Below are 138,373 nucleotides of genomic sequence, written 5' to 3'. Positions count from 1 at the left end.
CCTCACGTTTTTCAACAACTACGCATGGTGATTTTATTCCAGATAGGCCGTGCAACTCAGGCTAAGCATACAATTTGAGATTTTGAGCGCCTGCCACACTGTTTCTATTCTATGTTTTACGATTTTCGCATGATCAATATATGGCTGGCCGTAACCGCCACAACGTGGAGCTGCTACGCGTAGCTTACTTTTCGCTTCGCGGAGCTAAATTGACCAATCATGTTAGATCTTTTCATTACGCGGAGCCAGTGGATGCATCCTCGTTCCAGAGAGAGAAAACTCTTGCCAAAATTAATGTTTACTATGGGGATTTTAAATGAATCGATTGTAAATAAACCACGACCAGTTGTACAGGATCAATACCATTGTTTGATTAGTGTATAGTCAATGTTACCTTGCATGCATGTGTCATGTGTGTGCCGTGTTTGTTTGTTTGTTTGTCTACTGTGTCAGGCCAGGATCACTGACACCCACGGTACTGATACTCTCATACTATCACGGTGATCATATTGTTGAAAGTTGTTGACTTAAAAATAATCATGATGCAGTCATGTCTACAGTAGAACTCACCACGACCTTTGAAGGACTTAAACCCTATTAAAAGCTATTAAACCAAGATAACACTCAATGAAAACGGCTCAACTATGTTACATCAGAGCTTCTCTGGTTAAATACACACTGCACTTGTGTCTGTTTTACCTGTGCAATGAGCAATGAGCTGGTATTATAGTTTCAGTTGGGTGAACGATTATAAAGCGAACGCAAGGTAACAATACTGTGGGCTTTTTGTTTACGAAATGAGACAATAGTCTGCTTATTGTTAACCAGCGTTCTTGAAATTGTGTAGCTTAATGACTTAACACGGTTTAGAAATAATTTCTTCATATTTTTTGGTACAAAATTACCAATATTTCCAAACACCTAAATTAGCTAAAAATTTAGGACATGTTACAAAACTATATTTTCTAGAATTTCAGAGAATACTTTAAATATTGGCCGGTTATTTTTTACACAGTAGTGACGTCAACTAGGCAATGGCCTATACTTCTAACATATACACTATTTGTAGAGGTCACGCGTCAATGGTGAGCGCACTGAGTATTGTGTATAGGAAAACGGACAGTAACTACAGTATGTATGGCCTACTACTAGTATATAAAGTAAATCCGAACTGGTTTGCAGTTTGCTGAAGGTCGAATTCCGCAGGGACACCGCGCAAGTTATACAAATTAGCTCCCGGCGATACACTGCAGATCGCAGAACTGTGTGCATAGTTTACCACCACTCTGCCTAGCTATATAGTTATGTACAATACTGTATGAGTTTCTTATGAGTGCATGTCCATCTTAATAATAAGTCAGTTCGTACTTTTCATAAACTACTTTTTGAATCATAACTTTCGTGACCGAGGATATCTTGCAACTACGTGACGCTCGTCTGGCAAATTCTTAATGAATAAATTCGCTTCACGTAATGAGTAAGTCGTACTTAATTAGTCAGTTTTACCTCCGAGTAATGAAAAACTCTAACATGATCATGATTGGTCAATTTGGCTCCACGGAGCAAAAGTCAGCTACGCGTAGCAGCTCCACGTTGTGGCGGTTGCGGCCTACCATATCAGTATCCCATATGATATTTCTATTGCAAGAAAATGTTATTTGTTGTCAGGTTTTATCTTAAATACACTAACTGGAAATTAAATACACTAATTAGTGAGGACCGGTATTTTGCTGTGGATATGTTTAACTGCAATTTGCGGGTAAAAAATTTGAAATCCTGAGTAAAAATTTTGATCATATTCAACTCTTTGAGAAAAAATTTATATAAAAGAATGCATGTAAAATCCAGCTGCAATACAATGTACATTATTGACACACTATCACTCTCTTTATTTACGGCAATAATAGAATATCGATTTCAATCGAAATGAATACGATGCTCAGTTTTGAGTTTGTAGTTGACTACTAAGCGACCTAAGCGATCGATTGCTAGCCAATCAGATAGAACTCCTTTTCTTGCGTTCGGTGAAATACCAGTCGCCCGTCGCTCACCAATGGAGTATTAAATTTATACTTATCGAATAGGAAGTCGACACTGTGCATAGGTCTATTCAATGGACCGCAATAACCCAATAACCCCCAGCGGCGTAGCTGGGTTTTTTTCCAGGGGGGAGGCAAGCCTGTATGGGGCGGGGGCCCAAATCCACCAAATTTCCCTGCACTTGAGGGGGGGAGAGGGGGCGGGGCCCAAATAGACATTTTTTGCCAGGCTTATTGATAATAATCGTATGGTATAGTATTGCATATCGTATGGATTCCCCATCTCTCTGCCCCTCCTCTCCCTCTCTTTTTTCCTCTTTTCCCCTCCTTTTTCCTTGCACTAGGGGGCGGGGGCCCAAATAGGCAAATTTAGCCCCCCCCCGCCAAAACAATGCTTGACCTCCCCTCTCGGCTGGTCGCCAAAACTTTCTTGCCTACTCCTCCCCGTAATTTGATTGCACAGGGTTATAGGTTAGGCTTATATAATGATTGCACGCCCGGGGTTGCAAGAAATAGGCCTAATTCACCCAGGCCCAGTAAAACTTGTTTCCGAACGGCGTGCCAAAATGCTTTATACCGGCCCTCCCCCCCGGCCTGAAAAATTGCTTGTTCCCCTCAGCCTGCCAAAAATAATTTCCCCCTTGCCGCACCGCATCATGGCAAACACGTGGGATTCAAGAGTAGGGTGCGAGTGCAGGCAAGGAGGAAAATTTGCGTATTTAAGCATTATATCCTAAGCCTTTTTAGAGCGTTTTATTGGGGGGGTGGAGAGATGGAGAAGTGAATTTGGGGGGGGGGGACCAAAAGCCTTTTTTTAGAGCGTTTTATTTTTGAAAAGTGAATTTCATGGGGGTCACCAAATTTTGCTGCAAAAGTGGAAATTTTCGTAATTTTGGGTTTTTGGGGGAGTTCTGACAGGGGGATACCGGGAATTTAACCCCCTCCCCGTGGCGCCGCCGCTGACTGAAAAGGTGCCCCATGAATGTGCCACTAATCGCCTTTTTTATGGCTTGCCAAAAAGATCTTTTAATCTGGGGGAGCATGTCAGGGTGCCGTGCCCCCTCACTTTTCGGCAAAATGACCCAATTTTTGTTCCCTAGTAAGCTCTAATATATATAAAGTGCTATGTAGACATGGATAGAAGTTAAACATGATTGGAAGTAGAATGTGAATAAATTAACTACCGAAGACATGTTGCATTATATAATTCTATGTCGAATAAAAAGTCTGCAGGGGGCCTAAATATTCAGCTGATAATAGATATTGTTTGCAGTGTCACTCAAGGATGATAAACAACACTCCAGTGACCAGGGAGTTCCCGGTGAGTCTGTTGGTGAGCAGATTATCCCAATGATTTGACACTTACACCAAAGTTCTGTAACTTTAATGCCGGTTATCTCTACCAAATTAGGCCTATCCTATTACATGAAGCGTCAAAACCATAAAGGTTAACAGTTGCTGATAATAAATAGTTGGATTGTCATGAAACTTAGTTGATATGATCAGCTTTGAGCAGCAAATATTCTTAAGGTCGTCTGAATATATGCTGCTGTATTGTCGTGAAACTCGGTGGATGTGATTTCCATTGAGCACTTTATTAGATATTCCAAGTACTTCTCAATGCAAAATTATGAAACATGATCTTCATCCATGGTGTTGTCTTTTTTAAAGACAGTTCTTGTTTGTAATATGTATAAACGACTATACTGCATAAAGTATCTGGACACTTTTTACAAAAGCAATATCTTAAAAACATTAAACCCAGTGGAGTAACCAGTGGAGGGGCTTTTGATCAGAAATTGGGAAATTTTTAAATCTTGACACCCCCCCAAGGTCAGGTCTGGTGACTAAACCTAGGGGAATTTTGTTCTGATTTTGGCTCTGTTCCCATATGACTAGATCCCAATGAAAAAAGTGGGCTTTTCAGGGAATTAAAAAAAAAAAAGAAAAAAAAGTGGGCTTTTCAAAAGTGACAAATTTTGATATTTCCTCCTTCAGGGCAATTCCTTTCGGTAACAGGTTCAATACGCGTGATAGATCAACAGTCACTCGCTGTGCTTGTATATTTCGAGAGAGAAGTCTATGTTAATTCATTCAATTTTGTGTAAGTTGGGGAAATACAGTCCCCGGGATACAGTCACATGGTGCCAAATATGCAGAACAAATTAATTCTCCATCTATTAATAATATAGTAGGGTCATATTTGGACCTCCAGTGACCATCATTTCTGAACAGCAATTTTTTGATGGATTCTTGTACTTTGGGGTATTTTAAACAAAATAAGCTCCTATGTCCCTCACCAAAGTGTGGGCATTAGCTGGAAGAAGCCAAAATCCAAAATGGCCGGCGGCGGCCATTTTGAAAAAGTGAATTTTCGGTATCTTCTGAATGCTTTGGTCGTTTGAAGTCATTAAGGTGTCATTTTCGACTAATTTTGTGGTGAGAAATCCATTAAAGGCATTATTTTACCCATTTTTGGCCATCTACGTCATCAAATCCAAGATGGCCGCCTTTGGCTGTACTAGAAATACATTAAATTATACAGTACATTGAGAAACAACTCATAAAAATGTATTACAAGTGCACTTAATTCATCGTTTGTATTATAAATTGAACACCGATTCAATGCTTGTAACATTTATTCACAAATGAGATTGTCTGCTACTGAAAACAATCCAAAATGGCCGCCCATAGCAACCAAAATCCTCATAGCAACGCATCAAAATACCAAAAAATCAATGTTTTTTGACATATATGTGCATTTATTATACCTATTCTTAGTAAATCAAGGTTGACTGATTGTAAGAAAGTGAAAGAATGGTCATAGGGGGTTGAGGTAAAAAAAAAAGTTCAAAATGGCTGCCCTTAGCAACCAAAAACATCACAGTAGTGTAGTAAAACTACTATAAAATAAGTGATTTTTGACCTTAATGTGTATGTAATTAGTCTTATCCTAGCAAATCGAGGCCTATTAATTAAATGAAGATACCAGTTTGATCAAAGGAGGTCAAACAAGTCCAAAATGTTCAAAATGGCCGACCAAAGGAGACCATAGCAACCACATTTTACCTAGCAACGCAATAAAAATGTCTATAAATCATGCACTTTTTGACCTGGTTGAGTATTCAATGTGTCTTTTTCTAAGTAAATCATATCCTATTGATGGAATGAAGATAACAATTTGGTCAAAGTTGGTCAAACTACTGAAAAGATATCCAAAATGGCTGACAAAAGACAGCCATAGCAACCAAATTTCACATAGCAACGCAGTAAAATTACTATAAATTATGTACTTTTTGACCTGGTTGAGTATCAAATGTGTCTTTCCTAATACATGAAAGCACATTGATGGAATGAAGATAGAATCTTCATAATGGGCTACAAAATTTACTTCTTAATTAGAAATTCTAAAATTTGGTAAAACTAATTTTGGGACAATTGTCTGGGCATTCAAAAGATACAAAATTGTTTACAAATTTCAAAATTGCCGCCGGCAGCCATTTTGGTTGAGGTAGCAGACAATCTTATTTGTGGATAAATATTGCAAGAATTGAATAGCTTTTGAATTAATAATGAAAACAGTGAATAAGATGCACTCAAAACATGGTTTTATCGGTTTCATTTAAATAAATGCATACTGCAAAATTCAGTGGATTTCTAGTAGTGCAGCCGATGGCGGCCATCTTGGATTTAATGATGAAGATGGCCAGAAAACCTAACAATAGTACCTGGAATGGATTTTTTATCACTAAATTAGTCAGAAACAACCCCTTATGGTTCAAAACGGCCAATGACTTTTAAAATATAAAAAATATACAAATTTTCTAAATTTTACGAGGTATAGCAGACAATCTCATTAATTAATTTTACAGCGTTGCTATTTGAATTTTGGTTGCTATGGTCACCTTTATTCGACCATTTTGAATATTTTGGATATGTTTGGCCTTCTTTGATCAAATTGCTATCTTCATTCCATCAATGTGCTTTCATGTATTAGGAAAGACACATTTGATACTCAACCAGGTCAAAAAGTACATGATTTATAGTAATTTTACTGCGTTGCTATGTGGAATTTGGTTGCTATGGCCGTCTTTAGTCAGCCATTTTGGATATTTTTTCAGTAGTTTGACCACCTTTGACCAAATTGTTATCTTCATTCCATCAATAGGATATGATTTACTTAGAAAAAGACACATTGAATACTCAACCAGGTCAAAAAGTGCATGATTTATAGACATTTTATTGCGTTGCTAGGTAAAATGTGGTTGCTATGGTCTCCTTTGGTCGGCCATTTTGAACATTTTGTCAGTAGTTTGACCACCTTTGACCAAATTGTTATCTTCATTCCATCAATAGGATATGATTTACTTAGAAAAAGACACATTGAGTACTCAACCAGGTCAAAAAGTGCATGATTTATAGACATTTTATTGCGTTGCTAGGTAATAATGTGGTTGCTATGGTCTCATTTGGTCGGCCATTTTGAACATTTTGGATATTTTTTTAGTAGTTTGACCACCTTTGACCAAATTGTTATCTTCATTCCATCAATAGGATATGATTTACTTAGAAAAAGACACATTGAATACTCAACCAGGTCAAAAAGTGCATGATTTATAGACATTTTATTGCGTTGCTAGGTAATAATGTGGTTGCTATGGTCTCATTTGGTCGGCCATTTTGAACATTTTGGATATTTTTTCAGTAGTTTGACCACCTTTGACCAAATTGTTATCTTCATTCCATCAATAGGATATGATTTACTTAGAAAAAGACACATTGAATACTCAACCAGGTCAAAAAGTGCATGATTTATAGACATTTTATTGCGTTGCTAGGTAATAATGTGGTTGCTATGGTCTCATTTGGTCGGCCATTTTGAACATTTTGGATATTTTTTCAGTAGTTTGACCACCTATGACCAAATTGTTATCTTCATTACATCAATAGGATATGATTTACTTAGAAAAAGACACATTGAATACTCAACCAGGTCAAAAGGTGCATGATTTATAGACATTTTATTGCGTTGCTAGGTAAAATGTGGTTGCTATGGTCTGCTTTGGTCGGCCATTTTGAACATTTTGGATATTTCTTCAGTAGTTTGACCACCTTTGACCAAATTGTTATCTTCATTCCATCAATAGGATATGATTTACTTAGAAAAAGACACATTGAATACTCAACCAGGTCAAAAAGTGCATGATTTATAGACATTTTATTGCGTTGCTAGGTAAAATGTGGTTGCTATGGTCTACTTTGGTCGGCCATTTTGAACATTTTGGACTTGTTTGACCTCCTTTGATCAAACTGGTATCTTCATTTAATTAATAGGCCTCGATTTGCTAGGATAAGACTAATTACATACACATTAAGGTCAAAAATCACTTATTTTATAGTAGTTTTACTGCATTACTGTGATGTTTTTGGTTGTTAAGGGCAGCCATTTTGAACTTTTTGTTTACCTCATCCCCCTATGACCATTCTTTCACTTTCTTACAATCAGTCAACCTTGATTTACTAAGAATAGGTATAATAAATGCACATATATGTCAAAAAACGTTGATTTTTTGGTATTTTGATGCGTTGCTATGAGGATTTTGGTTGCTATGGGCGGCCATTTTGGATTGTTTTCAGTAGCAGACGATCTCATTTGTGAATAAATATTACAAACATTGAATCAAAACGATGAATTAAGTGCACTTGTAATACATTTTTATGAGTTGTTTCTCAATGTACTGTATAATTTAATGTATTTCTAGTACAGCCAAAGGCGGCCATCTTGGATTTGATGACGAAGATGGCCAAAAAGGGGTAAAATAATGCCTTTAATGGATTTCTCACCACAAAATTAGTCGAAAATGACACCTTAATGACTTCAAACGACCAAAGCATTCAGAAGATGACCGGTCTTCACCTGGTTGCAAAAAGGCCGGGCGGCCATTTTGGATTTTGGCCTTTCAGCTAATGCCCACACTTTGGTGAGGGACATAGGAGCTTATTTTGTTTAAAATACCCCAAAGTACAAGAATCCATCAAAAAATTGCTGTTCAGAAATGATGGTCACTGGAGGTCCAAATATGACCCTACTAATAGTACATGATGTGGTAATTTATGCTTAATGTCTTTAAGGGGTACTACACCCCTGTGGTAAATTTGTGACTATTTTTGCATTTTTCTCAAAAAATAATAACACACTGGTAACAAAAGTTATGTATATTATTGGGGCAAGGAATCCAATTGAGTTACTGAAATTTCAGTAACTCAAGGTTTCAGCATATATGATAGGAAATAAGGTACATCATAGCGGTACCTTATTTCTTATCATAAATAACGAACCTCTTGTCTTGGGTCACTGAAATTCCAGTGTAGTAATTGGATTCCTTGCCCCTATAATACACATAACTTTTGTTACCAGTGTATTATTAGTTTTTGAGAAAAATGCAAAAATAGACACAAATGTATCGAGGGGTGTAGTGCCCCCTTAAGATATTGCTTTTGTTTTAAGTGTATGGAAGCTTATATGGCGAAACATTACATTGATTACTCAATTAATGCCAAATCAAATATACTTTTCATATAATTGTAATTTTATTACATATATAATCTGTGTAAAATATAATTTTTAATTAATTTATAAGAAATTCACTTACTGCTCATTCATTTCATAATGATATACTGGTTTTTATTAATAACCATGGCAACAGGCCTGTAGCCAGGGGGTGCAGAAGGTGTGAAGCGCCCTCCAAAAAATGGTCCGTTCTTTTTCTGTAAAAACTTTTACCGTTTTGGAAATATATTATCGACAACTAGTATTCGTTAGCAGTTAAACATGACTTCAAAAGGTTTTTCTTGTGTAAAAATATTGAAATTATAGCACTTTTTTCAACAAATCCTGGCTACAGCCCTGCTTGACTATGCAAGTGATAAGTATGTAAATAAAATGAAACAGATAATCAACTTTTTATCACGTTTTGGTTATAAATGTGATCATAATTTGACAGTGGTTTCAGCCCTCGAATTAAGGATCTGAAGGGTCACAACAACTTTTTTAGGGCAAGTTGATAATTGTATGTCTTGGATTTTCACTGAAAAGGCAAGGCAGCACGGCAATTTGTAATATTTCAAGAGGGCATCATGGCAACTGTTGAAAATTTGAGAAGGGCACCAAGGCAATTTCTCAAAAGTAAAGAAAATGCACACAAACATAGATAGATGATTTTATAATGAAGGGGCAGGGCTGGGGCATGCCGGCACCGACGGCACTTCATTCTACAGTTTGTCCACTCTGAAGTACAAAGTGACAACTTTGCACTTTTGGGGCTTAAATTGCCAAATATGAGGTTATTTTTGGTCAAAGACCACATACAGGCATCAACATTGGGGGGATGACAAAATTGACAGGGCAAAATCCCCTGCATTATTGCACGATCACCAAACGTCCCGCCATTAAGTGGCGGTGCGTGTGCTGTCTTATATGACTATCAACTATATTGTGCGATAGTGTATCCGAAACCAATCAAATTAAGTGAATTCTTTCCACTGAATAAAGAATATATATATATGATTATATAAATTTAGGTTAAAATAGTATGCAGAACCAAAACAAAGCTGCTAATGCTAACAAAACCCAACAAGTGTTGTCTCCTGTAGATGGCCTGATTTATTATTATTACTATTTTTTTATATTATTATTTAGAGTCCGGAAGTTTGGTAACATAATATGCCTCAAATGACTTGCATTATTGTCAAATCAGTGCAAAACTTGGCTAGAGGTTTTTTTTTTTTTTTTTTAATTACATATTAATTTTCATATTGAATTTCATATGATATTTAAAAGTATTAGAATTTAACAAATCGTTATCTTTTTTTATTAGCCTTTTTTTTCTTGAAAATATCAGGTTTTTTTTATTTCTCTAATAAAAAAATGAAATGTGGCAAAAATTGTTTCCAAAATCAAAATGCTTGTGCCCTACAGGAAACTAACTTGTTTTGTTACTTCGCATTATATGCTCTCAGATACACCCACGTCCATCATCAGTGGCGTAGCCAGGATTTTGGAACCGGAGGCGCACAACTTGTAAATGTATTGACGGAAATATTTTTTGCCGACGGAAGTTGTGATTTGTTGACCCCAAATTTTTTTGCATGGTTTGAAAAAGTGAAGAACAAAAAAAAATAAATAAAATTTTTATGTACAATTAAATTTAATTCACAATTTTTCACAATCCTCCCCTTTTTTTCTGTCACCGTGAGTAAAAAATAGTCTATTTTTACCAACGCCTTCCATCTACCGACGGCCGTACATGAACCGACGGCCATAACGAGCGGAGGGGTGGGGGCACCGGCCCCACTGGCTACGCCACTGTCCATCATTAGGCACACTTGGCACGTGACCACACCCAAGCTTACCACAAATAGTGGCATGGAAGCAGGGGGCAAGAATATTCTGTTTGAGGTTAAGGGCTGGGGTATGAACGTTTGGACAGTATTTATTGTGGGACATAAGAGCACATCAGACATATCGAATTGCATTCTGAATACGAAGAATGTCATTCTGATATCAAATAATTTTCATTTTTTGAAAATCACAATATAATACAAATTTTATGACAAATTATAAAAATTTGATATTTTTCAAATTTTTGATATACATGTATAACAGTCCTCAAAGTAAATTATATAAATCTAATGATATATTTTAAAGTGTATGTAGCAGGGAGGAAAAGCCGACGGTCAATTGAAAATTTTGACCTTTCATATTGAAGATATGGATTTTTCCCCAAAAGACCTATTTTTTTGTGTTTTGGGAAAAAAAATCCATATCTTCAATACGAAAGGTCAAAATTTTCAATTGATCGTCGGCTTTTCATCCCACTTACATACACTTTAAGTATAAATCATCAGATTTATAAAGTTTACTTCAAGTACTGTTAAATATCAAAAATATCAATTTTTAATGATTTGCCATAAAATGTGTATTAAATTGCTAATTTCAAAAATCAAAATTATTTGATATCAGAATGACATTCTTCGTATTCAGAATGCAATTCGATATGTCTGATGTGCTCTAATGTCCCAAAATAAATACTGTCCAAACGCTCATACCCCAGCCCTTAACTGGTTTTACTGTGTGGGAAAAATTTTGAATTTCAGAAAATTTTAGCGCAATTATACCCTATTTTAGCCCAAAACACAGTCAGTCTTTTTCAGGCTACAAGGAAGATGTGCAGGATAATTACTGCTTTTAAATTTTTTTCAATTATAATTTTTAGGGGCGACTACCGTACCACCATGGAAAATATTCCCCCTCCACCGCTTACAGATCTTGGTGTGTTTGTTGCTAGACTATTATAGATATTCGGGGATATCCTGCACAACCTCTAAATACTACCAAGCCAATTATTTCCGATTTTAATTTTAATCAGCTGAAATGATTACACAACTTAGAGTTTGGAATTTGGTCTCCCAAAAATTTAGCATTAAAAAAGGGCAAGCTATTATGGCATACCACTTGGAGAATTGTCCCTGGGGTACACATAAAATGTATTGCGCATAAAACCTGCCAATTCTCATTTGCTATGTAAATGGATAAAAGTAATAGGCCCTACAGTTTTATTATGGAACTACATGTATGTATACTCAAAAAATAGTACCTAACTGCAATTGCATATATAGTGTTTCAAATTGTGTTTTTAAGGAACGTGAGCTAAATAAGTGAAAACTCTACGATTGTCGAGTAATACACACTGCACGTTGTGTTCAGGACGGGTTGTACCGAGTTAGTAATATTTCGGGAAGGGGTGTATCAAATCTTGCCCTACAGGGCATTAAATCAGACTACTCTTCTGTATTTATATATTATATGTGTAACAGCTGCAAAGAAAAAGGCTAATGGAATAGGCTATCCCAAATTAAATCCATACACCCCCTGAATGGACGACACAGTATTAATCTTCCACACAGGGGATTTCAAATGGTGTTACCTGAAAAGGTGACTCTTATTGAAGTCTACACACACCCACCCCCTGTGTGGGTGATTAAGATTATGCCTTCCATGCTAGATGTATGGATTCGGAATAATTCTGGTTTACCCAGTGCACAAGTATAACACTAACCCTAATCCTAATCCTAACCCTAACCTAACCCTAAAACACAGGGTACACAGGGCAAACCAGAATTGTATCTGGATTTCAACTGGAATAACCCAATACATCTTTTGACCATTCTTATCTACAATTTAGACTGAATTTTCTGCCTCTCTTGTAGACATTCTCGAACCAACTCAGTTGCATCTTGAGCACATCCCCAGTGCAGAGTAACCCCTGAACCTCCATGGCCGTAATTATGCACAACCTGTTGGCAAAGGCAAAAATAATGATACAATTTAATCTTATAGTTAACACTATATACAGCCAGAGGTCATTAGTTTGAATCCTGCGTCACCCTAATTTTCTTTGCTCCTCTTCTTCGTTCACAATTAATTTTACTTGATGTTTTGAAACTGAAGGGCAAATATTTTAAAAGTATACCATGGCATTGGATGCTTGCACAAAATAAATACCTTCACATAGTTCATTTTCCTTTTTTCTTGCTATTTACAAACACTGATAACCTGCCTGTGGGAAACCCACCCTTTTAAAGCTGCAATGGATTGTGGGTAACTTGAAAATGCATTTGACGATGCAGTTGTAGAGGGCGCTATACATTGTATAAAATCCACAGTGTGCTACAATTTGATCAGGTGTGTCCGCAGTCAGATTGTAAACGTTTAGTCATCCATTGGAGGATATATGCCCAATAATAGTAGGAACATGTGTGTGGGGTGTTAGTTGGGGGCAGGCAGAAGGGCATGGGGTGTGTTTGTATCCGTATTCAAATTGCGAAGTTCGCATACTTACACATACAAATTGTTTTGCCTGATCCAACTGTGCAGCACCATGCTTGAGATAACTTCAAAACAGTGTTTTTTGAGCCATAGAGGGGGTATAACACCCCTCATTTTGTGATCCAAAGACCTTCACAGTAAGTTGATTATGTACTTGTTTGTGTAAAACTCCACTGATAAACTCCACAGTTATAATTAGAATGTGGATATATGAAACGCCACAGTTAAAAATGCCACAATTGGGGCCACGCTTTGGGTTTATGTGGGTAGGGTACATGTATATTGTATAAGTATGCTGCTGACAAAGCTATGTAAGAAGCAATTATGTTGATCCCTTTACCAGCTACTATCAGTGTTATCTTTGACTTACAGGTATTGTATGAGGTCCAAACTTCATATCTTCTCTCTCCAAACGAACTAATGATCTTCCTGGCCTCAAACCAGCCCATTCGCCAATGATCTTGGCACTCTGAAACAAGTTTATAAAACTTTTATTCACTCATTTGATAAAAACACATGCTATCACCAAAGGGAGGTTGGCTCATAAACATGGAAATAGAGGCCAAAACCTTGACCGACAAATTCAAAGACTTGAGGTGTGCAATACTTTCAGAATTCAGGGAAGGTTTTGCATGTCTAAATTTACCACAATATACTAAAGAGAATGCTATAGCAAAATTTTAAAGTGAAATTTGCATCATTTTCTGCTCAGTGTTCTTACATTTAAATTTGCCATCACTGAAATTTTCAGAAAGCAGGACTGTCCCTCTTTTTCACTTTGGAAAACCCCAAATGAGGAACAGTCCCTCAAAATGAGGGACAGTTGGCAGGTCTGCAATGGGAAGATCTTTTAAATTACAATAAAGGACTTTGTGAACCTGCCTGCAGAAGATGTGAAGCTCCTATTCAGAAGTTCTCCATGTACAAATTACTAAACCTTGAGCTTTATATAGTCTGTCTCATCGAATAACATGCACTAACCTATAACCCCAAGGGGGATATACACATATGTAGGAGGGCAATTTGTGTGCACGCTGGTGACACAATTCAGTGTAAATGCACTGGTTGGAATCTGTCACTGAAATCCAACATGGTGTTACTTTCAATAACACTATTATGGTTTAAGTGCCACAAAGTGCCGCAATATCTTTGAAGATGAGGTCTGAAGTACCTAATGAGCACATATTTCTTATTACTTTCTTTGTTCTTGGAATAATTTCCGAGTGCCACACAGAAGGATGCAAAGTGCCACATATGGCACTAGTGCCGCCAGTTGAGAAACCCTGCTCTGTCTATTATCTTATCAAATCCACTCTGCTTACAGGTGCAGCATATCATATGGGCATTGGGTATGTTGAAGGTGGGAAGGCTAAACCCCCATGGTAAAATGAGCCTCATTTTTTTAAAATAAACACCTAGACTCAGACAAATTTTCACATAAATAACTTTACCTTTAAGCTTGGCATGAGCTTGCAGCATCTTTTATAGATTTCTGACCCATCCTTTGGATCAATATCAGTGTCCCATCTGCCTGCATCGGCGGTACCACCAAGTACAACAAAGTCAGAACTATTCACAGGAGGAAAAAAGATGAAAACATTATTATAAACCTATGCTTGTAAGGAAATGCGCATGACACGGCATTGTCTGTTAATTATGCTCATAGTTATACTTCAAACTGAAATATTTATGACCCCGAAATGACCTTCCCAAAATTTGGCTCTAAATGGTGACTGTACCCACCAAGTTTCATGCCCATCCGACAGTTTTTACTAATTTGACCTCAGATGACCCTTGGTGACCCCAAAATGACCTTCCAAAAATTTGGCTCTAAATTTTGACTGAACCCACCATGTTTCAAGCCCATATGACAATTTTTACTAACTTGACCTCAGATGACCCCTGGATGACCTCAGATGACCTTGAACCACTAACCAATACAAACTTAATAATAATAATAACAAAACTACATTTATCTGTAATTTCTGGATGGTTGCATCCCTCAAAGCACGCCACAGGTCGATATGCTGCCAAGTCCTTTAAACCTATGCAATTGTGAGGAAATGCGCATGAGAGGGCATTGTCTGATAATTACGCTCATATATGTAGTTATACTTCATATTGAAATATTTAATAACAATAATAAAATAGCATTTATCCATGTTTTCTGGATGATTACATCCCTCAAAGAATGCCACAGGTCAACATGCCAGATATTGTTCGTCTGGTACCTGGGACCACCATGTCTCAGACAAAAAAAGAGGAAAATTAATATTAAAAAAAAGTTGAAAAACAGTGTAAAATCAGGGTAAAAATGCCAAATATGGGCTGAAAATAAAAGAAAACACATAAATTTTGGCACTAAAGAAAAAGCTGAAATCGGCTTAAAAGCTGAATTCTCACACCCCTGGTGCCTGTATAGAGTGATGATGATGGATTGGGCCCTCCTTGTCTCGAAAAGCTGACTATTAAGTCACTATTTAACACCACATTGATCACTGAAAATGCATTCAATGTCAGTTTGAGTCCTAAAATTCAAAAGTAACCATACATATAGTCATATTTTCAATATCACTCGTAAACAACAAAATGTGACACAATCTCCCCCCATGGGTCCAAAGGAGGCATTTTTGAAAATGGAGTCACTATAATTATTACGTAATACAAACATTAGACTATCATAGTACTGAAAACACCAAAGGTCTAGGATACTTGGTTCTAAAGTTCTGAAGTTTTGTGATATGTATTTTCTTGTGTATTTTCTTGTTTTTTGCTCCATATGTTTGCCATTTGCCGCCTTTGGCCCCCTAGGACCATATCGGGTCACAAATGATACATTGAAGGACAAGTGGAGAAATTTATGAAAGTGAGTGTAGGAGTAACAGGTGATTGCTAGTCAATACCAAAACACATTTCAAAGATTAATTCTATTCACATATTCAGTACCGCATATACAATGTAAGTGACATCAGTAAGTGGGTGGGGTGGGAGGGTGAAAGAGTTGCCCTCCCCATAATTTTGCGAAAAGGGTATAAAATCTTTGATAGTATTATGTTCATTTTAAGTAATTAAAAACAGCTTTCTGACAGAGGTATTTTGTACCTTTTAAGGGGGTTTCTTGTACATTTCCTAGCTTCAGATAATTCCTGACCTCCAACAAGGGACTCTGTCCCTAAATGCCCACCAGGGCCAGAGGGCACATCTACTTGGACTTCCACATTCAATTCACCACATCTCAACACCCCTAACAATTCTAAGAGCTGCCCCCAGTGAATACTTTTAGCTCATGAGCTAACTGCTGACTGGAAAAAGTATGGGGCCTCTAAATGTAGCATATATTGTGGTGCATTTTGCCATTTTGGACATGCATACCATGCTTGCTATACATCACAGTTGATACATCACATCAACTGATCATCATTTATTTCTTGCAATTTTGTTCTTGCTCAAACACAATTACGCAAATCCATACATGCACAGCAAAAGACAGACTATCAGTGTATGACAAAATACGATCACAGTTGATACCGGGTGCGTCACATCAACTGATCATTCATTTCATGCAATTTTGTTCTTGCTCAGTCAAATACACATTTACGCAAATCCATACATGCACAGCAAAAGACAGACTATCAGTGTATGACAAAATACAATCACAGCAGTTGATGGGTACATCATATCAATTAATAGACCCAAATATAAATGCATCAAACCGCCTAAAAAATGAATCCATCCATACGCAATTTTAATTGCAAAAAAAGCACTGCACATATACAGTGCACAACTTATAAGTTCCCCCTAATGCTTTTTGAAATAAATCGAAAATTATTTAACGAAATGTAAAATTGTAAAAGGTTATGAGTAACCTTATTTGTTTTACAAATCTGGGCCAATTTGTAGTGTCACACATCATTGCGTTTGGCCACAATGGTTCATTATGTAAAAAAGAGGAGTTTTAAAAGTTGCACCTGAGTCCATAGGAGTCAATTGTCAAACAATACAGTATGTATTGTTAGGCCTGTCCATGTGTTTGTAATGGAAATAAAACTTAAAGTCTAGATGTTTAGTACGGGAGGTGCCCTCCTGTACTGTTGACTCACATACTGACGAGCAATTTCTTTCACCGGTACATTTTCATCCAGCAAACCTATTGCTCTACCCAAGAAATTCGGGCAAACGCGGCATTATTAAAATGTGACTTTTCACATGTGATGAACTACTGGCGATGTGGTCTATTCTCACTGCAGTACATATCCCTTCCATTTCAGACATTTATCATTAAAAAGAAAAGAATAAAACACCTGCTTTGCTTTTGAAGAAGAAGAAGAAGAAGAAGAAGAAGAAGAAGAAGAATACCAAAGATTAAGTTTTCTTTTACAAACACATGAATATCCCTGGCCTACTGTATTGTTTGAAAATTGAGTCCTATGGACTCAGATGCAACTTTTAACACTGTTTAAAACGGTCTCCTTTTTACATAATGAACCATTGTGACTGAACGCAATGACGTGTCACACTAAAATTTGGTCCACATGTGTAAAACAAATAAGGCTACCTATATCATTTTACAAGTTCGCATTTCGTCAAATAGTTTTCGATTTATTTTAAAAAATATGTAGGGGGAACTTATAAGTTGTGCACCCTATAGTTCACCGAGTGCACATTATTATACATGATCAATGCACTCTGCGTACTTTTCTAACCACTTTCTGATTAGCTGGTTTGATATAGGAGTACATGGATCAATTATGTGTCGTGTGTGATGACACCCGGGGTGTGACAATTACTTTTTGTCAATGTAAAACAAAACAAGAATGGGGGACTTTTGTGCTTGGCCAATGAGCACAAAACAAATAGTGCATGTGAAAAGTAGAAAGTAACAAAAGAAAAAAGATGGAAGGAAATGCTGGAAACAGTGGCGGTACCAGGAGGGGGCATGGGGGGGCAAAGTGAATTTCAGGGGATACAATCAACAAATTTTGCTAAAATTGTCGCAAAAAGTGGAAATTTACGTAATTTTGGGGTTTTGCCTAAAAAGTGGGGGGGGGGGGCAAGAAAATTGCCTGCTCCCCCCCCACAGCGCAGCCACTGCTGGTAAGATAATGAGCATAAAAAGGAAATAAGAGAAAAGGAAGGATAAGAAAACATGAAAGTAAAAAAAGAAAGGAAAGAAAATCAAAGATAAAGGGAAAATAATATAAAAATTTTCTTTCAGAAAATATTATATTGCATTACCATGAGACTTATGAGTCTTTATATAAACATATTTGCTGTAGCAGTGATGATGTAACAGGAGTAACTACCATAGCAATAGGTTAACACAATTTTTGATTATATCACCCTGAACTACACGTACTACAATTTTGTACAATCATAGATTGAATACAATACCGCTCTTTTCAAAAATACTATCTTATAGGTGCGAGTGATCAGCATGATATGTGACACGATATGGTCCATGGGGGCCAAAGGAGGCATTTTGAAAATTGAGTTACTGTAATTATTACATTACACATACAACAGACTATCATTTACTGAAAACACCTAAGGTCTAGCACACTTGTTTCTAAAGTTAGGAAGTTTTTTGGTGTCTATTTTCTTATGTATTTTATTGTTTTTTTACTCCATATTTTTACCTTTATCTCGGTTTCAAATTTGTCGCCTTTTGGCTCCCATGGACCAGATCGTGTCACAGTCATATTCTATTCTGTCGGTCCGTGCCACGTCACTTCCGGTTGATGATCGACTCAAATTTGAGTGAAAACAAGTCCTTGGTTAGATTTTTTTCTTGATGAATTCTGTCATTGGTGTTGTGTATATTTCGATCGCAAATAGTCAGTGGAATCAAACAAGTTTCTAAGTTTTCAGAGTGGAAGTTACTTACTTGATTTATCATTTTATATAATGACAAACCGACAATTAAAGTCCATGGTCAAGTGTTGTTTTTTCCGAAATTGACGATGTTGCCACTCCAGTCTGGAGTGACTAGTCTCCTTCACAGCCGGTTTATGTCGTTCATTACAAACCTAGAGATAGCCCGGATGTTGGACCGACAGAATAGAATTACGATCCAAGTCTTTATCCCTGTTCTTTGACATCTATGGTTCACTGTAGAGGTGCTGCATGAACATACATGTACTACTAGTGTAGTGCGATATATTCAACAATTGTTTTAACCTATTTATGGTAGTTAATCTTGTTACATCATCACTTTTACCATGAATTGATGCTTTAAAGGAATACCATGAAGAAAAAAATTCAAACACCAAAGTGAAGCAGCATTCTATAGTTTGGTCAGATTATAACTGATGAACAAAATGAGACTAATGACATTTGTGTATTGATTATAATGATATAGAATTTAGTTGGGCAAAGTGTGACTGGCCTGCACTTATATAAATTAATATGAGATTAAGTTGGAATTTTCCGAGGTGTGCATAGTAACAAAAACCAAATAATTTTCAACAATTAAAAGCCATAACATGCTCCATTATCCCCAAACATTTTCCCCAAGATCATGTAGTGGACAGGGTATGAACATACACCACTGTTAGTATCTAAGTTCAGTATGCTCCAGCTCTTTATGTCTCATACTTCAGTTCCAGTTCTTTGTGACCCCTTCCACAAGGAAGGAGCATGGCTCCCCCTTGCCCACTGGAGAGTACTGATGGAACATTGAATGACAAATGTGCATGTTCAAGGACATATTATAACTTGGCTGGAGACGGCAACCTGCCAAACAAGCAATAACACACACATCACGCCGAGCTTAATCAACTCACCGTGGTATAATGTATTGCTTAGCGTCTTTATCCCCTGGTTCATAACCAAATACTATAGGTATGTACCCATTGGGTTCAACCTGCAATTACACATATGTGACGTGTTATGTCAAAAGGAGACACTTTGGGGCAGGTTATCAATTTTGTGGTTTTTACATATCTTAAATAAAGAGATATTTTGCTCCACAACGCCGTTTTCCCCAATGAAATCGGACATTCCTAAGCGAAGATATTGAGTTAGTAAGTTATGGTATTATAAAATTGGAAATTGAAAAATGTCTCAAAAAATACAAGATGGCAGTTATATTCTGGTCTGAAACTATCAGGCAATATTTTTAACATTACAAATTTGCAACGAACCCAAATTGTGAAAAAAATCAGATTTTTGGCTATTTCTCCATTTACGATCCTGCCCAAAAACGTCTCCTTTTGACATGACACATCACATATTACAAGCACACATGCACAAAATAAAATCGAGACTGAATTTCATTATTTGAAAATCATGTGATAATTGTGATACCTTAGTTCAGACCTTTTTCTGGTATGTTCATGAATGCTGCTCTTTGATAATAAACACCAGAGCATGAGATTAGAGCATGGGGGCACACCCATAACTAAGTATGAGAATTTTTTTGTTCAAACAGGAACTGTTTGTTTGTTTTTTTGCCCAAATTTCAGCATTTTTATTGAAATGTATTCTCATTATATTCCTGCCATATCATCTACTTGCATTTTGAATTCTTTCATATGTCTGTCAAGCATAAACATGGGCATACAAGTTTTGAAATTTTGTGTAAAAAGTGTGAACTGTAAACAGAATCATCTTCTCAAGAGGCTGAAGAAATAATAGGGGGGTCCTATTTTGGTCACAGGGGAAGTTTCCACATTATCACAATAGCCTTGCAAAGCCATACATGCATGCTAGGTGTAAGTGCAATTACATACCACCATTTAAGCGCAAAAAAAAACACTTATTAAAAGCAGAAGCAAGCTGTGCACTGGTTACATTGAATATAGGCCAAGAAAACAAAGAAAAACTTGTCAATGAAGGTGAACATTTAAGGCCCATTTTTAGGGGAACTATATTGCCCAGCAATAGTCATATCATGAAAAAGTGTATTAAAAATCCCACCAAGAACTCATTTTTGCACCTTGGTTCTACAGATGATGTACTTTCATTAGTTCATCATACACAGGTTGTGCTAAAAGGGGTGGGGGAGGGGGAGGAGTGATTTATGTTAATCTCTCACTGAAGGACCCTGTTTTTTCATTATTTTTCTTCAAATTTGTCAAAACTTTTGAAAATTTAGTATCAACTTTTATTTTCTCCAGTCTCACTGAAAGACCCTCTTTTTGGTAAGATTTCCCCCAGTGTCACAGTAAGACCCCCTTTTTTGGGCCTTCTTACTGAAAGACCCCCCTTTTTGGTGTCTAGGCTCTCCAGACCCCTAGTTTCTAAACTGCTGTAAGCACATCCCCATTACTTCCAAAGTCCAGTCCCCACCAGGAAAAGGGATAGTGCTCTCTATAAAATATCCTAACATATGCAGCTCTGTTGTTCAATTTGTTTTAAACTCCTTTTCAAACACACTTTATTGTAACACATATAAATCTTTTTAAGCATATATATATGGTAAAAATCTCAGTAAAATTCACAAGAACAACTGTTTTATACTTATTTGAATAAATTTGATAAAAATCCATTTTGTCCATGTGTAAATCTATTTAAAAATCATGTATTTTTAACAATTCCCCAAACAGCACAACTCCCATGAAAAAAAACCCACTATACCCACATTTTAAAAATGTTGTCAAAATATTTAAGGTTATTGTAAAATTTTGTTGGCAAACATTTGCACAAATTCATTTTGTAAACCCTTTAATTAACACTATGTTAAAATGTTTTGCATCGAGTTTTCAAAAATATTTTTGGAACAAATTTTATCCTTTTTAATAACCTGACAATAAAATGTTTTCTGTAGAAACGTTTCTAGTTTGCAATCCCATTATTCCTGCAAAATAATGACAAATGAGTTGACCATCCCATGTATAATAAGCATCTATTAAGATGTGAACAATACTTATAAACAGGTCAGGTGAACATTTTACCAGTGTTAAAGAAGCACTACCGTAAAAGTTTGATCGTTAGCATAATGTGCTTACTATCGAGCGCTTTTCAAACATGCAAACATGAAGAGCCCCATCCACAAAAGTGTAAAGGGTTTTGAGCAAATCATCGATACACATAGTTACATATGAACAAGTAAACCTGCAAATTTATGTCTCGACCCCATTAGCTCAGTTGGTAAAGCGCCAGACTTTGGTACAATGTCATGTTTTCAAAAGCGCTCTATAGTAAGCACATATGCTAACTATCGAGTTTTTACAGTATTTCAGTCATGTTATTTTGAGATTGTTTACGTAGCCAGACATAGTGAAATATGTGACCCCTCGGCACAACTGAGCCCGGATGTCGCCAGTGCCACTATTGAGATATGCTCCATTGAACTTAACAATAAACAATAGGAAACAAAGGATTTATTGACTGTTTTATTGATTTTTCACTACTTTCACTACTGTCAAGTACTATAGACATGATATACATCATTTTAAAGCTAATTTCAAGCAGAATATTTTGGTTGAATATCTCAAAAATGATGATTGGCGACTACCGGGCTCAGTTGTGCCGAGGGGTCACATATGATGGTTAATGTCATTTAAACCTCTGAACCTAATATTGCAGACTTCAGACTTGTCCCCACTTAACTTTAAGAAATAAATTGTTTTCAAAATAAGTGAATCAACACACAGGGAATCAATCCTGGGTGATGTAAATTGCAAACAATAATCCCTAACCATTAGACCAGAGAGGGTCAAGTTGTAATGGTAGGCATAATCATACATAAGATTTACGGAATAATGGGTATTATGATATAGCTACGCTTCACTATATCTGGTTAGGTAAACACTCCCGGCCCACATAATCATTATGGCTACCTAACCCATGGGTACTAACAGGCATCCCACAGGCCAAATCAGGCCCATGGACCAAAATGTGGTTGACCTTTGAGCAGCTCTGGATACATTGGAGTAATTTGGCCCTCAACATAGATCTTTGAAATGAGTTGGCCCTCTGTGGCCTGCAACCAAATACAATTGAGAATCCCTGACCTAACCTATGGGTTAAATACCCTCATATGGCTACATACATAACACTTCCCTCCATTAGAATTACATTAAGACAGGCTATCTGCTTCCCCATATTGTGTAACATGATGCAAGAATCAGCATAAAAAATAAGCAAAGGTGCATGCCTGGGAAAGTAATAAACGTAAACAGCAAAGGGAGCTTAGGGGATCTGACATAGAAATTGAGAAAGAGTAAAATCTGAACCACTGAGAAGTGAAGCAGCACAGATGTAATTTCCAGTCTAGAGTCTATTTAAGGTTGGTCTGAACCCTGGAATTATGGAAACTTTCGGGCCTCATGACTGCTAAATTGTTGGTCTAAAGTATATAAAAGTATACATATTTAGAATGGCAAAGACTTGATAAGTTCATCTGTGAGGTCAAATTTGAGCCAAAATGCTCATTTTTGGCCCAAAATCCCAAAAAACTGTTTTTGGTCCACTTCTTTTTCGTGCATCCTACCAAAAAAATTCTTGGGCCAAAATTTTTTTTTTATTAATTTTTAAAAACTAGATAAATCTAGGAGCCGTTTTTTTATTTTTTTGAATTTTGACCAACTTCACCAAAAATATTTGAAATTTGGTGAAAATCAGGTTTTTTATCATTTTTTTTTGGGTGCAAATTTCAAAAGTTGGTGAAATTAAAAAAAAATGAAAAAAAAACGGCTCCTAGATATTTTTATCTAGTTTTTAAAATTTAATAATAAAAAAAAAATTTTGAGCATTTTGGCCCAAATTTGACCTCACAGATGAACTTATCAAGTCTTTGCCATTCTAAATATGTACATACTTTTATATACTTTAGACCAACAATTTAGCAGTTATGAGGCCCGAAAGTTTCCATAATTCCAGGGTACAGACCAACCTTAACTGTGTCACAGTGGGTATATCAATCCATCATTCGATACTCTCTCACACGTTACACTTGCCAAAACTTGCCCAAGCTTCCTTCCCTCTTTTAGTAGTACATAGAGAGAATGGTGTAGTGATTATTTACTCCAAGCGAAGCAAGAAATGAAATTGAATGACTAATTATATTCTGATCACATTTTCTCACCCAGGAACAGGTATTACATATCTTGTAGTACTGCCTGCACCTCCAATGAAGATATAAGTCATAGTTATCCATGGTGCATGAACCTACAGTTCCACAAATCAAAATCAACAGTTGTTTGGTATTATAAAAATTAATTAATTTTAATTATTTATTTTATTTTTTGTATTTATTTATTTTAAAACCTACCTCACACCTCCCTTTTCCATTATTAGGATTGTAAGGGTACTTCTTGAAATAGAAGACTTTATGAGCTTTTTAGGTAATCTCTTGGGCTTATTATCATGAACTCGTCAGATTAATTAGAGAATAAATAATAGGAATTTTTGTTTTGACTATCCTCTACCGTGTGATAGACGACAGGCAGGTCTGGGACAATATTTTGAATACTGGATGCCGGCACACTCTATTATAGGTAGAAGATAGTAAAAACAAACATTACTATCGTTTATTCTCATTCTTAGTCAGTTAAATATTATTTTAATAACTGTAAACTATTTTAAAAGTAAAAATTAAGTTATCGTCATAAAACTCCCCTTTTTCTACAATGAATAAAACGTGTTTACAACTTCACATCTTTTGTTTTGTGTACTGCTAGCGTGTGTGAGTATTCCGCACTGCGTTCACGCATACAACGTGATACATATGCTCACCTCTACAAGCGTGTTAAGTGTTATCACCTCTACAAGCGTGTTAAGTGTTATCAACACTTATGATGATGTGGGGTCATCTATAGCCTGATAGATAACACCCAAAATCATGCAATTGTCCAATCAGATTATGTGTCTACGAAGTAGACCACTCCCACTGACTAAGAATATTTTTAATTTTCTCCTGAGTCAGCAAAAATGGATTATGGCGTGTCATTTGACTGGTCCACATCAGTGACATGACATAACACAACCAGGGAATGGCACCACTCTCACATTGATAAGCATGGTAGTAACTGTACCATGCAAGACTTATCCATGTCAATTGGTAAATATCATTTTAAACATAAACAATGGAATTTATAAAACGCCTTTTAGGTTTACAAAGATATTGACCCCGTTTACACAGAGAAAGTCAGCTTCAATTGCGACATCAATTCAGATTGCGACTAAGGATTAGCATAAGTTATTTCTTGACGGGGTGCTTTCATGGTAGTCGACTTCAAAATAAATTGTGAATTCGAATTTTATGCCATCACTTGCTCATGCTTCAAATTACCACGAAGTCGACTTCTAATTACATGTTTGTTTACACTGCAAAAGTCGAGTTTGAAGTCGACTTTGAATTCGACAAATGTTGCTCTGGGTCATCATTTGAAGTCGACTTCTGAAGTCGAGTACAAAACGCGGCGTCCCTGTTTACACACAAGTTCAAAGTTGACTAAAGTCAACTTCATCAGGCTCTGTGTAAATGGGGTCAAAGACAAGGCATGTATTCAGAATTTCACACAAGAACAGAGACACAACCAACAGAGAAACAGAGAAAAACTACAGCCTCTGGAAAAGGTACGGTGAGATTTAAGAAGGCATCTGAATTAAGGTGGCGTTAATGTCCTGAATTAATACAAATAATTAGTTGGTAGTTCATTCCACAAGTGTGGGCAGTAATGGAAAAGACCCAGCCGGTCACCAATTTCTTTGGACAACATCTGAAACCCATATCATGGCCTTAGAGAGTACAGTAAAATGATAGTTTTCAAAAGTGGACCCACTGGGAATTGATCCTGAGACATTAGTATTGCAAACCATAATCCCTGCCCATTAGACCAGAGAGGGCCAGCCAAGTTGTGATTGTCGGCATTCTCATAGGGTTTACCTTAGAGAGTACAGTAGTACCTTACCTTTTTGGCACTAGCCAGTCGGGCATGTTACTGTAAAAGTTACACGCCTGATAGAAATTTTACAAGCCCCAATTTCTTCCGGAAATAATGTTTCAATAAATGCGATAGACATACACATTATGTGTTAACCATTTAGATGTGAGCCATCCTTGTTACTTGTTCTTTACTAACAGTGGCATAGATTACTTTTTGACATAGGGGGTGGGGGTTGTTGGAAAAAATTCTTGAAGTAAAGTGAATCCAGCACCTTTTGGCGACAAATTAAGTTTGTGGTACAAATGCGTGTGATGCCAGCAAATTGTTTTTGCCATATTGAAGCTAAAATTGTGAAGGGGGCCCTATGGTGCAAAAGTGGAACATATATTGAACCTATGAGCATCAAAATGCCACACGCCCTACTTTTAGAATACAGGCCCGACAGCAAACGTACACTCCATTGGCATGGGGGCGTGTGCAAAAAGTCCAGCCCTGTTTACAGAATAAAGGCTCATGTGATCAAACTGCTCCCAGTTAAATAACCTTATACATGTACATGTATACGGCTGCCCAACCCATGGGTTAAATAAGCATATGGTTACGAAAACACTGGCCTTATATTAAAAAGACCATAGGTGGCATGTCCCCCACCCCTAAACTAGAGCAATGGGGGGATATCACTTCTAAAAATCTTTGTAGTATGAAAAACAAGCGCAAATGACATGGCCTATTTCATGGGGCGATAGGTTTCCCTATCTACATGACATCCTCATCCCCATAGCCTAAGTTTGGTGTAATAAAACAAATACTACATGGTTTATATCATGGAAATAGGGCAACTTATTTATGTACATAGGAAAATAAGTCTGCATAATTTGAATCATATCTGTCATTTTAAATCTAGTTGACTGTGCTGGGCCAGTGTTTTTGGCTGCACTACATCAAGTTTTGATTGTCCTGGACTCATAGCCAGGCCGCAAAAGCAGTGCAGAATGATAAGATGGTGCAAGAATCAAAAAACAAAGATGCGCAGTCCTGGAAAAGATTATAATTAATGGGTATATCACTGGAAGCAGTAACAAATCACACATGCTAACCTAATCCCATAGAGTATCAACACACGTGCATACAAGGGCTGGTTGTTGGCATGCTTGCGCCGCAACTGCAAGCCTAACTGCAGAAAGCAATGATATATGTTACTACCAAACTTGATGAAATGATGTGTGGAATGAGCAACTCAACCCACGGCTAGTATAACAATTATATACATTGTATGGCACAGCCCTAACTTCATCTTTCTGTACACCTGTATGTCACTGGCTTTGGACGAAAGGCAGAACACAGTACCTTACCTACGAACGATATATGATGTGTCTTGTGGGTCATCAAAGGATATCTGCATAGTAACCCATGGCGCTTGAACCTAATGGAAAGATTACATTACACAGGGATGTTCTAATTTTAATGGTGATTTTATAAGGAAAGCAGCCTGATACAATATGGTAAATGCAGCTCTTATCGATAATTTTTGACTCTGATCCTTGGCAATTTAGGTTTACTTTTGCTTCAGTGTGATGTAGCATATCAGGATCGGATCTAGGATAAGAAAATGGTTATTAAGGCTGATGGCTGAAAATGGCTGAAAATGGCTGATTTTGTATGTCCCTCTTCATATGCATAAAGCTCATACTGGACGTATATCCTCGAATAGTCGCCCGGGGCGTTGCATTTTCCAAAAGGGGGGTGTTTATTAGAGGTCATTTTTAGAATGATAATTCCTGTTAAAATCATTAGGTAAGCTTAAAACTCACCCTGAAATGACGAACTATGAACTATTAGGAACGATAACTTCTGGTTTACTTCTGGGTTTACGATCAGACTTTCGCCACATACCGATGCCATTTAGCGATCGTATGTTCACCTTGGTAAGCTTACTACACAAGATAGCATGGAAATATCTGCATTTTTGAAACATCTTGGTTGAAAAAATGGTGGGGGACTGGGGGTGTTTAATTGAAGGGTGCGATTATTTGAGAATATACGGTAGTGTAAATCGTACAGCATAGCGGAATAGATGCTTGCATGGTGTAAACAGAAATTGCAAGCTATCTGCGGAGAATTCCATGGAGCTTGAACCAGATAGAAAGATTATACACAAGATTTCTAGTTTTTAAGCTGAATTTTGCTCAGTGGTAGCACCAGAAGTGGGTATAGGGGCCAATGCTAGTCTCTAGATAAGGCCTTGCCTCTCCCACCACCTAAAACTATCAAATATATTTTTTAAATAATTCCACTTTTTGTACTTATTTTTTTGTGTGAACATTTTCGCCTCCAGTGAAACAAATCTGGTGCTCCCACATATAATTAAAGCTATAATGTACGATCTTATAATATGAAATAGGTTAATTTTTTTTCAAACCTGATTTTTTAGCATATTTATAATGTTTACACATGTCCCAACTTGCACCTACATGGAATCAGCCAAATTTGTTGTTTGTAGGTCAACAGAGCAAAGTTTGACATAAAGTCATAATTCACTTTATGTCCTCCTGCATGTTAAATGGCCAAAATAACCAGCAGGGTTTCTTTAACTTTACCTTGTTACTTCAGCTCAAAGTGGACAGAAATCCTTCCTGATAATTATTTCTAGTATAATAGCAAATTTAACTAGAGCGGTTCTCGACTTGCGCGGTTCTCGACGCAAAGCGTCGGCCACAATGCCTCCACCTTGAGGCATATCATTTTAACCAGTGATGACCTCTGGGTGACCTTGGATGACCCTGGAATGATCTTCCAAAAATTTGACTCTAAATGTTGACTGTACCCACCAAGTTTCATGCCCATACGACAGTTTTAGTAACTTGACCTCAGATGACCCCAAAATGACCTTCCAAAATTTTGGCTCTAAATGTTGACTGTACTCACCCAGTTTCATGTCCATACGGCAGTTTTTTCTAATTTGACCTCAGATGACCCCTGCATGACCTCGGGTGACCTTGACCCACTGACCAATACAAACTTGTTCTGTCTAGGGTCAAGATGCACCCACCCACCAAGTTTGAGGAACGTCGACCCCTAGTCTCCGAGAAAATGGTATTTTGCTTGTTACGCATAAATTATGCAAATTAGGTACTTAATTACCATATTTTGTGCTGAAAATCTAATCAGGTCAAGAACCTTTGGCCCCGCTACTCCCTACCAAGTTACGTCACTGTAACCCATACGGATCTCCAGATAATCTGTTCACAAGGTTTTTTTTTGCTTGCTACTTATCAAACACGCATAAATTATGCAAATTAGGTACTTAATTAGCATATTTTGCACTGAAAATCTAATCCGTCGAGAACATCTGGCCATGCTACTTCCCACCAAGTTACGTCACTGTACCCCATACGGATCTCCAGATAATCTGTTCACAAGGTATTTTGCTTATTACGCATATTACGCATAAATTATGCAAATTAGGTACTTAATTACCATATTTTTGCACGAAAATCTCCTATAATTTGAAGACCCCCAATAACCATCCTCCACCAACTTGCATCACTGTACGTCTTACCAGTTCTGAGAAATTGCACTCGCAAGCTCGGACGGACAGAGAGACAGACAGACAGACGGACAACCAGGAAACATAATACCTCCGGTGGAGGCATAAAAATTTGAAAGAAATCGTACATTAAGGCTTTAAACATGTAGAGTGCATAATTTCAATTTTTATGCAGCTGTGCTTTGAGCTTAATCTCCCTTTGTGCTTGAACTAATTATATTTGCACCTGGCTTGGCGCTGGAGTACATATTATATTCTAGTGTAACCACACCACAGACTTATCATAAATTTACCCTTCTAACCAACTATTATTATAATTTGTATGGCATTGCAGAGCAGCAATCAGGCAAGTTGGGGGGCATAATATCAAAACAAATCACATATAGAAATACATCAATATAGGAATAAGATGTCAAACATAAAATTTTTAAGAAAGATTAAGAAACAAGTACATAGTTAAAATACAGGTCAAATAATACAACATGTAAACATAAAACAACAACTGATCGATAAATTTTCAAATTTGAAATGAATTACTCTTGTAATATATGCGCATTATTATTTGTACTTTGTCCATTTTGAGTGTTCTAAAAGTCACAATTTTGAGTTTTATACATACCTATGTACATCAATGAACACATTTGCACATTTTTATTTTTGCGGTAGCTGTGTCACTGCTGAGCACCTAACAGGAAATTATAATTACACCATTAAGATTTCCACTTATTGGCTACAAGTCTCACAATACAGAAAATTCTAATTATCAGACTGCATATGCCATTAAGCTGAAATCTTCTTTTCATGCACCACTGCCTGCATTTTTTGATCATTCATGCCTATTCAGTGATTTGCTCATGCGTAGGATCGTAATTAAAATTCACATCTTAGCACCTTTCTTAGTGTCATAGATGTCACATGGAATCAGCAAATTTGATTGACAGTGACATTAGTCGCAGTATTTTTTACTGTAATGTGAAATGTTATTCATGTGAATGCAGAAATCATACATGGAAATACGATAAGAGCCTTATTATTGACCAATTATGTAAGCTATGTTACTGTACTATTTAGACAATAATAACTGTGTGCTATCTGTTTTGAGGTCATTGCGGGATATCAGAAGGGGTTTGTTTTGAGGGAATTTTCTGAGGGAGCTCCTGAGAAATTACCGAGGCCCAACACAAAACCCGACGATTTTGCACAATGACCGTAAAACAGTTAAAAGTTATTATCATTTGCCAGTCATTACACACAATTTTGTGCTTAAAAGACTAATGAAAATGTATCGTCCCTTCGCAGTTTTAATGTCTATTAAATACACAATCAACAAATATGTGGGCTGACTCACGGTGATTACGCATGCTTGTTTGCACGATAAGAAACTTTACGCAAATGCAGGTTATGTGTTGTTTTGAGCGCTGTGGTCATTTGAAATGGCGCTATATAAAAGCCTATTGTATGTATGTATGTATGTATGTATGTATGTGGGAGATTGGAACAATTGCCCACTTTGCGGTCAATTGTGAGATATTAATGACCTCCATTTGCATTTGAATTTTTACAAATAATAAAATATGATTGGATCACACCCAACGCATATATTCACAAGGTTAAGAATGAGGTTATAATGATTTCTCAAAGCTTATTTACCTTAATCAGTTGTCCTTTGTATGGGATCACTTTCTTGTCATTTACTAAATCGTAAGAAGCCACACCAGTGCAGTTTACAACAACATCATATTCTGCAACCAACTAAAGACAATAAAAAAATGTAAAGAATTTGAAATTAATATTAATGCCATGAGTTATGTGCTATATTGAATTGTCACAGATGGAGACCTAAGCAAGATTAAAAGTAGACCTCTGAATATTGTATCTATATCATTTAAAAGCCAACTTTTGTAGTCAAGTCTTGAATTGGAGTTGAGTCATTGTGTTCCAAGTCTTCTGGATCTGGATTGGTTTCTCCGTATAAGCAGATACCTGCATCAGTGAGATACTAATTACTATATGATCAATACCAAGTTGAGTCAAGTCATTGCAAGAAGTGGAATTGCAGAGTCAAAGCATTGAAATACAACACACAAAGAATAAGTACTATATCAAAATGGTCAGTAAGTAGCTTTAAGAGTTGAAGACATGTGCTTGGTTCTGAGTGGGACATTTCTTGTACTCTCCATTGGTACCAACTTCCAATAAATCTCATCTGGGCCAATATAGTGTCTATATATATATCTATATAAATCTATATAAAGGCCCAAATGGGTCATTATTATTATTCTGAATTATTTGCATGCTATGATTATTCTCACCTCCCCAATGGTTTTCACACGTCTCTGCTGAACTCTTCCACCCTGTTTCTGGAACCTGTCAAATATGAGAGAAAAAAAAATCAGTAGTTGAGTAATTTTAGCCTGATATAAGCAGAGTCTTAGCTAGGCAGGTTCTGTTTTTGCCTGGTTAAAACTACCAAATATGGCAAAAATTCATATAAGTACACTGTAGTCAACTAAATTTTAAAAAGTAACACAGAAAATTAATGAACAGTAACATGCTTCTTTAAATTAATTATTCAAGACATTTTTTGCTTCATCAAGTCCTTAAACAATAAAAGTGTTTTGAATTTGGTACGACTCAACTAAGTGCATAAGTCCAGTTAAGTGAGCAACGAAAACCCATGCTTTAAATTTCTTAATATGTTACTTATAATTACAAAATCTGTCCTTTTTACATGCAGGAAATTATTTTTATTTGCTTTGAGATGAAATATGTAAATGAAAAATATGTTTATTGGTGTTTGTGTATTGTTTCTTCCATTTAACTATTAACAAACTTAGAAATTGTGATAACCCAATGTGTATTTGATGTGATGAGACAACATAATTTTAAAATTATTCATAACTTTGGAAAGGAATGCTGTATTTTGACATAAATATTTCAAGTTTTGCCGATTCACACATCAAGCCTCATTTACTGTCATTGAGTCACTGAACAAAATAATTTTGTCCACCCCAGGAGCAAACTTCCTGCCCAAAATGACAGGCGGACAGGTGTCTAACCAAGATGCTAAACCAGGGGTCAATTTAGAAAATAAAAGTTACATGCACCATCCAGTTTTTCTTTGAATATGAGCTGAATATCACACAATTTTGCGTGCAGAGGCAAAATTTTACATGCACTGAACCAATGTTACATGCATCTGTGCATGTAAACCCCTTTAAATCGAGCCTTGAGAAAATGTAATTTTTTTAACTTACCTTTTCATGAGCCATGGCAAATACTTGCTACATTCTGTGACTAATGAGGTGAATGCCCAACCATAACTGGATATAATAACAACAAAATGTCTAACATTGATATCTTAAAAATTGGTAATATTACAAGTGATAACATTATGCAAAATAAGCACCGAGCTAATAATATAGCCGCTTTTTAAATAAGATACTATTTACTTAAACATCATCTGATGTCTAACACTCCAAAGCCAGGGTTGGTGTGTGTCTTCAGAGCTGAGCAAATAGCCAAGGGGCAAGAAAGTCTACTTTCACAAAATGACCCCCCCTTGAAAAAAAAAAAGACCACTTTTTCAAAATCAGCACCGTCCACACAAAAAAGTCCATGTTATTTATGTCAGATTTGTTTTCAGTCATTCTTTAAAACAGTTTAGAAGTGTGAATGAAAATGTTTAAAAACCTTTCAGGATTATGATGACATTTTATCAGTTTTCAACCTTTTGGATGTCAAAATGTCCACAAGAAAAGAAACCAATAAAACCCATCTTCTAGAATTTGGGTTGATATTCCTTTGTACAGTAAATAGTTTTCATCCCAGATTTTCAAGATAAGGGTTGGTCATGCTGCCATAGAGTAGCAAAGGCTACATGTAGCTTACTTGAAACCAGTATCTGCTGGAAATATCTGCAGTAGTTCATCCCTGGAAACTTGTCGAAATCCTAACACCTCGTCCTTCCAGTCTGGTGCCTGTTTATGGCATAATTTTAAAAACAGTATGAGTGTAAATCTGAATGCTAAATTATACTAGTACAGAATTTATTTTTCAAAATGAAAAGTTTCTTTCAAAAATAACAAAGGGAGTTAAACTTTTAATGGGGCATTTTGTGATCCACAGCCTCATCCCCAAGTATTCTAAAAAAAGTTAATATTTTTATACCACTGGAAACCTCTGGCCACATAATGTTTATGTACAAAAAGTTTCTTGCATTGTTTTGTAAAAATATCACCCAACACAATGGCCTATATGGAGCAGTGTATTAATACACATAATCATGCATAACTTGCAAGCACAAAATCGGAATCAACTGAAATTTTGGAAATAAGCTTTTTTGTGGATATCTACTGAAAAAAATGTCATAAAAACAGGATGCTAGGATCACAAAACACTTTTTAAATAGAACTGCAAAAGAATATACTTAAATGAAACTTGAATTTCAATAATTGCATGCCAATGTTTTGTTTAAAGATCAAAATCCTTTTTCGTGTGTTTAGCAGATTGAAGCAGAATAATACATGGTGAATATGCCATAGCACACAAGTGTGAAAGAAGCATACATGATCAGCCAGGCCAGTAGCTATGAATTTTTCAGGAGGGTTTGGAATTTCCAAAATTTTGCTGACATGCAAACAGGGTTAGCTACAGTGGGCGGTGGTGGGGGCGGCAGAGCACACCACTCAGCTGCTATTTTAGCACTGGAGCCCACTAATCAGAGGCCAAAATTGGACAATTTTATTGGATTAGTGAAGAATTTGGTCCATTTTGGCAAAAAAATGCCAATATATGCAAGATTTTCATTAAATGCAGCCCACCACTAAAACTATCCTAGCTACAACCCTGCATGCAAAAACAGGATAACCCCTAAAAATGGACTCTTTTAACTATTTTGAACAGTAAAACACAAACATGATGTGGTCTCCTTGTTAATTTTTCTTTTTACAATGTATTTAGGATTTTCTTTGGGTACATATTTTGTCCCTGAAACATGGACTGGCTGTTTACTGGCTAGCCTACGAGTCTCTATGTGTCAGTATACAGCCATTGACTTACTTGTTGGAATGTTTTGAAGAGATTGTAACCAGCCACTAATTGAATACCAATATCTGCTCCTATTTCTGACCTTAACAATGCAGTCAAATGATCCCATGTCGCCTTACCCCAGCGTCTGTATTCACAACAAAAAATATAGAGCTATATAGATTACTGAAAGAAATTACCTAGATATTCATAGGTTTAAAAGTGATATTAAACCACAAGCCGTATGTCATTACAATCAGTCCGAATTTGAGGATTTTTTTAGCCAAATTGGGTCAATTGAGGAAACAACTCTTCATTTGTCACGCCCAATAACTACAGAGAATAAACACTGATGGTAGCTCGAATATTCATAAAACATGCTACAAAATTATATGTACAGAACCATGTCATCACATACACAAAATAAGCAATTACTGAACTTACAATGTGTTTGCTAAAAACAATCAAGATTACATGGTATTAATTTGGACAAGCTAAAAAAATTGCTTTAGCCATATTATAACATTTCCTGTATAGTTTCACTGTCCTCTTTAATTTTGGCCCAAACAGACGAGACAATACAAAGAAAATCATTATTTAATACCAGCGCATTAATGTTGCCAATGTGAGCCACCTCCTTGAACGTGAGTTGGGTCGGTTCTTTTGATATGTTTCTGTTTCGACTGCCGCAAGACGCCATGTACGGACTGTGTTATAAACATTATTATAATAATAAAACAACAGTTCCTGCAGTTTATTCAAAATCTCTGATTTCGACAAACTACATCACCCGAAATCTTGATTTTTGCAGGGTATGTTAGTTTGCTAAAGTAAACTACAAACGTGTAAAAACAGAAAATGAAAAATATTGAGGGCATCTTCCTTATCAAATGTTATGCTTTAACTGCATAGACTGTTTTCTGCACTTTGCAGTGGCATAGCTGCCTCCCCTTCCCCTCCCCTGTGGTATTAGCACCAATGTGGGAGGTGGGGGACAATTGGCCCAAATTGTCACAAAATGGCTGAAAAGAACAAAAAATCAGCCATTTTACCTGGATTGACACATGCCTTGTAGAATAACTTACCTCCCCCTGGATGCTGACCACCATGATATTTAAGATTTTTAGGCTGTTTATGACCATTTTCAAATTTTGCCCCATACTTTGTACTTACTTCATCTTCAGTGGAGGATTATCACCAATTAAATATGGCTCCCACCATCCTGCAGAACCATCTCCTGTTGTATCTGGAGAAAATTTCTCTGATATCAGTGTCACTTCTACATCAGGAATGTTTTCAATGATGTTAACAGCTGTGGGCAGTCCAATTACCCCAGCTCCTATAACACCAACCTTCCGTTTCATGATGACTAAAAAAAAAAGCAAAAAACGACTGACAAAATAATAATAATAAATGATAAACTTGTTATAATATTACTAAAAATTGACTTGTGGGTGACTCGAGTTTTTAATTTTATAATTTGAGAGTTGACTCAACTTTAGTTAGTGTGACTCGAAAATTCACCCGCTTCATTAATCCGGACACTGAGAAGGCGATATGTGTGGCAATTAAACATTACAAGTAGGCCTATACAACTTACAGGCATTCTCTAGGTTGGGGTTGTTCCATCTATTGCACTTACCCACTTCTCACGTCTGTCAAAGGGGGCGAATCCCTACAGGGCCTTTTCTAAGCACAGAAAACACTATTTGCCTCGTCTTTGGTAATTATTTAAAGTCGATTTCCCTGATAAGTGGTAAGAAATCAAACTTTTGTAATTGTTTCATCAACAGGTTTTGATTTTATGGCATGTTTTGTGATTTCCCCCATTGAGTGCAATGGTAAGTGTCCCCTTCGCGTTCGACAAAGGGAGATGGAACAGCCAAATCTCGGCAAAAGCAACCAATGGTTTTCAGCTCATAATGAGGCAACTTTAAATTCATTACCGTACTGGTATAGGTTTCTTATAAGCATCCTTTACCTTGATGCTTATACCCTTTTGTTCATTCTATTTGGGTATTTCATCGCCAGTCCCAATGTCATGAACACACATAACACTGCTTTTTATTTTTCAAAACTTTTCAAGTTTCACTCCCATTTCTACTGACCTCTCCATATACATTTGAGGATGGGGGAAAATGGGGGGGGGGGGGTGACTCATTCATGAAAATATAACAAAATCATGCAGAGCATTATGAAATAATTATTACTGTCACCTATTTGTTAAAAATGGGTCTTTTAATAGCATCTCCTCAAATTATTTATATAGCATAAACAATGTTCATCTGGTGAAAACATTCCTACTCTGTATCTCAAAGGTATATTGGATAGAACATGGCCAAACATCACTATATTTTTAATGCTCAAATATTTAGATAAATTCTTCTGACAAAGTTGTCAAGGCTAAAATTTCTAGAGTTTCTGACGGCTTCAAATACAAAAAATAATTAAAAGGAATAAAAAAATTTTTGCAGTACAAATTTCTTGCTGGTTTAGTAGCAATTTGTACTATAATGAATTATTTTCAGATTATGCAACTCAAAAAAAAAAAAAAAAAAATCAAAACACGGGAGGGGGACTAAAACTCAGCAATCCAGCATTTAATAAAGGGCCTAATATACATGTACATTAAAAAGGCAAATTCAAATTTGTCATCAAACCACATTATTTTATCAAATTACATGTAAACCTGAGACGACCAACATCGTCTCAGATTAAAGCCTTAATGTATACGATCTTTTTTCAGAATATACCTTTTATTTTTTTCAAATACTTGTACACATGTTCCAACTTACATAGACATGTATATAAGCAAACTGTCAAATTCGCCCTATTTGTATTAAAACGGGATGATTTTCAGTTGGTCCGACATATTATCATAATTTTTCAGATTATGATAATATGTCGGAACAATCAGAAATATTAATCTCCTACGAAGCCAGTTTGGTTACGCTCCCTTCACACATGTAGAGGGAGCATAACCATTGAACTGGTTGCATAGGAGAGTAAGAGACTAACTCTGAGGCCGCACTCGGTGTCCTAATCCAAAAAGTGCAAGATATTACGAGTGATAGAGGTGAAGTTTATGATGTTGTTTCTTTGCAAATTTCCAATGTTTTTCGTGTCCAAATGTATTGGGAACGTTCATAATGATTAATTATCATTTTGGAAGAAAAAAAGGCGAACCTAAAAATTTAAAAAGATGGTACATTAAAGCCATATTATAACATTTGCTGTGGAGGACGCCCTCACTGATTTTTTTAAATTCACTTTTTTACACGATTATATTGTACTTTATTAAACCAATATACCCTGCAAAATTCAAGACTCTAGGTGCTGTAGTTTTGTCAAAATCCGAGATTTTGAATAAAGCGCCGGAACCGGCGTCTTATTATTACGATGGAATTATTAGTCGAACGCATACACACGATGTTCATAACACACAGTACACACGGCGTGCAGGACGGTGATCGACACAACAAAGGGTCGTACCATAACATGACCGAAGGAGTGGTACGTATTGGTGACATACGCGCTGGTAGTAAATTCCAATTTACTTTGCTTTGCCGTAGTTGTTCGCTCAAAAAAAAAAGGGATATATCTGACAGTAAAAACTAACATTTTATGTCAAAGAATTGCTAATCTATTTTGTATGATAATGTTATAATATTGCTTTAAGGCTTTTTAAAACTAAGCCCTTGAGTAATGATCAAGCCCAAACTGTTTTGTCATGGTGCTTTCCATAGCAAAGTTACATCTTGTCAAAGATTGGCTTTCGTCAAAAATGTTTAGCCAACTTTTAATGCATCAATTGCAAAACAAAACAGCAAGTCTGAGAGCAGCTTTTCTATATGGAACGTGCTATTAAAATCCCTCTTAAATTCCATGTGCGATTCTCTCACCACAAAAATAAATTACCGTATATGTTTGGGTCTATTAGAATGTAAAAATTATATACCGGTATTTTACATTTAAAAAACAATTAAAAAAGAAAAGGTACAGGAAACCTACACACATGACCAAGGTTCAAATTTGTTTAAAAATTTTGCGTAGCAGTTTTTGGCTAATTCCTCAAATTGATACTTCCATATAAAGTAGGCCTACTAGTAAAAACTAAAAAAGTGCTATATATACAAATGCAAAATTGGGTAGCACTAGCAGTTACTTCAAAATATGGAGCAAACTGCTATGCGATACAGCCGAATTCGAACCCTGCACATGACATAAATATGTTGTCTATACTTCACAACATAATAGGTTTCCTGGATCGACCTTTTCATAAAATATTTTAATGTACCGTACTGGCATGGCACTTTGTCTTCAATGGGCAAATTTGGCTGACTAGCAAATATATGTCTGCCTTTTTACCTAGTATAATAATAGATAACACATTTATGCACATTTCCTTGATTATATATATAATATGGTTTGCCTTTAAAACCCATGCATTATAAATATAATATTATTAGCATGCAAATCCATGCACTGCATCTCGATTTTGATACGTCCACCTACCTCGTTCTGTTGTATACAACACTACCAATACCACCACTCATATAATGTACGCGCGTTTCATATAAAGATAAATGTCACAGTGTCATCAATCATGCAAACAAACAGAACCCCATGATTACAGTACCAAGGTCATATCTGTGGTCCAATGCAGGTGGCGCAATGTTATAAATGTTTTAGGGCGGGGTTTAGGCCTAGGCAATGACGATGTTTCCCTCTGGGTTTTCTAATCAGAGATAATATGGTGATAATATCTGATAATATGCCTATATGCAGCATGTAGTACAATTCAGAGAGGTCATGTCATTTTAGGGGCCGTCCATAATTTTCGCCTTGGCAAAGTGTACATGGGGGGGTAGGCCCGACACATCATGGCCCTATTGCCTATTGGTTCCTTCCTGGCTTCCTCACCATAAAGGCCAGTGGAAATCGTAGTGACAGAGGTGTGAGTACCTCAGGCTAGAGGGGGGTGAACATTCTGGGTACTGTAGGCCTAAAAATATCGATTTGTTTGAATATAGGCCTATGAGTGATCAATTTAATCCCGCCAATTATGGTATTTTCCAATATTTTACTTCATAACGCTGGACTGATGACCCACTACATGCGCGTATTTTTTTTTTGGGGGGCCTTTGGGGCGCCAGCCCCGGGGTCAAAGCAGGGGCGGCCAAAACGAAGGGCGGCGGGAAGAAGGAGCGGTAAAAAGAGGGCGGCGGAAGAAGGGGCGGCAAAAAGAATTAGTAAAGAAAAAGGGCGGAAAATGTGAAAAAATTCATATGGAAAAGTTTTCCTATGAAATTCTCTTTAAATAAATTATACTCGACTCCAGTGTGTTCGAATGCCCATTGAAAGCGAGGAACACAACATGGATAAACACCAACATACTGAGGATTTCATACAAAGCGAGGAGATAGCGAGGAATTAGCGAGGGTAATTTTATCCTCGCTATGCAATTCACGTAGATTCGCCTCACTACGCGATGTTTGTGCTTTTCAACGCATCTTTAAAAAATCCTCATTTTGTATGGGAAACGCGGAAATCGCTGAACTTCCTGCGGGATCTCGTGGTTAATTTTCCCTGATTTTCTCAGAGTTTACTACGGGCGCCACCTGTTGTTAGCAATAAGGGAGCACATCACTAAATCAATGCGCCATTTCCGGTAAAATACAGAAACTTTTTGAGGTATTTTGGGCTGGTTTTTAGACTAATTAATCAGAAAGAGTGGCGAATGATAGCTTAAATAAAAGTGTAAAGCCTATGCATGAAATTTGAGTCGCCAAAAAAAGTCGCATTTTTATAATTATGGAGAAAATAGGTCCGCGAATTAGGGCGATTATTTAGTGGTCTGCGCCCATAAGTTTTTGGTTCCCGACCTCGTATTCGACTTCCGGTTTGTTCGACCCATGGACCCATTCACAAGAACACTGGGGATCAGCGAAAAAGTTTCAGCCAGGTGATTTTCCCGGGTGATTTTACTGCAGTATTTTCTCGTGAACTTGTGAAGGTTAGTGTTGTTAATTTGTACTTTTTTCAACTCTTAATCATGTAATAATTCCCGATTCTTGCATGGTACTGTATATCGTGTACGTAATATACAGCATGTAGTACGTACACATGACGTAGTACTAGTACATGCATTTACTAAATAAGCTTATGACGCCGATCATGCGATACAATTTCGATTTGAGCCACAACGTTGCATGGTCATTCGGGGCACTTTGAATTTCTAATTTTTTTCATACATGGCATGAGTGATAATAACCAAATTCTTATGCTACAAAAGATTAGCAGTGCTCTTCAGTGTTAAAGTAAGCTCACAATGAGCATAATTTTGTATTTTCAGGTGAATATTTTAAAGAATTTTTTTTTTACATGCGTCTATCAGTCTATGGACTTTGCCATGGCATCCCGGGGGTCACTCCCATTGTGGCCTGTACACCATCCGCGATAATGAAAACGCGTAAAAGGGTCGTTTTTGTGGGTAGGCACGATCACGCTGCGTATCGCGTTAATTAGGGTGTCAAAAACATGAAAAATTGGAAAAAGGGTAGCAAAATTGCAATTTCTAAATACGCGGAAATGAAATTTAGGGTATGAAATTTGATGTTAGGAATGAAATCCCTGTTTAGGGTGTCGTTTTAACCAAGGGTTAAATCCTTGTTCATACATACTCGCTATATAACGGCGCGCGTGATTGGTCGAGAGCCGGGCATATAGTTTATAGTTTAATTTAGGGTGCTTTTCAAAAGTTGATTATCGTGGATGGTGTACAAGCCACAATGGGAGTGACCCCGGCCCAGCATGGACTCCTGTCAGGCACTAAAGTATTTTCAAAAGATCTTTCAAGGGTCAGACCGTGCGTCGAGCGTAGGCCTACTGAAGGTAAACGCAAATTATTGTAAACATTGCCGCCGATTGGCTGATTACCGCATGTCGACAAGACATGCACACGTACCTTGGTGAACGGCACTGAACGGAAATAGCCGGCACTGAACATGCACACCAAGCTCCTGGGTCACACATGGCATACGCACTTGATAGTCAAATACCGCGTACCGACCCTCGAAAGATCTTTTGTACCGAGTGTAATACCAAAATGTATGTGGGTGTTTCCACAGTAATGTCATGAGACCCCCTTTTGGTTATTTTGCCCTAATCTTTTTTTCCTATTTGCTTTCAGATTTTAATTATGGCCATTGATTGTTAATCTTCATGAGTAAAGAGATAGCGAGCAAAAATTCAATATATCCTACCTCAATTTTGACAAATTTGTCCATGTATGGGGAAAATTAGTAACGGTTGTAACATATTTGTTGTATTGACTGAGCGTTGAAAAATTGACTATGTATGGTTTTGGTTTAATTTTCATAGGTTAACACCATTGATTGCTTCATAATAAACCAGGTGCAGGCACTGTTTGATCCATACCATGGCTAGGAGATGGGTTACAATGTCGTAACGGTTAACGTGCGTCAATGTTACAACCGTTACAATTTAAGACAAAATGTCATGAAACTAAAAAAATTAACAATATTTCATTTTTTTTTTCATATTTTCCAAGGTGTCATATGAAAATTATGAAATACTCACTTCTATGTAATATAGTTCAGGAGAGCTCTTGACGCACAAAAGTGGCATATTTCTGTGCGTCAATCGTTGACGCACATGTCAAAATGACATACGGTATAACTTACAAAATGAACCAAATAATCACAGAATAAGGTTTTGTCTTATGATTGTCATAGTTCCTCTTATTATAACAAACCTGGATAAAACGATGAAATATCATTCATTGTTAATATTTCATAACATTTAATGTTGTAACGGTTGTAACATTTTAACGGTTGTAACATTGACGCACATTGCAATCTTATGACTTTGTACCCCTACCTATCCTATTACCCTGATATGGATCACAGAGTACACTTGGTTTGTATTGAAGGAATCAATGTTTATAACCTAGGAAAACCATAGCACAGACCATACAGGGTCAACTTTTCAAAATACAACCTTTTATCTGTTGTGCATCAAAAGTCATGTTACAACCGTTATATTGTGTTACAACCGTTATTTTCCCCATAGGGTTTATGTTGACAAAATTATCAAAATGTAGGTAGGGCATTGAATTTTTGCTCGCTATCTCCTTACTATAAAGATTAACAATGGCCTATTTTAAACTATGAAAATAAATAAGGAACAAAAATTAGGGCAATAAAACCTAGGGGGGTCTCATTACTGTGGAAACACCCATGTGCCTGACATGTGAGAGCGTATTTTACTCGTACATTGCGTATTTACTGTGTTGAAAAACAGAAATGCACTGGTCTCTGATTGACTGCTGAAGCGATCTGCTGTTGGAGTGTTTTTGCCGAGTAGAATTTATGAATGAACTTTACGTTGTACGCGTTGTTAGCGCTGACTTTGCAACATCAGAGGTGTACAAGTCATGCTCGTCAAAGGTTAAACTTGTGGTAAAAGGTATTATAGTCTGTTAGTCTGTCCGTTAGTCCATCTCTCCTGAGCATGCTGAGACAGCAAAAGTAGTGATGTCATAATCAGTGTCACTCCGCGCCCGGCATTTTTGCGCGGGTACGCGAGATATAACTGACGCATATTTGACGTGCTGGTTTTGGCTGGCAGTTGACTGTGGATTTGACACACGGGCCGGTCGTTGACCGTGGATGTTCATGATGAATGATTATAAACACGAGAGGCGAGCTTTAGAGGATTTTCATGACATGATTGAAAATAGGCAGATCTAATCATGATGTGGTTGTCCATGCAACGACAAATTAGTGCCGGAGGAGAGGGGCTGGGACCTATTTCTAGAAATAAAGTTGTAACTTTAATCATGTTTATGGTTGATAAAAATACCGACAAATAATAATTGTGTCAAAGTGTTTTGAAATTACCGGGTAGAGGGGCTGTACATTTGATGATTTTATGATACCGGTATTTGAGAAAACAATTAAGATATAGCCTAGCTATAATAGGTGGGGAACAAGAACTATTTCTAGTAATAATATTATACCTTTTATCATATAATTTTTTACGGTTGATATTAGGCCTAAAGACACTAGCAACGATTTGAAAAATCAGAAATCTGAAAAATCATCAAAAATCTTATTATTTTTTGCATTTTTGTAAACTTAAACCCTGCAAGTAATAGGTCTGAAACAACATAATTTAGGTACACAACATCAAGTTTTATCATCACAGGTAATTATTGTTCATCGAGTACAATAATTAATTGCACATACATGAATGGAGCATACATGTTATTTTCTATCATTTTGTTTATTTTTTTACACGATACATATTCAGTGGCAATTGTATATGCCTAAAACATAATTTAGGCTGTAACAATTTTTTTATTTTTTAGATGTTTGGTGGAATCGTTGCTAGAGCCTTTAAATACTGACAAACAATAATTGCCCGGGGGGCCACTTACATACTTTCTCATGTTATCGTCATCGAGCAAGCCTTTCCAGATCACACACTAAACAATGATATCTTGAATGCTAATTTGGAACCCTTATCACAGATATGCAATCAAAAACGCTACCCGTTTCACTGACCTAACAATACACATTGTTTTCCTTACCGTACGAAAAATTTGGGTTTTTTTTTCTTCAAAATAGTGACTAATAAACCCATGAATAAACTGAACTTTCATGTCTTTGAAATTCATACCCTAAACGCCGACTAGTGACTGCATGACTGCTGAAAAATATACCCTTTTTTCCAAAATTGCATGAAATTGCTACCCTGAACCCGGTCCGTTGGGACCTCGTCGCTGAGTGAAAAAGGTACCCTTCCCCGCGTTTTTTTGCTCGCTGATGATAACAAGTTTAGCTAGAGTGGCCTCCCTGGGAATAATTGTGAAGTATTTTGAAGTAATTAACCTGTAAAATTTCTTGCCAATTTAACGTGAGAAGCCAGTTGGGAGGGATAAACATTGAGGGTAAATAAGGCCTATCGATGGTATGTATTAAACGGGAGATCTAGAGAGAGGGGACAGACAGACGCGGTCGGCCAGGTATTGTTATATTACCGGTATGTTAAAGATACTAAAGCACTTACTTCTAGATGAGATTTTATTGATATTTTTAAGCCTTTTTTCTGAAACACTCATTTACGAACCGCTAAAAATGGGTGATCGCTAGTTGGCCATGCGTTTTGAGTTGGGCCGGTAATGCGTTACATGTTTTCGCGACATGAAAATTTGATGTTTTTTTGTTTAGATATGAATATCTTTCACATTATACCAAACATATATAAAAGTATACATTTTCTGGCTGTAAATGAACCAAGGAATCCAAAAATGCACTTTAAATTGACACAGGGTGTAACACTCAGGAGTTATGAAACTGAAAATACCAAATATTTTAGGGAAAAAATATAAAATTTGACAAATTAAAAAAAAAGTTGGCTTCACCCCACATATTTAAAAGTTCCATATTTGAATTCCTCTCAGTCAGAGCTTTAAATGCATATATAACATCATAGGGTTCAATAATATTAAAATGATTTTGCGCCAGCCTCTTTCAAGGCATATTTTCCCATTGACTTCAATGTATAACCCGAACGGAAAATAAAATATGCAAAATTGCTTCTCAAAGCAAATTAAATTACCTGGAATATGATTGTATGGTGTTATAGTATGCAGTTTAAAGTGAATTGTAAAAATGTGAAAAAGAAATGGACCTCTTGCATCATATGACCCCTGGGGGTCACTTTTATTAAATTTGCTCCTCCTGATCCTCCTCCTCCTGATCCTCCTCCACCCCGCACATTATGCTAATTAGATACAAATTATTCAAATGTTAATAACTTTTTACAACTTTTTTAAGGTTTACTGTATTGGTCTCATCACAAGCTTTAATTTGACACCAAATTTAACTACATAGGCTGCATATTAACTGAGAAAATTAAAAAGATTAACCCTAAATGCCGCGCGCATGTAACATCTCCACCTATTTACTGGCCCAATTCAAAACGCATGGCCAGTTAATAATATTATTGTGCTGATCAGCATTTCTTGGACAAAAGTGTGTGTTAGCTATCGTGACTGCGTATGCGCGCGTATTTTGCGATAAATGCTTGGATGGAAATCGCGCTGTGCGATTGCAGTGAACACAGGCTCCACTGCAAGCGTATTTTACAGCGCCAACCCTTACTGGAAGCAGACAGTACATGTCCAAGAAATCTTTAATAATACATGAATTATATAATATAGCCCGCGTAATAGTTTCTCAAACATGACAAACACAAGTGCTGGCTGCTGGGCCAACTAGCGTGACAAAATCAAAGAAGTCACATAATACGCTCGCATTACGCGAGCAGCTGGTCATGCGATACAAGCGTTATACAGCATCCTTCCCCTCAATCCCAATTCCTCTCATAAGATAGGCCTATATGCTGATTGTATGAAAAAAATTCTCTCTTTTTCAGATGGAATCTTGGGTGACGTGTATTCTGAGTTTTCTGTCAATTACATTTATTTTTATTTTTATTATTGTCATTGTGTTCTTTCATTTAATGCCCGGGAATGTGTTTGTCCATAGGTGAGTGTTACAAGTTTAGATTCTGAAGTTTTACCATGGTAAGGCCGCTTAAAATAACACAAACTAACAATACAAAAACAAAAAGTTCATTTTCTGGTAGCCCTCCCTCTTCAATTTCTACTAGCAGTGGGCTGTAGAGGGTCATAGTTTCAGAACATGCTCATCACACCTTAGTTTGATGAGTTGATGGCTACTGACACCAAATCTGAAGAAAGAAGTGTGAATTTTGGACTGCTTTGACCAAAAAATCAAAGATGGCCTCTAAAACAGGTTAAAATTCACCTCTAAAACAGGTTAAAATTCATTGTTTTACCAATTCTGGCACTTTTTCTTCATATAAATGTGTTATTTTATATTTGTGATGCCAAGGAACTCATTTTTGAAGGTTTGGTGAAATTTCGACTTTTCATAAACTTCCGTCAAACGGTCAATTTTGATCAAAATCTGCCATGAGGGGCGCTTTTCAGTATTTCTCGCAGGTCTTCACCCGCCCTCTGTTCCGAAGCATACTAAGTTCAAGGTAATTATAACTTTGACATACTCCTGAAATTTGAACTTTCTAGCTTTAGCACTCATTTTAGTGTTCAAAAACTTGCGCTATCAATTGGAATAGGGTGTGCCACAGAACATTCAAATGTGTGCTACAGGCAAAGTACAGGTCCGCGAAATTGCAGAAATTTCTTGAGTGGGTCAGTAATGTAATTCTCACTATAATTTCTGCCAAGTAAGCATTAGTGGGGTGAAGACCTGCGAGAAATAATGAAAAGTGCCCTCAAGCCAAATTTTGAACAAAATTGATTGTTTGACGGAAACGAAAAGTCAAATTTTCACAAAACCTTCCAAAATTGATTCCTTGGCATCAATAACATTAATTAAAACACTAGTATCTTGAATAAATATTTAAATAAGGAGCGCAAGTGTAAAAAATGTAATTTTCATCTGCAATGGAGGCCATCTTGGATTGTTCACATTTTCGGCCAAAGCAGTCCAAAATTCGTACTTTTAAAAAAAAAATTCCAAAATGTTGTCAAATTTTGGGGTCTACAGCCTACTGGTACTTCTACATCAATTTTGTATTTATTTCATTATTAACCCTCTCTCCCTATCTTCTGCATAGATTTCTATTCCAGTCTGGGCACTTGTCATTCTGGTACTGCTCCTTTGTTTTGTTTTGATTTCGCTTTTGTCAATTCTTTTCATTTATTTCATTCAGTAAGGGAGTGTTTATTAATACTCATGGGGGGTGGAATAATGGGAGGGGGCCAACATTTTTTGGAAGCAAAAAGGGGGTTGACAAAAAACTGAAACAAAAAAAAGGGGTTGAAATTTTTATTCTACTTTGCACCATTTTAGTTTCAATATGGGCCAAAGCCAGAAGTGGTCAACCAAGAACTTCAAAAATTAACTTCATTCACTTGGTATTTTGCATGAATTGAGAGTCAACATATTGATGTTTGAGAATTTCAACTTTGTTTCGGATAAAAATTGATTTTCCCCGAGAATACAGGGCTGGGGGATTTAAAAAAAACATGTCCTAGCTGCTCGTCTTTAGGTGGAACCCACCCACATTACATACAAAGCGAGGATCTCTTATAGGCTCCCGTTTTAGGTCCTTGCTATGTCCTTGCTATCTCCCAAGGCTATCTCCTCGGTTTGTATGTGAGAGTATGCACATGCACTTCAAACCTCACTTTGATGACTCCAACATAATGTGTGTATTAAAAGGCTATACATTCACATAGTCACATAGAGAGGATTGATCAAACCGAGGTAGGTATGATCATACATTTAAAAGTTTAAAAGTTTGAACCAAAATTGAAATGGTTTGAAAGAGCATGAAACTAGAGCGGTTCTTGCACTGCAATGCTGGACCAGTTTTTTGTGGTTTGTAAACACATCTAAAAAGATTGTCTGTCTACTCCAGAAAATAGGTGCAGTCAGACATATTCTAATATGTACCATAGCATATCATCTTAACATTAATTCTGCAATGCATTGTAGGATAGCATCTCCATCTAAGCAATGTATTGCATCATGGGAAATGCATAATATGCCCAAATTGGGTCAGTGGTTCTATTGGCCATGCGGTTGACATACGTGTACGCGAATAGCAACTATGCATCTGTCACTAGCATTTTAAATCATGTATGGAAATATGCAGGATATACTTGACCCATTAGTTAGTAACATCATTCAATCCTTTCCTCACCTTGCATTGCATTGTATTCAAACACAGGCTACAATATAACAAATGTAGCATGCAGTTATTGTTTATAAACAATTGTCAGTAATTCTGGCTATAATCACTGATGTTAAAATATTGCCACAACAGTGCACTGCAGGGGAATTTCCCTTGTATCATCCTCATGTCTATAAATAGGATGCATGGAAATATGCAGGTATTGCCACAACTGTGCACTGCAGGGGAATTTCCCTTGTATTGGCACACAGTGTCATCGACCCTATATCTTCATGGCAGGAATCGCCATGGTAGGTTAAATCCACAGCCACGATTAGCCATTTGGTTCAAACCTTTAAAGCTCTTTTAAACTAATAATTAGTCGAGGGACATAACTAAGGCTACTCACAATAGCGGGTAATCGATCTTGGTTGTGCGTGATTAAGCTTGTATACCCCATTGAGGTCAATGGTCATCGACTTTTATACTGCCTACAGTGAGTGCAGCTGTACTACACGCTGCGCTGTAGTCCATAACAGGACCAACGCAATATAAAATGGTCAAATTTTGAGTTCAAAGCGCACGGCCAATTTTCAAAGCGCATTCTAGCGACTATCATATCTGTTCAACACATATTTCCAAGTTTATGAGACCAAATCTGGTTTCTTGAGAAAAAAATCATGACGGGAGATATTCATCATTTTCTAACCCGGTATCAGAAGATTTTCGTCTGATATCAAAATCGTGCATCCTGCATAGCAATTCACGTGTATCGATCCCGTGTATTCATTTTAGTGTCCCTTCTGCACCAAATAATTATTAGCCAGGCGGTGTCGGTGTGTGGCATGTCTATAAAATATGGTGAGTGTAAACAAACACTCTGATAGGCTGGTCATGCTGGCCCAGCAAAAAGAAAGAAAATGAGGGGTCAACCATGTATGTAGCCATGAGTTATACTAAAAGTTATGAATAAAACTGTATCAAAGCATTTGCACAAATTTTGTGACCGGCTCTATTAGGCCTATATTAACCCAATGCAAGCAATTGGCATTTTCAGGCTGAATTTTAAATTGGAGCCATTTTTGTCAAGGGCAATTTTCTTTAAATGTTATAAAACTATGATTTTAGGCTAGTTTATGTGTCCCAAAACTACTTTCTATGATCATTTTTGATCATGCATATCATCATACCTAGGTTAAAAATCAAAATTTTATACTTTTCCTATGGGGATTACACAGTTAAGGAAAGTCATGTCAAGTGTTGTGGTCACAGGTTTTTACATAAAGAGCGCCCCCACTTCTTTATTTATGATCATACCTAACCGATGGTGACTTAATTATGTTTTTTGCACACTTCATACAAGAGTCAAGCAAGGATCTTAGAATATGATCCCCTTGTGTTTATAGGTTTTGGCCATCTCCTGCTTTATCATTTTTCCTATGTGCACACTTCAAACCTCGTTTTGAAGGGTGACTCCCTGAGACAAAGATATCTAAAGAGATTAGAAACAGGCCACTTCATCCCATTGTTATCCTGTATCGATCGCAAACCATGTCTTCCTTGCACTAGACGTCTCCTCAGTCCACAGACTATAAAGCGTCGTTGTATTCTGCGAGTATTTTCACAGATTTAGGAAGAGACATGGGTTGATCTGATTGTGGAAAGTGATTGAAAATCACAAAATTTGTTCATTTTGTGCATCAAATTATGGGAAAACCGAGGTTTGTACACAGTATGGATTTGCCGCCTGTGACAACTTTGGTGTTGTGTTTTTTCATGTGTCACTAGCTTAGATATTTTTAAAATCATTTTCATGTAGGTGTGAATTTTGTCCACAAAAGACACAAACTTCAAGCAAAATCACAATTATTTGTCCAGAAAATAAAATCACGACAAAAAAATGCAGCAGTTGCACGATAGGGAAAAAATAAAGTGAGGTTCGATCTCTTTCATCACTGATTTGCCTCATAGGGGTGCCCTCAATCGATTGTTTAGGCCTACATTTTCATTTTGTGATGAAATGCTGAGGAATTCAAAAATCATTGTTGAAAATTTTCAAAAAATGATTTCTTATGTATTTTACAATCACAATGTTTGAAATCCTCACAACATTTCAGAAATGCTGTGAGGATTTCAAACATTGTTGACAATTTTGGAAAAAAATTATTTATAATGTATTTTATCATTTTGTGATGAAATACTGTGAGGATTTCAAACATAGTTGTTGGAAATTTTGAAGAAAAAAAAATGATTTCTTATATCATTTTGTGATGAAATGCTGTGAGGATTTCAAATATCATTGTTGAAAATTTTGGGAAAAAAACGATTTTTTTTTTCTTCAAAATTTTCAACAATGATGTTTGAAATCCTCACAGCATTTCATCACAAAATGATAAAATACATAAGAAATCGTTTTTATGCCTCCACCACAAGGCATACTGTTTTTGAAATGCCCGTCCGTCCGTCCGGAGCTGTATCCTTTGAACTGATAGGCGGATTGACTTCAAATCTTCAGGATAGATAGGCCATGGTCACAGAGTCTCAAAACTTTTTTTGTCTAATTTGCATATTCGTTATTATGCTAATGAGCTCATTTGCATACTTTTTTTGTCAAAAAAGGATTGTGCAGGCTATTTCTCTTTAAAGTGGTAAGGCATTTTGTGATGTGCTTTGTTGGATATGTGCATCGGTGAAGACTTTGTCGCAAAATATGCAAATAAAGTACTTAGCTAATTTGCATAATTTGGCTATTTCTTGGCAGTGCTACGGTGTATAGTGACGGGATTTGGTGGAAACTTGTATTAGGGGCCAAGAAATTTTATGCTTTTTTGAAAGGTCATTTTGGGGTCATCCAGGGGTCATCTGAGGTCAAATTCATATTTGTCCTATGGCCATGAAACTTGGTAGGTATTGTCATCATTTAAAGCCAAATTGATTAAAGGTCATTCTGGGGTCATCCAAGGTCATCAAGGGGTCATCTGAGGTCAAATTTGTCAAATATGTCTTATGGGCATGAAACTTGGTGGGTATTGTCACCATTTAGAGTCAAATTTTTCAATGGTCATTCTGAGGTCATCCGGGTCATCTGGGGGTCAACTTCTTAAAATCTGCCCTATTGGCATGAAACTTTTTGGGTATTGTGACCATTTTAAATTGAAATTGCTCACTGGGTGGAGGCATCCCAATCAACGCCTTGCGTCGAAAACCACCACGTTCGAGAACCGCGCAATTCTAGTTTGAAAATAAAAGTGAGGAATGAGACTGATATCAAAAAAAGTATCACCAATTTTCCCCCCTAAATCGTGCAGTGTTCAACTACGTTGCGTTTTCTCGCTACGCACGAAAAATGAAATCTTGGATCCAAGTGGACCCCCCTCATACACTTTAAAAGTGTTAAAACAATTAGTTTTGTTTACAGAAGTAAAGCGTTTTCCTGGATAAAAGTGAAACATATGGCCAAAATACATGAGAAAAAATACTTGATACAAAATTTAAAAAAAAATCCAATTGCACCATTACATGTACATGAGAAAAGACATATATCTGTTGCAGGTTTAAGATCAAGGAAAGCCAACACTTAAGTGTGCAAAAAAACTGTGATAAAAAGAGAGCACATGTACATATGGGACAGTGGGGGCACTTCTAAGGGGGGATAGGTTTGCTTCCAATTTATTGATACCAAATTTATATGATGTTATCAATATTAGAAGTGAACAATTTCAGGAACATAATACAGCATAATTGGACCATATAACTCCATTGTGACCTTTGACCCCAAGTGGGGGCATAAAAAAGATGGACAACATATTTGAAACTTTATGATATAGGCCTACTAACTTGGAAATATATGGTTTGCAAGATTCTACAAATAGTCCCACTCAGTTGTATATCACTTACCACACTCTTTCTTTTGGTTTCAGATGGATTGCAAAGGCCAGTTCCAAATCCCATTATGGGGTGTTGTTGTCATTCTTAGTTTTTGTTTTATTTTATTTTCAGTGCTTTTAGTTGCTTTATTTTTTCATCTATACAACTTTTAGTTCCTTTATTTTTGTATCTGTATGTTCCTGTAAAAACAATCTAAAACTATCAACATTTTCAAAGGTAAGCAGTGGTAAGCACCATCCATAATTTATTTCCTGTCATTTTACAATAGACTTGTGAACTACATGTACACATGTACAAGCATTTGAATATAATGATCATGTTTCTGAGTGTTTTAAACTTAGAAAAATAAGCACACAAATATATCAAACACATGTAACTGAATATAAAAGTGCATTGGGTGCTTAATAGAATGTTGCTGTATCATTTAATAAGCCATGCATGATTTTGATATGATCACCCTCACAAATCACCCTCACAAACATGAAGTTTTTCACAAAAATCTTGCTGTTTTTTTTTTGTTTTTTTTTTTTTTTTTGGGGGGTCCAAATACTACAAAATAAAATGTTCTCATATGCAGAAATCATGCATGTTGACCGGTAATTGATCAATTTAATCAAGACTATCACCCCCAAGTTATCATCCCCGGTGAAGGTACCCACATGTAAAAGGTATACGGGTATGCCCCTGTGACAACCTCCATTTTCAGGCTCCTCTGCAGTTTTACCTTTACATCACCCGGTTACATCAGCTCTTATGCCAAGACTTTTGTATAAGTCCTTCGGAAATTTTATAAGCCAGAATTACAGCCATTTTTCCAATTTCCTGCTCAAACCATGGTTATCATCACCTCGTTTGGCTGAAAAAATCTTGAAATTTCAGCCCCTCTGACTTGCAAATGATAAACTTTTGCACCATCATTCCAACTTGCATTTTGTAAAGTACAATGGTTACATTATAAAAACCAAGAAAACAAGTTGGGATCTTCATGGCGCACAAATTCAGGAAATCCTAGTTTTAATGAAAAGCGTCCTTGTGTGCAAACTTCAAAGCACCATAATGGGCTGCCCCATCAAGATCCCGGCAAGTCCGATCAAGTTTGACATTAAAGGCCTCCATAGTAAATTTCCTTTTTCAACAAAAAGTGTGGGATTTTGCTGGTGCACAAAGCAAAACAGAGGTCAAAGGTTAGAATTCCCTATTTTTAAATTTCAAGTACCAGTAGCATTTTTTTTCATTACTTTAATTTCATGAATATTAAACACTACATTAATATTAACAGGCAAAAGTGAATTCATAAACTCATCTTTCGCCACCTAAAAATGTGTGGCAATGTTGGTTAAATAGCATCCATGCCTTGCAACCAATTATGGCGCTCAACCTTAAATTGCGAAATGTGATATTTGATACATCGTTATATTCAATTCTTTGTTTGGTTAATAGTTAAAAGGAACTGGCTATTTGACATTTCCTTCTGAAGCCATTTCTAGTCCCATGTCTCATGAAGGATAGCAATGCATCGAATATGGCAAGATTCTCAGCTATTGGCACAATGTCCTGGGATAATTTTCAAAACAAGTGTGAGGAAGCAAGCAAGGGACAGTGATAAATACTGAGACTTATACCACAGCTAAATACTGTGGTGGGGTCTGAGCCCTGAAAAGGCAAAAATTTGTTGTGTGAATAGACTCTGCCTATAAATTGAAATGATTGTTTTCATTCACCCATCAAGCTGCATGTCATGGAATTAAAATGTCCTTTCTGTCTCCATTTATTTTCAGTTTCATATGGACTGTGAAATAGACAAACCCTTGCCCAATTGGGCATTTTGGCTAGTAGTTTTTGGTTTATTTTTTGTTCTTTTTTATTTAATGTGTGTAGGAATTTATGTTTATGTTAATGCCTAAGGTAAGCAAATTGCATCAACTTATATTAAATTCATTCTACTTTTCAAATATTTTTCACAATTATTAATTAAAATTTTAATTGTTATATTAATGAAAAATAGTTTTTAAATAAATGAAGATAAACCTGGATGAAAGCGGCACAGGATAGGTGGCAGAGGAGTACATGTATGTACAATTTCTATGGGAACTATTGTTGAGATCTATATAATATCTGTTTGAATTTTAAAGCTTTTAACCATGTTTAGCAATTTCTCTGGAGCAGGCTATGGATCGAGTGCTGGTACTGCTACCTGTATAATGTTGCAAGCACATGCAGGTGCACCTTCATTCTATTACAACATGGCGCATTCTCTTACTATTAATCTTGAATAATATTTTTTTAAGTTCTTTGTTCTTAATAACTATGTTCACAAGTAACTTTCTCTATTTCTATTCAAATGTACAGATCATTGATTGTGCTTTAAAGGTGCATAACCTGATCCACTGCATTGTGGCCCCCACTTTTTCCCATCAAAGTTGAGATTTTGATATCAGAAGAAAGCCCCTAATTTTCTCATTACCCCTGTAAAAATGTGTACGCCTGACGGATGTTTCATTTAGATGCTATGAGCAAAAAGTAGTGATTTAGCCAAAAATTAGGTTACCAAATTCAAGTTTGTGGTGTTGTATGGGCAAATTTCAAGTGTTTTTTTTTGCTTCTAACATTAAAACATGAAAAAGTTTGTTTCGGATAAAAATTGATTTTCCCCGAGAATACAGGGCGTGAAAGACAAAAATGGCTCCCTACATGTAATTCAGCTTGAATCAGGGGTAACTTCTAAGGTCGTAAATGCCATGAATTGGGGGCCAAATTTACATACTAAAAAATTGAACAATTTGCATGTTTTTGTACTTAGACTGATCTAATTCATAAACTGTTCATCAAAACCCTATAAAATTATATATCACTGTAAAGCTTAGGGTACCAGGAATACACATGTACAAACAATTGGTCAATATACAGGGTGCCACAAATGTCATATAGGGTGGAAAAGTTAAATTTTGGTTCAAAAAGTATACAATTTTGTTCCTCTCTTATTTACTAGCAAAAATTCCTGTTCTGCTGAAACCTTTTAGATGTGCTAATAACATTGTAGGCTTCCAAAAAAAGCAAACTTGTAATGATGAGTTATGTTCCCCAACTGAGATACAGGGTGTTCAAAAGTCATACATAATTTGTATGATTTTTATTACATAATCAATCAAAACCTTTTTTCCTTTATGACCTACACAAAAACCAATGGCATATTTGAATTCCTCATCAAATTTCCATCCAAAAAATGTAAACTTTTACAGCAGTAGGGTAACTCCTTCAAGAAATATGACCTTTGGAACATTTCGGAGCATAAATGAATACTTAACACAGTAACGTATAGGAAAAGTCTCGAACCCATGACACAGAATGCAGCACACTTGCAACAAATTAACTTAGCTTGGAGTAAAACTGGTCACATTTCAAACTAGACATAAATACCAAAACAATGGTACATAATCCATCTCAATACCTTACTGCGTTATAAAGATACAGTAAAAAATATATTGGTGAGGCGCGAAAAATCAACATTCCCTATACTTTAACACATGCCTCAACCGTAGGATCCTCAACCGTAGGATCCTCCACCCCTGACTACACATCGTTTGAACTGCAATATCTCAAGAAGTAAATAAAGTGTGATGTTCTTTCTTTCCATAATTTGAGCTAGATAAATAAGCAACAAAATGAGACCAAAACTAGTTCAGTACCCCTCTCCATTCTTGAGATCTAGGACAAAACGTCCTGAATAAAATGAAAAAATGTAACGCCTCCACCTTTTCCAATACCCCAATTCATGACGCACGACCCTAAGTAATCAGGGGCCTATAGAAAAAAGATGTGATGCGTTTTAAAAACAAGCAATTGAGCTGCAAATTTAAGATTATTTGTACAAAATCTATATAGGGGCCACTTTTGCACAGTGTCCCCTGGAGTATTAAAATTTAGATGTAACCATGGGGCCATTTCAGAGTGTCTGGGGCCAAAGGATTGCAAGGATTGAAACTGAATTTCCTTTTGAAATACTTAGAAATGGAATGAAAAACAAAAGTATGCTCTATGGCAGGTTGCTACACTACTTTGTATACACTCATACTGGCCCTGTAGCTCTTAGATTATGGGCCCCAGGGGCCCAAAGGTATAGATATGATTGACACAGTCACAGGCATAGTTTTTGTGTTTGCTCATACACAGCTATGCCATCTACATGTAGGTCTTCCTTTTTTTCTTCTTTTTCTTCTCTTTAATAGGCCTATTCTTATTCTTTTTCATATTCTTTTTTCCTCATAGGACTGAACATGACTGTGCATTATGGTAACATTATTGTGCTGCGTAGAACTGGTGAGGATGGTGCACGGTTCCCAGTTATGTCCACAACCTTGATGGTGGATAAAAAATGCATTATAGGAAGGTAGTATTATCATTTTTTAGTGCTCACAATACTGTGTGACCCAGAACATGTGGGTGCTTGTATTTTGAATAATTTTTTCTACTGTTTATGTATATAATTGCTACAAAATTATCATCATTATACACAAAGACTGGTGAGTTTGATAATGCTTTTGATAAAAAAAAAATAATGCAAATTTAAGTCAGAGGGCCACTTTTGTACTTTTCCTGTGGAGTGCTTGATAGCACACACACATGCTGTGCAAATGAATTCAATTGGTCTCACATCAAACTAAAAGTTAGCTTTGCTACAAAGCCGACTTTTTTTTTTCAATCGACAAACTAACCTGCCAGCATACCGCAGTACACCCTCTGATGGTGTTTTTTCAATTTTAACAAGGAAAATAATATTATGTTCACATTACCTTAATTTACACTTTTGGACCGGTGATTTAACATTTTTTGATCAATTGAGGGGGTAAAATTTTGTAATAAGGCGACAAAAAAACCACCCTGTTATACGGGCCCGACCGACCCAGATTTTGTGTTTTGGGAGAATTTTTTATTTTTTTAATTTGGCCAAAATCTTGTAAAATCAGCAGTTTTTAGCCAAAATTTATAAATTCTGGCTAATTTTTTGAAGAAAATTTGTTTATAAAAATTTCTCATTTTTTCCTCAAAATTGTCAGATTTTGGTGTTTTTTAGACCAATTTTAGCTTCCAGGAGGAAAAAAAAGAAAAAAATCACCCGACTGACCGACCCTACTTGAAAGGTTGCCTAAGGCTTAATTTTTCATTGAAGTGTATATACCTTGCTTTCGGCCAGTTTTGTGCTACATCTTGGATGAGAATTTTGTTTAAAATGGGCGCAGCTATGACAGTGATGATTAACAAAATGATTAAATATTCTAAAGTTGGCATCTTTAAAGGGACATTCTTTGAAAATATTTCCTGCGTTGTCTTTTTAGAAGACGGTTCTTGTTTAGAGTTTTTCTTTGTTTTGTTTTTTTCTGTTTGCTTTTATTTTGTTTTTCCCCTAGCTATAATTCAAAAGCTGTAGCATATTGGAAGAAAAAAAATACAGAGTTCTTTTAACAAACTTTAAAGGAAGGCAAAATACTTTAAATGAAACCTTTTTTAGGGACTCACTCTAAGTTTTCAAAATGTATATACCTTATGCCTAGTGAACTCCAGTGTGGATTCACAGGGTTTAATGATGAGAGGGACCTGGGATTTCAATAGTCTCACACCCTGCAGATGCTGTTGAAATTTAGATACAAAAGTGGATTTAGACAAAAATTCTTTAGGATAATGCATACCAAGGGAGGTGAGAGATAGTCCCAGGTATAATTTTATGCTCAAAGTTTTTCAGGTGCTTTTCAGAAATTTATGGTATATTGATGGGTCATTTTTCGAAAAAATTCCAGGTATATTAATGACCTTTTTTTTTTCAGATAGGGTATGCAAATGGGTATTTTAAATGCCCAAAATATGAAAATGGGTCACCATTTTGATAAAAATGGTATAATGATGGGGTTGTTAACTGCCAAAAGCATGCTTAAGGAGTTACATTGATTGGGTGTCAAACTGAGTTACCTGTATATACAGGCATAGAGATGGTCAATACAGGGAACTCTACTTTGAGCATCCCTGTACAATTTTTTTTTGAAGTCCCCCCCCTTTATCTCCTCTCCCCCTGCATGCATTCATCCAATATCACCATCTCAATTTACTGAACTCTTTATTATTGCAGAGCAGCAGATTTGTGTGACATTTGTGTCAAAATACCTAATGTGTCAGGCATACAGTGTACCATTGATGTTTTGAAATACGATAATTGGGATTTGCTACAGGAGAGTGGTATTTTACTTCACAAGGTTTTGGTAAGTGTATCAGTAGGACAACAAAATTATTCAGAACCTAAAAGCAAATAAGTAAATGCTGAAACTTGGATTTCTCTAAATCTTTCATTTTTTCAGTAATAAGAGGATTATTTTCACAACCACTGAAAATGGCTGAAGTCACGGTCACTGAACCATACTGAAATTTCAGTTGAATAATAATTCCTCAGTTTCCAAATTTCAATGAAACTGGGACTGGAAAGTTGCCTTTGCTAAAGCTAGAGCATTTGTGCACATGATGAACTAAGATTTCCAAATTCTTTGAGGAACATAATTTATTCTAAATCTTAAAGTGTCTTTCAAGCAGGCCTCAATAAAGCATGGGAGCGCAGCTCCCAGAAAGAAAATAAGATCACAGACATTTTTTCAGCTGGCCAAAAGAAAAATCAAATTCTTTTTGGGATTCCATTTTTCTGTCTTTCCTTCTTTTTGTCTTTCTTTCTTTTTGTATCTTTCTTTCTTTCATTGTCTTTCCTTTTTTCATTCATTGTCTTTCCTTCTTCCTACCTTTCTCTTTCTTTCTGTTTCCTTCTTTCCTTCATTCTTTCTGCCTTTCTCTTTCTTCATTTTGCTTAATTTACTTTGTTATTATTGATGATGAGTGATATCATGCGATGACTGAAAATCTTTTGAGTATAACCATGGAAAAAAAAGGGTGTTACTATTATGATCTCTCCAAGTTATCTGATCATCTCTTTTCTCCATGGTATAACTTATTAAAATTTACAAAACTTTTTGCATGGTCAACATTGCTTAAGGCGATTTAATACCCTGATTTTCATCAGTACCCATCTTCTTTTTTTTGTTGCAAATTTATGAAGTATATAAATATGTTCATCATCTCATGTACTGAACTTATCTCTACATACAAAGTGGTTTTAAACAATTTTAGAAAATCATTTTAGCCCTATATATTTTTTTGTTTACTGTATCCTGGTAACTGAGATGTGTGTTTCATAACAAACCATAATATATTCTATTGAACATGTCCAAGTAGAATACATGAATAGAATACATTAAATCCTTTGTTATACTATAGAAATGTACTCACTGATTATAACACTGAATAAATTAAATCCCCCCTAATCTCTTCCACATAGACAATTCAATACTACACCATGTATATATCTTCTATAATATGTTGTTAGGAAAAGAGATTAAAAAGGCTATAAGGTCATCAAAGGTCAGGTTATAGGTCAATTGGTTCAGGTCAAATTCAGGCATCCATTTTGAATACATGTGATAGTCTGTGGATATCATGCATGTCATAATGAGGCATCAATTTTGATATTTTGTCTGTTACTGGATATATAATGGAAATGTGTGAGGTGGATATACTAAAATACCTTGGGATGTAAATGGTGAGTACAATTTAGATTGCCTAGTTGAGTTGGATTGGGCAAATAAATATAAAATAGTTACCAAAATCTCAAAAATGAAGCTTACGGAAAACTACCTAATATGGTGGTATAGGTGACAAAAAATACAATCTTTTTCAACATTGCTGTAGTGTGGTTGTGGTAACCTGTTACCTATGGCTTAATTAAGTTTCAGTGACATAGTGTCGCAAGTTCAAAATACAAAATATAGCTCGACATTGAAAATAGAAGCATTTTAACCGGTTCGTTTTTTGATAGTTGTGGAGCATCAAGTTCATGAAGTCATAAAAGAAATCAGGGACCACTTATTCCCATTTTACATATCAACATTATTTCCCTAATGTGTTAGCAACACATATCCAAAATTTTAACGAAATCCGTTGATAGTAAGCTTTCCAAAATGAAGTGAATTTAAATCATCAGTGATGTACCTCCTTTTGGCTTCTATCTTCAAAAGCATGCAAGCTACATTGATACCGATGCCACCAATAAAAGCGAGAAGATTTGCCCTTCATTTTGCATACCACTTTGTCCAATTTTTTTTTTTGTAATTTCTTCACAAAATGCAAAAAATGCAAAAAAAAAAATCAATGGGTGTAGTACCCCCTTAAGATAATTTAAAAGTACAAGTCTACAAACTAGTGAGTAGTGAATACTGCCTTGAAGTACCAGCACCTTCCAACAAATTTCTAAAAATAAATCTAAAACTTTATCTCCATGAGTTTTATCCAGGGCTTGCTCATTGCTTTACTATATTAAGGTGTATGTTTGTGGCACTCTGTGCGCTTAACGCCGCTAAATTGCGCTAATTGTGCTACGCTGATGGTACATTCAGTGCAATATTTCGCAGAAAATCAGTAGCTTGTTTGTTTTCGGGTGCAGAATATTATTTCTAACTTTGGAACCGTAAGACCAATTTAGATAGGGTTTGCAGCAAAATTGAATGTATTGTTCTACTTACAGCACTAGGAAACTCTATTTTGAGGTTTCCCAATCTAAAGACTCATCTAGCCTGATCGCATCACATATTTGGATTTGTAAATTGTTTTCCTTTGCAGGTTTTTCTCACCAACCTCGGTAGCAATCCAATATGGCTGAATGACTCGGATCAGTTGGTCACAGGGGATAAGATAGCTGTTTGGGACAAAAATCTTATAAGAGTTGGAGATCGCTACCTGAGGTATATATTTGCTTTTCTTTATTTTATGAATGATACAACATGTTTCTACACACATACAGCGCTGAGTCATGCTCTTATTGAAATCAGCATGTTTTTACTAAATATATTTTCTGATTTGTATTTGATTCGGGGATTTGATTGGTATTCATACAATCATGTAAGCGTAAAGAAACAAACAGCAACATATTATAAGGGAATACCAGTAAAGGGGTGTCTATTCTTTGAGAAAATCTTTATTTTCATGCTGTGGAACAAATGAAATACATTAATTAATCGATTTATTCATTCATTCATCCATTCAAATACCTTGTTCATTTTTTCAATCATTGATCTGATCATATGATCCTCTTTTAACTTGTTTGGATGGTTTCTGAAAACCAGCCAAACAGTTTCCCAGAAAAGTGGATCAGATCTGAAGTCCCAGGGAAGAAGTCCTCCGACATAGTAGCATGGAATATCAAGAGAGTAAAATTTACATGATGAACTACTCTACTTTTTGTTGTTTTGCAGTCCATGCATTTATCAAGTTCAAACAAAACTGATCCAAAACTACCCAGAATTCCAACAGGAAAGTGGTTTTCTAATAAAGGTCGGGTCCACCCCCCCCCCCCTTGGCCACCAACAGGAATGAAAATACCGTGGCCACTTAAAGGATCTGTCTGGCAATCACAACATTAAGCCTTATATATGATAGAAAAATAATTATCAAGCACGAATCACATAGTTACCCTAAGACAGAGAAATTTAAGAAAAACAATCGGACGCAAATTTGCAAGCATATTGGCAATCGGACACGACAACCATTTATTGACTTTTGTTTAGGACCCGCACCAAGTACCTACACTCTCAGCCGTACTATAGCAAAATATATAATAGGAGATTCTCTAACGAGCGAACAATACCCAACCCAAGACTCTAGCGATACAACGACCAAAGGCGCAGAGAAATCTCATTTTGGACACTCTCAGCCGTACTATAGCAAAATATATAATAGGAGATTCTCTAATCGAGCGAGCAATACCCAACCCAAGACTCTAGCGATACAACGACCAAAGGCGCAGAGAAATCTTATTTTGGATAAACCAACATGTGATCCAAACTTGCATTCGGTAGCCGCCACCGAAGCTCAAATTCTGAGCGTTTGACCCCGAACCCTTGGATCAATAAATCAAATATAATGGCTGGAAACTCAACAATAAATTACGGTACTGGTGCATACAGGTCAGACGCTCCCGAGTGTACCAATTCTCGAGACTCTCAACAGGTGATTGCCCTGAAGTTACAAAGGATAAAGTATTAATGTTAGCATTCTATGACATGTACATATATCATAATAAATAAATACAGAAAAGATAATTCAAAACCCCACCTTATTTTATTTTGCTTACTGTGTGAAGTCTTTGACCCTATAAAAGAAAGCATATTCTATTAACACTGTCTTTGAACACCTGTGCCAGCATGTAACAATATGATTCTCAATTCCTGTAAATATTCAGAAATATATAAGTTTGGTGACTTACTTCCCTCTTGAACTGTTATCCTACATACATTGGTTAATACAGAATAAATATATAAATTATTTGTAGCATTTCGATGGCTTACTTCCCTCTTGAAATGTTATCCTACATTGGTTAATACAGGACAAATATATAAAATTTTTATGTAGCAACATATTGAACACATGATCTATTCGACAGTGTACATTGTACTTTGAAGATCTGAGAAAGGGAAAATAATTGTAAGTCACATGTAATTCTAATGATTGGCGTCAACACTCCATTCCTTCCTCCGTAACTATATGAATCATAATTCTTGATTTTTAAACTTGCAGACAGTTGAATGCTTTACTTAGCTATTTAACACACTACTATGTAGTAGATGACTGTACCTAAGTAGAAAATTTTTTCTGCTGTTAAGCGGGTCATTACTTATGACTGTCACACACAATTATATTTTAACTCCTTCTCACACGCTCATATAGGGAGGCGGTGGGTGGAAAATTTGTGTTGTTGTCGAGTCCGATACAAAACCAACAGTGAATAAATCATCACCTAATCACGCCCGAAGCCCTTGAAGGCGACAAATCCCATTGGTTCCCGATAGAGACAATCAACACAAATATCGGCATGACAATGATTGACCTCTGACCCGTAAACAATAACAAGGATCGCCCAATTTCTCAGCGGTGGTAAATGAGTTTAACTGGTTGCACGGTGTTAAACTTTATTTTACAGAAAACAAAATGATACTGACCAAAAAAACGAATAAAAACAGCCATCTCTCAACTCGAGCTATTTCAAATTCCCGGTCGCCGATATCGCCTGGGGCAATAGCGTCACAGTATCACAAAAAGGTTGGCGACAATTGAGCACAAATTTTCATGACGTTATTGACCCGACAATTTGGGCGCCAGGGAATTTTAAAAATCTTGTGTTGAGAGATGGTGGTTTTAATTCGTTTTTATGGATTTGTTTTCTGTAAAACCTCATTATTTGTACTTGATAATTATTTTCCTAACATACATGTATAAGGCGTAATGTTGTGATTGCCGGACACTTCCTTTAAGTGTTAATGCTGTAGCTCAATTGTTGGATATTTCAAACATTTACAAAGCTAAATGTTCTTTCCATAACAGGTGGGAATTCCCTTACGGAGGACTTGCCATGTCAGTAACATATCCAAGTAACAATGACCCAAAGAAACAGAGGTATGTATAGTGGTGTGTCATATTATTGACAATTTATAACAATGAACTCTTTTATGTGCTTTCAGACATGTAAGAGTATAATTATTCATTCATGTTTTCCACTCCCATACAAATTTAAAACAGCACAAATTGCCTAAAACACACCATGCTTTCCTTCTTGTGTCACCTGCTTTAGCAGGAAAGACACAGAGGGATCACTTTGTCCACTGTTGTTGTCTGTTGATGTTGTCTGTTGATGATGTTGTCTGTTGATGATGTCTGTTGTCAAAAAGGGTTTACATTCGCAACATGGGATCCCTCATTTGTTGATGGGGTCAAAGGTCACATACCAAGGTCAAAGGTAATTTGAGGTCAAGCTGTAAGATAGGCTTGAAATGTAAAATTGACGTCAATTGATATGTAGAAGTCAGATTAGAACCAAACTTGAGTCACAGGTGCAATATGATCCACAAACTGTGACAGCAGGCGACACTAGCGGTCCGAGAACTGCGATGTATTTTTATTCAAAGCTTCATCTGAGCTTGCGAAACAAAAAATTACAAAAGGAATAGGAATTTTAGGTCACTCACTAGCCCATGTTTCTCACATTTAAGGGAAAATGGTCTCAAAAGGAAAATGATCAGGTCATCACATCTGTCATCTTCTATTTGATATGGCTACTTGAACAGTCCACTGTTGTCCTCACTATGTATGTACAATGTAGGGTGTAGGCATCATGTTTGCGCAACACACATAGTTAAATTTATTTTGTAAAGTGGCCCTACACCCCTACACAAAGTGAGGACAACAGCGGACTGGAAGTTTAAATTGGGAATTTTTAGTTGATATTTTGTGTGAAATACTCTGTGAATAATTTTGGTTTGTTGTAAAAAGCGATCAGGTCATATCACATATGCTATCTGCTATATGGCAGCTAGAAACTCCCAGTCCACTGCTGTCCTCACTATGTATGTAGGGTATAGGAAAGCAATTGGTTGTGAAAATGTGCATAGCTATACATAATGTAGGATCATGCTTGTCTATTTTGTATTTTTTTGTAAGATGGTCCTAAACCCCTACACAAAGTGAGGACAGCAGCGGACTGGGAGTTTAAATTGGGATTTTTAATTGATATTTTGTGTGAAATATTAATGCTCTGTGAATAGTTTTTGTTTGTTGTGAAAAACGATCAAGTTATATCACATCTGCTATTTTGCTATATGGCTGCTAGAAACTATACTGTCCTCACTATGTATGTACGGGTATAGGAAAGCATTTAGTTGTAAAAAATGTGTGTAGCTATTAAAGTAGGATCATGATTGGTTGTGAAACATGCATAGCTACATTATTTTGTAAACTGGTCCTACACCCCTACACAAAATGTGGACAGCAGCGGACTGGGAGTTTAAATTGGGAATTTTTAGTTGATATTTTGTGTGAAATGCTCTGTGAATAATTATGAATAATTATTATTTGTTGTAAAAAATGATCAGGTCATATCACATCTGCTATTTGCTATATGGCTTCTAAAAACTCCCAGTCCACTACTGTCCTCACTATGTATGTAGGGGTAAAGGAAAGCAATAGGTTGTAAAAAATGTGTGTAGCTATAGGATCATGCTTGGCTGTGAAACATGCATATAGCTACATTTATTTTGTAACGTGGCCCTACACCCCTACACAAAGTGAGGACAGCAGTGGACTGGGAGTTTAAATTGGGAATTTTAGTTGATATTTGTAAAGGGCTGAATTGTTTGCTGTATTGCGCTATAAACATGAATTATAATTATTACTTAACCCTCGTCTAACAGAGCAATGTTTTGACCTCTTAATTTTAGCCACTCACAGCCCATGTTTCTCACATTAAAGGGAAAATGGTCTCAAAAGGAAAATGATCAGGTCATCACATCTGTCATCTTCTATTTGTTATGGCTACTTGAACAGTCCACTGTTGTCCTCATTATGTATGTACAATGTATGGTGTACGATCATGTTTGCGCAACACACATAGTTACATTTATTTTGTAAAGTGGCCCTACACCCCTACACAAAGTGAGGACAACAGCAGACTGGAAGTTTCAATTGGGAATTTTTAGATGATATTTTGTGTGAAATGCTCTGTGAATAATTTTGGTTTGTTGTAAAAAACGATCAGGTCATGTCACATCTGCTATCTGCTATATGGCCGCTAGAAACTCCCAGTCCACTGCTGTCCTCACTATGTATGTAGGGTATAGGAAAGCAATTGGTTGTGAAAACTGTGCATAGCTATACATAATGTAGGATCATGCTTGTCTATTTTTATTTTATTTTTATTTTTTATTTTTGGTAAAGTGGTCCTAAACCCCTACACAAAGTGAGGACAGCAGCGGACTGGGAGTTTAAATCAGGAATTTTTGACGGATTGATAAAATCCAGTCTATAGAATGGCAAATTCTGTCTGTCTGTACATCCTTCCTTCCATACATCCATCCTTCCTTCCTTCCATCTGTCTGTTAACAAACTTTAACATTGGCTATATCTTCCACAAGCTGGTAGCGTCAGTGCCCAAATTTAGTGGGTGGGTGCGCCTTGGCCCCAGGCAGAACAAGTTTGTGTTGGTTAGTGGGTCAAGGTCACCCGGGGTCACCCAGGGGTCATCTGAGGTCAAATGAGTAAAAACTGTCCTATTGGCATCAAATTTGGTGGATGGGTGCGCCTTGACCCCAGGGGGAACAAGTTTGTGTTGTTAGTGGGTCAAGGTCACCCAGGGTCACCCAGGGGTCATCTGAGGTCAAATGAGTAAAAACTGTCCTATTGGCATTAAATTTGGTGGGTAGGTGCGCCTTGACTCCAGACAGAACAAGTTTGTGTGGTTAGTGGGTCAAGGTCACCCAGGGGTCATCTGAGGTCAAATGAGTAAAAACTGTCCTATATGGGCATCAAATTTGGTGGGTGGGTGCGCCTTGACCCCAGCCAGAACAAGTTGGTGTTGGTTAGTGGGTCAAAGTAATATTCCAGAACTACTACAACCCATTCAATTTCGTGACGCAATCAGTCATTGCTGCCATTAGCAGTGTACCAGTGTGAAATATTAATGCTCTGTGAATAATTTTTGTTTGTTGTAAAAAATTATCAGGTCATATCACATCTGCTAACATTTTTAGTTCATATTTTGTAAAGGGCTGAATTGTTTGTTGTATTGCGCTATAAAAATGAATTATAATTATTACTTAACCCTTGTCTAACAGCAATGTTTTGTATATCTTACAAAGGTGTCAACAGATGCTTGACAGTGATACTGCCAAGGAAGAAAGCACAGGAGACCAAATAAATGGGCATGATGTCGGACATACTGGTAGCCACAGCACTCAGAGAAAGAAAGGGAAGAACAAAAAGAAAGGACAGCCAACCCAAGAAGCAAACGGGAATAACCGCATCATTAGAAGAAAGGATAATAATTCAAAGAGATTTTATTTCTACGAAGATGCTGACATAGTGGTAAAGCCAAAGAAATCATTTCAGGCTGTACAGTTCAACCACAAAACAAGATCTAGAAATCTCAGGACACAAGTTGATGTGGTTCAAGAAACCCCACAGATTGATGACCACCCTAGTGAAGCTGCCAAGGAAGAAAGCATGGGAAACCAAATAGATGGCTACAGTGAAACCACTGGAAACCAAACAGATGGGCTAGAGGTTGATGGCCACAGTGATGCCAAGGAAGAAGAAAGCAGAGTGCACCAACCAGATGGTGAAAGCCCAGGAGACCAAATAGATGGCTACAGTGAAACCACCAAAGTAGTAGAAACCACTGGAAACCAAACAGATGGGCTAGAGGTTGATGGCCACAGTGATGCCAAGAAAGAAGAAAGCACAGTGCACCAACCAGATGGTGAAAGCCCAGGAGACCAAATAGATGGCTACAGTGAAACCACCAAAGTAGTAGAAACCACTGGAAACCAAACAGATGGGCTAGAGGTTGATGGCCACAGTGATGCCAAGGAAGAAGAAAGCACAGTGCACCAACCAGATGGTGAAAGCCCAGGAGACCAAATAGATGGCTACAGTGAAACCACCAAAGTAGTAGAAACCACTGGAAACCAAACAGATGGGCTAGAGGTTGATGGCCACAGTGATGCCAAGGAAGAAGAAAGCACAGTGCACCAACCAGATGGTGAAAGCCCAGGAGACCAAATAAATGGGCTAGAGGTCCGACATACTGGTAGCCACAGCACTCAGAGAAAGAAAGGGAAGAACAAAAAGAAAGGACAGCCAACCCAAATAGCAAACGGGAATAACCGCATCATTAGAAGAAAGGATAATAATTCAAAGAGATTTTATTTCTACGAAGATGCTGACATAGTGGTAAAGCCAAAGAAATCATTTCAGGCTGTACAGTTCAACCACAAAACAAGATCTAGAAATCTCAGGACACAAGTTGATGTGGTTCAAGAAACCCCACAGATTGATGACCACCCTAGTGAAGCTGCCAAGGAAGAAAGCATGGGAAACCAAATAGATGGCTACAGTGAAACCACTGGAAACCAAACAGATGGGCTAGAGGTTGATGGCCACAGTGATGCCAAGGAAGAAGAAAGCACAGTGCACCAACCAGATGGTGAAAGCCCAGGAGACCAAATAGATGGCTACAGTGAAACCACCAAAGTAGTAGAAACCACTGGAAACCAAACAGATGGGCTAGAGGTTGATGGCCACAGTGATGCCAAGGAAGAAGAAAGCACAGTGCACCAACCAGATGGTGAAAGCCCAGGAGACCAAATAGATGGCTACAGTGAAACCACCAAAGTAGTAGAAACCACTGGAAACCAAACAGATGGGCTAGAGGTTGATGGCCACAGTGATGCCAAGAAAGAAGAAAGCACAGTGCACCAACCAGATGGTGAAAGCCCAGGAGACCAAATAGATGGCTACAGTGAAACCACCAAAGTAGTAGAAACCACTGGAAACCAAACAGATGGGCTAGAGGTTGATGGCCACAGTGATGCCAAGAAAGAAGAAAGCACAGTGCACCAACCAGATGGTGAAAGCCCAGGAGACCAAATAAATGGGCTAGAGGTCCGACATACTGGTAGCCACAGCACTCAGAGAAAGAAAGGGAAGAATAAAAAGAAAGGACAGCCAACCCAAATAGCAAACGGGAATAACCGCATCATTAGAAGAAAGGATAATAATTCAAAGAGATTTTATTTCTACGAAGATGCTGACATAGTGGTAAAGCCAAAGAAATCATTTCAGGCTGTACAGTTCAACCACAAAACAAGATCTAGAAATCTCAGGACACAAGTTGATGTGGTTCAAGAAACCCCACAGATTGATGACCACCCTAGTGAAGCTGCCAAGGAAGAAAGCATGGGAAACCAAATAGATGGCTACAGTGAAACCACTGGAAACCAAACAGATGGGCTAGAGGTTGATGGCCACAGTGATGCCAAGGAAGAAGAAAGCACAGTGCACCAACCAGATGGTGAAAGCCCAGGAGACCAAATAGATGGCTACAGTGAAACCACCAAAGTAGTAGAAACCACTGGAAACCAAACAGATGGGTTAGAGGTTGATGGCCACAGTGATGCCAAGAAAGAAGAAAGCACAGTGCACCAACCAGATGGTGAAAGCCCAGGAGACCAAATAGATGGCTACAGTGAAACCACCAAAGTAGTAGAAACCACTGGAAACCAAACAGATGGGCTAGAGGTTGATGGCCACAGTGATGCCAAGGAAGAAGAAAGCACAGTGCACCAACCAGATGGTGAAAGCCCAGGAGACCAAATAGATGGCTACAGTGAAACCACCAAAGTAGTAGAAACCACTGGAAACCAAACAGATGGGCTAGAGGTTGATGGCCACAGTGATGCCAAGGATGAAGAAAGCACAGTGCACCAACCAGATGGTGAAAGCCCAGGAGACCAAATAGATGGCTACAGTGAAACCACCAAAGTAGTAGAAACCACTGGAAACCAAACAGATGGGCTAGAGGTTGATGGCCACAGTGATGCCAAGGAAGAAGAAAGCACAGTGCACCAACCAGATGGTGAAAGCCCAGGAGACCAAATAGATGGCTACAGTGAAACCACCAAAGTAGTAGAAACCACTGGAAACCAAACAGATGGGCTAGAGGTTGATGGCCACAGTGATGCCAAGGAAGAAGAAAGCACAGTGTACCAACCAGATGGTGAAAGCCCAGGAGACCAAATAGATGGCTACAGTGAAACCACCAAAGTAGTAGAAACCACTGGAAACCAAACAGATGGGCTAGAGCTTGATGGCCACAGGGATGCCAAGGATGAAGAAAGCACAGTGCACCAACCAGATGGTGAAAGCCCAGGAGACGAAATAGATGGCTACAGTGAAACCACCAAAGTAGTAAAAACCACTGGAAACCAAACAGATGGGCTAGAGGTTGATGGCCACAGTGATGCCAAGGAAGAAGAAAGCACAGTGCACCAACCAGATGGTGAAAGCCCAGGAGACCAAATAAATGGGCTAGAGGTCCGACATACTGGTAGCCACAGCACTCAGAGAAAGAAAGGGAAGAACAAAAAGAAAGGACAGCCAACCCAAATAGCAAACAGGAATAACCGCATCATTAGAAGAAAGGATAATAATTCAAAGAGATTTTATTTCTACGAAGATGCTGACATAGTGGTAAAGCCAAAGAAATCATTTCAGGCTGTACAGTTCAACCACAAAACAAGATCTAGAAATCTCAGGACACAAGTTGATGTGGTTCAAGAAACCCCACAGATTGATGACCACCCTAGTGAAGCTGCCAAGGAAGAAAGCATGGGAAACCAAATAGATGGCTACAGTGAAACCACTGGAAACCAAACAGATGGGCTAGAGGTTGATGGCCACAGTGATGCCAAGGAAGAAGAAAGCACAGTGCACCAACCAGATGGTGAAAGCCCAGGAGACCAAATAGATGGCTACAGTGAAACCACCAAAGTAGTAGAAACCACTGGAAACCAAACAGATGGGCTAGAGGTTGATGGCCACAGTGATGCCAAGGAAGAAGAAAGCACAGTGCACCAACCAGATGGTGAAAGCCCAGGAGACCAAATAGATGGCTACAGTGAAACCACCAAAGTAGTAGAAACCACTGGAAACCAAACAGATGGGCTAGAGGTTGATGGCCACAGTGATGCCAAGGAAGAAGAAAGCACAGTGCACCAACCAGATGGTGAAAGCCCAGGAGACCAAATAAATGGGCTAGAAGATAAAGCAAACAACAATATGATTGACAAGGATAGGAAAGTAAACAAAACCAAGAAAAGAGTATCAGCAAAAGCAAGAGAAGGTATGATCCTGGAAGTTGTGAATCATCTGACTCAAATGTACCTGGAAGTTGTGAATCATCTGACTCGGATTACTCAGATATTCAATTGATAAAAGACGCAGAAGGGCCCTTTTGCCCTTAAATGTGGTCCAAAATGGGCTAGAAGATAAAGCAAACAACAATATGATTGACAAGGATAGGAAAGTAAACAAAACCAAGAAAAAGAGTATCAGCAAAAGCAAGAGAAGGTATGATCCTGGAAGTTGTGAATCATCTGACTCAAATGTACCTGGAAGTTGTGAATCATCTGACTCGGATTACTCAGATATTCAATTGATAAGAAGACGCAGCAGGGCCCTTTTGCCCTTAAATGTGGTCCAAAATGGGCTAGAAGATAAAGCAAACAACAATATGATTGACAAGGATAGGAAAGTAAACAAAACCAAGCAAAAGAGTATCAGCAAAAGCAAGAGAAGGTATGATCCTGGAAGTTGTGAATCATCTGACTCAAATGTACCTGGAAGTTGTGAATCATCTGACTCGGATTACTCAGATATTCAATTGATAAAAAAAAGACGCAGAAGGGCCCTTTTGCCCTTAAATGTGGTCCAAAATGGGCTAGAAGATAAAGCAAACAACAATATGATTGACAAGGATAGGAAAGTAAACAAAACCAAGAAAAAGAGTATCAGCAAAAGCAAGAGAAGGTATGATCCTGGAAGTTGTGAATCATCTGACTCAAATGTACCTGGAAGTTGTGAATCATCTGACTCGGATTACTCAGATATTCAATTGATAAAAAGACGAGAAGGGCCCTTTTGCCCTTAAATGTGGTCCAAAATGAACACAAGAAAAGACTAAGGTCAGTGTGGGAAAGTGAAGCAGAAATTACAGAATGTGAAGAAGAGAGGGAATCTGAGAAGGTAGAAACAGATATGTCTTATTCTACTCAGCAGATTGACAGCCAGGGTTGTTCAAGGAAGAAGCATTGCAACAATAAAGCTACATACAGAGCAATGAAATTGGAGACAAATTCAGTGCAGAGACACAAAGGCATCTCATACAGAAGAAGAATAAATGTTTTGAACAACTCAAAGAAGCGCCACAATCACATTGCTGATACATTTGACAATGGATCGTCAAGCTCTTTTGAACCTCTTCCTACACTTAAAGAAAAAGTAGCACAGAAAAGGACACCTTTCAGTGACTGTTTGCAAGCATCAAATATGAAAGGCACAAGGAAGTCAAACAAAGAACAAAAGCTTGGTGGGTTGAAGTATACACAGAATAGCGCTAAACATGGTAAAGAAAACTGCCAACCATCAAAAAAAGAAGATGCAGCTAGGAAATTGAAGAGACATAGAGTTGAGAATGCAAAAGGCGAATGGCCTGTAAATAAGCGACGGAAAGTCCAAACAGTAGAAGATGAAATAGACAGTGGCAAGGATCAAAAGGCACCACAACAAAGTGTTCAAGGAGCATCAAACATTCCAGGGAAAAGGAAATGGGACAAACTCCATTGCTGCGCATATTGCAGGGAATATTTCCCAAAAATACCACTGCATCTGGAGTTGAATCATTCTGATGAGATTGATGTTCAAAGAGCCTTGAGTTTCCCAAAGAATTCAAAGGAAAGACGTTTTGAGCTTGATAAAATCCGCTACACCGGTAATTATTTTCATAATATTGGAGTCTATGAGCAAGGTCAGGGCCAAATTATTCCGTGGAGAAGACCTCCTGCATCTGAAGTCAGATTTTTCACAGCTGATGATTACTTACCGTGTCCACATTGTTTGGCCTTTTTCTTGAGATGGGACTTGTGGCGACATGCTAAACATTGCCAGCACAAGAAAGCAGAAGAAATAGATGACGAAGACAGTGTTAACCGGCGTTTGCAGGAATTAAGTGTGATGCTGTTGCCACCACCAAAGGGAGCATCTCAGGGTATGAAAGATGTAATAGCACGGTCAAAGAGTAAAGATGACATATTCTTAGCCGCCAAGAATGATGCTCTCATCATGAAAATGGGTTCGAAGCTCTTTCACCTACATGGGCACATGAAGCATTTACATACGTATATTTCACAAAAGACAAGAGAGCTTGGTAGGTTCTTAATTTCTGCAAGGAATCTGAGTCAGGAGCTAACAAGTCTAGATGATTGCATAGACCCTAGGCACTTCAAACTAGTGGCAGAAGCTGCGAGAAATGTTGCAGGTTATGATGACATAACCAAGAAATACAAGACCCCGTCATTGGCCTTGAAGGTTGGATACTCACTGCGCAAATGTGCAGAAATTGTGCTAGGAGAAGCATACATGACAGATGACAGAAACATGGCACGGAGAGCTAAGAAGTTCGTTAAGTTATATGAGATGGACTGGAAGAATGAGGTGTCTTCCCATGCACTGCGAACCATGCATGAAGAGAAATGGGTGAAGCCAAGTACACTGCCTTTAACACAAGATGTTCAGAAACTTCACAGCTACCTTGAGAGAAAGGCACAGAAGCACAAAGCTGCCCTGACAGAAGAGGTAACAAAAGATGGATGGTACAGCTTCTGTGAAATAACTTTAGCACAACTAGCTCTCTTCAATAGAAGAAGAGGAGGAGAAGCAGAGCGCTTGAAACTTGATAGCTTCCAATCACAGGTTAAAAACCGATCTCCCATGGATGAGTCTGTACTGGTAGCATTAAGCAAGTTTGAGCGTCATTTGGTGAAAACGCTTACAAGAGTGGTTTGTCGTGGGAAGAAAGGCAAAAGGCCAGTACCTATCATCCTGAGCAAATCATTAATGGAGTCAGTTAACCTCCTCATTGCTACCAGAGAATCAGCAGGAGTGCATAAGGATAACCCATACCTATTTGCACGTGCTTACCAAAGTAGCACTGGACCACTATCAACACATACCTGTCTAAGGAAGTTTGCCAATGCTTGTGGGGCAGAGATACCAGAGAATTTGACCACAACACGTTTGCGGAAACACATCGCTACGATGAGTCAAGTTTTACAGCTTGGCTCGGGTGAAATTGAACAGCTGGCTACCTATTTGGGCCATTCCGAGGCCATTCACAGACAGTATTATCGACTTCCACAGGATGTGTGGCAAGTAGCTAAGGTTTCTAAGATTTTGATGGCAATGGAAAAAGGAACTGATGTCACAAGCGTGGAGGATGTTGACCTAGAGGATCAAGGTAAAACAAAGTACATTGTAGCAAGGTTTTGAGTCATGTGGACAGTACAGTGCCATAAAAATGGTCATGCAAACTGCACATTGTCCAAGTGGGACAGTGCTTCACAGATTAGTACAGAATGATAGTAAGTACATAGGCAAAGTTCAGATAAGTTTCATTAATGAGGGCTGATTGTTCCATGAGCGTGAAGGTGCAAATAACCATGCTAACCTGAAGCGTATATTTCTGCACACATAAAATTGTGTTGACAGGCTCGGATGTTGCGTTTTTGATCTGCGTTTGGGCGTATAATTATATAGTTCGTCCAGCTTCAAGAATAGACGTAACCAGTGTTCGATTTTCATCTATTTATTTGTGTAGCAAAATTTGCTACTCACTTTCAGATGTGAGTAGCAATTCCAAAATTGTGAGTAGCAGTTTGTTTTCACCATATTTTGTGGATTTTTTAGTATACCTTTTACCATCGCCAAAACATTCCTACTTTCAGGGGAATTCCGTTCATAACTGTATCTATCGTCTTTTTTCTCCCTTCTTGCAAGTTTGTGGACAAATGCAATGGCCAGTGATCAATATTCGTATATTTTTTTGTGTAGCAAAAACTGCTAGTGCTACTCACTTTCAGATTTGAGTAGCAATTCCAAAATTGTGAGTAGCATTTTGCGATGCTAATCCAGGTAAATCGAACACTGGACGTAACGTCACTCCATCTCATGCGAGCAACCACTGAATGTGTGTGCTGTCCAAGGAATCACAGCAAATCATGCGCATGATTAAAGTACGTGGCTCTCAAAATATGCTTGGGATTTGCGTATCATAACTGATTAAAGTTGGCACGATCAAAATGCTCACGTGCATGTAGAGACACCATCTGACATCGTGTCCATTCGCGAAGCTGGAAATCTATAGGTTTTGTGCGTACCAGTTGTGATACGCAAATCCCAAGCATATTTTGAGAGCCACTTTAGCGTTAGAACAATCAGCCCTCATGATTATGCGAAAACCACAGACCCTATGGAAGTATAGCTGGGACTCTGCTTATGTAATTTCTATCTGATTACTTATTAATCTATGCAATGATGAGTGCATACTAGTGCATTGAACTCGCATGCACCCAGTTTTGTTCATGTGACATGTCTACTCAACTTTAAATCTTATATGATGCACAACTTCAAACTTGGTGGGGAAATCAACAAAATTCTTCAGGGGCACTGAATTAAGTCAAATTAACAATGAAATAAAAACATAGAATCAGAATATTTGAGTGTGATGTTCTGTCTGTATTCCAAGATGTTCTAATTCATCGCAAATTGACGAAATCAGCTTAATTTTGGGTGAAATTTTGAGGGGTGTTTTTTTTCACATTTTTTAAGGAAAAAAAATAAGGAAACATGAATATTTTCAAGTTCATAGGTAAATAATGTGCGGAAGCTTTGAGACAAAAGATTTAATTAATATGGCCTTACAGAAAAACATGGATTTTCATTTGATTCATAAAATTAATCATGAAAAGTTTTAACAGATTGGACTGGCATTATACATGTATGCATGCATTGTGACTGAATGTTTTTATCATTTTTCTAATGTGTTCAACAGTAACAGATGAAAGTGGCAAGTCTTCTGACTCAGATGAAGATGAGAATCAAGCTGATGGACATGTTGAAGGTAATGGTCACAAATCAGTTATTTTGGAGGTGTTTATTATAATTATAATACTTGATCCTAGAGTGCTTAAACCTGAAACTTAAAAACGGGGAATTATTATTTTGTTTCCGTGAGCAATGTAGTTTGGACCCTACCTTGTGAAAACTTATCTTACTATTACATATAGCTTCTACAGCAAATTGTAAGTATTATTGAAGGGTACTTTAATTTCTTTTGCTAAATGCTTTATTACTGATTCCACAATATGCCTTTTTCAAGCAAACAACAAACACTTTTTAAGAACTCGCATCACTAAACAGAAACTCTGATCAGGCACTGTCTGGTGATTGAAGTGTTTTTAAAACAGGTGAAATGTGGACCTCCTTAAGGATTGTCTAGACCCAGCGAATCATGAAAACATTTTTGTCTCATAACTTCTGTATATTTGACCTAAACTATCTAAAAAGTATACATATTTAGAATGGAAATGAACTGGCGAATCCAATGGTGAAGTCAGATTTATGTAAAAATGCTGTTTTGGAGAAAATCATAAAAAAGCATGATTTTGCCCCAGATTTTTTTGTACATTAAAAAATTATTTTTCATATTTTTTTTTTTATTTTTTTGATTTTTAAATCTTAACATAAACATCTAGGATCGGTTGTTTTATTTTTTTGAATTTTGACCAATTTTTAGAAATTTGCACCAAAAAATTTTAAAAATAATAATTTCAACATAGCTTAGCATAAAAGGATTAATATTTTCGGTTTAAAAAGGAAAATTAAAAATGTGAAAAAACAGATCCTAGATTGTGATGAGCTCTTCCAAATAAAAGTAAAAACTTAACCCCTACACTGCGTATTTAGTCCGTTATCGGGCACAAAAAAAATGAAAAATTGCGTCAAAATGAACGTGTATAAAATGACTGTTTTTGTCAAAAAATGGTCGGGCGTAGTAAACAATCAAGTCTCATTTCAGATGCAGTCATGTAGTATATCTACAATTCACACAACTCGTAGTCGTATTTAAGATACAACTTCTGCATGTGTTTCGCATAAATCTGTAAATACGTTTTTTCTAAAACTGAGATAATCATTCACCATGTTGTTTTTGGTATTGCTGTCAAGGTCATCGCAAGTGCGCTGGCGTCCGTGTTTCTTCAGTCAGGCTGTGCGTTCCGTCAATCACGATCGCGGAAAACGCTAGCTGTTAGCAACTTAAAACGCAATATTAACCACCATGTGACTAAAACAATTAAAAACAGAAAAATATGAATTTTAAAACTAATAGAAATTTGGCAAAATTATTGGAAATTTTCTTTTTCTCATTTTGAACTGATAGAGTACCTTTTCATCAACCAAGAAAAAAACCCTGAAAAATGATCTTCGTCAATTGCCCCTGATGGGTCTAGACCAGGCTTCCTCAAATAGATTTGTTGAAGTGCCACATGAAATAAAAGAAAACGGCAAAGCGCCACACAATGCTTTAGCACCGCCTGGGAGTCAGATGCCCCCCCCCTCTGAAGCTATCAATTTTTTTAATTTGAGGTGCAAATGACGCCATTTGGTGCAACATTTTGTCCTATTTTAGCCGCCGGTCGGGACATATATTATTTTTTTAAATAATTTTAATTTAAAAAAAAAATCTAAACGGCGCCGCGCGCCACTCGGGAAGCCACGGCTGCTATTTGCGGAGCCCTGGTCTAGACCATCCTTAATCAGACATCTAAAGTAAGAGAAGAATGGCAAAAATGAATCAAAATTTGGATTGGATGTATTATGCTGGTGCTTATTCTTCAGAATATCACAATACATCGTGAGAGAGTAGTTTGTAACAAAAGTTGCGCATTGTGTTTCAAGCTTGTTTTGTGTGAAAATTCTGCCAGGAATCACCTTGCTAGTATAGGGTGTTCAGAAAGTATTGTTACCCCTCTATACATTGGAGATAAAACATATATACTGGTGTGAGTTCTTTACCTGATTTTAAATTGCACTATTGTAATGTGTGATAGATAGCAACTGGGCAGTGTTCTGGATTGTTAGCATTCGCATGCTCTGCATGTACGCATAATCAGTACTTGTTCATTTCATTTTTAACAGAATCTCCCCAGGAAGGTGTGACACCAAAACAGAAAGCTGTGAAGAGTGCAGATGCCAAGAAGAAGCCAAAGAATAGAAGAAAGGGCAGCAAATCTAAAAAGCAACCAGAGGAATTAGAGGAAGAGCCACTAGAGCAAGGAGAACCAAAAGAGCCAAAAAGGAAAAATGGCAAGAGACCTAAAGAACCTTGTAAGTATGCAGGTGTGAAGATTGCAGTTACAAAATAAGGTGTATCAGATGGGTTGAGAGTCATTGAATTGATTATAAAAGTTAGGCCATGTCCAGTTCTTCCATAGAAATGCTGCCATTTAGTTTAGCTACAATTCAGTGTGTCATGGTAATAAGAATAAGGGTCATTTGGGGTATTATATTAAGGTGGAGCTATCATAATACACAGACAATTTTCAAGACCAATGTCCATTGAAGTTACCCTATTTCAGGGGTTCTCAATTAATTTCTTACAAGGGTCAAATTGTTTTGAACAAAACCGCGAAAGAGCCAAAAGGGGTTCAGTTGCTTCGAAAATGATGTGAATAATGCAATTGGGGCAGCATTTTTGAGCATAGTGGTCATTGCTTGTTTGTTTACATAATTTTCTACCTTGTCTCATTTTCCGTGCGTGAAAACTCACCCCCGTACTAGACGCAGACGTAAATTTGTGTGTGAATATTTTTATTAATTGTTTTTGGTGCGTGATTCACGCGAAATATTGCGTTAACGCGACCCCTGCTTCCCATCATGCATTGCTTCCAATGGGATTGTTTGTATAGGCAGTCATGTGAGGCGATAGTGGTGAAAAAAGTTCAAAATGCAATATTACAACAATTTAATTTAGGCACCTTAAAGTCAGGTGCTTTTGAAGTTGTCGCTATTCTCAAGATTAGAACAGAATTCCCGTTTTATACAGCAGAACCACATGGACTGAGTAGAACTTAGTTTGTAGCGTGTCATACTATTTGATCATAATTAAACTGCCAAAATGAAAGTAATTTATCAATCCATCAGAAAATTAATATTTTTAGTAATACTTTCATTCTTTTTTCTATGACTACTTTGCCTTTTGCCCCATTTCCTCTAATATTTGTAGATTTTAAATTTTTTATCAGTGCCAGGTCGCAAGCCACTTTGCAGAGTGCCGTGGGCTGGATTTGGCCCGCTGGCCGCCCTTTGAGAAAGCCTGCCCTATTTAATCTTTTTCACATTCACCGCTGGAATCTTCTCAGTCCGGATTGCATCATTCCATACAGCTAATCGAAGGGCCAGCTAGGCTATTTGACATCATTAATCTCTTCTCTATCATCGCAGAGCAGTTGATCAAGGTGCAGAGATGACATCGTATGCAATATCTGTGTTAGAGATGACTTGTGTATTTTCCTAATGCATTCCAGATGGTGAACGTGAAAAAACTCGGTGACAGGTGCCACACGGGTACAGGGATGGTGATGTATATTTTAGTACAATGTACATAAAAATATAATTTTTAAAAGCTAATCATTTTTTCTTTCTTTTATGACCTCCACAATTACAGGCAAGAAACATAAGTGGACCCCAGAAGAAAAGGAGGCAGTCAGAAGGCAGCTTGGTTTCCACCTTGATGAGGGAAGAGTCCCTGGAATATTGGACTGTGAAACAGCTCTGCTTAAGGAACCCGTACTAAAAAATAGGAAATGGAAAAATATCAAATACTTTGTTTACAACAGGATCCAAAAGAAACGCAAGAAGTGACTAAATTAGTTATACATGTGTATAGCGTGGAAGTTTCTTTTTAAGGACAATTTCTCGTGATCGGACTTAAGCTTTACTGGATGTCCTGTAAAAAATGGTCAGAGATGGGTACTGATTAAAGTTGAAGTGATCTCTGTACAGATACCTGTAATTAGCCAAATTACTATAGATGCAGTGCAAATATTGATTTGTTTTTATAGTTATTTTCCTTTAAGTTGTTGTTTGTCAAATGAAGTTCAAAAGTATTTGTCCAAAAAGGTGTTTTTCAGACAAAATAGGGAGGGTCAAAAAAGCATGCTAATGGGAAAGATAACAGAGAAATAGCATGCATGTGGGGTCATTTTGCCCAAAATATTAAATGGAGTTAACTTGTGCGTGTAATTATATGCAAGGAAATGCTTTGTCTACATACACCTCTACACAAGCTAGTAAAAAGAGATGACTTTCTAATCCAATGTAAACTGAGCAACAAAAGAAACTTACCACATCTTCACAAGCACAGAGAAGCATGTTCAAGATAGTCAAGTTCAACTAAAGGGTTGGCACTTGTAGGGTTGATTCATTTCACAATTGCTGTAAAGAATCATCACTATACACAACCACTCATACATGACATTTTAAACAACCAGGTGTTTTTATTTTGTCTGTCATTTTTTGAAATTGTGTGGATGTGTAATTTAGTTTTGTAAAGATGTGGTAAGTTTCTTTTGTTGCTCAGTTTTTAATCCATGTATTTTTGAAGAAATTGTAATTTTGAAATATATGTATTCCTGCTCACTAATCCCCCTACCTGCTAGTTACAGGAAAAATTGGGCACAAGTAGACAAGAACACACAATACCTCTTTTCCTCTACAAGTTCGAAGTCAAGGTCACTTTTACCTACTGCAATATAAAACTCACTGTGGCTCCCAGCCTAATTATCTCCCGTGAGATGCAGGAAAAGCCAACGTTACAGACTAGGTAATGGATGGTTCTTTAAGAAGACTCAAGTCAATATTGACATCTTTGCCAATAAATTGAGGGTGGGGGTTGAGGAGGATTGTTACGAGCAGGAATATATAAGTTTTATCGTTTTTTATGTCAGAAATGTACAAGTCTAAATTGTTTGTCACAAGACTTATAAGTCTAAGCAATAGCCAGTGGGTAAAAATATGTAGCTATTAGCCTGTGACAAAAAGACGTATAGCTATCAGGGCAGTGTTGCACAAGCTTTTGAAAAATGACTATGCACTGTTTCAAAAATGTGGACAGATGGAAGGTGCATTAAAAAAAAAAATGTATTGTCCTTGAATGATGATTGCATACACATTAGTTTGCTTACTCAGTTGCAAAACTCCAGTGCTGCCTGCTGCTTTCATCTTTTTAGGTCGTCCGAAGGAACAGACCTTATGGCATCACGAGTCGTGTGTCCGTCCGTCAACCATTGTGTGTCCGTCCGTCAACCATTGTGTAAGGCCTTTTGCTTTTTGGTCTCATATGAACAGTTCAAATCCTATTGTAACCAAACTTGGGTCATAGGTGCACTATGAGAACCCTCATCTATTGGTGGTGTTCAAGGTCATATGCTGAGGTCAAAGGTCATGAGGTCAACTTGTAAAGTCCGTCCGTCAACCATTGTGTGTCCGTCCGTCAACCATTGTGTGTCCGTCCGTCAACCATTATGTAGGGCCTTTTGCTTTATGGTCTCATATGAACAGTTCAAATCCTATTGTAACCAAACTTGGGTCATAGGTGCACTATGAGAACCCTCATCTATTGGTGGTGTTCAAGGTCATATGCTGAGGTCAAAGGTCATATGAGGTCAACTTGTAAATAGGCTGAAAATTCAAAATCTGGTCATTGTGTAAGGCTTTTTGCTTTTTGGTCTCATATGAACAGTTCAAATCCTATTGCAACCACACTTGTGTCATAGGTGCACTATGGGAACCCTCATCTATTGGTGGTGTTCAAGGTCATATACTGAGGTCAAAGGTCATTTGAGGTCAACTTGTAAATAGGCTGAACATTCAAAATCTGGTCTCACAGTAACAGTTCACATCCAATTGCAACCAAGCTTGGGTCATAGGTGCACTATGAGAACCCTCATCTATTGGTGGTGTTCAAGGTCATATACTGAGGTCAAAGGTCATATGAGGTCAACTTGTAAGTAGGCTGAAAATTCAAAAACTGGGTTCACATTAACAGTTCACATCCAATTGCAACCAAGCTTGAGCCAAAGGTCCTTGAATAAATTCATCAGGTCTGTTGAGCCAAAGGTGAATTATGGTAGCTTTCATGCAATGGTGGTGTTCAATGTCATGTCACATACTGAGGTCAAAGGTCATGTGATGTCAACCTATAAATAGGCTGATAATACAAAATCTGTTCTTACACGAACAGTTCACATCCGATTGCAACCAAACTTCGGGCGACCTATCTGGGACCGCCGTCCCTATTTTTTAGATATTTGGGCCCTGTGTCAAAAGGTTCCAAAATCTTCACAAAATATGATACATACAATGTAATGACCTCATGACACCATCCTGCTGAAAGTCAACAGACAGACCACTTGACTGGTAGCTACTGCAAAACTGATGTCATTAATGTTGTGTTGGAGTCTCAATTCAAAGCGAGGTTTGAAGTATGTATACTCACATACAAAGCTAGGAAACTGACAAAGTTAGGGAATAACGAGGACATGAAACAAGGGGAGCCAATAGGCGATCCTCGCTTTGTATGTAGTGTGCAAAACACATTAAATTAAGCTATCCTTGGTTTCATGGGGGTAACATCAATCCTCTATGTGAATGTACAGGCATTGTGTGTGGCACCTCACTTTGTATGGCTTCCATGTACATGTGTATGTTTTATATGCACATCTTTTTTAGGACTAGTGTGAACAGAATAGAGAAAGACAACTGAATCATACAGAGATCCTGTCTTTGGGAATTTATAAATCACATTCACAATGCAATATTATTCAATTCAGGGAAAAAATCAGAATTCAACTTCAAAATTGTTCCAAAAATTGCCAAAACAATGCACCTAAACTCGATCTGTAAAAACATTGAAAGTGTGATTTCTTGGCTACACTACAGCCTCTGATTTGTCTAACTTTAGACTGTTGGGTTGTTACTGATGGCCCTAGCAGAAAGCCTGCAGACAATTACTGACATGAAATTTCTTTTCTGTTGGTACTAGCCTACTGAACTTTCTTTGTTTTTCATGTCACTGCAGTATAGAGACCTTTAGAGGAAATTCTACTGTTAAATTTTGCCACTTTATTTTGACATCAGAGCTGGCTTGGCTTGGTCTCTAATTAATACCAACTAAATTGCCAAAGTGGTAATTATAGTCCTACTTATTGAATCAATAATGTCTTTTGCAGTGTCATGAGTAACATTATGGATCAACACTGCTGTGGTTTACATGCATGCAGGACTATCAAAACCAAATTAGTACAGCTTCATTGGATTCTTGCTTTCTTTATTATTCGCTACTTGCACGGTCCGCCATTTGCGGGGAGAGCCTCGAACTAGCAGCACACATGAAAGAAAGAATTATGTAGCCTTACACACAATATTGTGACTGGTTCAATTCCCATTCATGCATGCTGCCAGTTCGAGGCTCTCACCGCACATAGTGCATAATGGCGGAACCATGCAAGTAGCGAATTTTATTATTTCACGGATGTGCACATACAATAATACAAAAGCAATTATAAGCAGCGACCTTGCAAACCACTAGATGGTAGTTCACACAATGCTCTTAGCTGATGTACTATATAAATGTTGGTCTAATTTCATAAATTTGGAGACTGTATTAATGGAATACTCTTGTTTCTGACACATTTCGAACTAATGACTCCAGATCATGTTGTTGTTGAAGGTAAGAAGACTTACTGAAGCATTGTACACTAATCTTCTTAGTTGTAACTTGCAGGTTAAAATAATTTTGCAACTTGCCATTTTACTGTCGCATGCCTGCATTGTACCCGGCATTGTACAAGACTAGAGTTGCCTTATGTTTTTGTTTATTATTAAACATATTTTTCTTCAAATTCTGCTTTTTATACTTTCTCAAAGAACCAAAAAAAGTTCTACTTCGGATCATCACTGATATTATAGATCGGGGATGTAGACCTAGTAGAATCCTTTTCATACAGCAAATTACTGTTTAATTATACCTGTTGTGCAATCTCGATGGTTATACTTTGTACTGTGTGAACATACAGTAGGGAAAGGTGTTACATGTATTGAAGGTTAACCACAATTATTAAGCTACTTCAGAATGAACAGGATGATTGAGTAATTGGCAATTTTATAATGTTTGAATGGCTTCAAATCTGGATCTCAGCTAACCCAAGATGTTAGCTTGTATCTTGGGTTGAAGAAGACAAAAAACACAAGGCCTTTTCCCTCTATGCACCACATTTAAGCTGTGTTTCAGATTCAAATTGAATCAATCCATTGTTAATGATGATTGTAGTTCTTGTCAAGTAAGATTATTGTTTGTTACCTATTAAAGGGTATAATTTAGTATTATTTAAGTAGAGAAATCTGTTTAACAAGAACATGTGAATACAGCCAATGCATATCCATGAGAAGCATAAAGCACATAGTCTGTAATAAAATGAGTGTTTTGGGGTCAAAAGTTACGAACCATCAAAGGTCAAAGGTAAATGATGAATATGTACAGGAGTTAAAAAATAAAATTATTCTGATTTTCTTGGTGTCAAATTGTTTGTCTACCACAGAGGACTTAGAAAAAGAATAGTTTGGACTACATCCGATGCTTTGATCATTTGTTTTTTGGGCAAAATGTAATGGAGCCCATTGGCCTAATGCACAATTGACCTATATAACCTTATAACATGTGAAAGTGACATTGTAGATAGTGCAAACTATTCTTTTTCTGTATCCTTGTAGGCAGACAAACAATTTGACACCATTTTTACAAAAATCAGAACATTTTCAAATTTTCTTCCCTGTACAAACTGAGTATTTACCTTTGACCTTAAAATTACTTCAACTTTAGAATCAAAGGTCACATTGGAAAAAGGAAGGCATTGTTGACATCCTTGCTTTAGCATGAGTAATTTGATGTATTTGAAAGTGGTATCTGAACCCTTTGAATTTTTGACCCCTGTGTAATTCTATGGGGTCATCTTTAGACCCCCATATCTCAAAATCCCCAACAGGTATCACTTTGCATCATGCAGATATGAAATCATCATACTTTTACGGTCTAGAAAAAATCCTCTGCATACGGCAAAACACAGTTGTGGCGGTTATGAATAGACCAGCTGCCAGACTAATAGAAAGTATGCATGACTTACATTAACTGACCCAATCCAGTTCATCACTTGCTTGCAAACCATGTGTTCCTGTGAAGCGCAGGTTTGGGTTACCTAAAGCACTGAAATGATTTGTGTTACTAGAATATTATTGCATTTCATAAAAGCATGTTTGCAGTTGCTTAAGTAAACAATTTGTCGGTCGCATCACATACAGAGCTATCTAACACACCTTGTTTTCCAAGTAAATATTTTTACATACAGATCTACAACTTTTGTACCTTTATTAAACAGTGTGTCTTCTTCATTAAAATGGCATTTCAAATGAACATTTATTGAGCAAGAAGTGAGTTTGAAGCCAAATCAAATACAAAGTCGTATAGCTGTGTAATGAGAGAAATGATGTGCACCTAACAGGAATTTCAGAGATGAGATGGACAGGAAAGGGACATTTCACCACACTAAGTAAACACGTTGTTTACTATTCTGGTACAGAAAGTAAAAGAGAGCATGGAGTTGCTTTTGTAGTCAATGAAGAAGTCGCCAAATGTGTTCTAGGTTATAACCCGATAAATGAAAGAATCATTACCATTCGTATCCAAGGCAAACCAATGAATATGTCAGTAATCCAGGCATACGCACCCACCTCTGCATCAAGTGATGAAGAAATCCAACAATTCTATGACCAGCTACAACAGGCCATAGACAGCATTCACAAGAGAGACATTCTTGTCATCACAGGTGACTTCAATGCTAAAGTTGGAGCAAGGAGTACCAATAAATATGTGATGGGCAGTAATGGCTTAGGAGAACAAAATGAGAGGGGAGAGATGCTTGTTGACTTTTGCCAAGAGAACAAATTTGCAATCATCAACACCTACTTCAAACAACACCCAAGACGACTATATACCTGGTCATCACCAGATCAAAGCACCAGAAATCAGATTGACTACATCTTGGTACAAAGAAGATGGAAATCTAGTTTCATATCTGCGAAGACCCTCCCAGGAGCGGACTGTGGATCTGATCACCAACTTCTGATATCTACCATGAAAATGAAACTAAGGAGGATCAAGCGACAGCGAAAACCAGCCAGATTTGATGTAAGCAAGATCAATGACCAATACAGAGTGGAAGTTAAGAACCAGTTCCAGAGTCTAATGGAGACTGACTCCGAAGAATCTACTCCAGAAGAACTGTGGCAAAACATCAAGAAAGCAGTGACAGAAACAGCTCAAGGGACTCTTCCCAGATGTAAGAGCAAGAAAAACCCTGGCTCACAGAAGAGGTCTTCAAATTGGCTGATCAAAGAAGAAAGGTTAAAGCAAATGGTTTGAAGAACAAAAATCAACGTGGAGAGTATCGTGAGTTGAACAGGAAAATCCAGCAACAAATCAGAAGAGATAAAACTTCTTTCATCACCAAGAAATGTGCTGAAGTGGAAAAGGATAGTGTATCAGGCAACACCAAAGATATGTATAAAAATATCAAAGCACTGACTTCCAAACCTGTTCCAAGACTCAACGTACTGAAGGATGAAAATGGAACCATCCTAACGGAGGTTGAAGAAATTAAATCAAGATGGAAACAATACTGTGAAAAATTATATGCATCTCAAGAAGACAATGCAGAGGAGGAAGATGGGGTTGAAAGCGAAGACACTGACAGTGAACCAGAGATCCTGTTGAGTGAGGTTAACCAAGCAATGAAGAGGCTCAAGAATGGTAAATCACCAGGAATTGACAACATCCAGGCAGAACTGTTGAAAGAGAGTGAAGGGGAAGGTGTTGCAATAATTCACAGACTATGTAACAAGATTTGGCACAGTAAAGAATGGCCAGAGGACTGGAAAAAGGCTGTATTCCTACCTTTACCAAAAAAGGGAGACACAAGGGAATGTGCTAACAACCGCACCATCGCCTTAATTTCACATGCTAGTAAAGTCCTCCTCCATATCATTGCTGAGAGAATTAGAAATCATCTTGAGAATGAATTACCACCAGAGCAGGCTGGCTTTAGAAGGGAAGAGGGACAAGAAACCAAATTGGCAATTTGAGGAATTTAATGGAGAAAAATAGGGAATTCCAGCAACCATTATACCTTTGCTTCATTGACTACTCAAAGGCATTTGATTGTGTGCGGCATAGGCAGCTGTGGAGAATAATGAAAGAAATGGGGTTCTCCGAGCATGTGACTGACCTGATTTGCTCATTATATCACAACCAAGAAGCCACCGTTAGAACAGAGAGTGGAGACAGTGAGTGGTTCACTATTGGCCAAGGCGTTCGTCAAGGATGCATTCTGTCACCGTACCTTTTCAACATATATGCAGAGTACATCATGAGGAGAGCATTTGTTGGTGTTACAGGTCAGGTGTCAGTCGGAGGAAGAAAGATTAACAACCTCAGATACGCTGACGACACCACCCTTATTGCAAAGTCATCAGATGAGCTTCAGGACCTTATAGACAGAGTAAAAGCAAGTAGTGAGGAATTTGGGCTGCATCTCAATGTCAAGAAAACAAAGATAATGATCTGTGGAGGAGATACAAATCAGCAAGTGAAGGTGAATGGAGAAGATGTGGAACAAGTTGACACTTTCAACTTTCTGGGATCACTTATAGACAATGCAGGGGGCAGTTCACAGGAAATCAGAAGACGCCTAGCCATGGCAAGATCATCGGCAATTGCGTTGACAGATATATGGAAAGACAGGGTATTTCTAAAGCTACCAAGAGTCATAGTATGGATGCTCTGGTTTTCCCGATTGCCTTGTATGGCTGTGAAACGTGGGCGGTTGGAATGACAGATAAGAAAAAGATCATGGCGTTTGAAATGTGGTGCTGGCGGAAGATGCTGAGAATATCGTGGAAAGAACATAAGACCAACGAATTTGTAAGAAACCAAATTGGAGACCATGCTTCCGTGTCCCAAAAAATAGATCGTTTTAAACTGGCGTATTTTGGCCACATTTCTAGAAGAGATGGTGACAGCATTGAGAAGATAATTATGCAAGGTCACATAGAAGGCAGTCGTAGAAGAGGTAGACAGAAGCTTAGATGGACTGATGGAATTAAACAATTAACAGGCCTTTCTCTCGTCGCAGCCCACCGTCTGGCTCAAGACAGAAGCTGCTGGAATACCATCATCAACAGGGTCACAAAGGGTCAGTCATGACCCATAGGACCACGACGACGATAGCTGTGTATGTGAAAAAAAAGTTTTGCGAAAACCCAATACCTCTGTATGTGATGCGACGACGAATTTTAACCCATCCCAGGTATTCTTACATTTTTTATAGTGTTTGGATTTTAACGAAATTGGAAGTTGATGATCCACTAAAGGAGTTTCCTCAAAATAAGTAGTTCACATAAACTTGGCCAAAAAAGTGCCAAAACAATTGGATAATGCACATTTTTATCATGAAATCAACACTAAATCAGCAAACTGATGCAATTCTCAGAAATTTAAAAACATTATTTGCATATTAGTGCATATCTGATATCAGAAAAAAGTGATTATCTCCTCTTTACAATGACATCTCATTGGTAACAATCGCTTATTCCATGGCTGAGTAAACATTGGAACATGGAAGGTCTGTAACACAATGTGTCAAATTTACCATAGGGATCAGCATTGTGATGAATAGGACAGTGTCAGGGTGACAGCTCTATTCATGCTATTGAAGAGCAGAATCAATTGAAGCTAATGCACAGAAAATGGTAATTTTGGCACTTTTCCTGTGATACGTCTTTGCATTCCAAGAAAGATTACTCAGCCATGGGATAAAAATTTAAACAAATGAGGTGTCATTTTAGAGAAGAGATAACGGCACTTTCACATTATGCAATTTTTTAATTCAATTTTTGAGAAATACATCTGCATTTCAAAGTTTCTACACATTTTTTGAGGAGTTTAGTTCATCAGAAGTGTTTATTTGAACTGCCCATTTTAATAACTTCATTGGATTTTATACGATTTGCTTGAAAATAGTTTGAGCTAATTAAATGAAAGTATATAAACTGGGTAAATTAAAAGTTTCATTGTGACAAGTGAGGTACCAAAATGCACAGAAAACATCAATTGCTTCTGATGATGATCTCCTTTTCTGATTTGATGTTGATTTCATGAAAATTCTTTTTTTAACTGTTTCAATATAATTATATTTGTTTAGTATTCATAATTTGTTATTGTTTGTTGCCTGTTGAAGAGCATTTGTTGAAGTTGATTAAATTTTAAAGTTATAAGAGTGTTTGTATTCCCTTGTTTGTGTGAATTTCAATCAGGTTTTTTATTGCATCAAATATTTTGTGGTTCCTTGTATTAGGCTAATGAAAGTAGATCGAGTGTTTCCCATTACATTTTTTTAAATCCACATCGAGTTTCCCTAGTCTTATGCTTGAATCGTGCTCCAGTGGACCAACTTACCCTTAATGTCAGCTGACCGTTCCCTACCCCGGGTTCCCTTTGAACATGGCATTGACAAGGCCCACTCAGCTCAAAGTTAACACTTTAGTGTAGGGGGGTCCATTAAGACTTGGTAACATTTTGTGCCATCTTTTAACGCTGCATTATTTTTGCCCAGGATATTTATATACATTGTCTAATTATAATTAGCAAATTGAGGGTGCTATTCAAAATTTGATTTGCCCCTTGAACCGTAAGGGAGTAACTTTTGTCAAATAATATTTCAGTAATGTAGGCCTAAATGTATTTATGTTCTCCTATTATGAGCCTATTTTTATGGAAAAAGTCCGGTAAAGTGATTTTTCACACTTGTGTTTATCGTGACAAGTGGTTTCATTTTGTTTTGAAGGATAGAAGTAGAGAAAATATTAGAACAAAGTTAGCATTACCTCTGAGGTCCTTTAATATTTAAGGAACATTGTGGCAAGTTAAAGTAAATATTTCACTTAAGTGTGAATGGTGAATATGGTCCCAGGGTTTTAGTAAAAACTTAAATAGGAAAGTATTTTAACTGGGTTGGGTCCAATTGGACTCCAAACTCCCCCCCCCCCCCCTTAAATACACAAATATGGGAGTGAAAAGTGTTAATAAGTATGCTTCGCTGGTTTCGGACATTCAAAACAATGGGTTCGACGCGATGTTACTTTTATTCTTTTGAAGCTGCAATCAAGTGCAAATTTGCTGGGACACTTCCACAGTTCAATGACCCTCCCCGCTCCCCTTATTAAGTTAGGCGTGCAGCCTAACTTATTTCTTTCTTGCCGTTTCTTACAAGCCGACGACGGAACGTCGGCTTGTTCTGTCTCCTTCCAATTCTTACAAGCCGACGACGAATGTCGGCTTGTTCTGTCTCTTCTCAATTCTTCTTTCTTTCTTCTTTCTTCTTTCTTTCTTCTGGCAACCGCAATCAACTGCATGTAGCTCCGCAAGGATTGACAGATTTCAACCAAAGTTGACCCAAATGACCATTGGGCTAGGCCAAACCTTCCATTTGACTTTGACCTCGCTGTGACCTTTGACCTAGCTATAATTAAACAGACCAGAGTAATATAACCATCATATATAAATCAGTGTTACCTGATGTATGCATGGTATTTTTATTTTGGGGTCAAAGGTCATTAAGGGGTCATTTCCTGTTTTTAGCTAAATAACTTTAAGAATTTTTATCTCAACAACTGAACATAGTAGAATTTTTTAATTAAAATTGAAACAATGCATTTTGTCGGTGTATATAAGCGTTTTTTTTCATTGAGGTCAAAGGTCATAAAGGGGTAAAAAGGTCAATCAAAAATTAAAAAAAAATCAAAATCCATGTATAAGTTCCGATTAAGCTAAAATTCACCAGGAATATTTCTTATGACATCCTAAGCACAATGCAAGAGCAGTTGACCCCATCCGTGACCCAGGGGTCAAGTTATAGGGGTCAAAGTTCAAGAGTCGGCTTGTACTCAGATTCTAAGATTCTAGTTTCTTTCTTTCTTCTTTCTCACAATTTGCTACTTCTTCCACATCCTTGATCGGATTTCGACCAAACTTGGTTGGAATAAAATAAAAATAATATATTTATAAGAGATATGAAAAGCTGTAGTAAAATGTCTCCTCAGTTTGGACGTTTTGAGTCAGTTGCCGAGGGTTATACTACTCGAATAATATATCAAATTAAAGTGGAGACATGCAGCATTGCTGCTAACCCCATCCTGACCTCTGACCTCGAAGTCAAATGGGTCAACGAACTCTTTGAAAATTTGAAATAAAATAAAAATAATATTTTTTTTTACTGGGTTTAAGGTCAATTTAACTATGCGATAATCGGTCAAATGTCAATTTAATGGGGTCAGTAGCAATGCTACGTATCTCCTCTTTAATTTGATATGTCGATCGAGTAGTATAACCGTCGGCAAGTTACTCAAACCGGCGAAACTGAGGAGACATTTTTACTGCAGCTTTTGCAGATTTTCAGCATGCTTCAACGTGTGCTCTATACAATACACGCTTAAGAGATATGAAAAGCTGCAGTAAAATGTCTCCTCAGTTTGGACGTTTTGAGTCAGTTGCCGAGGGTTATACTACTCGAATAATATATCAAATTAAAGTGGAGACATGCAGCATTGCTGCTAACCCCATCCTGACCTCTGACCTTGAAGTCAAATGGGTCAACGAACTCTTTGAAAATTTGAAATAAAATAAAAATAATATTTTTTTTTACTGGGTTTAAGGTCAATTTAACTATGCGATAATCGGTCAAATGTCAATTTAATGGGGTCAGTAGCAATGCTACGTATCTCCTCTTTAATTTGATATGTCGATCGAGTAGTATAACCGTCGGCAAGTTACTCAAACCGGCGAAACTGAGGAGACATTTTTACTGCAGCTTTTGCATGATTTTCAGCATGCTTCAACGTGTGCTCTATACAATACACGCTTAAGAGATATGAAAAGCTGCAGTAAAATGTCTCCTCAGTTTGGACGTTTTGAGTCAGTTGCCGAGGGTTATACTACTCGAATAATATATCAAATTAAAGTGGAGACATGCAGCATTGCTGCTAACCCCATCCTGACCTCTGACCTCGAAGTCAAATGGGTCAACGAACTCTTTGAAAATTTGAAATAAAATAAAATAATATTTTTTTTACTGGGTTTAAGGTCAATTTAACTATGCGATAATCGGTCAAATGTCAATTTAATGGGGTCAGTAGCAATGCTACGTATCTCCTCTTTAATTTGATATGTCGATCGAGTAGTATAACCGTCGGCAAGTTACTCAAACCGGCGAAACTGAGGAGACATTTTACTGCAGCTTTTGCAGATTTTCAGCATGCTTCAACGTGTGCTCTATACAATACACGCTTAAGAGATATGAAAAGCTGCAGTAAAATGTCTCCTCAGTTTGGACGTTTTGAGTCAGTTGCCGAGGGTTATACTACTCGAATAATATATCAAATTAAAGTGGAGACATGCAGCATTGCTGCTAACCCCATCCTGACCTCTGACCTCGAAGTCAAATGGGTCAACGAACTCTTTGAAAATTTGAAATAAAATAAAAATAATATTTTTTTTACTGGGTTTAAGGTCAATTTAACTATGCGATAATCGGTCAAATGTCAATTTAATGGGGTCAGTAGCAATGCTACGTATCTCCTCTTTAATTTGATATGTCGATCGAGTAGTATAACCGTCGGCAAGTTACTCAAACCGGCGAAACTGAGGAGACATTTTACTGCAGCTTTTTGCAAATTTTCAGCATGCTTCAACGTGTGCTCTATACAATACACGCTTAAGAGATATGAAAAGCTGCAGTAAAATGTCTCCTCAGTTTGGACGTTTTGAGTCAGTTGCCGAGGGTTATACTACTCGAATAATATATCAAATTAAAGTGGAGACATGCAGCATTGCTGCTAACCCCATCCTGACCTCTGACCTCGAAGTCAAATGGGTCAACGAACTCTTTGAAAATTTGAAATAAAATAAAAATAATATTTTTTTTTACTGGGTTTAAGGTCAATTTAACTATGCGATAATCGGTCAAATGTCAATTTAATGGGGTCAGTAGCAATGCTACGTATCTCCTCTTTAATTTGATATGTCGATCGAGTAGTATAACCGTCGGCAAGCTACTCAAACCGGCGAAACTGAGGAGACATTTTACTGCAGCTTTTTGCAGATTTTCAGCATGCTTCAACGTGTGCTCTATACAATACACGCTTAAGAGATATGAAAAGCTGCAGTAAAATGTCTCCTCAGTTTGGACGTTTTGAGTCAGTTGCCGAGGGTTATACTACTCGAATAATATATCAAATTAAAGTGGAGACATGCAGCATTGCTGCTAACCCCATCCTGACCTCTGACCTCGAAGTCAAATGGGTCAACGAACTCTTTGAAAATTTGAAATAAAATAAAAATAATATTTTTTTTACTGGGTTTAAGGTCAATTTAACTATGCGATAATCGGTCAAATGTCAATTTAATGGGGTCAGTAGCAATGCTACGTATCTCCTCTTTAATTTGATATGTCGATCGAGTAGTATAACCGTCGGCAAGTTACTCAAACCGGCGAAACTGAGGAGACATTTTTACTGCAGCTTTTTGCAAATTTTCAGCATGCTTCAACGTGTGCTCTATACAATACACGCTTAAGAGATATGAAAAGCTGCAGTAAAATGTCTCCTCAGTTTGGACGTTTTGAGTCAGTTGCCGAGGGTTATACTACTCGAATAATATATCAAATTAAAGTGGAGACATGCAGCATTGCTGCTAACCCCATCCTGACCTCTGACCTCGAAGTCAAATGGGTCAACGAACTCTTTGAAAATTTGAAATAAAATAAAAATAATATTTTTTTTACTGGGTTTAAGGTCAATTTAACTATGCGATAATCGGTCAAATGTCAATTTAATGGGGTCAGTAGCAATGCTACGTATCTCCTCTTTAATTTGATATGTCGATCGAGTAGTATAACCGTCGGCAAGCTACTCAAACCGGCGAAACTGAGGAGACATTTTTACTGCAGCTTTTTGCAGATTTTCAGCATGCTTCAACGTGTGCTCTATACAATACACGCTTAAGAGATATGAAAAGCTGCAGTAAAATGTCTCCTCAGTTTGGACGTTTTGAGTCAGTTGCCGAGGGTTATACTACTCGAATAATATATCAAATTAAAGTGGAGACATGCAGCATTGCTGCTAACCCCATCCTGACCTCTGACCTCGAAGTCAAATGGGTCAACGAACTCTTTGAAAATTTGAAATAAAATAAAAATAATATTTTTTTACTGGGTTTAAGGTCAATTTAACTATGCGATAATCGGTCAAATGTCAATTTAATGGGGTCAGTAGCAATGCTACGTATCTCCTCTTTAATTTGATATGTCGATCGAGTAGTATAACCGTCGGCAAGTTACTCAAACCGGCGAAACTGAGGAGACATTTTACTGCAGCTTTTTGCAGATTTTCAGCATGCTTCAACGTGTGCTCTATACAATACACGCTTAAGAGATATGAAAAGCTGCAGTAAAATGTCTCCTCAGTTTGGACGTTTTGAGTCAGTTGCCGAGGGTTATACTACTCGAATAATATATCAAATTAAAGTGGAGACATGCAGCATTGCTGCTAACCCCATCCTGACCTCTGACCTCGAAGTCAAATGGGTCAACGAACTCTTTGAAAATTTGAAATAAAATAAAAATAATATTTTTTTTTTTTTTTTTAAGGTCAATTTAACTATGCGATAATCGGTCAAATGTCAATTTAATGGGGTCAGTAGCAATGCTACGTATCTCCTCTTTAATTTGATATGTCGATCGAGTAGTATAACCGTCGGCAAGTTACTCAAACCGGCGAAACTGAGGAGACATTTTACTGCAGCTTTTTGCAGATTTTCAGCATGCTTCAACGTGTGCTCTATACAATACACGCTTAAGAGATATGAAAAGCTGCAGTAAAATGTCTCCTCAGTTTGGACGTTTTGAGTCAGTTGCCGAGGGTTATACTACTCGAATAATATATCAAATTAAAGTGGAGACATGCAGCATTGCTGCTAACCCCATCCTGACCTCTGACCTCGAAGTCAAATGGGTCAACGAACTCTTTGAAAATTTGAAATAAAATAAAAATAATATTTTTTTTTTTGGGTTTAAGGTCAATTTAACTATGCGATAATCGGTCAAATGTCAATTTAATGGGGTCAGTAGCAATGCTACGTATCTCCTCTTTAATTTGATATGTCGATCGAGTAGTATAACCGTCGGCAAGTTACTCAAACCGGCGAAACTGAGGAGACATTTTTACTGTAGCTTTTTGCAGATTTTCAGCATGCTTCAACGTGTGCTCTATACAATACACGCTTAAGAGATATGAAAAGCTGCAGTAAAATGTCTCCTCAGTTTGGACGTTTTGAGTCAGTTGCCGAGGGTTATACTACTCGAATAATATATCAAATTAAAGTGGAGACATGCAGCATTGCTGCTAACCCCATCCTGACCTCTGACCTTGAAGTCAAATGGGTCAACGAACTCTTTGAAAATTTGAAATAAAATAAAAATAATATTTTTTTTTACTGGGTTTAAGGTCAATTTAACTATGCGATAATCGGTCAAATGTCAATTTAATGGGGTCAGTAGCAATGCTGCGTATCTCCTCTTTAATTTGATATGTCGATCGAGTAGTATAACCGTCGGCAAGTTACTCAAACCGGCGAAACTGAGGAGACATTTTTACTGCAGCTTTTTGCAGATTTTCAGCATGCTTCAACGTGTGCTCTATACAATACACGCTTAAGAGATATGAAAAGCTGCAGTAAAATGTCTCCTCAGTTTGGACGTTTTGAGTCAGTTGCCGAGGGTTATACTACTCGAATAATATATCAAATTAAAGTGGAGACATGCAGCATTGCTGCTAACCCCATCCTGACCTCTGACCTCGAAGTCAAATGGGTCAACGAACTCTTTGAAAATTTGAAATAAAATAAAATAATATTTTTTTTTACTGGGTTTAAGGTCAATTTAACTATGCGATAATCGGTCAAATGTCAATTTAATGGGGTCAGTAGCAATGCTACGTATCTCCTCTTTAATTTGATATGTCGATCGAGTAGTATAACCGTCGGCAAGTTACTCAAACCGGCGAAACTGAGGAGACATTTTTACTGCAGCTTTTTGCAGATTTTCAGCATGCTTCAACGTGTGCTCTATACAATACACGCTTAAGAGATATGAAAAGCTGCAGTAAAATGTCTCCTCAGTTTGGACGTTTTGAGTCAGTTGCCGAGGGTTATACTACTCGAATAATATATCAAATTAAAGTGGAGACATGCAGCATTGCTGTTAACCCCATCCTGACCTCTGACCTCGAAGTCAAATGGGTCAACGAACTCTTTGAAAATTTGAAATAAAATAAAAATAATATTTTTTTTTACTGGGTTTAAGGTCAATTTAACTATGCGATAATCGGTCAAATGTCAATTTAATGGGGTCAGTAGCAATGCTACGTATCTCCTCTTTAATTTGATATGTCGATCGAGTAGTATAACCGTCGGCAAGTTACTCAAACCGGCGAAACTGAGGAGACATTTTTACTGTAGCTTTTTGCAGATTTTCAGCATGCTTCAACGTGTGCTCTATACAATACACGCTTAAGAGATATGAAAAGCTGCAGTAAAATGTCTCCACAGTTTGGACGTTTTGAGTCAGTTGCCGAGGGTTATACTACTCGAATAATATATCAAATTAAAGTGGAGACATGCAGCATTGCTGCTAACCCCATCCTGACCTCTGACCTCGAAGTCAAATGGGTCAACGAACTCTTTGAAAATTTGAAATAAAATAAAAATAATATTTTTTTTTACTGGGTTTAAGGTCAATTTAACTATGCGATAATCGGGCAAATGTCAATTTAATGGAGTCAGTAGCAATGCTACGTATCTCCTCTTTAATTTGATATGTCGATCGAGTAGTATAACCGTCGGCAAGTTACTCAAACCGGCGAAACTGAGGAGACATTTTACTGCAGCTTTTGCAGATTTTCAGCATGCTTCAACGTGTGCTCTATACAATACACGCTTAAGAGATATGAAAAGCTGCAGTAAAATGTCTCCTCAGTTTGGACGTTTTGAGTCAGTTGCCGAGGGTTATACTACTCGAATAATATATCAAATTAAAGTGGAGACATGCAGCATTGCTGCTAACCCCATCCTGACCTCTGACCTCGAAGTCAAATGGGTCAACGAACTCTTTGAAAATTTGAAATAAAATAAAAATAATATTTTTTTACTGGGTTTAAGGTCAATTTAACTATGCGATAATCGGTCAAATGTCAATTTAATGGGGTCAGTAGCAATGCTACGTATCTCCTCTTTAATTTGATATGTCGATCGAGTAGTATAACCGTCGGCAAGTTACTCAAACCGGCGAAACTGAGGAGACATTTTACTGCAGCTTTTTGCAAATTTTCAGCATGCTTCAACGTGTGCTCTATACAATACACGCTTAAGAGATATGAAAAGCTGCAGTAAAATGTCTCCTCAGTTTGGACGTTTTGAGTCAGTTGCCGAGGGTTATACTACTCGAATAATATATCAAATTAAAGTGGAGACATGCAGCATTGCTGCTAACTCCATCCTGACCTCTGACCTCGAAGTCAAATGGGTCAACGAACTCTTTGAAAATTTGAAATAAAATAAAAATAATATTTTTTTTTTTACTGGGTTTAAGGTCAATTTAACTATGCGATAATCGGTCAAATGTCAATTTAATGGGGTCAGTAGCAATGCTACGTATCTCCTCTTTAATTTGATATGTCGATCGAGTAGTATAACCGTCGGCAAGTTACTCAAACCGGCGAAACTGAGGAGACATTTTTACTGCAGCTTTTGCAGATTTTCAGCATGCTTCAACGTGTGCTCTATACAATACACGCTTAAGAGATATGAAAAGCTGCAGTAAAATGTCTCCTCAGTTTGGACGTTTTGAGTCAGTTGCCGAGGGTTATACTACTCGAATAATATATCAAATTAAAGTGGAGACATGCAGCATTGCTGTTAACCCCATCCTGACCTCTGACCTCGAAGTCAAATGGGTCAACGAACTCTTTGAAAATTTGAAATAAAATAAAATAATATTTTTTTTACTGGGTTTAAGGTCAATTTAACTATGCGATAATCGGTCAAATGTCAATTTAATGGGGTCAGTAGCAATGCTACGTATCTCCTCTTTAATTTGATATGTCGATCGAGTAGTATAACCGTCGGCAAGTTACTCAAACCGGCGAAACTGAGGAGACATTTTTACTGCAGCTTTTTGCAGATTTTCAGCATGCTTCAACGTGTGCTGTATACAATACACGCTTAGGGGCTGTGCAATAATTATGAGCCCCCGAAGGGTAAAATTTCAAACGGCTCGCCAAAATTGCTTGCCCCCGTCTCGGCCGCCAAAATCGCTTGCCCCCCCCTTAAACATGCCAAATTTTTGGGATCCCAATTTGCAAACCTTAAATGGTCTAGATGTATGTTGCGAGCGCAGCGAGCAGGAAAATTTGCATATTTAAGCGTTTCCGTACTGTTTTCCTAAGCCTTTTTAGAGTGTTTTATTAAAAGGCGCCCCATGAATGTGTGCCAAAAATCGCTTGCCCCCCCTCTCGGCTTGCCAAAATTGCTTGCCCCCTTTTGGCTCGCCAAAATTTCTTGCCCCCCAATTTTACCCTCCCCAGGGCTCATAATTATTGCACAGCCCCTTATTGCGTCATTAATTCTTGTTAGCCTTATTATAAACAAATTCGCATGAATTACAACAGCTCCACCGCAGTGCAGTGGTTTGTTTGCTGCCTTATGATCATGAGGTCTAGAGTTCGAGGCTCATTGTCGCCGATTTGTTTCATTTTAAATTCTACTCTTCAGCTCTGTTTTAAATTTCATATCACATCTACGACTTCGGAGTTTATGGATTCATATTTGTTCAGTTAAGATCAATTATGCAATCGGTGAGATTAGAAATTAACAATCTCTCAATAGGCCTACACGTTAGGCGGCTAACGGTTAAATGGGTTTGAATACCAATAAGAAGCACATTTAAATGTGTAATTATGTATGATTATATATACATTGTTTTAGCATTGTTACGTTGAATTAGCGTGTCTATAATGGGTATAGTTGACGGCCTATATGAAAGGGTTCAACGTGCATTCCGATAATAGCATTTGAAATAAGGTAATGAGTTTTAAAGATCAATGTGATGAGACTAACATTATGATTCCGTTACGTTCGATTCATTTGTATATTTTCTTAATTTCTTATTTGGTTTGCTTTTATAATGTTTATAAATTCTTCCGAAGGAGAATTTGTATGTATACTCTAATACAAGCAATCATGGTGTCAACTATTCCTTGAAATATGCATGCATTGCATGGTTTGATATTCAAAAAATTCTTTAGCTCAATAAAATTTTGAAAAATTGGCTAATCTAGTAATGCATAATCAAATTATCTTGACATCACTGAAAAAATCATGAAAATCGAGCAACGCGTTCGAAAGTTATGGCGATTTTATTGATATTAATAGATTATTTTTTCGCTTCCCATAGACAATCAAGTGCAAATTTGCTGGGACACTTCCACAGTTCAATGACCCTCCCCGCTCCCCTTATTCAATGTTGTATGCCAAACGCCTCATTTTTTAAATGGGCTATATTTTTGCTCCAACATTGGTTGGTGGGGAGGGAGGGGATTCGAAATAGGTTGAAAACTGTACAAATAAAATATCATATGGTGAACTTCATATGACCGGTTTTATTGAACACAGGGCGCGAAATATGAACAAGTGTCCCAGGGAAATTTGCACTTGATTGTGGGTCCTGCCAGGGTTTTATTTCACAAGATAACTGCTAAATGTTTCGGTCTCGTTTAAAGAATTCAAGCTGATTCAGAGACCGGATTTCAAAGTTATCATTTCCTCCTTTGTAATCTATCATGCTATAGAGGAACTGCGAGCAGTGCGATCTAAATGAAGTCCATATAGTTTCCTGGGTTTCATTTTACAATATTATGTGCTATATTGCTTTTTGTCAAAAGTCTTTTAGTATTGCCTGCCCCGCATGACCCTTTATACGGTTTGACATGGGTTATGTGTTTTCCTTTATTGTTTGATGTTTGCATTTTATGATAAAGTTGATGTACGATGATGTCCTTCTTCATTTGCGGTAGGGTCTGCTTAGGCACCGCTGACGCATATATAATTGTTGATAATGATTCCTAATCGTTGGCTGATCCAATTGGTTCCAGGCCCGCTAATAAATTATCTGCAGGAGATTCATTGTATGGGAAGTCTACGTTGCTTACAACATTGTAACCAGCGATATAAGTTGTATCGAAAGTCTACCTTGCCAATTAACATTGTAATCAGGACATCAAGGACATTTTACTGTTCAATTTTCAAGATTGAAGCTTAGGGCTAATGGACAAGAAAAGAGACCTTTGTTGGCTCGTATAGTCTAGTAAAGTAAAGAAAATATGTCTGAATTACCTGAGGTCCCTTTTCTTGCTTTTACTGCCCCATAGTAAAGTATGTTTTCTTCAATTTTTACGGGCCCCCTATGACCCCAGGGGTAACGCACCCGGTTACCCCCCCCCCCTTGTCGGCGGCACTGTCAGCCGGGGGACTTTGTTTTCATTTGACACCTTGGGTATATAATAGGCATAGCTTCTTGGCATTTCAAAATAGACCAAAATATGAACACTGACGAGATTTGCGGGCTTGCTTTATTAGGGGCGTGATTATTAATTAATTAATTAATAATTAATTAATTAATTAAGTTTAAAAAGGCAATTATTGTTGTAGAAAGTTGCCAAACCTGTTAGGAGCCCTATTGTGCGACTTCTGATTTCATGCCTACAATTTAACCCATTAGCTGAATAAAACAGTATATTATGTGGTCAAATCGGTATACATATGAATAAATACTACCAAGAATTCTTATCTACAGCCTATATGATTAGAAACGTCCGTTAAATGGGATAATTATCGTAAAATTATGTTAAAAAATCGCATCGCGCTTGCGCGACGCAGGTTTAAAAAAAAAAAAAAGTGGACAAGTTTTCCCTATTATTGTAGGCCTATAAATTGTGTCAAACATGTTAAACAAAAATTGGGAAATGTCGAAAGCAGAAGCGAAAATGGTCATTTGTTTTACCACAACGCAGGGGGGTGTCTGAAGCAAGAAACTTTGGCAAAATGAAGACCTAATTGAAGCGATTTGGTGGACCATTTTGACACTATTAGAGTGTAGAATTTTAGTTTGAACTAGACATTGTGCTCACAGAGCACGGCCCTTAGCCAGTGAAGTTGATATCTTTATGACCTAGAGTTGTTCATATGACATTTATACCACCAGCCTATGGTTCATGGTGATGACAACATTGTACTATGTAATTTGCGGAAGCAGAAGCATTTTAAAGGTATTTGGTTACATACCAGAAATGATCCTAAAATCACCTTTTGACACCAAAGAATATGTTTGTATAATATGTTTGTACATAGCTCCAAGACAATTCTATTGTTACACTGGATGAGCATACAACTAAACCATGTTTACCATTGAGATGGTTTTCCAACTGACAGTTATAATAACTGACCATTGATCACTGAATAGAATAATATAAAAAAGTAAGCAATACAGCCAGTGAAGTTGATAAACATACATACTGCCTAAACATGCTAAAAGTGTAAATGCCCTATTGCCAATGTTTTCCTTAGTTTAGATTATTTATATTATTTTTAACATTCTGATCAATACACTTTAAATTTTTTTATTTCTTTGGTGTTGCAGTATTAAATAACAATTTGCACTGTTATGTTTCATATGATAAGCTGGTCACACACGTTTGCCTGTTATATCAAATTTATTTTATATTGGAGAGGATGTATTATTAACATACAAGTAGGCATGTTGACCTATATTTGAAGTAAGATAGAAAGTGTAAATATCATGTGGTTATAATGGCTCATTATACGATTGATAGAAGAAAGAAAGAACTTTAAGAACCTGACAGAAATAGGCTCTTAGCTATTTGGCTAAGGTAAATACACATTATTTGTCCTTGAAAGGCGTTGTAAATATCGTTCTTGTAAAAGTTAAATTGTAGTTTTGGGTGACCAATTATTTACTTAGTAAAATATCATAGCAAGCAAAACATTTCCTAAATCTAACAGCTATTCTATTGCATGGGTGATAGAACAACAAAACCTGGTAACAAAAGATTCCATCTGCCCATATAATAAGTCCTTATTTAAAGTCCCATTCAGTTATTCCAGAGCAAATGTAAATATACATGTCTCATGGGGGGGTCATAGTCAATTTTAGTGAAAATTACGTTTTGACCATTGGCCGTAAGTGGATGACCTTTGACCGCAAATGATCACGTGGCATTTGTGGCACAGGTACCACCCAATGGTCCTAGTGACCAATTATAACATGGCAGAAAGCATATGGCTACAATGGCCGATTTAAGGTATTTGGTTACATACTGGAAATGACCCCTAAATGACCTTTGATCCCAATTCTGTGTACAACTTTTAGACACTGGCTATAGATGATGCATGTGCGCAAATGATGTCACGCGCTGCTATTTAAAATGAGGAAGGAGAAACATTTTTAGTGAAATACAACGTTTTTTGCTATATTGACCTTGACATGAACTTTGCGCCAGCCATTTTCACGTGACATTTGTGGCACCCCCAATGGTCCTAGTAACCAAATTTGGTCAAAATTGACAAAGGCATATGGTTACGATGGCCGATTTAAGGTATTTGATTACATACCGGAAATAACCCCTAAATAACCTTTGACCCCAATTCTGTGTACAACTTTTAGACACTGGCTATAGACGATGCATGTGTGCAAATGACGTCACGCTGCTATTTAATATGAGGAAGGAGAAGCATTTTTAGTGAAAAAACACGTTTTTGGCCATAATGACCTTGACATGACCTTTGCGCCAGCTATTTTCACGTGACATTTGTGGCACCCCCCAATGGTCCTAGTAACCAAATTTGGTCAAAATTGACAAAGGCATATGGTTACGATGGCTCATTATACGATTGATAGAAGAATAATCTGACAGATATAAGACCTTAGCCAAACGCTATTTGGCTAAGGTAAAAAGCCCAAACATTTGTGAAATGAGCGGTCCATAAAGCCTTTTGCGCGAATTTCGTGGACAAGTTCAATTATTGTTCCCTATTATTGTAGGCTTATATATAAATTGTGTAAAACATAAATGGGGAAATATCGAAAACAGAACCGAAAATGGTCATTTGTTTGGCCACAACGAAGGGGGTGTCTGAGGATTTTCCCCCCTTAGAAGTAAGAAATTTTTGCATAATGAAGACCTAATTGAAGCGATTTTGTGGACCATTTTGACACTATATAGAGTATAAAATTTTAGTTTGAAAAAGCCGAAAATTTGTGAAATGGGCGGTACGCGAATTTCGTGGACAAGTTTTCCCTACATATTATCGAAAGCAGAAAATGGCCACTTGTTTGTGCATTACAGGGGGTGTCTGAGGGGGGATGTTCTCCCCTGAGAAGTTGCGAAAATTTGCAAAATGAAGGTCCAATTGAAGCCATTTGGTTCATCATATTTTGTACACTATTTAAATCATTGCTTTACAAGACTTGAGACTCACAATTATATTTAAGCATGCATGTCCGTCTTAATAATACTGACTTGGTGACAAAATGTACGACGGACCCTGCATATCGGCAGGCCGGCAGTAATTCTCACATGCTTTTAGGACAAGGACCCGCCTTCAAGCCATTGCAGGCCTATTATAAGACCTCTCCCCTAGCCATTGCAGGCCTATTATAAGACCTCTCCTCTCCTCTCCTCTCTCCTCTCCTCTCCTCTCTCTCTCTCTCTCTCTCTCTCTCTCTCTCTCTCTCTCCTCTCTCCTCTCTCTCTCTCTCCTCTCTCTCTCTCCTCTCCCTCTCCCCTCTCCCCTCTCTCTTCTCTTCTCTTCTCTTCTCTTCTCTTCTCTTCTCTTCTCTTCTCTTCTCTTCTCTTCTCTTCTCTTCTCTTCTCTTCTCTTCTCTTCTCTTCTCTTCTCTTCTCTTCTCTTCTCTTCTCTTCTCTTCTTCTCTTCTCTTCTCTTCTCTTCTCTTCTCTTCTCTTCTCTTCTCTTCTCTTCTCTTCTCTTCTCTTCTCTTCTCTTCTCTTCTCTTCTCTTCTCTTCTCTTCTCTTCTCTTCTCTTCTCTTCTCTTCTCTTCTCTTCTCTTCTCTTCTCTTCTCTTCTCTTCTCTTCTCTTCTCTTCTCTTCTCTTCTCTTCTCTTCTCTTCTCTTCTCTTCTCTTCTCTTCTCTTCTCTTCTCTTCTCTTCTCTTCTCTTCTCTTCTCTTCTCTTCTCTTCTCTTCTCTTCTCTTCTCTTCTCTTCTCTTCTCTTCTCTTCTCTTCTCTTCTCTTCTCTTCTCTTCTCTTCTCTTCTCTTCTCTTCTCTTCTCTTCTCTTCTCTTCTCTTCTCTTCTCTTCTCTTCTCTTCTCTTCTCTTCTCTTCTCTTCTCTTCTCTTCTCTTCTCTTCTCTTCTCTTCTCTTCTCTTCTCTTCTCTTCTCTTCTCTTCTCTTCTCTTCTCTTCTCTTCTCTTCTCTTCTCTTCTCTTCTCTTCTCTTCTCTTCTCTTCTCTTCTCTTCTCTTCTCTTCTCTTCTCTTCTCTTCTCTTCTCTTCTCTTCTCTTCTCTTCTCTTCTCTTCTCTTCTCTTCTCTTCTCTTCTCTTCTCTTCTCTTCTCTTCTCTTCTCTTCTCTTCTCTTCTCTTCTCTTCTCTTCTCTTCTCTTCTCTTCTCTTCTCTTCTCTTCTCTTCTCTTCTCTTCTCTTCTCTTCTCTTCTCTTCTCTTGTGACGACGGGCCCTGCATATCGGCAGGCCTGCAGTAATTCTCACATCCCACCACATCGGTGCAACATTTGATGCCCATTTAGTATTGTTTTGCAGTCCGACGAGTAGGACTCTTGCATTTCAACTACAGAAAAACATCTACCTATTTAGTATTTGGCATTCCCACTTAATGAAAATTTTGGTTTGTACATGTAGGCTTATAGTATACTTTAGTATACTTAAGTATACTTTAGTATACTTTAAAAAGTCTAGATTCACTTCCATTTTTGTGACAAAAGCAATTTGTCCTGCTCGTATGACTATATCTCTGCGGTCTTCGGGAGATATGATCTTCGGGTCTACATAAAAAGGGTCTTTCAGTGACACACTGAAAATCATGGTTTTTCAAAAAAACAAAAACAAACAAACAAACAAACAAAGAAAAAGCAAAACAAAAACAACAACAACAACAACAAAACTTTTGTAGGTTCTTTGAACAAATTGTGGGTTTAATAGAGAGTCAAAAAATCTTTGGGTGACGGATACATTTTTGTTGCTCAAATGGAAAAAAAATGGGGGTCTTTGGGTGATAAAAGGTAAAATGGTGGGTTATCAGGTCACATCAGCCAAATAGAGCGGGTGGGAGTGCCCCCACTAAGAGTAAGGTTATCAACGTGAATTTATCCTCCGTGGATTCATTTTAGTGATGCCGACTTTTTACACAGGTACTTATCGATATGCCTATACTCTCTTTGTTTATTATTAACAAATATTATCCTCACTTTATCTTCCACCTACTGAGACTACTCAATTTGTTATCAACCAATATTATCCTCACTTTGTATGAACTACCACCAACTATCCTCTGTTCTAATGTGTTAACCAGTATTATCCTCACTTTGTCACTTTGTCCTCTGTCTGTAGGTACGCAACCTGTTGTTAATCATTGTAAATAAATACGTACGACTTAAAAGCCTGCGATGTTTAAAATTGGCTTTTTCATATATGATATTTCCCCTTATTACTTTGTAAATACACTCAACAGTATTGATGTCCTCACTTTGAATAACGAGCTGCATAGACCTCACTTTGTATTGGCTTCCACGTAATAGTGTGTGCACGCTGTGTGTACAGAGGCGTTCGAGGTCAATGCACAATGCATACATTACCACACAACACACTGAGCAGGGCTGTATGGAAGAGGGTATGGTTTTTCCTACGGTACGACGGCATTTTGTAACCAATCGGATTCCTTTTTAGAGAGTAGAATATGGCAAAGTATTTCTAGAAAATGCCGTTTGAGCCAAGTCAATCGGACTGACTATTATCAAGTGAGGGCCGTCTATAGCACGCTACTTTAATGACACGGGGTGCATGTCAGTGTATTTCGCCGTAAATCGAGTGAGAGTTTGGGAATACCTCGTGGTGTTTAGTGCTCCTGTACGACGAGGTCTTTCATCAGATTTCCTTAAAAATCGGGGAAAGGAAAGTTTAATATATACATGAGACAATTAAGAGTGAGCCAAAAAATAAAAGACATTCCCTTTATAATAATTGAAGTTGAAAGTGAAAAAAGACAATTTTCTCCCATTGCTTAACTGTGGGACCCCTTTTATTTGAGCAAAAGAGACTACTTTTCCATATGTAGGCCTACTATAGGGCCTACATCAAAATGTGTTGCTTTTGGGGCGGTATAGCGCCTATAAATCCTTTTTTTTTGCTCGGCCACGGTACGCCACTGCACTACTTGGATTTTACAGCTAGCTATAGGCCTATACGGTACTTTTGATGATTTGTGTGAAGCTCAGAGCCCGCGGCGGCACTCCAACTGTGACGCGATGTATACTGGCTGTAAAGACCCCTTTTTCATCATCGCTGTCACCCAAAGACCCCATAGTTTTTTACGAACACATGCTCTGTCACCCGACCACCTAGGCCTATTTTTCCATTTGATCTGTCACCAAAAGACCCTACAAATTCAATTTGAACAGCACCTTTCATTTATCGCTGATTTTGTTACTTATTTTGAAAAAAACAAGAAATTTGAAGCCATTTAGACCTCGAAATTCGATTTTCGAAGTTTCTGTGGCGCCGTTTCGGCTCTCACCCAAAGATTCCATTTAAAAAAAGGTCATGTTCTCACCCAATGACCCCATATTTTTTACATTTTGCTCTCACCGAATGCCAAAAATCATGCTCTCACCCAATGACCCCATATTTTTTAACATTTTGCTCTCATCGAATGCCCCTTAGTGCGAAAGTGCCAGCCCTACACCTATATCCATTTCAAATTGAAGTGCCCCCCCTCCTCCGGGCTCTTGAGGTCAGTGAACACATACCGGTAAGTTTTTAATTCAGTGTAATTAAAACCCGCCCACTATCATCTTCAGGTAACGTATGATTTTCCGTATTCAAACTCAAAGAAATAGGTACAGTAATATGTTTCCCTTCCAACCTTACCAACATCTCAAGTAGCACAGCATTATATTAATGAAAAAATATTGATAATTATTCTCTAAAATCTGAGTTTGGAAATGCCCACAGAGTTGGTACTGCCTTGGTGAGATTGAGAAGATCTGGTCAGTGGGGCAGGTGATCTTTGGACTCCATGCTGTCCAGTTCCTCGAACTTTCACATTCTTGTTTAAGAATTTAATAAAGTTTTATTTGATCATACAACTAATGTTGTACAATACAAACACCAAACAATAACATTAACATGATCAAGGTTCAAGGTTAGCAACTATTTTAAACTCAAACTGTTGCGATTTGTTAGTTCACAATATCTTGAAAGAAAAAAATGTGCCCCTCTGTCAAGAGAAAATCAGAACGGCAAAAGAAAAGAAAAGGGGCAAGAAGCCCTTTTCTACCGAAATTCAGCCCGATCAAGGGCCAAAATAGCGTAAAATACAAAATTTTTGCGCTCAACGCGCGCATTTCCATCCTGATTATGGACAAAAATCGTGTAAAACACCAAATTTTGCATGTATTGTATGATGCTACTGTATTTTTTTCTGTCTGTGCCCCGAAATTCTATTTTGCCCCCCCCCCACACCCTGCCCAAAAAAGCTGGCTACGCCCCTGTGCACGCGGGGCTCGTGCATTAGACGCATCAACATCTCAGTACGCGTGCATTATTTTGTACAATTTCACTCCCAACAAGTGATACGCACGTGTTTCCCTATAAATAGCCTACATAGAAGCTCATAGAACTACAGATACGCCGATGAGACACGTTCATAATTCGTGCAAAAATAAGTTATCTTTATTTTGTTTAACAATCAGATCCAAAACATTCTGCGAACAGTTTGGCATAAGTACAGTCCATAATTTATATAAAAAATTAGCAACAAGGCCTTTTTGAAATGAAAAATAAAAATGACTAAATAACACATATAACCAAAATAGCTTATTATAGCCTTAGTTTTAAAATGTGTTCAATTGTATGCTGCCACAGACAGAGGCTGTGTTTGTTGAACAATTTCGATAGGCTTACAATGCGGCTCGGCTCGGCTCGTCCAGCTATCTTTGACTTATCCAAGTGCAACATTTTCCTCAAAAGATTAGGCCTACATAGGCCTACTTATGATTAAAGCCTAAATGTACGATTTCCGTCACTTTTTTATTATTATTATTATTCTTTACCCAAAATGCTTATGTATATAGGGCCTAATATTAGTAAGAACTGCCGGGAGTTTCTGTCCATTTTAAAGGTAGAAACCATACTGGCGGCTATTTTGGTTGTTTAACAACATGGAGTTCTATGGCGAATAAAGTCATAATATTATGACTTTATGTCAAAACTGCTTTGTTGACCTACAAACACAACTAATTGTGTTGGGCGGGCGGGTTAGTGTAGTGGTCTTCTCACTCGCTTCTCACCACTGTGGCCGGGGTTCAATTCCCCGCGGTGCCACATGTGAGTTTGGTTGCCGATCCATGCTCGTCCTCGCAGGTTTTTCTCCGGGTGCTCCGGTTTTCCTCCTGCATCTAAAATCGGACCTTTTACCATATCCCTGTCCCGTCAAATCCGGATGGCATCCCTTGAATTTAGTAGCCTCTGAGCACTATTGGGCTTAGCCTGGCTTCGGCCGAATGTTATAAATAAAAATAAAATAAATTCCATTTGATGTGTAAGTTGGGACATGTGTAAACGTTACAAGTAGGCCCTATGCCAAAAAATTGTTGTGTTTGTAGGTCAACTGAATGGACAGAAACCCTTCCCGACAATTATTATTAATATTAGTATTATTTCAGCATTTGAGTATAGAATAACAAATTTAATATTTGAAGGAAATCGTATATTGACATATACAGGGTGTCCCAAAAAATTATACCCTTTATAATATACATTTTGTATAACCCGACATTTTAATGTTTTCTGGCAATCTTTTCTTAACTTTTACGAATAATGTAAAAAAAAAATATTTTTTTGTGTTTCATGGGTACTTGGTATACTGAATGCATGCATATTAACTTAAAAGGTGGTGGTATTTGAGAAGGAAATGTCAGGGAATTTTGATATTGCACAGTTTATAAGATCCTGGGGTTTAAAGGGACATTTCGTGATCCACAGCATCACCCACACCCCACTTTTCTCAAAAAAGTTGAGATTTTTATACCACTGGAAACCTGTATATAATGCTAATGTACAAAAACAAATCTTGTAGATTAATTCGTTTAGCAAATTTACAACACATTGTCTATGGATCATGTAATTGATGCATATAACTCGCAAACGCAAAATCGGAATCAACTGAAATTTTGGGAATAAGCCTTTTTCGTGGATATCGACTGAAGAAGTCAGGGAGTCATAAAAAAGGATGCTAGGATCACGAAATACTCCTTTAAAATGGTTAAGGGCAAATGTGATCTTGGCCTATGACTAATTACATTTGACTGCCAAGTGTGCTAGAAGGTAGGCCTACAACATGATGACGCACAAAAAAAATCTTCAAAATGTAGTAAAAAACTATCTATTTTAGTACTGTTACGCCTTGTTTTCAGTATCACGTCTTATTTATCTATCAGTAGACGTCGTCGGGCGAAAGGCCACATTTTCGTCTGAAGACCTGTCCGTATTCAAGTATCCACAGGTTTGCAGCTGAAAATATAAGTCAAGAAAGTATGTACTGTCATCATGGGCTGTATATTAAGGATTCAAAACGACGAGATAATTATATTTTTTGTATTTCACTCTTGTTCAGAGCGATCTTCATTCCATGTTACCATCATAAAATTGAAATTAGCTTGTGTTCTGGAACAACAACAACGAAAACAACAGCAACAATACCAATTAACAACAACAACAATAACAATGAACAACACATACATCCATTATAGCCCTATTAGACACACACATAATACATTAATACGTACCCCATTTGGTCCCCATTAGAACTGGACATCCGGCGTGTAGCTTTCACGATCCGTTTCCCATTTTAAGAAAGTTGTACCAAAAGACTGCACTTCCCTTGGGAAAAAACGAAAAAAGAATAATAGACAGTACATATTAACATATCATGTTAAAATGAAAAAGATGTTACAAAATTACATCATGTGTTGTGTGCCACAAAGAAAAAATCACTTTTAATACCATATAGGCCCTACCGAAGAAGATGCATAATATTATATATTTTAGACATCTACGCATTACAAACACGCCAGTAGGCCTACAAATAAAATAAAAGATAAATAAATGTAGATATTTATATAGCGCTTTATGCCGTAAACAGCCTCAAAGCGCTTTACATTTATTCCGCCGTTATTAGAATATGTCGGAACCACGTTTGCTGCCTACAAATGGCGCAGGTTCATCAGTACAACGACTGTGACTACCCCTAACAGCTTCCCATTGCACCTGGGTGGGGTGAGGCAAGCGTGACAAAGCGCCTCGCCCAAGGGCGCAACACGGTGGCGGGACGGGGACTCGAACCCACGCACGTCAAGCAAGCTCTCAGATTATGAGTCCAAGGCCGTAACCACTGAGCCACCGTGCCCTCTACAGGTTCATCGAACTGATTCAAACTTCGCTGATCATGATATTATTCATTTACGGTATAATTAGTATTATTTTGTGTAATTATTACTGTCTATGCATGGTTAATTCCAAGCTTGTGGAGGAGTCAACATTTTTGTTATAGCATAGGCCTATATAGCAAAAGAAAGTTTCATTCTTATAACAAAACAGCATCTTCTAAATGATTTTAATATTTTTATGATGATCATCGTTCTGAGTTATATATTGAATCTATTCTTGGCTAAAATGAGAACAAGATACTATTTCATAGCTAGCCTGATAATAATTTCCCATCAATTGACGTCTACCTACTTTAATCGGAGACGCTCGAACACCAGCCCTCGGAAACACGGTACCACCACCTTCTGGAACATCATTCATCTAAATAATAGGGGGAAAGGAACAAAAACAGCCGGATTTGCCAGTAAACACACGTTCCAGCAAACACACAAAAATTATTAAAAACGTGTATAGGCCTATTAAACGTGTTTTGGTTAGGTCAAAACATAAATGTCGGGTTATAAGCTGTTATATAAAGAAAAATCACGAAAAAACGACCACATTTTAAAGTTGTCAAAATGTTACCCAAATATTTTTTGGCAAACATGTAAAATATTTTGTTGACACTTAAAATATCATGTGAGACTTATGTTTCACATACGTTTTTAAAAATGTTTTGAATTTTATTAAAACGTATATAATATACCCTTTAGGCCCTTCACAATTGAGTCTTAGTTTCCTGTTTCATGGTCAAGTTGAATACAAGGGATGAGGCGACTTTTAATTATTAATTATTAATTATCTTTTATGTTCTTTATTTTAAAAAAGTGGTCGCAACCTACATCAATTCGTTTTCATGCACTAGGAACATGCATTTAATTATTTTACAACTATGTTTGATTTTATACATAAGTAATGGTAGGCCTACAATTATGTTCTTTGTTTATTCATCATTATAGTTGATATGATCAAAGTCAGAAAGTAGCAAATGGAAATCATTTAAAGTTATTTTAAAAGAGAAAAACCAAAATAAAAATAAAATAATTAAATATTTTGCCATTCTTAAATTTGGACGCGGGCGGGAAACAGGAAACTAAGAATTAATTGTAAAGGGCCTAAATATATAACTCGATATTTAAACGTTTTATGCACACATTTGCTGCATGGGCAGCCGATGATGGGGTATTAGAAGCGTGAGTCTAAGTATATGACACCATAAAAACTAAATAAAAACTTCCCATTATTATTGAGGAAACAAGGGACACATTAAACTTTAATTCAACTTTCATAGATTAATAACAAACTATAGGTGATTTATGTTTTTTCTTCAATTTATACGGAAAGTAAATTAAGTAATGAACTTTCATCAACCTCATATAACTTACATAGAACAACACGGTTGCAATCCGTTTCCCCAAGCCTTCGTAACCCGCACTATCCTCATCCTAAAATGAATAAAAAGAATTACAAATGTAATTACCGGAGTAAACGGCACACTGTGTAAACACACGGTTGATACTTGATTGTGTGACCTGATATATATTTGTGAAGTAAATTTTCACTACTTCTTTCTTAATTCGTATTTAACGGGTTAGTATATACCAACCAAACACAAAACGGTTTACAGAAAACTGTTAAATGTATTACAAAGGTAATATAAAGTTTTAATAGCATTCACTTTTGAAAACAAAACTTGATATAAAACATTCTAACATATTTTAACTGTTAAAAATATTTTGCAATAACATTTTGTCAAAATGTTAGGTTTTTTTTTCATATTTAAAAATGTATTCATGCCCTTTATATAACCCTACATTTAAAATGTTATTACAACGTTTATTACACGTACGTTTATGACTTAGGAACATGTGTTTGCAGGGTATGTCATAATAGGCCCATGTTGTAGAGCTTATACTTAAAGATTTCTATAAAAACTTACTTTAAGTCCATCTACACCATACTGGCCTTCTAGGTAGGCCTATAGGCTATAGACCTACCATGTATCCGTTACGAATTTTAAAGAAAATAATAATTAATTCCCACATACTGTTTTGGCAGTGATGGGGATGTGCGGACTGCAGTTTGAAACTAGGGCCTTTTTGGTGAACATTGGTGAACAAAGCCAAGACACCGAAAAGGGAGCTAGTGTTTCAGTAGCCAACCGTTTGAGTACGTAGGGCCTATACCCAAACGGCGCGGTGTCGCTCCGTCTATTATTTTCAACGGAATATGAAGGGGGATAAATTTCCGACTTCGTATTTCAGTTTCCCCTTCATATAGACCTATCATGTGCTAAATCTTACAGTCATGTCATCAAAGTGCTGCTTGTAAAATCCTCCCACACCATAGTGAGCGGCCTGAAAATAAAAACACACAATTACGAAATGGAATATTAAAAGTACTATTGATGTATTCAATATGAGGACTGACATGAAAACGTGTTGGAAGCAAAATATATAGGCTATTAATTGAAACACGAAAACCGTGAATATGGTGGAACGCAAAGCTGTCCAAAACAGATTAGCACAATTACCAGATTAGGCCAAATTGCAGCATAGCCTTCACATTATGAAGGCTATGCTGCGTAATCAGGTTTGCCTTTATCGACACTCTCAATAGAGGTTATCCACTTTACTTATGCGTGACTTCTAACAAAAGGCGCTGGTTCCCGTAGTATTCCTCATTCAAACCAATTCAATGCACGAACTCGGAGTTACCTGCATGACTTTGGCGGGCTACTTTGAAACAGTCATGGTTGCACATGCAGGTACTTCTTTTGAAAGTCCAAAACAGGGTATAGCAGTCGCTGATAGGATATGCAGACGACAAGTTTCAAAAAATTTTAAAAATTCAAAAATTTCAGTAATGTAAATTGTCATGACCATATTTGGAATAAGCAAGAAAAATGCATTAAAATGAATACAAACAAGCCTAGTATTGGTCGAGTAGTTTTTAAGATAGCCCTTGATATTTTGAGAAAATATTTCAAAACTTCAAGTTTTTCCGTTGACGCGCATGGCTAGCACGCAGAGCATTAAGGGTACTCACTGCTTTTGTGTAGGGGCCAGGAGGAGTCACTTTATCATAATATAAAATATATAAAGAAATAAAAAACGTTTTGGATTTAAACTTGTAGTGTAATGAATTGGCTGACGTAATTTTAAGCAATGAAACATAATATAAAAAAGAAAACAAACAGAAAACAAACAAATAAAAAACAAGAAAAAAACCTAAAGAAAAAACAAACAAACAAGAAAAAAACCTAAAAAAAAAAACAAACAAAACAAAACAAACAACAACAACAACAACAACAACAACAACAACAACAACAACAACAACAACAACAAAACACTTTTATATCAATTGCAAATTTGGCCTAAGAACATCAAAAACTACATCAATAATAATATGTGTGTCAACCATCTCCAAATTCCGCTACCTGATTGCTCATTAGCCATATGCAATGTTCAACAAACCACGTACATATGCATTATGTCACATAAACAGCTTGCTTTGACTGAAGCTGAATTTATACTCGATCGCTTTTGCAGAAAAGCGATTTTCACGCATGCTCAATGTTTACTTACATTTCCAGAGCGTCAAGCCGATCAATCGATTCAAATCGCGGAGGCAAAAACGACGTCGCTTTTGCAAGTTGAAGAAATCTCAACTTCCCAGCGATATCGCTTGACACGTGAATGCGTCAACCAATCATATACAACCAACTGGATCTATTATTTTGCTAATTAATTTACCTTTCTCGATTTTTAACTTTTGATGATGAATTAATTCAAAGCAATAATTATTGACAGCAACTGATGTTTTAAAAATGTATTTTGTGGCATTTAGAATATTTTAATTGTCGTCTACAATCGCTATCGCCGTGATAAGTATAAATGCAAAAGCGACGGGCGATGCATCGCAAAATTCGGCGATTGCAAATCGCTTTTTCAAAAGCGATTAATCGCATCGCTCGGCGATCGAGTATAAATTCAGCTTAAGAATGCAGGCTAAAATGTATACGCAAGTTGCAAACTTAACATCCACAGTGGTAGTACTGTAGTAGAATATAGACTGGGAATATAGATTATATCATGAAAAGGAAATTTATAGTTGTTAGCATTAACTTCTAGTTTTCATTATACATGTAACCTTCTTTTTGAGACACCTCACACCTAGACTTCTCCGCAGTCCACTTGCCAATTGTGCACTACTCTGGCTATTACATTTAATCTTAAAAACTCTGATTTAATTAGTGAGTGCACAACTGATCTTTTCAGTCACCGTACACCCTCTGTTTGTTAGCTTCCCAAGTGGACTACTGACTTTGCCTTGAGAGTTAGGCCAATTTCTGGCCTAACTAAAATTGGTGATGATGTAATGCATCTTTAAAAATGAATCTGGCTTGTGATTGGTCGCCCAGATCTCGTTATTGTTTAAATCCTCCCGACGCGTACTGGTACCATTATAACTATACATGGTACACAACTATCTAGGGAATGCGGCGCTTTTGTGCTGGTGGATGAACGTATGCATCTAGCGCGTATTGTACCACCATGCTTAGTCTTGTGGTTAGATTTTATTGATAAACAAGTATGATTGACAGTGTGTGAGTCCCGGGGTAAAGTTCTGCTTAAAAGTGAAAGTCCATAGTCGGTTTTTCGGATAATAAACTGGCAGATTCTAAAATTAGAATTGTTCAGTATTGAAGTGTCATTATAATTATGCCATTATGATATGTTGCATTCAATAATATAAGCCTACGTAGGGCCTATACTTTACTTTTACTGTCACAAATATAATTATATAGCCTAAACGTTTTCATAACCATTTTATACTAGTATTTTGGTGTAGGCCTACTAAATATCAGTATAATTTCGAGTTCAACTGAATGCGTTCATCATGATTAATAACATTTTTATTTATCAAAAATCGACTATGGCTTAGTCTACCTCACACCTGGCATATGAAGTTGAACACGTACAGGACCTCGATATTGCTAGGCAAGTGAACAACATTTTGATTTGATTTGTTCGGGTTTTGAAAACCCTGGATAACCCAAGAAAGCCTCTAATGAAGCTTATTTCCATTGGGGTCCATGTGAACACCGGGATGGGTTGGGACTTGGGAACAGTCAGGGGTTAACACCCTACTCTTTTCGAAACTTGCAGCGAGATACATGTACAGGTACGACTCTCTGCACACGGGACCGACGGCTTAGGTCACCTCCGAAGGACGGAGTACTTTCATGATTGATATACCCAATTCTAAATGAACCACGGGGAGAGCGGAAGTCAGAATTTAATCTACAGATGTTGCCAATTAATTTCAGACTTTTTTTCCCCAAGTCAATTTCCCAGCAAATCGCCACCGCCGGGAATCAAACCCGGGACCTCATGCACTAAAGGCAAGTACCCTAACAATTGCGCCACGCTCTCTACATTCAACTGTAATGTAAAACTTTTCCATCAACGTTAGTTACAGACCTACCTGCAAATACTCAGTGTGATTTTCCTGAGTTGATAACCCCGTATAATCTTCCACACGAGGTAGAATACTTCTTAAACGGTGCGACTGATGTATATTCATCCAGGCTATACTACTCTTCCGTTGATCTGGCTTAATTGACGTGTTTTCGTCAGTAGTTTTTATTGCTACTCGAGATTTTGATAGCTAAAATTGTCAAGAGCAATAAATAAAATGAAGTATTAAAAGTAAGTATACAATAGAATAAAACATTATTAAGAAATTATAAAATAAAATAAATAAAAACATAACAAAATAACTAAATTAATGTTGTATTTCGTGACATGACTGTTGTACTTCACATGACGTGTGTAATTAATCCATTAGCTAACTAACAGCAGTTTATACAGCACATCATTTATTAAAGCATTTTTACTATCAATTAATCAATCAATTACAGATCAAGGAACCAGCTAATCAATAAATCAACCAATCACACATCAATCAACTAATCAAACAATCAATAAAATAATCACTTGTTTCTATTACCCTCACCCACCTTAATGAATGACCATTATGGCACATTCTCCGATAAAGTGTTCAAAATGCCAAATATGTGTCGCCCATAGTTTTTTAAGTCGTATTCAGACTTGTTTCGTCAGAAAGAAATAACTTTTATTAATATAACTTATACTTAGGAGTTGCTTTTTGAAATATGTGGGGCTATAGAGGTTGTAACATGCCTAGAGAGTATAAAACAATAAAGCTGATATGCATATCCATTGTTTTCCTCCATGTCGCCGGCCAAGGTGCGTTCCGTATAATGTGTCCCTGCTCGCTAAACATGCGCGCATGTAATGGATTATAGGTAGGGGAGAGCGGGGAGTGTTCGCCCTATATTTTTCTGACCAGCCTAGCGATGTCAATTTTAAGGTTTGGAATGACCTGATTAGCCCATGTGAAAGCCCTATGTCTTAGGTATATACTGCCACTATCCCAGAACTATAGGCCTCACAATAGCAACAGGATAGAGCAAACAAAAAAGTTTTGCAAAGTGGCGAACTTGCCCGAACAAGCATGATCAGTCCCAGAACAACGCCAAATATGGATTAAAAGACCTTTGACCTTGGATGTACAACAGCATGTTATGATCTAATTGGAAACTGTGCACATCAACAAACACCATTTCTATCAAAAGGCAACACCGATATAATTTGAAACCACATAAATTACTAGAGTTGGTTCTTCTCTTGGCTTTGGACCAAGCTTTAGAATATCGACTGTTGCGTTTTGAAATAAAACAAACCAGAAATTTATCACCCATTGTAAAAGATATGGCACATGTACCGAATACGTGTACATACATTGGCTGACCTTGTGGATTTCCTGGCCCAGCCATGCTAACCACATAAGGAGATTATACGATTAACCTAGTGCAGCTATTGTCATAGCAGGGTCTATTATTATGTAATACTCCTGATCCATATTTGGCATTCTCTTGGACTGATGATTGCAATCCACCGCAACAGTTCGTCTCACACACGTAACAAAATGCCCTACGATCAAATAGGTTGATCACAACATTTGATTGAATGGACTGCACTGCGCCATGATTACGGGGAAGGAAACCGGTTCAAAACCTTTGTTTGGAGCCAATCGATAAAAGCATGCAGGGCCTATACTTACATGTGGTTCTGCAGTTTTCTTTATAAAAGCCATTTCCTTCTTGGTTAGAATATCATGGAACTGAATGACTGGTGGTTTCTTATTCAGGACCTCTACTTTTGCAGGTCTGATGAATAATCGCGGACGATTGTAGTGTGTAAAATGACAATACAAGGACCGTTTATGTTGTTTCCGCCATTTCTTCTGCATTCAAGAAAATAAAGAGGGAAAAAATAATTAAAGTGCTGATAAACATGATAAAATGTTAAAGTGTGTTCGTACACGTTAAATATACTTTTAAAATAATAATATATACATTAAAGGCTACTCCAGCGAAATTATTAAAAAATAAAAGGATAAGTTAAAAAATGTGTCATTATGCATTTATTTGCCGGGGTTTATTTGATATGAAAAATTAACACCAATTGCGTGTATCGACAAGTGTCCAAATCCACCCAAAATGTGTTGAATGATGTTTATATTGTCGTTTGTTTTTTCATTATGTTCATTGTTTCAATGTTGTTTAATCATTTCAGCGAAAGATTGCTATGAGTTAGGGATTCAGGCATGGAATGCGTCGAGTCTAGAATACGTCAAACAACGGATGCCGTCTACGACTGTGCATTTATGCAACGTTCGGTCTTATCACTTGCAGAATATGTTAGCAAATCCCGTAAAAATATAAAAATCTGATTTATGATGATTTTCTAATTTTACCGATTCACTGATAGTGCCTTTAACTAAGTTATTAATTTATTTTTAAGTGTGTTTTAGCATAACTGTGAATAACAAATAAACACATTAAACAATAAAACACACGTGACACATTATTCCTTTATTTTTTGTCATTTTTCGACATAATTTTATTTACCTTGATGTATGTGTTATCATTTCGACATAGAGCCATGGTTGCTTCATTTGAATCGGGATCTGAAGCCTGCATAATTCTCAATTTTTCTTCGTAAACTGTTTTTCTATCCAAAGCCGCAGTGTTCCAAGGATCTACAAATATTACATATTATATCAGCATTATCACATCATATTGTTAAGGGTGTCGCGGATTGTTTCTTCATATTTGAATGTTCATATTTTTGGTATAAAATTCGCACCGCAGAAGGTTGATCAATTCCAAATACAAAGTGACAAACCGTATATTAAATCATTGTTTACCGTCTTTGCAGGGAACTGTAAAACAATATTTACAAGTGAAACAAAAATCTGACTTCGGAGCTTTTTAATGTTCAAAAAGGACAAAGTTGAAAGAGCAATACAACTTTTTTGTTTGTTTGTAAAACACAGCAAAAAAAACCAAAAAATAAAACCAAACAAACAAAAACACAAAACAAAAAACAACAAAAAAACAAAACCGAAAACGTATTCAAGTAAGGATAACTTACCAATTTCTAATATTTGCTTAGCTATGTCTATTGCTTCGGATATGGATCCTTGCTGAAATCAATAACAGATAAATTATGAAAAATGAAAATAAGATCAGGATAATTTAGGCATACAAATGGATAAAATGTATTTTTAAATATTTTGGTACAATATGCTTTGAATTATTAAATTTATTGAAAAGTATTTACGCCCAAGTAGAGATAGAAAGAATTTTCTTGTTATTTGTTAGGTCGATTTAAAAATATTTAATAATCACTCAACTTAAGCCGCACCGGCGTATAGCTGACACAAAGTAAATCGAAAAACTAAACTAAGAATAATTGCGGCAACCAAAACAAATATCTTATGATTTATATCTAAAATTGAAATGGATACAACTAACTGTCGTATATTTTTGGGTGTCTGTCCAAGTGAGATTAATAGTGAAAAGCAGGGGGCCTAAAACGGACCCTTGTGGATATCCACAAATGAAGTTGTTTCAATTAACTTTTTAAAAAATATAGTCTTTTTTCAGGTATATGAACAAAACCGCGTTTTTTGCATTTCTAAAGACCATACACAGCAGGTCAATGCTCTTGGTAAAAATAAAAAATGGTTCCATGTAGAACCCTTAAGTATATAGTTATACGAAATAACTTATAAGGTTCAGCAAAGGCCAGAAAAAACAAATTTAGACATGAAAAAGGTTCTGTATTAAAAGGCCAGAAAGAACCATTTGGTGTTCTTGTATAAAAATGGTTCCATGTAGAACCCTGAAGTATATAGTTATACGAAATAACTTAAAAGGTTCAGCAAAAGCCAGAAAAAACCAATTTAGACATGAAAAAGGTTCTAACTTTTTTCTTCTAAGAATCGGTAGACTTTCTCTGGTAATGTGGTATTTAATATTAAACAAAAAGGATTACCTTATATAATGATGCCGATATTTGGTGCAAGATATTAACCTCTCCAACATAATGATCATATTCACTAGGCTTATCACTGCGCAGTCGTAGAAGGCCTTCTTCCATCCATTGTTTGACGTATTCTGGACTGGACGCATTCCATGCCTGAATCCCTAACTCGTAGCAATCTTCCGCTGAAATGATTAAAGAACATTGAATCAATGAACATAACGAAAAAACAAACGACAATAACATCAACACATTTTGGGTTGATTAAAAGTAACAAAATGGGAAACCAGACAGGGCAGCAAGTATGTACACCCACGGAATTGGAAGCTCATATTCTGACATGTTGATCCAAGATCAATGGCGTAAGCCTGTGTCTTCATATTGGGGGAGGGAGGGGAGGTATGGTACCGACCATGATTGGGGACACTGGGTCTGATATGGGGGGGCACAAGCCCTATTTCGGCAATTTTCCTATGGGATTTTCTAAATTTTCAAATCGAACGTGCCCCGCCCCCTATGACGCTATACGCCACTGCAGAAGAATCATTTTACAAACAACTCTACAGTAGCATCATTATGTCCGAAATGAAAAAATCTCATGATTAGGCCTAGGTGCCAACATTTCTTAGTGCAACACTAACAGATGAGGGCGAAGCGAACATTTGCAATTGGACAATATTTTGGGACACAATATCAGCCTTAATCGGGACTTGGGTACTTTTTTTTGTGCGCGCGCTAATTTTATTCAGGAAATTTGAACCCCATACCCCCCGGTAAGTACACCACACCCACTTAACTGCACAGTAAACCACCAATATATACTATTCATGGCATCAAAATTGAGCAAAAGTTTGGGAATAATTCTGGTGTACCCTGCGCACAAGTATAACCCTAACCAAAATCAGAATTGTACCATAATTATAGGAATACAGGGTGCGCAGGATAAACTAGAATTGTACCAATACCAAAGTTTGCTCATTCGTATATATTATTAACTCCAAAATTGTGCCACATGAAAATTGTGGATGTTATAATTTGAATAAACTTAACGTAACCGATCTTATTCAGTGTGGTATAGTTTTGCAGTTTCTTTGCAAGTTTGCAGTTTGCTTTAAATAATACCATGAATAAGGCGACGAAAAAAAAAGAAAACCCTGTTCCAAGGGCCCGACCGACCCAGATTTTATAATTGGGAAACAAGTTTTTCTGGTACAAATGAATGCCGAACCATTTTTTTTTGTATTTCCCACATTGTAAGACCCTACTACTTAAGGTCCGTCCGGCCGTTGAATTCGTAGCCTAATGGACAATTGCGTAAAATCTTTGTCCGGTTCCTTACCAAGAAGAGGAGGTGCTTTGGGCTGCCGCGTAGTGATGACTCCATCGCCAATTAACGAAGTGTTCAGTTTATAGGTGTCCTGAAGCTTTAGAATAATCTTAGCACCGTCAATGTAGTCATCCTCTTTAGGATAGCCTGGAGAGTTTTCTAAAGCAGCTGCCTTGGATAAGTAAGCTAAGAAAAGTAACATCAGGATCACAGGTGAGTTAAAATAATTCACACAAGCAAAAATTCTACTTACAAAAATGTTTCAAGTCGCATCCGTGAAACATTTCTTCAGATCCGACATTTATAAGCTCCAAAAAATAACACCAATAACATAACTTGAGTTACGATTTGGAGCTTAAAACAGTCCTTAAAAATCAACATAAAACAATAATGCGCTGTCTTGTTATGGCGCTATTTTCCAACATTTATAAGTTGACTCATAATAAATGGTGGAGAATCCGGGTATCGATCCCGGTTTTGCTAGTTTGAAGGATATCATTAACTTGCATTTACTGTTCTGAGATGTCTCATTTCAAGCGGTCAGAAAACAATCAAGCTGGTGTAACAGGATTTCCGGGAGGATTCCCCCCTTGATAAATAGCGTGTTTTTCACTATTTTGCAAGTTAAATTATCATGTGTTTTGCAAATACAATACAAATTTTCCCAGTTCGACGAGTTTTGATTGTGACTACATTTTACTTCGTAATATGCTGAGAAATGGAGAAAGATTTACATTTTTGTCCTTATTTGAGCAAATTGATATTAATTGCCTAGATTGGGGTTATGGTCTTCAATGGAGTTTTGGCAGCTCATGACACAATGGACATTGTATTTTAACGACGATTGATCAGCGAAGACACCATTTTCTGCATCGCATATTTCTGCAATGGACATTTCCCAATTAAAAAGCTGGCCAGCAAAATGTCGGATTTAAATTACTTCGAAAGTGCACTTCGCGATAATGACAGATAAGCATGATCGACAGGCGACGACATGGGACATTGGACATTGTGTGTATAGGCCTACGTGTATAATTTTAATGTGAGTTTGTGATTTCATGATTTTGATATGCAATACTAGATGTAAACAATTTGTGCTTCTTGTGGGGGGATGAGTAAAATAAATGTTGCCAAATTGGGATGTGTTTTGAGCAATGTTTTGGGTTGTATTTCTTTTGAACATCGTTTTGAGAGTCAGAGTTCAAGTTCAGGTCATTGGTTGGCGCATGGCAGGGATTGGGACAAAACCTTATGGAAAGTAAAATGGGTTAAAATATTGTGTTTTTGAAAAACACGCAGTACAGATGATTGCAAATTGTCATGACAATTTGTGTACAGGAAGTTGAAACTTGTGTAAATAGAGAGTTGTGAGAGAGCTTTTGTGAGAGTTTAGGGGCGCGAAGGTTTGAGGCGCTCAAATTGCGAGTTAACATTTGTGTACAATGTTAGAGTTGTGTATTGCTCAGGATTGTGTGAGATTAAAATGGTTGGAGAGTTGGCGAGTTTATGGTGAAAAGGGTGCTCAGGTGATACCAGTAGAAAGAAATAATGTCATACTGCAGTTACTGTCCGTTTTCCTATACACAATACACAGTGCTCTTTCTCATTGACGCGTGACCTCTACAAATAGCCCTACGTTAAAAGTATGGGGATATGACTAGTTAACGTCGCTGTGTGAAAAATAACCGGCCAATATTAAAAGTATTCTTCTAAAGTTCTAGAAAATATAGTTTTTTAACATATCCTAAATTTTTAGCTAATTTAGATGTTTGGAAATATTCGTACTTTGGTGTTTTAGTTAATGTTATAGGTAATAGTACATTGCCTAGTTAACGTCGCTGTGTGAAAAATAACAGGCCAATATTAAAAGTACTCTTCTAAAATTCTAGACAATATAGTTTTGTAACATGTCCTAAATTTTTAGCTAATTTAGGCGTTTGGAGAGGGTCGCACTTTTGTGTTTTAGGAAGGATATGTAAACGACAGATAACACCAAATATATGAAGAAATTATTTCCAAACCGTGTTATGTCAACAATCATTATGTTGCTCATTTTCAAGAATGCTGGTTTACAAAAAGCAGGCCATTGTCTCATTTCGTGAACAAAGGTACACATACCATTGTTTCCTTTCGTTTCCTTTATAATCGGTTACCCAACTGAAGCTATAATACCAGCTTTATTGCGATATCGCACATGGAAACAGACACATGTGCACAACCAGAGAAGATCCGATTTAATCAGTTGAGCTGTTTCAATGAGTGTTATCTTGGTTTAATAACTTTTAATGGGGTTAAGTCCTGCAAAGGTCGAGATGAATTCTACTGTAGACATGACTGCATCATGTACAGTTGTAATAGACAAATTGGGTTCAAGAGTAAGGTAAAAGTCAATTGTTGGAGGTACGGCATTTTAAATAGTTTGTCAGGTGCATGAAGTTAATAGTGCAGTGACCTTTGTTTATGTATTTACATGGAAAAGTACTTTGATGAACCAAAAGAACCATGTATTGTAACTTGTCATTGTGTAGGATACTTTGATGAACCTTATAAAAAGTATTCTTTGTTATGTAAATTGTGAAACTTATGTAAAATGATGTAATGTGTTAAAACAACATAAAGTATGGCAGGCCATTTGTGTCATAACATAGATAAAATCACACTGTTGCTAATTGTTTAAATAAACAGTTGTGCATTGTAAAATTAAATAATTTCTTTCAGTCAGGTATGGTAAGCCATTTGTGACATAAACTGTTATTCATGTAGTAGATTAAGATGCATTTTGTAGAGTAATAATGTTCATTGTTTGTTGTGTTTATAAGCCTGACCGGGATTCCTTTGACGGATACCGCGGTGTGTTCTGCCACACCAACTTACCCTGATGGTGGCAATATTTTCGTTCGCAAAATCTGCGCTTTTTAGAAACCAGCGCTCAGCCAGCGCCCCACCCCGTTCCTTTCACACTCGCAAAACATGGTATATGTCGACCGCGCAATTAACGTCATACACACTCACTTCGCAGTAAAAAATTATTGTATGAGAAATCATACAATTTTCATTATGAAAGGGAAAAAAACCAAAGTAGCCTACAAATTAAAAACAATAATTACATACATTCAAAAACTTCAACCAAATTGTTTACAGTCACTCACCTTGGTCATTGTTATTTAGTGAAACGTAATTCTTAAGACCAATCCATTGTCTTCGGAATCTTCTTAGAAGTTGGAATGATTGTACGGGATGGTTCACGTATTCTTTTGGATCGTTTACTGCGTGTCCTCGTTCACGGTGAATTTGTTTGATCAGTCTTCAAAATGGAAAAAAAAATGGAAAGTTTACCAACAAACCCTGGAGCATAATATTCAACCCACAATCTGTTCATTATTGACTACCTATTATGCAAGGTGTTTTTTTATTTTCATTGGTTTTAAGAGGTGCAAAATTCATGTGCAAATTAATCAAAATAAAGTAAATAGCTTATTAAAACCTTTGTAACATTTTGAAGTTCTTATAAATCATGCTGCTTGAATTTAAATTTCATGAATCGGAATGCAATCATGCATTATGAAAAGAAAAAGATTCCACGGCTTCAATAGGATTCGAACCAGCAATCTGTTACTTCCGTCATCTTGTATGATTATAAGTCTGACTGCATCTGACTGCGTCAACTTGGCAGTTGAACATGTTTAAAAGGAAAAGTAGAATATAACGTCTTCTCTGTTGTGTTTATTCCTTTATTTACATAAAATAACACGTTTTGTAAAGATTGAATGGATATTTTTTTTATAGCTTGAACGTTTAGAGAAGACATCAAGCTAATACGATTATGGCATTGCATAAGACGGGAAATCTCTTATCTGCGTCGTGATATTTTGTGCAAGTTGCGTGCAAGTTGACCGGAAAATACTCAAATCCATAACATCATTTATGTAATCAATGAAAGATATTTCAACAATTATGGCCACATTATTTTTTTCGGAGTGTCTGAAACATGTATCTGAAATAGCATCAACAATTTTAGCTGGTTCATAGTAAATGTTGATGTACTTAGGCTGAATTTAAAATAATATAAAAGGTACGTTTTTTGATGGATCACAAAAATATTCTTTTACATGGGTTAAAATTACATCAGTCATTCACGACACTGCAATTTTACACTATGACTTTGATTTCTTTTAAATAGTTTTTATTATGATAAAGTGAACCCATACTGTATACGCAGCAAAAAGTGCGTAACCTTAAAGTGTCATTCTTTGGGACATGTCACATACAAATACTTGGTTATACCCTGTGTTAAACTGTAAAAGATGGGAAATGTTTTTAGATTGGTTTGAGCAGTAGCTAGCTGGGCAAAAATTCAAGAAAAAAGTCCCCCCAACAAAAAATGAAAGAAAAAATCGGGAAATTTAAGTGCATTCCGATTTTGTGTTTGCGAGCTAACAAACGGAGGGAGAACGGTGACTGACAAGATCAGATGTGAAACCTATCAATTGTACGTAGATTAATCAGAGTTTTATGCTGTAATCCCTGTAATACTAATTAGCCAGAGTAGTCCGACGAGTAGGACCTTTTTTCTAAGTTACCAGACTATACTCATTTCACACTATGATCACTGTATCTCACATGGCGCAAGAAAGACGAATCGGGAAAGTCCAGTGACCGCGCCGCCTTCGGGAGGGGCGGCAGTTAGTGGATTTTTGTGGTTAATCTTTCTTGAGCGATCAGAGTTAGAGTATAGTTGGTAAACTAAGAAAAAAACAGGTCCTACTCGTCGGACTAAGCCAGAGTATGAACAATCATGACAAGTGGTCTATGTTGATATAAAATACCATTTAATGATTGATCATGGTTTGATCGACACGACTGTGCAAAACATTTAATATTTGGCACAATCGTGTAAAACAAATTAAGCAACGCTATTTGTCGTGACAGTTCTTACTTTCTAATTTCCGCCAGTCTTAGTTGTTCCTTATCCACATAATCAAGTGCTTCTCGTATTAACTTTTCCTCAACAGTAACTACCGTTGCCATTCTGGATGCCGAAGAAAACAAATCACCGTCCACGAGTGTTATGGTTACAAGAAGCCATAGTAGGCCCATGATTGGAGACTCTTGAAAATTGTGCCACATATCGATTTTAAAAACATGGGGAGATATGTCGTGATGATCGTACTGAGGGGAAAAATAAGAATAATATAAATAAACAAATAAATAAATAAACATTTTAAGTAAATAAATAGATAAATATGCCTAAATAAATAAAAAACAAAACAAAAATAAGTGAATAAATATATAAACAAATGTTAATCAATCAATCAATTAATTAATTAATTTAATAATTAGTATTAGTTCGTTACTCCGAAGGGTCATTTACTCACAATTTCGTTATTCTGAAGGGTCAATAGGCTCTACTCCGAAGGCTAAGTTGTTACCTCCATCCAACTTGCTATCGTAGTAATGACCCTTAGTAGTAACGATCCTTGTTCTAAGCTCGGCCTATTGACCCTTCGGAATAACGAATCTGGTTGTAAATTCGGAGCAGCGACCCTTCGGAGTTGTAAATTCGGACGAACGACCCTTCGGAGTAGGCTAATGAACCTTCAAAGTAGAAGCTCGAAGTAACCCTTTGTAACGTACCTTGAGATGGCCGAGTGGTTAAGGCGTTGCGCTGCCGGCCGGGAGATACGATCGACGAGGGTTCGAGCCGGGCTTGCCTTAGGTGAAAATTCTCTTCCCTCCCAAAAAGTTCCTATAATGGTCAGGAATCCTTCAATTAAGTTCAGTTACATCACAGAATTCAATTGTAAAATTTCTTCTCATCCACATACATGTACACTGCTTAGCACGCGCAGATAGAGGTAGTGTATGTGCGATGGGGCGAAAAGCACTTTTTCCTCGGATCGACATGGAACCCTCGGAGAATGTTATTGGGATACATACTAGTGTTGTGCTGAAATATCAGTAAGATCGAAGCTTGTTTGACCTAGGCAGTAGATTTTTTTTGTCTTTCAAAGCCCGTGAGGGTCTTTATTTATTTATTTTTTTTAAACTCACAAAGAACATTACATAAAATGCAAATACAATAATATCATAAAGTAAATACAATGTACCTTAATATTTCTCTTTGCATACAAAATAAAATAAAACACACAAGTTTACAAACAACCATCAAACACGATACCAAAATTATTACAAAAATAAATAAATAAATAAATAAATAGTTTAAGCAAATAAATAGATAAATATGCCTAAATAAATTTAAAAAAATACAAAAATAAGTGAATAAATATATAAACAAATGTTAATCAATTAATTAATTTAATAATTAGTATTAGTTCGTTACTCCGAAGGGTCATTTACTCACAATTTCGTTATTATGAAGGGTCAATAGGCTCTACTCCGAAGGCTAAGTTGTTACCTCCATCCAACTTGCTATCGGAGTAATGACCCTTAGTAGTAACGATCCGTTGTTCTAAGCTCGGCCTATTGACCCTTCGGAATAACGAATTTGGTTGTAAGTTCGGAGCAGCGACCCTTCGGAGTTGTAAATTCGGACGAACGACCCTTCGGAGTAGGCTAATTATTAGGCATATAGGCCTAGAGCTTGTTATGACGGGGCGGGGTTTCGACCAGCCTGGTTTCGACCATAGTTTCAACGTCTAACCCCCTCTATAAAGCTCTATGATTAGTCTATAATCCAATTTTTGATGAACAGAGGGGGCTATAATACACGTGGAGACGCACGGCAGATGGTATAGGACAAGCGGCACGTGACGTACGACTGTCAAAACCACATGCAAAAGGCTGACAGCTTTTAAAAATAATAATATACGAGTATCGAACTCCACCGGGTTTAGAATTGCATAATTTTGCTTAGACAATAATGGGGCCTATATTTAAAATCCCTTTATTGTGACGATTTCAAGGATGTTAAGGGGGAATAACACCCTGATTTTCATCAGTACCCCTCTTCTTTTTTTCTTGCAAATTTATGAACTACATAAATATGTTCATCATCTCATGTCCTAAACTTATAAAATATCTCTACCTACAAAGTGATTTTAAACCATTTTAGAAAATCATTTTAGCCCTATATATTTTTTTGTTTACTGTATCCTAGTGACTGAGATGTGTGTTTCATAACAAACCATAATTTATTCTATTGAACATGTCCAGTAGAATACATGAATAGAATACATTAAATCCTTTGTTATACTATCTATAGAAATGTACTCACTGATTATAACACTGAATAAATTAAATATGCCTAATCTCTTCCACATAGACAATTTAATACTACACCATGTATGTATCTTCCATAATGTGTTGTTAGGAAAAGAGATTAAAAAAGGCTATAAGGTCATCAAAGGCCAGGTTATAGGTCAATTGGTTCAGGTCAAATTCAGGCATCAATTCTGAATACATGACTGTGATAGTCTGTGATATCATACATGTCATAATGAGGCATCAATTTTGATATTTTGTCTGTTACTGGATATATGGTCGAATCCAACGAAAAGTGTACACGGCATGTTCAGGGCCATAACTTAAAAGTGTTAATCAATTGGCATTCGTTTTTGTATTGTGTTTATTCGCCTTGATCATACACTTCGCGCCATATATAATAAGACCCCCTTCTGTGAAAAACTTAGACACAGAGACCCCAAAACATGCTATTTGTACCCATTTTTTCAAAATATTTCTTAAAGTATTTTTAAAAACATCTAAATCAGTTATGAAAAGAAGTCATTGGATTGAATCTAAATTGATTTCCTGAAAGGTGTGTATTCAAAGATTGCCTGTTCAATTTTTCACATATTTGTACATAATTATGAATTTTTTGTGATAATTTTTTGAGTGGTATTTTTTTACTTTACCTACGAATACAATTTTTCATAGCACTAGATATATCTTAAAAAAATGGAAATCACTAACAAATGCGCAATTGATACAAGCTTTGATATGTCCAATACTGAAATGCATTGCATTCGGACATCTTTATTATTGTGTTTAGCTGCCAGAAATTCTAAATGGCACAAAGGTAGGTTTGGTAAAAAATATGCATTACCTCCGAATACATGTTAAAAGCTGTGCCATTTCCACAAAGTGAGAGAATAGTAAACAATAGTTAAGCAATAGGTGCAGGGTAATACACTCTTTATTTCTATACCAAGTTTCAATAACCTGCATTTAAATATTTCTGAGATGTCAACAATAAAAGCAAGTATTCGTAGGTAAATTTTGGTAACCGAATGTTACCTACGAATACACTTTGACATCATGACAGTATTGTGAAACACCGCCATTCATGCCAATGCCCATATTGGTACATAACGAAGGCCTGTATGTTTGCTATCAAATCATATGTCAATGAAAGTTGCGAATTCACATACATGCCCACCATGCAAAACTGAATACGGCTTAATTGGTGAAAAATATGTACTGAAATAGACGACGGTCTGCTCATTTGAAAGAAAAATCAGATTCAAAGAAGATTAGAAGGGATAAATACTTGGATTTGTCAACTGTCATGTGTGCTTCATTTTAAATGTTTACCGACCTTCTGGTTTCTTAGTAATTTGTGTCCAAATTGATTTATTCGAAGGTAACTTTTGACGTTTTCGCTAAGGTTACCTACGAATACCATGGAAAAAACGACTGTTCTCATTGTCTCATGATCTAGACAACACATTGATGGACCCTGGTATAAATCTAATTGTAGTTGCCCTCAAACGAAAGGCCACAAGACGTAATTGACTCCAAGATGGACTTCACAAGTCTGCAATAACGGTTTTAAGCGATTTGTGTGCAATTAAGCAAATTAAAGTCACTTTAGTGCCTTTGTTTCTTACTTCAATCCTCTTTCAACCGTTGTGAACCGACATTATTAATACATGATAGGGTCTAAAGTATCAATAAACGCACATAAAGAAAATAATACATTCAAAGTGCTTTATAAAATGAAGTTTTGATTGCGATATCCACCAAAAGTCTAATTCTTACCTACAAATACTGAAATGTTACTTACGAATACAGCATAATACATGACATGTGTAATGAAGTGTCCCTACCAATGGAAATTAATTGTCAAAAACTTTAAGCGGTACCCCAGGACACTATTATTACCCATATACGGATTCATTCAACAATTATTTATTATGTAAAATTGCTGATTAACTACTTGTATATCAAAATGAAGTGGTCAAAATCTTGCTAAAAGCAAAAAAAAATTTTGATCTAAGGTAATAGCATTTATTCATTTGGACGTACCATCTGAAAGGGATCTAAAAACTACCATTTTATTAATTCATTACCATAATAGCAAAATTTAAACCTATAAACTCAATATAGATATTGTTAAATCGCTCATGTTACCTACGAATACCTTGGTTTCTTCACCTTTTCATTGTATAAAGCGTTAGGTGTATGCGTATAATTCCTAATATTCTTGAAAACATATATCATACTCGTTCTTATACAATGTGTAAATTGATTCATACTCATTTGATAAATAAAATACAGAAACTGACCTAAACTTCATTTTCAAAAATAAACTAGCATAAATTGACTAAGATCATATTGATCGCGTTATAAAAATAAAAACAAATATTTTCTGGTTGAGTTAGCATTTTCCTGACACCCTGTGGTCTACATTACACGAAAAAAAGCGTTAATGGGAATATTCCATTTGTTTTAGGTTGATTAGTATTGCGATAGTGAAAGCATCCTAGTGGTATTCGTAGGTAACATTGGGTTTTGATATCACATTTACTATCACACGTCCTGGATTTATTTTTCAAGATTAGTAATGGCACTTTTGGTTCCTATAAGGCCAATATGTCATCAATCAATGGGCAAAAGGAAAAAATTGTGGAGACATTTTTATTTCGGACTTTTATTTTTGGCCCGTGGACACTTTTGGTTGGATTCGACCATATAATGGAAATGTGTGAGGTGGATATACTAAAATACCTTGGGATGTAAATAGTGAGTACAATTTAGATTGCCTTGTTGAGATGGATTGGGCAAATAAATATAAAATAGTTACCAAAATCACAAAAATGAAGCTTACGGAAAACTACCTAATATGGTGGTATAGGTGACAAAAATACAATCTTTTCAACATTGCTGTAGTGTGGTTGTGATAACCTGTTACCTATGGCTTAATTAAGTTTCAGTGAAATAGTGTCGCAAGTTCAAAATACAAAATATAGCTCAACATTGAAAATAGAAGCATTTTAATCGGTTCGTTTTTTGATAGTTGTGAAGCACCAAGTTCATGAAGTCATAAAAGAAATCAGGGACCACTTATTACCATTTTACATATCAACATTATTTCCCTAATGTGTTAGCAACACATATCCAAAATTTCAACGAAATCCGTTGATAGTAAGCTTTCCAAAATGAAGTGAATTTAAAACATCAGTGATGTACCACTCTTTGGCTTATACCATTAGAAGCATGTACGCGTCATTGATACTGATGCCACCAATTGAACGAGAAGATTTGCCCCTTCATTTTGCATACCACTTTGTCCAATTTCTTTTTCTCATTTCTTCACAAAATGCAAAAAAATGCAAAAAAAAATGCAATGGGTGTAGTACCCCCTTAAAGCAATGCGATTTGCATAAAGAATAGATTCTTATTTATTTCCATAAAATGTCAATTTTCACTCACAATATCCCGTTTTTATTTCGAGTCAAACATTCAACACCCCTGCTTGCGCCACTATAACAATCCATTGGGTGAAGTCGCTGAACATTTGATTTTGAGGTGTTTATTTTTACCTAGCTGGGGGTTTACACCCCCCCCCCCCCGAGCTAGGTCCTGTTTTTCTATCCGATCCCTCTTCTTCCCCAGCTAGGTACTGTAATGCTATCCGATTCTTCTTACCTGGCTGGGGTTTACACCCCCCCAGCTAGGTCCTATTTTGCTATCCATTCTTTCTTCTGGCAACAAACTGCACCTTTTTTGCTCTAGCTCAGACATGCTTTGACCGATTTTGACACCTAACTTGGTCACAACTATCACACAGTGTCATCGCCCCGATATCGTCATGGTAGAAATCGCCATGGTAGGTTGAATCCACAGCCACGCATGGCCATTTTATTCCACCTTTAATATGAGACGCAGTAGCCAAGTGACCTGACTAAGGCTACTGACAATAGCCGGGGTAATTGATTTCTCGATGTGTGAGTAAGCCTGTATACGACATTGCGGTCAATGGTCATACTGCCTCCACTGGAGTAGTGAGTGCAGCTATAGCCCGCGCTGTATTATAGCCCGCGCTGTAGTCCATACAGGACCAACGCAATATAAAATTAAGAATTTTGGTCAGATTTTGAGTTCAAGACTCACGGCCGTTTCTCAAAGCGCAAACTAACGACTATCATATCTGTTCAACACGTATTTTCAAGTGTATGAGACCAGATCTGGTTTCTTGAGACGAAATCATTTACGGGAGATATTCATCATTTTCCACCCCGATATCCGAAGATTTTCGTCTGATATCAAAATCGTGCATAGCAATTCACGTGTATCGATCCCGGGTATTTATTTTAGTATCTCTGCTGCACCAAATGATTATTAGCCAGGCGATGTCGGTGTGTATCATTGACCAAGACCATACACGTCACCTGACTTTTAGTAGGTTAAATCTTACAGAGGGGTCAAACAGGCCAAAAATGTGATTTCAGCTAAGCATAAGCATCGGCTATACCCAGTGCCCATAGTGTGTAAACAGAATTGGGGTCAAAGTTCATTAAGGGGGCATTACAGGTATATATAACCAAATACCCTCAAAATGCTTCTACCACAAATTACATAGCACAATGACGTCACTTTCACATATGCATACTATACCCAGTGCCTATAACTTGTACACAGAATTGGGGTCAAAGGTCACTACAGGGGTAAAATCTTACAATTGCATTATCTGGACACCTGTAAGGGATATGTGGCTCAAACTCATTGACAACAAATCTCATGACCAGGGGAAAATTTTGCAGCGGTCGGGTCATAGGGCACGCAGAGGTCAAATCTTAGAAATCCATTTTCTGGAAATCTGTAAGGGGTATGGGGCTCAAACTTGGTGACAACAAACTTCATGACCTGGGGAAAATGTTGATACATTTGCAGGGATCCGGTCAAAGGTCATCTTAGGTAAATCTTAGAATTTCATTATCTGGACATCTGTAAGGGGTTCAAAGCTCAAACTCGGTGACAACAAACCTCGTGACCAGGGGAAAATCATGGAACATCTTGCAGCCTGGGTCATGTTGGGTCAAATCTTAGAATTGCGTGACAACAAACTTGATGACCAGGCTGGGGAACATTTTTGGAACATTTTGCAGGGGTCGGGTCAAAGGTCATCTGGGGCTAAATCTTAGAGTTGCATTATCTGGACATCTGTAAGAGGTACGGGGCTCACACTCGGTGACAACAAACCTCATGACCAGGGGAACATTATGGAAAATCTTGCAGGGGTCATGACAAAGGTCATGTTGGGTCAAATCTTAGAATTGTGTGACAACAAACTTAATGACCAAGGGAACATTTTTGGAACATTTTGCAGGGGTCAGGTCAAAGGTCATCTGGGGTCAAATCTTAAAATTGCAATTTCTGGACATCTGTAAGGGCCTACGGGACTCAAACTCGGTGCCAACAAACCTCATGACCAGGGAAACATTTTTGGAACATTTTGCAGGGGTCAGATAGCTCCACAATATCAACAAGCCCCAGCTAGATTTGTGGTCTTTGACCACTAGTTTTGATTTATTTTTGCCAATTTGAGACCATTATTAGGAGAATTTTCTCTAGACACATGATGTGGACCACAAAATTTGACCTTGGCCCTTGGTCGGAGACATAGGCCTACCGTAGTTTGGACAATAGTTCCATCAGACCCACTTGGATTTACGGGGACTTTGACGTGCCATTTAATATGCTCTTGGATTATGTTGCAATTTAATAACTCACCACTATTATTGCACCACTAATTTACAACATGAATGTTCATTTGACTGGGAGCTATATACCGTATATAGGCCTACATTGGGCTACAAAGCCACCAGTCCCGGTCACCAGTTAATATATAGGCCTATAGATTCAATTCTTAAATAAACACCTCAGACGTCTGAGCAAATGATGACCAGAGAAGATGAATAGACCTACTCACAATAGGCCTAGATCATATTAAATCAAAGATCCTAGGGTCTTTGTCATAATCAAGTCAGTCTAGTGGTGCTATATATAGGCCTACGCATAATATATATTAATCATGTTTACGTACATGTATATTTGGGTATTTGCATGTAAATGAAATTATGAAAATGTGTTGTTTCAGGTTTAAAGAATCATTTAGTGTACAAATATAGTCTAGTACCAAAATGATCACCGACTCACCTTCATCAGCATACAATCGCTTGCAGTGCAATAGACAACTCTAATTCATGATGGAATTAATACATATTGCATGTATTTCACGACAAAAATAACTTTTCGTTTATCCATGGTTCAACGAGCCAAACAACAACCAAAAGGAAGGTCAGTACAATAATACTTCTAGTCTACCGTTTTATTGTTAGCTTTATTGCATTGTTATGAGTGTGCTATCGAATTGCAGTTTTGCCACGGGAAATAGGTATACTTCGTTGCAAAAAAAACTTCCCCGTATGAGTGTTATTATACATCTTTGAATAAAAGATACAATGGCTAAAATGATTGCGTTTACCATCTTGTAAACAAGTGAACTTTCTTAGTACAGTTCTAAACAATTAATGGTACTTATAAATACAATACAATGCACTACTTCAATTAAAACTATAATCTGTATTTTAATTGTTACTGTTTAACAATAAATAAACTCTAAAAATTAATTATGAAATTTCTGAACGGCCCGCGAAAAATCGCCTGCCCCCCCCTCTCGGCCTGCGAAAATCTCTCCCCCCTCTCGGCCCGCCAAAAATCTTTGCACCCCCTCTTTACACATGCCAATGGTATTATGTTGCGAGCGCAGCGAGCAGAAAAATGTGCATATTTAAAGCGTTTCCGTACTGTTTTCCTAAGCCTTTTTAGAGCGTTTTTATTAAGGGGCTGTGCAATAATTATGAGCCCTGGGGGAGGGGGGAGGGGGGCAAGACATTTTTGGCGAGCCGAAAGGGGGGGCAAGCAATTTTGGCAAGCCGAGAGGGGGGGCAAGCCATTTTGGCACCAATTCTTGGGGCGCGGCCTTTTAAATAAAACGCTCTAAAAAGCCTTAGGAAAACAGTACCGGTACGGAAACGCTTAAATACTATGCAAATTTTCCTGCTCACTGCGCTCGCAACATGTATATAGACCATTAAGGTTTGCAAATTGGGAATTTGGCTTGTTCGGGGGGCAAAGCTTTTTTGGCGGGCCGAGAAGGGGGGGCAAGCGATTTTTGGCGGGCCGAGAGGGGGGGGCACGCAATTTTTGGCGAGCAGTTTGGAAATTTTACCCCCCGGGAGGCTCATAATTATTGCACAGCCCCTAAAAAGGCGCCCCATGAATGCGTACCAAAAATCGCTTGCCCCCCCCCCCCCTCGGCTGGCCAAAAATTGCTTGCCCCCACCCCTTTCGGCCGCCCATAATTTCTCCCCCCCCCCCCCCCCACACTTATACCCTCCCCCATGCTCATAATTATTGCACAGCCCTTTAACCTAGTTAACGGTATAACCCCTTTCTCTTGTAATTTGATAAAAACAATTTTTAACAACTGCGCCAATCAATCATTGTATGTTTAGTTGTGGCGTTAACATATTAAACCAAACAATTAAGTTTACGACGATATAGTTATTTCAGGGACACCCTGTATATTCTTGATTTTATTTGATTTTATTCGATATTTCCACATTGCACATAAGGTAGGCCTAAAGAAAATGCACTTAAATAAATAACACACGTAATAAACAATGCAAAGAGATATCAAAGGCTTATTTCCGAAGGGGTCCTTTATAGTAGGACAAAGGACATATCAAAACAGATGATATATACAAGTGAATATTAGAAATAGGCCTACATATTAAAAGTACTAAGTATTTATAATTGATAAAAAATCATTAGAAGCTAATTTGATTAAAAAGATGTGTTTTCACAGATTTTTTGAAACTTGGTTCAATTTGAATTGATTGCATTTGGTAAGTTGGCCCAATCCTGTACACACTTGTTTATGGTACTATTCGCTGTCGAAGTGACGTAATCAATCGGATTAACTACCATAGCAATGGATAAATACAATTTTGACTATATCGCCCTGCACTAGGCCTATATTAAGCAGGTTGCACTCATCACCTGTGTATATATGTCTGCAAACACAGACTGAATACAATACCGCTCTTTTCAAAGATACAAGCATAGAACAATACCTGGAAGCGTAACTAGAAATTAGCATGAGGCCGCATTCATATGTAAATAGCGTATTGTTATTTAAATTTGTGCCCAGACGCATTGAGGGCGACAGTCATGTTATCCAGACAGAGAATGTCTTGATGCGCCAGGCATGTCAAATTGCTGAGTGAATGTGTTTAAATCCCCTTTCTGTAAAGCTAGTATAGTTCGTGTTCCAGTTTGTTATAACAAAAAAAAACAAGTAGGCCTATATTAAATATATTAAGTGTATAAACTTTGAAATTGACGTGAATTTGAAGTGCAGAGCTCCAAATCTAGCTAAATCGTGTAGTGTGAAATTATGCTGTGTGACCCCCTCTGCGTGGTAGAATTATATTCATTGAACATTGAATTTAACACATAATATGGGCAGCCAACCACGGTTTATCAGCATTTAAAAGATACATTAATTAACAAAGATAAATAATCAATAATACAAATGTCAATTTAACTGGTAAACAAGTCTGAAATCTTAAAATGTTGCCACGTGATTTCCCGAACACATGATATGTCAACATGTGACAATCATTCAGTATTTGGAGTATGGTGCACGGCTTGCAGGCAACTGTGTATTTCTTTACCTCCGTATCAAATCAATAATTCATGCTGGGAGCCAAGTAACATTCTGTCTGCTTAGTGCAGATTGTGTTTTATTTTACTTGAGAGCATAATAGAAATACATAAAGACGAATAAGGCGCCATGATGGAAATGGAAGGTCAGGTCGGGTATCAAAGGTTATTTTAACTTCAAATACTACTTGTGTTTCACACCTTGCCTCTGTCACGTATTTCCTTCATTAACCTCAAGTCCTAATTTTGACTTTGCTATTGCAAAATGTCATTTCATATCAAATTAGTAGACTTTCTTTGAAAAAACATAGGCCTATCACTGGTGCCTGATGGGAATACCCGTCCGCCATTTCATTAAACTGGATCGTTTTCGCGTGATTTGTGCCCAGATGTATTGGGGGCGCGCTATACTCTCATTGAACAGGCAAAGTTCGCAAAACTAACAACGTTGTTATTTGCCAATATTAATTAACATGATCCAAGGGGTCGAACATGAATTATTCATAACGGATCGATAACTGGCCTCACTTTCTAGCTAGTAAACCAGCGGAATTTTTCATAGGTTTTGCGTTGCTAATAGAACAACCGTGAATTTAGTGTCACCCCCTTGATACAAGTTTATCTTACAGGTGATCAGAATGATATGGTTCAATGCATCGGTACCGCGTAAACGTTGTAGTGCAGGGAGCTATATTCAAAATTGTATTCATCTATTGCTATGGTAATTAATCCGATTGATTACGTCACTTCGACAACGAATACGGCGTAGAAGTGACGTAGTTAATCGGATTAACTACCATAGCAATAGATTAATACAATTTTGACTATATTGCCCTGCACTACAACGTTCACGCGGTACCGATGCATTGAACCATAGATGTCAAAGAAAAGCTGATCACTCGCACCTGTAACATAAGTATCTTTGAAAAGAACGGTATTGTATTTAATCTATGTTTGCTGACATACACAGGTGATTAGTGCAATCTGCTTGTGGTGCAGGGCGGTCTATTCAAAAATTGTAGGCATCTATTGCTATGGTAGTTAATCCGATTATGGCGTCACTTAGTTCTACGGCGAGAGGTTATCCGCGTTACTCAGATCATGAGTGACTTCT

At 37.1% G+C, this 138,373-nt stretch overlaps 3 protein-coding genes and 1 pseudogene across 6 annotated transcripts; 2 read left to right on the top strand and 2 right to left on the bottom strand.

Moving 5' to 3' along the window:
- Positions 1–11,109: 11,109 nt before the first annotated feature.
- Positions 11,110–35,700, bottom strand: LOC140166337 (D-aspartate oxidase-like). Of its 3 annotated transcripts, none has more exons than XM_072189776.1 (10): positions 35,509–35,700; positions 34,369–34,483; positions 33,199–33,287; positions 32,565–32,630; positions 31,620–31,674; positions 30,958–31,059; positions 27,113–27,183; positions 14,379–14,496; positions 13,298–13,396; positions 11,110–12,395 (listed from the first exon to the last, which is right to left on the bottom strand). In XM_072189776.1, exons 1-10 carry the CDS (start codon positions 35,697–35,699, stop codon positions 12,273–12,275), a joined length of 1,029 nt encoding a protein of 342 aa, XP_072045877.1. In that variant the 5' UTR covers position 35,700; the 3' UTR covers positions 11,110–12,272. The 3 variants fall into 3 exon arrangements, with proteins under 3 accessions (XP_072045877.1, XP_072045876.1, XP_072045875.1); XM_072189775.1 differs by lacking the exon at positions 27,113–27,183 and adding an exon at positions 19,710–19,789; XM_072189774.1 differs by lacking the exon at positions 27,113–27,183 and adding an exon at positions 23,957–24,039 and having other exon boundaries at positions 11,111–12,395.
- A 35,251-nt stretch (positions 35,701–70,951) lies between these two features.
- On the top strand, positions 70,952–80,473 carry LOC140166878 (uncharacterized). Its single transcript, XM_072190365.1, has 5 exons — positions 70,952–71,016; positions 71,553–73,960; positions 75,554–75,622; positions 77,701–77,889; positions 79,229–80,473. The coding sequence occupies exons 1-5, from the start codon at positions 70,952–70,954 to the stop codon at positions 79,423–79,425; spliced, it is 2,928 nt and encodes a 975-aa protein (XP_072046466.1). The 3' UTR covers positions 79,426–80,473.
- Positions 80,474–85,129: 4,656 nt separating this feature from the next.
- Positions 85,130–86,038, top strand: LOC140166877 (craniofacial development protein 2 pseudogene; annotated as a pseudogene).
- A 21,712-nt stretch (positions 86,039–107,750) lies between these two features.
- Positions 107,751–134,849, bottom strand: LOC140166331 (prolyl 4-hydroxylase subunit alpha-1-like). Of its 2 annotated transcripts, none has more exons than XM_072189767.1 (14): positions 134,686–134,849; positions 126,221–126,453; positions 124,434–124,588; positions 121,297–121,470; positions 119,970–120,142; positions 119,064–119,115; positions 118,538–118,668; positions 117,688–117,870; positions 116,026–116,208; positions 112,839–112,892; positions 111,921–111,980; positions 110,848–110,916; positions 109,896–109,989; positions 107,751–109,620 (listed from the first exon to the last, which is right to left on the bottom strand). In XM_072189767.1, the coding sequence occupies exons 1-13, from the start codon at positions 134,695–134,697 to the stop codon at positions 109,939–109,941; spliced, it is 1,530 nt and encodes a 509-aa protein (XP_072045868.1). In that variant the 5' UTR covers positions 134,698–134,849; the 3' UTR covers positions 107,751–109,620; positions 109,896–109,938. The 2 variants fall into 2 exon arrangements, with proteins under 2 accessions (XP_072045868.1, XP_072045869.1); XM_072189768.1 differs by lacking the exon at positions 134,686–134,849 and adding an exon at positions 126,919–127,035.
- Positions 134,850–138,373: the final 3,524 nt, after the last annotated feature.

This window comes from Amphiura filiformis, chromosome 12, assembly GCF_039555335.1.
Source record: "Amphiura filiformis chromosome 12, Afil_fr2py, whole genome shotgun sequence".
In the NCBI taxonomy this organism is placed as follows: domain Eukaryota; kingdom Metazoa; phylum Echinodermata; class Ophiuroidea; order Amphilepidida; family Amphiuridae; genus Amphiura; species Amphiura filiformis.
Note: the sequence above shows the minus strand (reverse complement) of the source record. Positions and strands in the feature narration are given on the sequence as shown.

Coding starts and splice junctions, on each gene's coding strand:
- LOC140166337 (XM_072189774.1), bottom strand. CDS start 35,699: ATGAAACGGAAGGTTGGTGTTATAGGAGCTGGGGTAATTGGACTGCCC. Junction 34,484..35,508: donor AATCCTCCACTGAAGATGAA/GTAAGTACAAAG, acceptor TTGTGAATACAG/ACGCTGGGGTAAGGCGACAT. Junction 24,040..30,957: donor ACAAAGGACAACTGATTAAG/GTAAATAAGCTT, acceptor GTGGAACTGTAG/GTTCATGCACCATGGATAAC.
- LOC140166878 (XM_072190365.1), top strand. CDS start 70,952: ATGATTGACAAGGATAGGAAAGTAAACAAAACCAAGAAAAAGAGTATC. Junction 75,623..77,700: donor AGCTGATGGACATGTTGAAG/GTAATGGTCACA, acceptor CATTTTTAACAG/AATCTCCCCAGGAAGGTGTG. Junction 77,890..79,228: donor CAAGAGACCTAAAGAACCTT/GTAAGTATGCAG, acceptor CCACAATTACAG/GCAAGAAACATAAGTGGACC.
- LOC140166331 (XM_072189767.1), bottom strand. Junction 124,589..126,220: donor AGACTGGCGGAAATTAGAAA/GTAAGAACTGTC, acceptor TCCATTTTGAAG/ACTGATCAAACAAATTCACC. Junction 120,143..121,296: donor CAAAGCACCTCCTCTTCTTG/GTAAGGAACCGG, acceptor TAATCATTTCAG/CGGAAGATTGCTACGAGTTA.